Source organism: Glandiceps talaboti, chromosome 8 (assembly GCF_964340395.1).
Source record: "Glandiceps talaboti chromosome 8, keGlaTala1.1, whole genome shotgun sequence".
NCBI classification, from domain to species: domain Eukaryota; kingdom Metazoa; phylum Hemichordata; class Enteropneusta; family Spengelidae; genus Glandiceps; species Glandiceps talaboti.
In genome coordinates, this window is record NC_135556.1 from 11160748 (window position 1) to 11299914 (window position 139167).

Below are 139167 nucleotides of genomic sequence, written 5' to 3' on the forward strand. Positions count from 1 at the left end.
ACACAGGGTTTTACAGTTTGAATTGCAATGTTACTACATATAGTTCTTTACTCCAGTGAAAATGGTTACATCCGATCTAATCTTTGGAATGGCCTTTAATGGGAAGTGGTATCCTGCTGTTTGCAAAACATCTTGTCAAGTTTTATGAATCAAATCTATCTGTACAATCAATTTAGTCGAACTAGTTAACAAAGGCGATTCCTACACTTTCCCGACCGGCCCTGTATTTTTCAGTTAAACAAAAATCATCCGATCAAAGTGTTGCTGATGAGCCTACACCCAGTCACGAAATGTCTCCCATTTCAAAAAAGAAAGTGAAACCAGACATACCAGTATTAGTAATCAATGTGACTTGACGTGTAAATTCAGTGTTGTTGTGTTCTGTTGGTTTTCAATAAAAGTATTTTTCTGAGTTAAAATGGTTTTCTATTTTATTTATAATTCATTATCATATTGGTACGTTGTTTGAAAGTGGAAGTATACAGTAGGAGTCTGAAACGATTTTCAATTTTAGGTCAGTTAAGTTAGATGGGGGGGTGGGGGGGTCTGGGACCTAACTTAAGCAATTAAGTTAGATATATTATATTGAACTTTTGATGTTGCCCCTTAATTCAAGTACTTGACATTACCAGTCTTAGATATGACCTTTTTGCTAGTATCTTTATATTTGATCTTGAACTTTACCTTGGGACAAAAGTTTTAAAAATCCATTAGTCACAGAAAAAAGTAGTGAGGTGTTGTGGGTGGGGGTGGAGTGAGGATGATCGTGTCTTCTACAAATGCTTGTCATTCTGAAAACATTGACGATGTAAATCACAACTTTCCTTCTCATGATGGTAAATTAATTCAATGTACATCATTCTGCATTTGTGTGTATGACTGAGTGTTGAGGGTCTATAGATTGGGTTTGCTAATAACTTAAACAAATGACAGTGAGAAACAACTATTTTCAAATTGCAAGTTTCTAATTTAGGGTTATTGTAACTGACAGGGGCAGTGTTTTGCGTGGTGGTAAGGGGTCACTTTGGAAAACATCACTTGAAGTGGGGGGGGGGAGGGGCGGAGTCACTTTAGAAACACTACTTGAAGTGGGGGGGGGGGTCATTTTAGAAACAAGGAGATAAGTGTATACATTTTGGTGACGTGAAATGACTCCGGAAGAACTGTAATTTGTCAATATTTTCTATTACAGGAGATATCCTTTGAGAAAATACATACTCGACTTAAAAACACCGCCCCCAGTCAGTCAAACGCCTTTTGTTAAATTATAATGGTTGAAAATACCATGGAATGTAAAACATTTCTATTCAACGATATTTTTGAAAAAAAATTTAAATTTTTATATTTTTATATTACATACGGCAGTGTTTGAAATGTTATTGAATATCGCGTTTGAGAAATTGAATGATTATTGTGTATAGTATGATTACATAACTCTAAAACATGACATGTGAACATGTTTTAACAGGTTGCATATTAAGAAAGACAATGCAATGTTTGAGACATATATACACAATACAGTCTGTATATATGGTAGAACGACTGTATTGTATAACAGCCCCAGGTAAAAGTTACATTCTTTAAGCTATTCAATACTTATAAGAAAGGTGAGCCAGTAACCCGTGACAATGTTGGCATCGCCGCCAAATCTAGGGCCAAATCTAGGACAGGGACTTGAAGACATTCTGTAGTAGAGAACCACCGACACCGAGGTGTTTCTTGGTTTAGAAAAGGAACCAACAACTCAAGTGAGTGTTCATCCAGTTTTAACATATCATATGGTATCAAATCAGTTTGGAGACATCCAACTTTTATGAAATAGGTGACAGAAACAAATGAATTTTGTTGGATAATTCGAATGTTATTTTCATAACCGTAGGAACAAAACAAGCTTTGCGATTTTAATCTGGGCGAGGTCAGTCTTTGTTGTAGATTTATCTCACAGAGTATAGTTAACAGTGTGTCGTTACCAACGTTTGTTAAAATTCGACATGTTCTAAATGGATAGTTTACAGGACCAGCAGTTGTACTCTAGTAAACACTTGCTAAGGTATTTGCTACATACAGTATTTCGCGTGAACTCGGACACATAATAAGAGCAAAAATGAGGCACTGAGTGCTTCAATCTATAAATAACTTTCACACAAGTCATGCAGCTATGGGCAAGAAACTTACTTGTCGATCCTTTGGTCAATCTCTTTTGGAAATAATCAATTGGGGTAACTAAGTGATAACGGATTGGTAAGATTTGAACATTGTATTTTCTAAATTTGTTTTCTTCCTTTGCAATCTAAATTGGTCATAAGGACCGATAACTTGGCAAAATTGTAATAATTAAAACTTTAATAATTTTGTAATTTTATAGTACTTTTAATTTTTTTCTGAGAACAATTTGCCCGGCTTATATATTTGCACTTTGAATATAATCCCAAATAATCATTGACAGTGTGACTTCATACTCTATGGCAGTGTGACGTCATACTATATAGTTCTATGGCAGTGTGACGTCATACTATATGTGTATGTGTTGCTGACTGACAGATATCATGGATATTGCAAGCAGTAGGCATGTCTGGCTCAACAAATGATTTACGAAACATCGCAACATTTCATCGTCTGGAGTCAACGAGTAATACTTTGGTTCATTATAACGAGGAGGCGTTAGCCGCCACAGTTTAATATCGACACATATTATCCCACAGGTACTCGAATCATTCTGTATGATTTTAAAAAAAATATGTACAGTAAATAAGACTTATTTACTATACATATTTTTTAAAAATCATACAGATGGATTAGAGTAAACCTACCAGTGGAATATCCCAAATCACACCGTACTATAAAACTGAGAAAGCTAGATTGGTAGGTTAAGGTGGGTCGCGGCTAATTCGTACTTCTCTGTGATCAGTAATCGTTATGATCTTCAAACTGTTAATAACAAACCTCCTTAAATGTTAATAACATATATTATTATATACATATAAACCCTCATAAAGTCATATTCCCAGGGTGTGACGTCAAAGTACGGTAATATGAAATCCATACATGTATGATATCATAATTACTATACGTTGACGTCACAGTATAGTAATATGGTCGGAACTACTTTGAACTGTTTGTAAACACCATCAACCTGTACAGTTAGTAAGTTGTTGTTGTTGTTGTAGTTGTAGTTGTTGTTGTTGTTGTTGTTGTTGTTGTTTGAAAATATGGTTTCCTTTCTATTTATGTGATCAGTATATTCATTGATTGCCGAACATCGACCATTATCATCAGTGTAAACAGTGAACAAATACACCTCTTTCGGACACTATCCCTTTTCGTAAAATTTCACCATGTTTTTTCGACGTTTTAACTTGCCAGTGTTAATGTTTTTAGCGTATGACTGAGCCGAGTTCTGTGCATAACCGCCGAGTGTAGGCATCCGGATCCGTTCCTTAGTCAGTCTCTCCGTATGGATCATTTTTTCCACAGAACGTGTCTATATTTTGTCAAAGAATTAATCACTGCTGTTGGCAAACGTCCCGTCGTTGGCAAAATGTTCCCTGCCTGAAAGTCGCTGGTGTAATTTTAATGACCCCAATATATAGGTTAGTACTCGTAGAAGTAGCCACCGTAGCTGCCGCAATGGCGGGTCTACATTCTGAAAACTGAATAAACAGCTGAGAGCAGTAGCCCTATCACTTTGTAATTGATGCGCGTTCAGCGTAAGTTTGAGAATATTTTAGTTTAAAATTGTCATCATAATAAAAAAAAAACAAAAAAACAGTGGGTCTATGTATATAATAAATAAATAATCTCCCGGTATTTCTCATTCTTGCTACGTCATCTCGGACTCATGATTCCCCTATGTCTGTAGCCCTCCTTGCCTATCGACTCGGAGGGATACGGCCGACTTGAGGGGAATCATTCGTCCTCGATGACGTAGCACTCATTCGGAATACCGGGAGGTTACATTCTACTAGGACGTTAACTTGTTTGCATCGAAGTGATTGTGTACATGTCATTTCTATAATTTTGCAGGTAGACATCTCGTACTTCGTACTTACTGTGATCACGGAAACAACAAAAGGCGTTGTCATGGAAACAACAAAGGGCGTTTTCCTTCTTGGGACGGTGCTCTGTGTGCTTTTCCCAGTAATCTGTTGTAAGTCTACTAAGCTTATAAATAACTCTCATCAAATTGACACTTTATATTTGGTAATGGTGGTGTGAGGGCTATAGAGGTGACCTTGATCAATGTCGATGTAAGGTTAGATTACTCTAATTGGTTTTGGGGATTAATCCCAATAAAGTTCTACGAAATGAAATATTCAGTGTAATTCAAAAGCATCAGAGAATGAGCAGAATTTACGGCGGGGGCAGTCGATACAATATTTTGGTCAATTTTTTTTCGCAGCCCCTCCGCACCTCCTTACAAAATGCTCTAAAAAATTCATGCCCCCTCCAGAAAAAAATAAATCCAAGAATACCCATCCCTCTGGATATCCCCCAGATATCAAATAGTTAAACCCAAATCATTGTTCTCAACAACAACCCCCCTCACACATACCCCCCCACACACACATACCCCCCCCACACACACACATACCCCCACACACATAACCCCCCCCCCCACACACACACACATATCCCCGCGACCAACCTCTAAACATGAAATGTTTCTTTCTGTGCCTTTTGTCAACAATACCAGATGTACTCACAAGACTTTGTTAAAATTCCTTTTTTTTCATTTACAGATTCTCATTCATGTGAGAGTGGAAAACCACAAGTTGAATTAGGTAAGCACAATTGATGTACTATATATCGATATCATCATAATAACGATATATGTAACCAAGTCACCTTCTTTTTTCATTTATATATATATATATATATATATATATATATATATATATATATATATATATATATATATATATATATATATATATATATATATATATATTGAGGGTAGAAGAAAATCAAGTAGGTTTTTTTCGTCTCTGCAAGCCTGTTTCGTGAGTAAATCACTCGTCAGGAGATGCTGATGTACTGAATATACTAGTACCTCGTATAAACCGTGTGGTGTAAGGCGGGTTTTACCTAGGGTGTTGAGTGGTGCTTTTGAAGTTTGTACAAAAGGTGTTAATAAGTTATGGCGGTGTGCGATGGGGTCAGGTGTTACACAACAATGTTTTATTTCTATGACGACAAGAGGATACAAGTTCATTTCGTTTGTTTAATGTAGATAGTTCGGGTCGGCAGATAATAAAGAACTTTTCTTTGAGGCATAAATTGCACTTCTTGCTTGAGCTATTGTAGGTTGGATTGGATGAAAATGGTCGCCAGGAAATGGAGTGGTCGATGTTTTTATCCTTGAGGGTCCAGATATGTTTGCTGAGTTCCGTAGAGTTCCTGTGTTTAGTGTATGCTGTATGGTTTCTATACCTTGTCTTAAACTCGTTTTCTGTAAACCCAATGTATGTTTCTGTATTGTCGTTGTCCTTGCGTGTGACGGCTGCTTGGTAGATGACGGATCGCTGTAGACAGTTTTCGTTGAGCGGGCATGTTTTCTTTTGCCGACAGTTGCATGTTTTACTGACATTGGTGCTGTTTACGGTGGTGTTGGTGCGTTCGTGTGAAATAAGGATGCGTTTGTTGTGGTTGTCGATGACGTGCTTGATGTTATTCATGCAGCTGTAACTGATTTTAAGGGTGTTGCGGTTGAAGATTTTTCTGAGTTTATGATCTTTGTGGAAGTGTTTATCTATAAGGCTGAGGAATCTGTGTCCGGTGTTGGTGCTAACATTTTTGCTGAATGGGGGTTGTACCATAGTATGTCTTTCCGTTGTCTGTTTCTTCGTCTAGAGGTCGTAGTCGGCTCGTAGTGTAGTGTGTATTTGTATCCGCTCTCGTTGAGTGCTTTTTGGTATGGAGGCGCGGCTTGGTCGAAGGATGCTTTGTCCGAAGAGTGTTCTTTGTCGTGATTTGTGGGTAGTTGCTCTCTCGATGTACATATTGTAGGATGGTGTCAGGCTTTGTGTAGGACCGGTACGTACCGTTGCTCAAGTTGAGGGTGACATCTAAAAAGTTGATCATCTGTTTGTTGGCTTCTATTGTAATGCGTAATCCGTTGAGGTGGAAAATGCAGCATATGTTTTTCTTGATGTTTTCTGTGTCTCTTGGTGATGTGTTCGAAACGGCTAATCCGTCATCTCTGTATTAGCCTATGTTGATACCGGGGCCTTGTAGTTGGGAGAGGAGGAAGCTTCCTACCAGCTCGCATGTTTCGGCACCATCATAGCTGCCCATTGTTACGTCGAATGTTGTGTTGCCTTTCTTTTCCCAGGGTTGTTGTTTATGTATAAGGACAGAGTTCTTGGCATGGAGGATGATGTTACGTTCGTCGGCTGTGATGTTGTCGTAGTCTGAGGCGAAAGTCAGTGCTCTGTTGAGGAGGTTTTGGCTGATTGATGGGTAGAATTCTACAACATCGAAGCTGATGAAGTTGTGGGCTTGTTTGTTTTCGACGGCTTTAAACCATTCGATTACTGATGCTGTGTTCTTCCATTGGTTGAACTTTGTCGAATTTAGAATTTTGGTGTTGATTCGATCGAGTATTTGTTTACTGATTTTGCCTATCTCGGATTTTGTGGGGTTGATAAATCGGCAGGTAGGTTTGTTGGTAAAATTCGGTTTGTGGTCTTTGAGTGTCACGAATGCTTCTTTGTATGCTGTAGTATCTACTCTGTCGTCGAAGCGTAGTTTCGTTGTGATCTTTTTGTTTTCTCTATGGATTGCTTGTGTGGTGTTGGGTTGTGCGTGTTTGTAGGATTTTGTGACGTTTTGTTGTAGGAGGTCGTTGTATGTTTTGGGTTTAAGTTTGTAGTAGTTTGTCGTCTTGTATATATATATATATATATATATATATATATATATATATATATATATATATATATATATATATATATATATATATATATCATTTTGATGTTGCTTATGATTCACACTCTACATTCTCTTCCGAATAGGTGATGCCTTACCAGAATGTGATCTCGACGAATCTTACTGTGGCAAGTTTGGACTAGACTTCGTCTGTACTGAAACTTACAGATTCAGGCACCCATGCAAAGACAGAGGCCAAAATGTCATTTGCTCCTCCCCTGACAAAAATCTAGCTCCAGCAACACCGGCTACAACTTTGAAAGTGTTGGCATACAATGTTTGGGAGCGTGGGTATACGTATTACCAGAATGGTCAACATGAGCGAACCTGTCGTATCCCACAGCAAATCTTTGACCTGTATGGTGACCTTGACGTCATTGTGTTTAATGAAGCCTTCATGGGTGGATGCTTTCCCTACGATGGTGTATCATTCCGCGACATGTTGACTCAATATGGATTTGAACATTTCACAAAGACACTAGGCGAAGAAGATAGAGAAGATACCCAGAATGGTGGTGTCTTTATCGCGTCTCGATGGCCAATAGTGAAAGAGAGTGAAAGAATATACAAAAATGCTGCTCAGCCTTCTCCGGATAACGTGTCCGACAAGGGATTGGTGTACGCAAAAATCGAAAAGGAGACAAATTCTGGAAAAAGAATATATCACATCCTGGGAACTCATATGCTGGCTGGATTGCATGGTGATGAGGGAGTTAAAATACGAGCTCTTCAAGCCAAAGAAATGCGGATGTTCGTGGAAGAACAAAACATAACAGCGGAAGAGCCAGTTATCTATGCCGGTGATTTAAATACAGATCTCCATGGCACAGATCGAAGATGGGAACAGATGTTAGAAATCTTCCAGGCAAATATGCCGGGTATTGTCGGAGACCTCAATGTGACCATAGACTATGAAAACAATGACGTCAGGGTAAGTCCAGAGGATGGAGGAAAGTGGCTAGATTATGTCATCTATAGCAACCAGCATTTGATGCCGAACAACGCAAGCCAAGAATCTATCAAATTCGTGGATGAAAATCCATTTGAAGTTTGTATTCAACCTTTGCCAACTCAAGAACCCTGTCAGTTGGCCATGAATATAACAGACCTTGCCGAACATTATGCAGTGTTAGGTCGTTTTGATTTCTCCTCTGCAGTTTTGGATCCTGTTGAATACCCAACTCCAGAACCTATACCAGGTAGGCCTATGTAAATATAATGTAATGAAATGTTATGTTATGTTATGTTATGTTATGTTATGTTATGTTATGTTATGTTATGTTATGTTATGTTATGTTATGTTGTGTTATGTTATGCTATGTTCTGTCATGTCATGTCATGTCATGTTATTATGTTATGTTATGTTATGTTATGTTATGTTATGTTATGTTATGTTATGTTATTATGCTATGTTATGTTATGTTGTGTTATGTTATGCTATGTTCTGTCATGTCGTGTCATGTCATGTTATTATGTTATGTTATGTTATGTTATGTTATGTTATGTTATGTTATGTTATGTTATGTTATGCTATGCTATGCTATGCTATGCTATGCTATTTGTTTGCTAAAGTGTCCTACGTGGACAATGACATAGAAATAGCCACATCCAGCCCACTGGCTAATATTAATAAGCCACAAAGTATACAAGATAAAATAAATAGTGTCACATGTCTCAAATATACATTAGCATCATTGACAAAATAACAAAAATTGTGTGACTACAAGTCCTTTGTGGTTTTAATAACAATATATTCATTAAAATAAGCTTTGACAAGGTTTTTTCTTTAAGAGGTCTATCAGAAAACACTGAATATTTAGTGACTGTGTTATTGACAGTTCAATCCTTTCTATTTATTCCAATAGAGGAATGTACTAATGATGTACCGAAAGTATGGCTGGGTAAGTCAAATCATAACATAAATCATCGCACTGTCTTCAGTTTTAAAACCTTACATGTAATTATACTATATATATGCTACCTAGATCTAGACTACCTTTAGACGTGTAGGACCATAAACCCTACCCTACCCGTGTAGGGTCTAGTGTAGAACTAAACGTAGACTGTAAGATACGTCGTGACGTTTCGCCCGGCCTCCTCTGTTAGGGGTTGGCCGATGTGTGAGGGCGCCCCGTCACGGTGTACCTTACAGACTATAGACTAAACGCTACAACACTATTTCCGCTATCTATCTATAAACATACATTTTGATTTTTTTTTTTGAATTTTTGTTGGACGAGCGAAAATTCAAAAAATGAAAATGTCAGTTAGGATAGCGGAAATAGTGTTGTAGCGTTTGGTCCTACACGTCTGCAGGTAGGCTATATACTATCTTCGGGACTTGAATACTATAAACCTAGATATTTTCGCCGCGAAAAAATTTTGTCATCTATAAGAGTCATCAGCTATCTCAAAGACTAATTTTTACTTCCATACCAGACTGTAACATTGTGTTCATGTACGAGAAGGCAATCTAGTCACTACTTAATTTTGCATTTTTTGCCAAAAATAAGTCTGTATGGAAAATCTTCAAAATTACATTATTTTTCCACACTCGTAGAAATACTGCGTGGAGTATCACGTAATATCAAGCACGGTGGCTTCACTGTGATGGAATTCTAAGAGTTAGCAGTTATGCACTTACAGAACTATATAAAACATATGTAGACATGAAAACGTATTCAAATCATACACTGACTTTTATTTAACGTATATTTTATTCGTTTACTTGATATATATTGCTTCATAGGATATGCCACCAATGAGTGTGACTTGACACCCAAATATTGTGAGATGTTCGGACTAGAAGAAGTTTGTACGGCAAGTTACAAGACGTGGGATTTATGTCATGTAAGGGCTGGTAAAAATGTCCTCTGCGCTGTACCAAAGATCACGTTACCTCGTCCAACACCAGCCACTACATTTAAGGTAATAATAACAATGGTTTATCATATGTCTTACTCAATGTATCCAGCCCTTACACTGTTCGATGGTTTGAAAAAGGTTCATTTGGCACAATTAATTGGCAACGGCCATCTCAGGTTCGAAATATTATAGTATATTATTATGTTCATTGTCAACGTCTTGGAGAGTCAGAAGGAAGCTAAATCCATAAAGGCAACCGAAATTGTACCCGTGTGCGCATGTCAATCGTGATTGCATCGTATATGCTTGTTTGGACATAGACCCTATGTTTGAACAATCTTTCATTGCGCACTTCTTGCAGTTTCAGCCAGTAACTCAATAGTCAATTTTCCGGTTCCAAGATGCATTGCGCGAGATGATGTCGCTTATGTTGTTAGATTTCATTTTACTCTTGTTTTGTCTTTATTGTATTTGAAATAACATTTTCATCAGGAAATGATGGTAAGACATGTTGACCTCTTTAATTAGGGGTGTGATTTTATAGAACAAAAACTGAACGTCATCGATGACAGATTGGGTTTTACGGGTAAACCCAGGGTACCGTCATGTGACAACCATCCCCTGAGTAGCGCGTGCAAACCCCTCTGCGCGTACGCGTATAATACATGGCATTGTATGGGGACACGCGCAATGCATCTTGGAACCGGCAATAGGTCTATTCAATCTCTGTTCAATTTTTGCTGGTAGAAATAGGAATGCCTGTTATTGCAAATGAGAGTACAATCTATTATAACTATAAAATGGTCAAAATAATGACTTTTTATACATCTTCCCCTGAAATATATTGAGTACTTTGCTGTTTATATAAATATGTGAGGGGACATGCCCAGACTAGCTGTAAGCTATTTCCCTACTTCCCATTTACATGAATTATCCAGTGTTATATTTATTAGGTGTAAATATACTGATTACGTATTGATGTATATTGGAAACAAACGACTACATTCACCTATGTGACTGCCTTCTTTCTGAAATGACCGGTAACATGTTCGTACAGAGTTTATGTGGACCTTGTGTATGACATCATAATTTTAGTATAAAAAATATCACTGGGTACCATAACACATACCCCCCCCCCCCCTCACCCAAACATTCGACGATATCATGTAATTCATGTCTTTTCTGTGATTTCACATTGAAGGTACTTACCTACAACGTGTACGAGTTACGATATCTCTACTACCAAAGTGGTCAACGCGAACGAACATGCAGAATTCTAACTCAGATCTTTACTCGCCATGGAGATGTCGATGCTATCGTCTTCCAAGAGGCTATTATGGGTGGCTGCTTTCCTGACGATGGGGCATCCTTTCGTGATATCATGACTTATTATGGTTTTAAATATTTTACCGGTACTCTTGGAGAAGACCTCATGCGCCTACTCCCCCCTCCGTACACTTATGAGAATGGTGGCGTCTTCATAGCTTCACGTTGGCCAATACTTAGTTGGGATGAAACTGTGTATGAAAGTAAAGTTGCCATCTCCTATGATGCAATGGCAGCCAAAGGGGCTATTTATGCAGAGATCGAGAAATCAGTTGGCGGCAAGACGAGAAAATATCATGTTCTTGGTACTCATTTACAGGCTGATCATGATGATCTCGGTGACGAAGTTCGGTTCAACCAAACTGTCGAGATGCATGCACTGATGCTTAAACAGAATGTCCCCAAAGATGAAGCAGTGATTTACGGTGGAGATTTTAATACTGATTTTAACTCGAAACCAGTAAAATTTCAGGCCATGTTAGAGGCAATGGAGGCCAAACTTCCTCAAAAAGTAGGAAACATCAATTGTACCAGTGATAAGTGTTTCAACGACATCAATAAGAACGACTTTGACCCGGACTGCAACGAAGAACGCGACTGGTTGCCAGGCATATGGCTTGATTACGTCCTGTATAGCTACTCACATCAAGTACCGGTCAAATCCAGCCTAGAAGCCATAAAGTACGTTGACGAACCTAAATTCACCGTATGCATGGATCATATCATCGAACCTTTTGGCGGTCACTTGTATCCGTATTCAGACAGATGCATTATGCCGAACAACATTTCGGATTTATCCGATCACTACGCTGTCCTCGGTACATTTGAGTATTCGGTGGTGGAAGACGTACCATCATCTCCAGCAATGAGACATTCCTCCTTGTTTTCGGTAGTTGCTGTTTTCCTGCCAATCATATTTTCTTGAAAATTGTGTCACAGACCAATATTTGAGTATTTACTATTTTGGCAATTTTGCCCCTTTGTCTAAAAATCATTAATTTAATTACCTTCTAAAGTTGAGTTACCAGACTAATAACGTTAATCCTGACTCTTATCGGCTGAATGGCGAGAAAACTAAGCATTTACATATTTGTTCAGTTGAGTATAAAAATAATCTCATTGCTTTGTCACATAATATATTAATGAGAGCATATGGTCCTAGTGTACTCGATAAAGCTAGAATTTCGCTGACGATCCAATTTTAAGTAAATTTATCACCGATGACTTCATCGTTTACTTACATCCAATCGCAAAGAAAATATATTATGACATCATTGTTTAATAATGGAAATGTAGACACTTTGTTAAAGTAAGAGTTTGGACAATAGAGGCCAGTAGAAAGAGAGAAGAAAAAAGGTAAGCATCTCGTTCGGAGAGGTACATTGTATGTAAGTGGCGAACCATAAATCTGTCTTTTGAGCTATTCCGAGGTGCGCGTGTGATCTGGTATAAGAGTAACTTTGAATGTGGCGTACAGTTAGCTGAACAGTCACTACAACATTTGACGAACAAAGAGAATAGCAACACTAATGTGAAGTCAACACCATTGAACGACGAACGTCGACGGACAACTATAACTTAACATTCCTTTGTAACTAGCACAACAACGAACGTCTTATTTGAAAGCATCTGAGATTACAAAGAAGTAAAAAAAACTTCCACCTAGGGGTCTGTAATTTTACAATTTTTGTTACGGTGCAGTTTCGTTAGACGGTATTCGACATATATTCGTAAAAGACAAAACAATACAATATTCTTCGAGGTGCAGAAAAGCGTAAGTAAAACTTCCTCTTAGATGTAAAGTTAGTCTTGCTGCTAGACGTTTGGGCCTTCTTCCGATACCATAAGCGAACGAAGTTCGCAGTGAGGGCTTTCGGTCGTGTGTCGTATTGTATAGGACGAACATCCGAGGTCTAGCAGATAGACTAATGTAAAATTTGCTTAACGTTTTCACCAATAGCTCAATAATGGAGGTTAATACATGTACACAATATCATTCCCTGGTATGCCCTACTCGTAGTAAACTGGGTAAAACAAAGACGCTTAGCTCACACGTATTGTTTGTAACGGCTATGATTTGCGACAGTATTAAAATACATCAGCGTGATAATTGAAAAGTAAAAAAAGACAATTTTTTTTACAGCGACTGTAAGGTCTACAAAAAATAATTGTTTGGTTCCGCTTACCCGACCCCACCTAGCTTTTCACTGCCGACCCTAAATTTATTTTTACGTATTCGAGAAAAAAATAATAAAATAGCAAAAATGGTGAAGTCTCACGAGAAATAGTGGATACGGAAACTGACATCAACTGAAATAAACAACACATGCACAGATACAATTTGGAAAACAATGGAAAACCTGAACTAGACACTCACACACGAAAAAGAAATAAAATAAATGCCCCACCTATTCTAAATTTGAGTAACCGGAACCACACAATTTTTTTTATTAGGCCTAAGATTGATGTTTTACATACTCAGAATATGATTGTTAACAATGATTATAATCTAGTGAGAGATTAGGTAGTTGTTTTCAGCTCTTTTTCTAGTTTCGAGTATACGGCGGCCTCCCGGTCTGCAGGAAATGTCGACATCAAATGTTTAAGATTGCCAATTGTCTTCCCTTTTTCTGTGACAACATATATCGGGCATACAGTTTACATCTCTCACAGTTTTACTCGCTGCAATGTGAAAATATTCGCTACTATTTGCAATCTAGCCTTTGGTAGGCTGGATACATAAACTTACTACTTGAAATTTGACGTGCTTTATTAGGGCGTGATTTTTTTGAAAATCGTCTTGTTAATGTTGTGGTAAAATGAACAGTGGAGGTATGTATACACAATTCCATAATATGAGTTCGTGTTCGAAACATCTAGCAAAAAGGTCCCACATTTTAGTGTAAGGCAGTATGACTGAAAATAGCTTAAATTACCTTACCTTAATATTTGGTCCTGTTATTCCTACACATACACTACCTGTACACTGAATACTAGAGTTAACGTTTTCCGTGTACATATATTATAGCTAAAGTGCACAATGATAAATCATCCTAAAAATCACGCCATGAAACAAGTCAAACATCGAGGTATTGTGAGTGTATCCAGGCACTAAGGGCTAGACCGCAAATTAAGGTTGGGGTATCGGTCACATCTGAACGTAAAAAAACAAAACACTGAAAATTCTGTACAATTGGTCGTACAGTTATATGTGATTCTGCACATTTTTGTTACGTCATAACTGCAGTGTATAATACAATGTACCGTAAACAGGTATATAAACGGGAAAATGTCAAACGTACAGTGGTAAAATGTAAAGAATGCATATTTTGGCAGAGGCACTTTAAATTTCCAAATGAAAATTCTAAAATATGCAAGAATAAAACATACACATTGCATTTCGTGCGCGGAAAAAAATATATAAACCCAGCAAATCTCAGAGTAAAATGTGTTAATTGAAACCATATAGATCTCTGAGTTCTTGCCATGATGCATTATTTTACTCCTGGACCATCTCCCCCACCCCAGGTACTCTGAAAAGGAAGGAAGGTAGGTGACACATTTATGAGAAGCGATCCACAGAATTAAATGATTCGTTAATAATTAACTAAATGACCTGGAAGTAAAATGTTCTCAGTATAGCTTGTTGACCTTGTGCAGGTGAATACAGTTTACGACAGTTAGTTGAGACGAAAATTTTCTTCATTTCAGGAGCGTGGGGACGTAGATTCTGGCTTAGGTATTGAATTGTGAGACTTCGGGATGACAGAGAGGTTGGGACAATGTGTTTAAGTCAGTGTACAGACTGTGTATCGCTACAACCATTGTGACGCGCACTGTCCGTGCTTTGTGAACATAGTCAAAATGAAGACATATTGTAAATTGCTGGTGATTTTGATGGCAGCCACTGTTATCATTCTGGTAAGGTTTTGACGTTCTTCAAGTTGTACTTTACAAAGCACAGGCACTGTTTCAGCAATAATCGCGATCACGTGATATAGCCACAACGAATTCATGTTCACTAATATCATCATCATAGTAGTAGTAGCAACAACAACAACAACAACAACAACAACAACAACAACAACAAATGCATTCATATCTTCAAATCCTAACATTATATTTCAGATTAAAGAGATTGGATTGAGCACAGATTTGACTAAAAAAAGAACAGCATCGGTTCAGCAGTCGTCCCGACCCGATATGATTATGTCGCCCTCAACGACAAAACCCAGTCATCAAAGAGAATCTGGTTTGCCAACAGATGTTTACGAAATCGTCACTTTCCGTCCGGATGACAGAGATTACATCATGGACAAACCAGTTTCGACACACAATTTCACTAATCCAAATATGACAAGATTTAAACTGTCGAGAAATGACACTATCTACGAAGGGCAGATATTTATTGTGAACATTGAAACTTTCAATAGTTGGGGCGTGCAGAAGACAACGGGTGGAGATCTTTGGTTTGCTGCCATGTATGATATCGACCATAAAATGAACACAGCAGGACATGTGATAGATCATCAAAATGGGACGTATAGTGTGTATTTCTACGCAGCTTGGCCAGGAATCGCACACATAGACATTACTCTGGTGTATACAAGTCAGGCCATAAAGTGGCTGTACAACCTGTGGAATATTCCAAATCGCATTGTATGGAAAGGAATCTACTCCCAAAACACAAACGATTCGAATTCATACAGCGAAGCTCGATGTCAGATAGGGAAGATGCCAACACAACGCGGTGAAAGTAAGTGTGGATACAACCATGAAAGTGCTCTTGGGGATATTGGTTTTGTGTGTGAAACGTCATCAAATTGTGACGAGTTGGCCATGACTCAAGGAAACATAACGTGGTTGAATGAAAAAGCAGAACTGTTGGTCGGAGAAAATAATGAATACTTTAAAAGGTAAGCTGACAACTCTGTACTTTTTAAACTATGTGTCTGTTGGCTCTTTACTCATGCTTTCCAGTCTCTCTCTCTACGTGTCTCTGTGTCTCTGTCTCTGTGTGTCTCTGTCTCTCTCTGTCTCTGTCTCTGTCTGTCTGTCTGTCTGTCTGTCTGTCTGTCTGTCTGTCTGTCTGTCTGTCTGTCTGTTTGTCTGTCTATCTATCTCTCTCTCTCTATTATATTTTCTGCCTCAATATTAATGAATTACTTTTCTTTTTCAATTACAGTGAATACCTAATGCAGAGAATAGAGAATGGACCAACTTTCATTCAAATCAAAGGTAAATTAGTGTATAAATATTATCGGTAGGCTAGTGAAGGATTAAATCTTCATACACGTGACATTACTATGACAGTATCAGCTCCATGGATTCTGACAGATGAAGAGTAGCCCGGATACTTGGATATGTCATTCACCAGAACTGACAGTAGAATGTGTCAAATAGTCAGTTCTCTGGGCTGGACGAAATGATAATCTTAGTTGTTATTGTGAGAGTTGTGTTAGTCCATGGTCTGTAAGGTACACCGTGACGGGGCGCCCTCACACATCGGTCAAGCGGCCGGTGAGGGCGGAACGACACGGCATATATTGCAGTCTGTGCTTGTTGTTCAAGTGTTGATTTTAAGACATCAAGCTGTGTTCAATTTAGATTATTATAATTTGTCTCTAGCAACGATGTTTCGTCTTTCGTTGTTAGGAAAATTTTTATAACGTATCTGAATAATTAATCAAGATTTGTGTGTTTACCATCCAGCCAACCGAGGAAGAAAAAATTATGAAGACTTCTTACGTCCTTGCACGCCAGAATGCAAAAGACCAATCGTGTCAGGCTATTGGATTGACGACACCTGGCAGTCATTAATATGTAAATTACACAGGTGGGAGAAGCAGCCAATGAGAGACGTCAAAGAGTGTTTGAGTCATAAAGATATGTACTTCCTGGGGGACTCCACAACGAGGCAGTTTTCAAACGTAGTTGTCGAACTGGTCGGTATGGGAGGGTTGTTAAGGAAACGACATGCCGCGAGGACATATCGCCGAGTTGAAGACGAGGAATATAATATATCGTTCACTTTCCAACATCATCCCTGGGCAGTCGGCGGAAGTCCGTATCCGATCGGAGAAGTGAAATTCGAATCTGAAGTTATTGATAGTTTACAAAACTCACAGTGCAATTACGTCATCCTGGTTGGGCCATATGCGCACTATACGTCATGGACAAGAGATAATTATATCAAAAGACTCCGACTCCTCAGAGAATCCCTTGTACGTTTCAAACAGAGGTGTCCTGATGCTAAGGTCTTCATTAAAGGTAGCAAACCACGTGATCACGCTGTCTTCATTTCATATATACACAGTAATGACTTCTTTCTTTATGAAATGAACAAATTAATGAAGCAGATTTTTGACGGTTTAGGTGCGATATTCCTTGATGTATGGGACATGAATCTGTCATACCCAGCACCGAACAATATCCATATGCCGATGGAAGTTATCCGTCAGGAAGCTAATTTATTTCTGTCCTACATTTGTAAACTTTAGATTTTAATTTGAGGTTTGTGAACATTTTTTTTGAATATGGAAATAAATACAATTCTTTGATAAATAACCGGGAGTGACAGTACGTCTTAGTAAGTAGAATGTTACATTTTAAAACGCGGCAAAAATTAAGCACCCCCCCCCCCCCAGTAAACCCCAACAACAAACAAACCAACCAACCAACAAACAAACAAACAAACAACAAAGGAAGGAAGGAAGGAAGGAAGGAAGAAAAAAACTGATACCCCAGAACAACGTATTCTAGATACGAACTAGAATACAGTGACTAGATGACTGCTTCAAATTGACGAATATACACATTTTTAATGGCCTTCCTTGTCACCCGCCGTTTCTATCGATCTACGCAATATGTGTTGAAAGGTTACGGAGATTGGCACTACACGGAGCCGCCAGCCGTACAGGTAATCACACCAGTGCACAAAGTAGCTTGTAAATATAAAGCTATGTACGGTGGTTGACCTTTTGGTAGATCATTTGTTTAATTTTGTTAATATTTAATTATAAACCAAACGACCGCCATGTTTACGAGAAAGCTGCCGATATTCCCCGAGGTCACGTAGAACGGTTATTTTTGTACTGTGTTCAAGCATCGTAATAATATATCGATATTAACACCCACGTTTCGTATGTTAAAGGTAAGCTCACTGTTGTTTCGTTTTGAGGATGATTTAAGACACAAACGGTAATACCGTCTCTTTGTACATGTATTATTATCGCAAGCAATTTTCCCCATTAACACACCTTGTTTTAAATCATATTTGTAATGTCGTCTGTGCTGCACGTCCATACATGAGAACTACCTGTACAGAGATAGTCCAATAAATAACAGTCATTCTTATATACTTTCAGAAAGTTGCAATATCATTATATGACGTATTGATACCCTTCTAAGCTGATGTATATGTTAGCCTTGTTAATGTAAGTTGTTCTGGCATGGCATGGCATGGCTTTGTTGTGATACATTCCACAGCGTGCACGCTCGGACCTCGTCACAGACTGTTACGAACCGTCCTGCCGAACTACATCTGCGCACTGATATAATAAGAAACAGTACAGATTCTGGAAACGATATACATGTATATTGGTATTTCATGACATCACAACGTGGTACCGTTAGACATTTTGTAGCCCTGATATGTACAGACAGACACAGACAGAGTGACTGAGTGCACACCTTATATTTACTTTTTATGTGAATTATGGCTACAGGTGCTCCCGCCGTCATCATGGATAAACGAAGTCGGTACCAGTGGAAGAAAGTTCTAAAATATGTTTTCATTGCAGTGTCTATAGTTTTACTTCTATACTTGGTAAGTAAGCGGGAATAGAGAAGGGTGGTTGGTGTTGAAAGTCTGGACAGAGTTACTGTCGTCCTTCAGCTTTTACAGTAGTCTTCCGAAGCAGAGTCAGAGGTCTTGCTTGCTAGGTGACACCGATATAGTAATTTGATAGAAAAATGTATCTGTGTGATGTGCTGCTCTATAAGATGCAATGGATATGTATTGTATTAGGTTAATTCGACACACGGTGTGTACTTGAACTAAATTTTCCAAGTCTCTTATTTCCACGTCTGAATCTACATTGTAAAATACATCGTGTCCTTTATCAATATCATGATCCCTCCCCATGGAAAAGGACGACAAGAGCGCCCACAACGGCTGGTCGTTCAGTCTAGTTTGAATCATACCCCAGCAATTACTTATTAGTAATGGAAACGACAATTATGAAATGAACAATACGACCTAAGTTACTGGACAGAGATATATATCTGTATTAGCTCTGGATTTGTACGCTGTTGGGTTTCGACACGTCTTCAGTGGGAGAAGACGTGTCGAAACCCCGCAGCGTATAAATCAAGAGTTAATATCTGTATCACCCAGCGAATGAACCTTCCATTTAGCCTATGATTAATATCGATATTTGCCATCGCCCTTGTATACAATTTGTACACAAATACCACACACACACACACACACACACACACACACACACACACACACACACACACACACACACACACACACACACACACACATACAGGTTATACTGTATCATCTGATCAATCAGCCATCGAAGACATCACAACCAATAGATTTCTACCCGATCAAATGTACTAATAGAACTCATTTAATCGTTAGTCCAAGCTTCAGTTGTGTATTGCTAACCTGATAGCGTTTTGTCAACTCTAAGGCTTGGCACAGTTTTTGTAACTTTAATTTGAGTGAAGTTATGTTGTGACCATCCAGATTCCAAATGTGACGAGACAATAAACAAAAATTTTTTCAAACATCTAAACTAATTGTGGTTATATTTCAGGTAAGGTCACTTGGAACATCAGGTGGGCCTACAATTGTGCACCCAATGGTACAAAGTCAACAAACGCATGCGCAATATAAGATGGAAGAAACAAAAGAAATTATTGACAATGCACAAGTTAACGAGTTAATTCCAGTAATGTCTGCGGACAAAACCCCTGATTCAGAACTGGATCCAACACGGACAGTCGTGGAAATGGTAGCAAGAGGGGATGACGTAAATGTTGTTGATGATGATGACGACGACATTGATGACGATGTCTGGGATGAGTTCGATGAAACACTAGACACGTCAAATCCAACGAATATCGAAAAAAGTGTTGTAAGACTGCTACAGGACCCCGAAGATGTACACCTGTACGACACACTACACGTTGTCATAGAAACACGTGATGTAAATAACAAACCACGAACTCACGGTTCCGATTTCTGGTATGCTATTATGTATAATGAGTTACAGAAAACACGAATCGCGGGACGTGTCTTAGATCACCACAACGGTACATATAGTGTATACTTTTACGCTACGTGGACCGGCTATGCTTTCATAGACATTACCTTGGTTCATATCGGAAAGGCCACGCAATGGTTACGTGAAGTGTACTGGCCCAAAGAAAATAAAATTTTCTGGACTGGTCATTTCCGAGAAGAAGAACGAATGGAGCAGACTCATTGTGTACAGAGCGAAGATAGTACAACATCAGACGGGATGTGTTACTATGGAAACCCGTCCGCACTGGGAAGCACATCATTTGTATGTCGTCAACCTCCAACTCTGCCGTGCCATGCTCTTTACTCTACCGATGTCAATTTTACATCTATGGTTGAAAGTGCAAAAGATCTGGTGAAAGGGAAAGAAGATTGGTTTTCAAGGTAGTACGCATTTATGTAGGGAGCCTTCAGTAATTACGTATACAAGGGGAGGTCCAGGGAATTCAGGTCAGAATATGACCATCCTCGATTCCTGCGAGCAAAAAAGCGGCCCACCCTCAATTTCCTTTCTCTAAATCTAGACTCATTGGGATGTAGAACTGGTGACAGTGATGGGATGCTAAAATCACAAAATAAAGCAAAGTTAGACAATACAATGAGTCAAAGTAAAATGTTACTCTCCCCTAATGACATATCCTAAAATATGGCCCTCCCCCGTAAAAAGTGGCCCTCCCCCTTGTAAATTAATACTGAAGGCACCCTCAAAGCATATTCAAGGACACGTATTTAGTAGCGGTAGGTAGTTCATCACCAAGCGGCACGAAAGCACGCCCTCGTGCGGTCGAAGATGATTCAGCGCTACATTCGTCTTTGTCGACAGCTTTATTTACATTAGATTTTGAACAATATACTTGTTGAGCAGTGGGACCGATTCATTGTCATCAAACTATAAATATCACAGCTTATCAGTTAGTATTCTTGCCAGTAAAGATGAACACTTCATATTACCCAAATTTTTTCGCGTAAATTTCTACGTCGACGACCATGAACTATGCGTTCTTGATTATGACATTGTCTATCAAAGCATAGACCCTACACCAGTCTATGATCAAAGTGGGGTCTATGATCAAAGTGACCAGTTTATGTTAGAGACATTTCATGTCATTGATAATATTTTCACTATTTTTCTTCTCAGTTCCTCTGTGATGGTTGAGTCCCGTGACGTTGTAATTGTCAAGGTCAAAGGTAAATACTGATAGGTAATTTGATATTTGTTTCAAGAAACTCACGAAAGATAAAACAAGAAAACATGACTTAGGAGGACACACGAGAAAGAAGAAGAGACAAATAAACTTATATGAACGCATTAATAGAAAATTTACTCTGACAATATTCCCTCCAAATGTAAATTTGCATTTCCTTACGTATGTTTAAAATACCTTTCGCTCACAGCCTTGAAAAGCCTGGTGTAAAATGGTTCATTCTGCGTAAAAAGGCATGTCCCTATCAAGCTGATTAAAATCTGGTGTCACAGTAGGAATATTCCCCGGGGAATGTTCTCGATTCCTTTTATTTACCTTTTATTTCCTAAGAATGCTGTCAGTTGTTTTCGATTTTGCCATTCCCCGGGAGTGACAGCCTTTCCAAACGAAAAGAAAGAGGAAGTATACAAAGGAAACAGAAGTAAATACAGCGATCAAGCCGTATGCCCATATCAGATTTTAATCGGATTGGTTTTCTGTCGAACACTACTTTCTCAAAAAGAGACTGATACGATACAAAGTGTCTCATTCAAATTTTTCAACATTTGATGTTAACGTGAAGGCAACAGTTCGGGCATTTATTTCAAGTATATTTGAACAAACTGTAGAATACTTTTCTCTCATCCCAAAAGTAATATTTAGCGATATCGGCATAGCTAATAAATATTGACAATCATCCATTTCTTTCTCTACAGACATCAAAAGAACGGACCACGGGTTGGAACGCCCAAAGTGTAACGAAGTTGCGCCGCAGAGTGGTCGACAATTTCCTGGTTACTGGATGGACAGTCAGTGGACTTCATTGCTTTGTGATGTACAATCATGGCAGAAAACACCCCTCAATACCATACGAGGTTGTCTACAAAACAAACAAATTTACCTTCTCGGTGATTCAATGAAGCAATTTTATGAAGCCCTCTTAGAATTGGCTGGTTTGTTAAATTCACGGTCTCACAGACCCACGCATCATGATAACGTTCTTACAGACAAGACCAACTTCACTCTGTTCTCACCGCCATGGCCAACTGAAAGCTTGCCGGTTAAAGTCAGCGATACCAAATATGAAACTGGCGTCATTGATGAGTTGGATGACGTAGCATGCAATTATGTCATCATCATTAGCTCTTACACGTACTTTCTGCAGTGGCCACTTAAAAACTATGAAGCTAGGATGAAACTGATCAAGGAGGCATTACTTCGCCTGAGAGGGCGCTGTCCCAATACGGCCATCGTGATTAAGGGAACTAAACCAAATGAACACTTTGAGCCACTGTCGCATGTATTTAAAAGTGATTATATTTTATTTGAAATGAACAATTTGTTAAAGAAAATGTTCCAGGACAGTGGATTTTACTTTTTGGACGTTTGGGACATGAATCTGAGCTACCCTGCTCCACATAGAGCTGCCATGCCAGTACCACTAATTCGCCAAGAAGTTGCTATATTCCTGTCATACATGTGTCCGGTTACATTAAGTTAGTACGTAACGAACTGTACAGGATATAATTATGTGTGAATATATCATGGTATGCAACAGTTGTTCTTCAGTGGGCACAGCTGTTGTTGAGACGGTGCCTACAGACTGTCAGAGTTTCACCTGTCTATTGACTGACTGTGAGTCGTACTCCCTCTGTCGTGTAATGTATGTATATGAGAACGAGCGTACAGGAATCACAGATTCAGCCTGTAGACGGCCGGGCTACCAAAACTCATGATGTTACGAAGATGTCAGACCGGTTACAGATCGTTACACTGTACTTATAGAAATACGAAGTTGAACAAAAATACCCTGCGTATTTTAAGGGAAACGTGTATGATTAATACATACTATTAAATCCTTGAGGATATGATTGGCTGGGTCGAGCTCTATTTTGATCATGTTGAATGGCATAGTTGAGTTAGTATCATTACTGTTCAAAGCTCAAATAATTTGATCGGGTAGGTCTATATTTTCAGTAGGCACAAATCATGTATCAAAATGTTAGTTCTATTAAATAGATCTTAATGTCGGCCCTTTCGTCACGCCATATTCAAGTTACCATTCAGTGGCTCTGCTGTTTAATACGACCATACAGAAACCACACAAAAACTGTAAGCTTACATGCTACACTTCAAGAAAGCAAGATCTAATGAACACGTACAGTTTCTTGCAACATTTTGTCCAAATATAATGAGCGCGACACCACCATGTAGACATCATGGGTAGAATCAAACAGAGCCGATGAACGGTAACTGTGAAATTGGGTTTAGAAGAATGAGTAGTCGAATGAAACAGGAAGCAGAGTAATCGAATGTCGAACTGTACAATAGAATACAGAATTAAACATGGAAAATAGAATACAAAATTAAAAAATGGAAAGTTGAGTTGTAAAATTTCATTCAGAAATGAAAGTTCAGTTGTTTAATTGCATTCAGTTTTGGAATGACGAATTGTAAAATGGAATATAGAACAGAAAAATAGATATTTGAGTTGTAAAATTGAAATAAGAATAGCAAAATGAGGAGTTGTAATTTTGTCATGGATTGGACACCATATGGAAACAGCCTAAGTATAAAATGTGCGCTTCGGAAAGCTACCGACATTGACAGGGCTGGGTGGGCATTATGTACTCGGCGGAACGTGCATGTAAATATTGTTTACCCTATTGTCACGGACGAAGGACAATTGCAAACAGTTGCTGGAGACTGCATCTAAGGTGGGGGGGGGGGGGGGGGCTTGGCTTTACCTTGTCTTTAATTTTGATACATGTTTCCGTTTTCTGTATACTCTGGCATCAACACATTTTTTTGACTGTTTTCTATTTATACGCAACTAGTTTGTCAAACTTCCATACATAGCTGGAAATATTTTGTTCAATAAGGTGTTTAGAAACCTGCAGATTTGAGTTTTGGCGAGAACATTTTTCTCCTTTTTTGTATAAAATAGCAAAACCTTTTTTTTACGTAGTACTATTATTTAATTGTTTATTTCCCCTTATTACCATTCTGAGAACAGGACAACCCCATATATATCTTTGTACAATGTTTTTTTTTTTTAAAACCCTCAATCATTGATATTTTGTTCGGCGTCCATAAATATTGCGTTGTGTTGGATTTACTGGCGTCGGAATACGGTTTGTTGTTTCTGCACATAACTTGTCATTAGTTGTTCAAGAGTAGCGAGAATAGAACAGTCGGAGACTAAAATACTATTACTTCCATATCCTACCGCAAGAGGGCGCACCAACCACGCCCCGCTTTCCTGTCATACACATCGTAGCAGTCTTTACCGTACGAATTGCTTATTCTTGTACCAATTGATTTCAAAGTTGGGATTTTCGAAGAAATAAAAAAATGTTCTCAACAATATTGCTCCACACATATTTTATATGCATAAACATTGGGGTCATTTTGGCTGATAACGCCAATATGGAAAAGTTCCGTTCTATGCATGTAATGTAATTTCTGAAAAGCGTGTCTAGTCTTCAAGATCAGCCCACACATCACACACTTTAGAAGACTCAAACTCACAGGTCAAATAATAAACATACAACGCAACAACATTTTATATATATGAAATATTGAATATTAATTCTTTTTATTTATTGAAATAAAACACTGGTGTCAAGGCAAGGTATACTTTTACATGGAAAGGAATTCCATAGCAGCTTTCTCTTTGAAATAAAATAAAATAAAACACTGACCAAAAAAGAAAATACATAAGTAATGGCATATGAGTGGTAAGCTAGTCCAGAAAACATACAAATTATACTATACAAAAAATTTGGGAAGTAGTTTCACCCCCAAAAAATTCCCATCAAATTATAGATTAAATGAACATACTTATATATGTGTATTGAAATATTGAAAAAAGATAAAATCATAATTATGAAAATATGATAAAGTTTCATAGTAAGGGAAATTGTTACATCAGAACAGAATTATCTTTTTGCCATGCAGATAACTATATGATGCATATGGTTTGCCGAATGATAAATTTATGGTTGTTGGTATACATAGTTACAAATAAGCTATCAATAGTACATGGTCCTGTGATAAGTAAGTTGTTACTATGGGGTAAATTGCTGTTGCTATGGGTTGAAGTATCGTTGCCATGCAGCAAACTATTGTTACTATGGGGTAAATTATCATGTACATGCAACACACACATATCTCACTTTATACCGTGGATATTTCTCGTTACGTTAGCTTACCACTCTCAAATATATATATATTTATCAATTTTTGCCAAAAATACTGACTTCTGAGAGTAAAAATGGCTCATTTTGCTTTTGGGTAATGAAGGTCTTCTGAAAAAAATGAAATAAAAACAAATATTTCAAAGTAAAGATTGTACGTTTCTGATGTTGAATCTGCATCTCAAAGACAACAAAATACATAATTATTCGTGTTTTATACAAATTTCTGAAAGATGATCAACAGGATTGAATTTGAGACAATCTCTGGGATGACGACAGGCATTTGTTGTCTTAGAGACGGAATAAACATCAGAAGTAAAAAAGCTGCCGAGACATTTCTACACAAATAATAGATATTTTTCATACATGTGACACTTCATGCACATATAATACTATTTACAGGGAAAAAAAAACCAGCCACCGTTGGTTGTTACTTCAATTTTCAGACGTTTTTACACCAAAGTAAGATTTTTTAGTAAAGAGGGGACTTCTACAGTTCCTTGCCCAGTTTAAACTCATTTTATTGGGAAATATAGAAAAATATACAATTGATTATCGTAAAAAAGCAATTTCAATCAAAAGAAATTGCTTCTTGTGTCTGGAACCACTGATGTATTTTAACAAAAATTCAATAACCACATTGAAAATCCCTAACCCTAAATACATGTACAGGGAGAATACTGAACAAATTTCACATTGAAACTGAGGAGGGGGTAAAATTCCCTTCTACTCCCATAGAATATATTATAAAATAGATAGTTATGTATAAAATGATGAAAACTTTTCACGACCTGATCCTATTTTTCTTATGAAAATATGAACATTTCTGGTAAATATTCTGTACAAAAAAAGTGCACCAGAGTGTATACAGACCATTAGAAAAATGACTCACCACAGAAATGAACTGTATTCAACAAATCAAGGCATTTTGAAATTTGGTTATTGCTGAGTAGATTTTACATATTTATTGACTGAGTGGCACTCTGATTAGTTTCAATATCAAATTATATTGGCAGTTGAAAAAAAAATATTTAGGGCAAGTTTTTTATGTATTTTAATTTTGATAATCAAACCTTCATCAGTCTGTTTACTTGTTAATTTTTAATCCTATAATGGAAAGAACCTAACCATATAAATTATCTAGTAGTCTGTGGTTTGGATTTTTAATCTGAGCTCTGGTGTGCTTCATTTAAAAAGTCTCATAAGGCAAGGGTGTTTTTTTTTTTCAAGTGTCTGTTACCACTAAACTCGTCATCTCTTGCTGATGGCTAATTCATTAGTAACAGCCACTGTGAAAAAATACACCTAAAATTCCGGAGCACAAAATTACAAAAAACTTGACCTTTATAAAACGTCAAAAATCACTTCTTTGTTTTAAACATATTCTTCCAAGTTAAGGTTAGGGTCTGCTTCTAGCTTCATAGTAATATTAGCATCCTGCAACAATGCAATGTCTTTGAACACACCAACAAGGTTTTCGAAACTTGGCCCCCAATTTAATAAATAATCCCAACTAAAATGTCCGTTGGGAGGTTTGACGGCCACATGTGGAAATTCATCCCCTGACATCGGCAATGTGCTGAGCGATCCATCGCCTGAGTCTATGCCCACATAATTATAAATACGGCTTGTGTCTGGTAAATCTGTATCGTCTTCATTCACCTCTGCCAGTTTTGAAAATATCATTTTGCTGGGATCAAATTCTGTAAATTTCAATTTCTCCCGATCAACTTCAAATTCAGAACATGTAAATGAATCATTGCTTTCGTCTGTTGATGACTCCGGGGGTTCAAGAAGATTTTCTTGATTCGGGAACGGTACTCTACGCCCCCTAGGATGGTCACTACTTGACGTAGAGAAACCGTCTTCTAGTGTGCTGGGCAAACTACCAGCATGTTCATTTGGCCTTGAGGAGTTCAACATGGCCACTTCTTCAACCGACAGCCCTACTGGCTGCTCAGAGTCTAAGTCTGTACCTACAGTAAGTGGACTTTTCAGTCGACTACTAGGTCTACTGTTTGGAAGGTGTCCATTTGGACTTTTAGTCCTTCTAGAAGCTTCACTTGCAGTGCTCACATTGCTTCTAAAGCCTGGCTCACTGCGTAGCTCGCTGTGATTAATGCTTTGATCTGAGTTTGTTCTACTGTGTGATAATTCTTTTATGGGTGACGTCCGACTAAACATATTGAGATGTGAATGCGGTGATTGCCCGCGTAGTGGATTTGGACTTTGCCTTGAGGTATGATGCAAGGGACTCTGTCTTGCCCCAGGTGTGTACAACGGAGCCAACGGACTCTGCCTTGCTTGTGCAAAATGACTGGGACTCATACGATGTTTATGAATGTTTCTGTTGTACTGTTGTCTACCATCCCTGTAGCCTCTGTAGTGATATGTTACATCAATGTCTGACGGGGCAATACTGCTGGCATTTTCCAAATCATAATGTTCAACTTCTTCCATTTGTAATCCAGGTGTTATAATTTCTCCTTCAGTTATCGTTGTATCAGCATCCAAATTAATATTCCTCTTCTTCTGTTCATTTTCAATAATATCGGGTTGCTTTCCAAGAATTCCGAGTCTGGCTTTCTCACTATTTGTTGGGGAGTTACTTTTCAAGTTTTCTCCAGTGAATGCTTCGTTCACTTCCCCAACACCATCCAGGTCGACTACAGCTTGATCTTTTGTTTTATCCTCAGGCTTACGCTTTCTGCGTTTACGCACATATACAAGGCAGATCACAACGAAGAGTATAACAACGAGAGCTAAGACAATGAACACAATTATCAGAGTAATATTTGTATCACCACCACCACCACCACCTACAAGTGGCGAGCATACATGACCTCCTGAACCATCGGATATACACTCCTCATCCTCATTGCATGGATCTTCGTAGCATTCAGGAATAATTTCACAATGATCTCCAGAATAATCATTCACACATTCACAGGTGTAGCTGTTTCCATCTTTTCCAGGTACGCAAGTGCCATTATTTTGACAGGGGTCGGGCTGACACAATCCGATGGGTACACAGCTGTACGATTCCCATTCATCCAGGCAAACTTCTCCATCCGGGCAGGGATTAGATGCACAAACGTCAGATCCATCACAGCCTCCAGCACTACCACCACCGCCACCACCATCGTACGGTTCTGCTATGACCATATTATTCTCGCCAACAAATGGCATCACTTCGTCGTTTAACATAAAGGTATCTATGCAACCATCAAGCCCTACAAATAAAACAAACAACACATAATTAGTCAACTCATAATGCCATTCATACAAGCTACGGGTGTAATGCAATACTTAACAAGTATTGCATCACGCCATAGCCGGCCAGTGTTATAATTTTACCAAGAAAGGTATGCAAATAGTCTAAAATTTGGGAGAACAAGAATAACTTGTCGGTGATAGCAATAAGTATGAACATTTCTGTAAAGTTTGGCGCTCTTTGGAACTCAGAACTATTAAACTTACGGTGCTAAAATAAACAGTTCTGTAAAGCTTGCACCTTTCCTTAAAGTTTGTGGATGACAATCATTTTGTATCAAGACCACAGTATATAGGTATTCTTTTTTTCTTTTCTTTTTTTAAAAAAAGAATTTAATTTTTTAAAATAAATTTTGTTCCTGAAATTTTGTTACTAGTATTTTCTTTATAAATTCTTTGTACTTGGAATTGCTCCCAGCTCTGTAGCATTATGTGTGATAGTGTGTATATGTTTGCATAACAGATATGGGTAGTCATAACGGGTCTGTTTGATCATAAAAAATATTATGCTATAGTGGACATTTATAGAAGGTATAGGGAGATACACAATCGTACTAGTCATGCAATAAGAAGTACGACATTTGCTACCATGATAACACACTTGTACAAAGAAAAATACAGTTGTGTTTTGAATGGATGGCAACATATTTGTACATATACTTAAATGTTAAAATATTTTTCCTTGTATCCTTTGCCGTGGAAAGGATATGCACTTTGATGATGTTATCAACTTGATAATAGAGTGATAAGGGGAATAGACATAAACATCCTTTACAAAAAATTGAAAATAACTTTTTTATTTGGTAGCCATAGGATGGCGACCAGTAGTCCAATATTCCTTAACTAAAGCATTATATGTGATGTCTGTTGATCTTCCCTCTTCTATATCACCACACACACAATCAATCAGTGGTAGGGTGAGTTGGCTACCAGTTACAAATTATGACAAGAATTAGTAGTCTGAGGACGGAGAATGAAATTTACTTTTGAACCCTGAATACAATTATGAACAATTAATTGATGTTCGAATGCCCGCAGGCAGAAAATATACATTTACATACATATAATATACACAACCACCTACCAGGTATAACTTGACCTTTGTAACTCAGTGGGTTTTCTGTTCCACCTACGAACAAGTCTTGGACGGTAATACTAATAAAGTCGTGTGGCGGAATGCTGAATGTTTCACTTTTAGAATTCTTTCCGTTGAGATTTAGTGTGATAGTATAACCATCCTTTGTCAGTGTGACATTCTGCCAATGTCCGTCAGAGGCATCAACACCATCTAGGATTATTGAGGCATTGCCCAAATTACCGGAACTGAAGGTATACTTGACGTGCTTCTCTTTTATCTGAAAATGATAAATAAAATTCACTTTTTTAAAAAATCTGTATTTCATGGCAATAAATTCACTTTCATTAAAAAAAAGTAGTATCTGAAAATGGTAAATAAAATTCACTTTTTAAAAAAAATCTGTATTTCATGGCAATAAATTCACTTTCGTTAAAAAAAGTAGCACCAATGGCATTGCAGCACAACTGATACTGAAGTCCAAGCTGTTATTACAAGAGGATGTTCCTTTTAGTATGTAGATCTACCAAGCAGGTTTGATTCGCAGCTGTGCTCATAATCTATATTTTATGTGCAGTCAGATTTTATATATTATTCATATCAAATGTAATTAATTAAGCCAAATTCATACAATTTAGGTGTGAAAAACAACTGTCTAGCAGAGCTATAGAAAATGTTTGTCCAGAACAAAAGAATAATCCTACAGTATGTCATCAATATGGCCTCACTGATAAGATAACACAATGCAAAAACCTGGGATTGAATCCCTGGCCTTTAACTTCTGTACAACCTAGTATTCCATTAGTTAGACTTTCATTCGTACATGTTTATAGTTCTCAGGATTACAACGACTAATCTTACCTCTAGTATGGTAAAGAGTTGATCTGTGTCTGCGCTATAGAATAGCAGTCCATTATGATGTCTAGTGCGGAACGACAGCGATGTAGTCTGGGTGTCTGTTGCTCGTTTCTTGCGTCTAAGATTCCCCTCCAGTGCTTTCTCTCTGCGGAAACTGTCTTTGATCTTGTATTTGACAAAGCTATCACCTCCAAAGGTAAAAGATGACATTTCTGAAAAGTAACATAAATGTGCAAATTATCAGTTACGTTTACCTTTTTTTTTATGTCACTCTTGTACAGTTCTATTTATAAACCTTAAAAAACGTGGTAAAAAATCAGTTTCCATGACACAACATTTAAAGGAATGATGATTTTTGACATTATCAGCCGAGTCTATAATGCTGAACCCTAAGGAAGCAAATTTTTTCAGAAATATTTTGAAATTATAATCCATTAGATAAAACCATCAATTTGATCTTTATAGTATTGGTAAATATTTGTTGTACGGAATCTTTCCGTTTGTATTTTGTTGAATAATATGATTCTAATTTGCACCTGCATATTTCTCATTAATTGAAATACAGGTTTGGTAATATCAATGGTTCTAATTTCCCCAAACATCCAAGTTTTTGCTGAGATGGAATACTTCTTTAATGACACTACATAATTCCAATTGGCTAGAATATTTGTTCAAGCATTTCCAATTGGCCAGGACATTTATTTACACGTTTCTGATTGGTTGATATATTTGTTTACATATCTCTGATTGGCTGGTATATTTGTTTACATGTTTCTGATTAGCTGGTCATGTTTGTTTACTAGTCTCTGATTGGCTAGTACATTTGACATTTGTCACTCACCTGATTCACAATAATGTCCCATGAATCCATCCAGACATTCGCAGTGATACGTCCACCAATCATCAACACATGTTCCACCATTCTGGCATGGACTACTCTCACACAAGGTGACATCACGTGGACATTTCGCCTCCACACCCATTATGTCTAAAGGCTGTGTCAAATCATAGAATTGACCGTTGATGTAAACATCCCGCATACAACCAACAAAGTCAGATGTGGATACTTGACCTGGACGGAGCGTTATAGATTCAATTGACTTGACCCCTCCTAGGTGCAATGGTTCACCATCCAAATCCAATTGACTGTACACAACAAGACAAAAACGCAGATTTTTTATAAATAAAATTTAAAGTTGTCAGAACAGAAACACCTCTTATCATATAAACTAAATATTCATCATTGTGCATTTTCATTTAATCACTTGATACATGTTTTATGAATGATTAACAGGAGTGCCAACTGCGAAAAATTACTTGTCTCTTCTCAGATACACCGAAAGGTTCATCATTCTATATACCCGATTAATCACTTGATATGTGTTTTACGAATGATTAACAGGAGCACAAACTACGACAGAATGCTCGTCTCATATCTACATGTAGGCAGAAAGGTTCATCATTGAACATACACTGTAAGATATGTCGCACCGTTCTGTCCTCACTGGTGGGAGAGGTTGACCAATGTGTGAGGGCGCCCCGTCACGGTGTACCTTACAGACTACACTGAACACTCCTTTGGTCACTCGGTACATGTTTAAGCAAATGATTAAGAACAGCGCAAATGATAACACATCTTTCTGTCTACTTTTACATAAAGCATGAAAAAAAGTTATTCTCATGTGTACTGTTATCTCAGTGAAATACATATGATCTCCAGTATTATTTGCCTTCAAAGGAACAGTGTGAACAAAGTATTTCTGAAATCAGAGAAGAAAACTAGATAAGATAGAGAAATATGGGAAGATAAATTTATACACACTTGTAACCCTGTGAAGTGGTTTCAGCTCTGCAATAATCACCAGGGATGTTTTCGTCACACTGGTCAATCATGAGCTTACTCTCCTGAAAGATACAGACATGTAATGGATCAGTGTCAAGATTCAAATTAAATATCAAATCGCAAAAAAAAATAACCGTATGGGATGAACTCACCAGCTCATCTACAGTTACATTAAATATCCAATTTCAAAAGCAAACAGTAAGTTAAAACTTTCTTCGGAAGGAACAAATCAAGCCCATGTAGAAGAAGAGAAATTTATTTTCATAAATATCAAATTACTTCAAATCTTCCAGAACTGTTAACACATCAAGACTTGAGGCAGACCCAAGCCATCTGGAAACTTTATACGGTAGTTACAATTTGTCTTGAAGGAATTTAACAAGGTCTTTGCCCTCCCCAGGTCACTTCAAACAATGTTGGACAGCCATTTTGTTTTCAGAGATTGAATGAACCTACTGGCTTGGGGGACTCAGATGAAAAGATAACTTGACTTAATGGTGAGCAGCTACCATTGCACACAGACCATAAACGTACACCAAATTCTGGAGACAAATTCTGTTTTGATATTTTTTTTATCTTGAAGTAGGAGTTATCTGCGGGGGTTACATAGTTGTAACTTGTATGTTTGCAAACATGTAACAAACTTAAGTGTCTCATGTCAATGTAGTTTATACAGTTATTACCAATAGACCCTTGTTTAATATGTCTGACAGTGTAGTAAATTATAATTGATGATGACAAGTGCAGCTACCCAGCAATGTGTCAGGTCACAACCTTCAAGATATTTCAGATACGTGCTATGAATGGAGACATAGCACGGAGTCGGTCGACAGAGGAAGTCATAACTCCACACACTCTGGAAACCAAATCCGTTATAGGGATACCGATGGCGTTATTACTTTTGTTTGAATAATTCCATACATGTGACAATGTCTATGTGATGGATACAGCTAGTCGGGGGATGTTAGTGTTTACTGTATTGCGGTGATTAACTTTGAAGAGGTCATATAATGAGAACCATGTGTAAAGATCAAACTGTTTTACACATCTCATACACACATATCCACACAGACACACAGACACACACACACACACACACACACTGGTTGCATATCTGTCAAGCAAAGACACCATGCATCTCTTTTTTCCAGAAATTTGTTCTTTTCTGGTATGAACAGCAGACTACCAGTTTCAGCCATTTCAGCAGAAATCAAAAAGTACTTTGAAAATATATAAATGTCAGACCCTTTCAATCTTGACAGTGGCAAAGTACATTCTCATCTCTCCTTCACTCTTATTAATGTGCAGATCTGGCTCAAAAGCATTTGGTAGTTTGTTTCTTTATGATGAAAATATATGAAATGAACTTTTAATTAAGTTTTTATTAATTAATTAATTAATTTGTAATTTATTATTTATTAAGTTTGTATTAATTAATCAATTTATTAATTTGTACTTGAGACCTTATTTTTCGTACATTAACTTGTCTAGCCTTCATTAAGTAAATTTGGTGGATCTGTGATGCCAGTAAGTGAGTGTAGCAGATTCACAGCTCAAGCAAACAGACAGACAACCTGTAGACAGGCTAAGAGTCATATACACAAAATAACACGATGACAAAGAAAGTATCGCCAGAAATCGTACATATAAAGTTGTTTTTTAGTTCCACAAATCTTTGATGCACACAGATTTTACGACACCGAATAAAACCTAGAGATCTAAAAGTCAATCTCTCAGCAAGTGTTACAACATGAGGGATTAAAAGTCAATCTATACAGCTCAGCTGTACAGCAAATCTTAAAACAGAGAGATTTTTAAGTGATGCTGGCAGGAGTGTCTCATACTCGAAGACATTTAAATGGTTGTGTTGCTATAATGTGGCCCTCACAAATGCATTTATGTCAGTATTTTGACAGATGGCAAGAACTTTTAGAGGTGGAACGTGATCACCTAGGCTTATCAACATTACTTTCCATTCAACCACCCAACGATAAGAGTTATCACATTACAATTCAGTTGCCTGTATCTATGACAACATCACTCAGCTCACAGGAGGGATCTTTTCCAAACAAACAGGCACATTCTTTTGAGTCAAGTCATGTACATGTACTGTACTTTTCAAGCCCTTTCTTCATTTTGTTCTGAGACAACTACAAATAAAGTATTATGTCCCCGTTTATGATATTACAGTTTTTTTTTTACTAGCTCTTAATGTTTTGAGGAGTTGGACTGTGGACAATCATTACAAAAACAATGACATTTTGGCGTTGAACGTAATCTTACATCTGTGTGAAATTTGAGTTAAACATGTGTTCTTTCATAAATATCACCCTTTCATTTACCCCTGAGGCTTGGCTATCTGGCTCAACATATTGGCTCAACTTGTTGTGGCACATAAAACTGTCAAACCAAACATTCAAGTCTCTGAGCTACCTTTCATTGGGCCAAAAACTACTTGCGTGAAGTCCTATACCTAACGATTATACACATATTGCTAAATCACAGAATTATCATTCAATATCTTGCTAAGAGAGTAACAGGCATATCTAATAGAGCACTCTCTGTAATGATTTTTTATCACAGTTATCAGCGAAAATAAGAACTACTTGAAATTATTTATATTTGTTCATTTTTTTGAACTTGAACTTACCATGGTTCTTTCCCTTCTTGCTATGACTTCATGCCATTGTCCATCAGATACCATTTGGGTTGTACTTAGACGGGTCACACCAGCACCACTATTGTGGGAAAACCACATCTGACCATCGATGATTTCCAGTGCTACAAACTCAGAATCTGATCCCTTTGTACTGTCATGGTTGTACACCAGTAAGGCATTCTGTGAAGTTGTTGCAAACTGTAGAGTTATAATGGAGGAGGGTCCAGAGATATCCGGGTACTGTACGTAGGATAGGGACGTAAAACTGAAACTCGAGAATTCACAGAATTCACCACGTTCACCAAAACTGCAATCACAGTAGAATCCAGTATCTTGGGCAATGCATTCTCCTTCATTGAAGCAAGGTTGTGGGTTACAGGGGTCTAGCTCGATTTGGCAATTCACACCAATGTAGCCTTCATCGCAGTCACAAACATAGCTATCGATTTGATCTTCGCAATCACCATGTTGACAGGGATTACTTGCACATTCATCGATGTCTGTCTCACATTTAGTACCGGTATATCCAGGAAGGCACTCACAAATGTAAGATTGCGAATCTTTGCGACATGTCGCGCCATTCTTGCATTCATTGTCTTCACACATATCGGGCTCGTACTGACAGATATCACCGTAGTATTCCTGTGCACAAGTACAGATGAAAGCTCGTTGACTTTGGGGTGCCACGAAGATGATTGGGTCACTGTCACTGATGGTGTAGGTCACGTAGATTTCAGCATGATCGTCACATTGTCCATTATGAAGACATGGTTGCAAATCGCACGGACTGTAATCAATCTCGGCCAAGTTCACGCCGGATTCTCTTTCAATGGCGGCTTTATACGTTGTGAAGAAGCCGGCAAGTTGCGATCTTGTCATATGATTGTCTTGGCTTCCTTGTCGTACAGCTACCAGAAGGTCAAGTTTACTGTCAACTTCATACATGTCAATGATTAGTAGTGTTTCAGTTCCACTTAATTTATTGGATACACTTGTATAAAAGTCATCGTAATGGTTCTTCAGAAACGTTCCAACATCAAGACTATCACCATCCTGACTTGCCAGTTTCAATGTAACACTATTATCCAGAGAGTTGTTGGTAAATGCATGATAATCCACTTGGAAGTCTGAGTAAACGGTATTGTGTATACCATCATGGCCGCTGATGTTCAGCATGTACGTCTCAACACCAGAATGAAGTACAGAGTTCAGATCACATTTCGGTTGGATGCTGAATGTGTTAGTATCTCCATCAACAATAGTGCAGTCAAATTCGTCATCCACGTCTGGGTCTAAGGGCCGAGCTATTCCAATAGATCCACCTGGAAACGTTCCGTCTAGTGAATTGACGTAAATGACGGCAGTGCGTGGTTGGGATTCATTGTCGTTGACGTCCAGGACAATGACGTGTATCGTAGTGGTTGATGTCATTTGAGGCACTCCAGAATCACGACTTTCAACCGGTAGGTAATAATCGCTTATTTCCTCTCTATTTAGAGGTACGGTAGTAGTCAACAAACCCGATGTACTAATTAGATTGAAACGACTGCTGTATTGTGAATCCAGTAAGTAGTACGTGAACGGAGGACCATTAGACGGTGTATCGGGATCATACGCACTCAGAGTCATAACACTGGTATATGCTTGTTTGTTTTCATAGACTGAGCCGATAGTGTCTTCGGGGTAAAACATTGGGCCATTGTCATTAACATCTAGTAAGTCAATATTCACTTCAGCATAACCAGTCATTGATGGACTACCTTGGTCTATAGCAGCTACTGTCAAGTTATAGAACGGTATATCCTCACGATCTAGAACATTGGCTGTGTGGATTTCACCAGAATCACGAGCTATCATGAAGGCATTGTTATGATTACCACCTGTGATATTGTAAGTGAAAGTATGATCAGCGGGCTTGAGATCGTAATCTTCAGCAGTGACTGTTAGAACATATGTGCCGTATGTTGCATTCTCCCAAACAGAACCTTCATAGAAGTCTGGTACAAATACTGGCGGGTCGTTGGCGTCTGTTATATTCACATAGATTTCTGCTTCATCGACATCAAAGCCTTCAATTATACCTCTGTTTTTGGCAATGGCTAACAAGAGAGAACGGTCGCTGCTTTCACGGTTTAATCTGCCATGAGAATACGATACGTACACCTCTCCTGTATCATCATTGATTGCAAACCCTTGGTTAGTACTACCACCAACAAAGGCATAAATGATCCTGCCATCCTCACCGTGATCGGCGTCCCGTGCTGAAATTTTACCGATCACTTGGCCGTCATTAGCAGCTTCGCTGACTGTAAACAGGTAATGATGTTTGACAAATTCTGGATTATATTCGTTAACGCCCGTGATGTGGATGGTCACAGTGGCCGTATCATACATAGAGATGTCGATGGGATGTCTGGCTCTAATCTCTAGGTTGTATGACTTCTTCTCATTTTCATAATTGAGATTCCCCTGTGAGATAATCGTTCCATTATGCTGGAAAATACTGAAGAAGTACTGGCCGTCACCTCCATATATTGAATATTCAATATAAGCATTGCTTCCTTCATCTTTATCAGTGGCTGTGACGGAGATCACAGAGGTTCCGCTGGGAGAGTTTTCGGGAATATTTTGGCTGTAGTAGTCGGTGTCAAAGACAGGTGGATTATCGTTGACATCTCGAAGTATTACTTCAACTCTTGCACTGCTAGTCATGGTTTCAACACCAAGATCATTGGCTGTTATGATAAGGTTATATTCTTTAGGTTCAGTATCGTAGTCTAAAGGTTTGGCTACGGTAATAATACCATTTTCTGACCCGATGGCAAATTCTTCGTTGTCGTCTCCACTTGTGATGGAATATCGCACTTGACCATTTAGTCCTCTGTCGATATCAGTAGCAGTCACTTGTGTTACTGTGAACCCTAACTGTACACTTTCGTCAACAGATTGTGAATACAAAGTAGGATAGAAAACTGGAGGGTTTTGGTTTATCTCTGAAATTGGTATGCTTACTGTTGTAAAGGCATCTTTAGGAACATACCCTTGGTCATACGCTCTTACTTGTATGGCATAGATTGTTCCTGCATCTCCAAGGACAGACTGAAGGACCAGTACCCAACCTGTGTCTGATTCTATGGTAAACTTACTTGTCCCATTGCCACCAGAAATTTCATAACGTACTACAGCATTATCGCCTTCATCGTAGTCATCAGTTGCAATAACTTGGACAACCTTATCGTGAATACCTGCATCTTCTTGCACTCTGGCTTTGTAAGAGTCTTGTTCGAACTCTGGTGCATATTCGTTGTGGTCAAAGATAGTTAAGCTGACGTCAGTGTCACTCCATAGCGTTGGTATTCCACCATCGATGGCAAAGACACTGCACTGATAGATGTTGGGATCAACAGCGCCACCACCGGGTGACTGATACTCGATCTCTTTCTCCAAAACTACATCACCGCTGTTTGTGTCAACTGTGAAGTATTCACACCAAGACTTCATAGTGTAATACACCTCTCCATTCTGCTCTATGTCATCATCTGTTGCATACACAGTGGTGACGCTAGAACCTTCCGGTAGCCCTTCTGGCAAATCTCTTGCATACTCCGATGGATTGAATTCTGGTTCATTGTCATTGATGTCGCGCACAGAAATCTGCACAGTAGTGGTAACAGAATGAGATCTCCAGAGATCAGTGGCTAACAACAATATTGAGTGCCTGTCTTGTTCTTCTCGGTCAATATCATCAGCAACTGTTATAATTCCAGTTAAGTTATGAATAGCAAACTCATTTACTGGACTGTCCAGGAATTCATAGACAGTCACGGCATTCATGCCCTCATCCAGGTCTGTTGTTTCCACTCTAAGGACAAATGTGCCAACATCTGAATGTTCGAAGACAGATGCTAGAGGGTGGTAATCAAATCTTGGTGCGTTGTCATTCACGTCAATGACATTGACCTCGACTGTGGCTGTTCCAGTCAGTGGTGGTGATCCACGATCAATGGCATACACCGTCAGAGTATAAAATGCTACGGTTTCACGATCTAATCGTGTGTTTGTTTCCAACTTCCCAGAAGATGCATCAATCTCAAACGCTGTATTAATATTTCCATCAGAGTCTAAAGAATACGAGAATTCACCATTGTCGCCAGAATCCTGATCAATCGCAGTTACTGTCAACACAGACACACCAGCACTTTGTTCTTCAAATACAGATCCGTAGTAAGTGCTCTCAGAGAATCGTGGGGCGTTGTCGTTTATATCACCTACATCGATGGTTAATTTGATGAAGCTTGATAAAGCTGGTGAGGACCCATCTCTTGCTTCGACCCATAAATAAAACACTTGTATGATCTCATAATCTAAGCTCTTAGCAAGGCTGACATGCCCAGTCATTTGATGAATACTGAAGGTTTCATTGAAGTTTCCACCAGAAAGAAAATAAGTGATAGCGCCCTCTTGACCTTGCTTCGGACTGGTAGCACTAATGTCCTCAGTAACTACAGTATCAACAGGGGTGTCTTCATCAAGATCAAAAGCGACAATAGTCGGTAGAAATGTTGGAAAATCTTCGGCAGCATCAAAGTTTATGGTAACATTGGCTCTAGTAGTATGGAATCCCTCGCCCTGATCTTGAGCCTGGATTTCCAACCAGTACTGTGAGTTTTGGTTATTCATTGTGGATAGAGTCTGTATTACACCACTTGTAGCATCAACGGAGAACTTGGACATGTCGTTGCCTCTGACTTTAGTATACCGTATCTGAGCATTGGTCCCAATATCGTTATCTATTGCAGTTACAGCCTCTACAAATGTTCCTGTAACAGGAAAAAATAAATTGCAAACATCAATATATATACTGATGATGATGATGATGCATTGCCTTTGCACCATGTTCCTGATAGAAAACGACTACTTTAAACCTGGAAATTTTCGTGAAAGACTTATTTTTGTTAATTTCGCTGGAAAACAAAAATGCAAAAATAAGGACTAAAATGCCTTCTTGTACATGAACACAATGCTATAATATATATGTCAAACGTTTGTTTGTATAATATGTTGTTGTTTTTTGGTGTGTGTGTGTGTGTGTGTGTGTGTGTGTGTGTGTGTGTGTGTGTGTGTGTGTGTGTGTGTGCACAAAGGTAAGCATTTATGGTATAAATAAATGAGTGAGAATGAAATTCTGAATTCGTTAAAAAAAGAGTGAACATGGTGAATGTGGTGACGTACCTGCACTGGTACTGTCTGGTATCACAGCAGAGTATGGTGCACTGATAAACTCTGGTACATGATCATTTATGTCTTGCACAACCACATACACTGTAGCTGTGCTCGACAGTCTATCAGCTCTGTCATCCGCATTGTCTTGGGCTATTACCAGTAAAGTGTACAATCCTTGCTCTTCTCTGTCTAATCTAGCGGTGGTCAATATCTCACCAGTCAGGTAGTTGATTCCAAATTTGTTTTGTGCTGAGTCAGGATCCAGAGAATAACTACGAAATACAAACAAAGCAGAGTTATATATAGTCATAGGGTAAACATTGTAACTGGTAAACATTCCATAATATGGCTGAGTTAGCAGTTGAATCAGGTCATGTGGGGGCATTTTTGGTTCTCAGCTCTAGAGGAACGACTAACGTCAAAATCACCCACACAACTGGATTATAGGCTACAATTCTCTCAACTGCAACATTGTTAACACTTCAAAACAGACTTGGGGGTTCCCTATCATTAGTCTGTACAATGGATACTTTTTGAAACAAATAGTGACTAATGGCTGGCTATCAAGGTAACCATTTATTATAGACTTACTTGATGTCAGCATTAGTACCATCGTCTTCATCTGTTGCTGTCACTGTGATTACAGATACACCAGTGTCTTGTTCTTCTTCTACTTTAGCCGAGTATTCAGTCTGCGTGAACACTGGTGGGTTGTCATTCAGATCATTGACTTGGATTTCAAGTGTTCCTGTACCAGTCAATGATGGGTCACCTGTAATTTACAAATATTGTTAGTTAAGTTTCCTTACATTAGTAATTTAAATGTTTTGTCTTACAGATACACCAGTACTTTGTTTTTCTTCTACTTTAGCTGAGTAGTTATACGTACTACATACGTACTACATACGTACTACATACATATCAACAGTATTAAAACATTATACAAATGCACACATACATACGTACATATGTACGTACATGAATACATACATACATACATACATACATACATACATACATACATACATACATACATACATGCATACATCCATCCATCCACGCATGCATGCATACATGCATATACACACACATATACATACATACGCACACACACACACACACGCATGTGCATACATACATACATACATACATACACACACACACACACACACACACACACATACATACATACATACATACATACATACATACATACATACATACATACATACATACATACATACATAGAAAGACAAACAGGCAGGCACACAGGCAGGCAGACACACACACTAGCACATGTGAACATATGTGCATACATACCACACATACACACACTCGTACACACAATTCAATTTTTTAGCTATCTGAAAAAAATAACTCAGTTTAAAATGGTATACTATACAGTAACATATCAACAGACTTGGTAAAAAGACTGACAACAGACATTCCCACTTTCACAAAGATGCAAACGTAGATAGGTGACTTACCAGCATCATGGGCAGTGATAACAAGGTAATATCTAGCAATCTCTTCTCTGTCAAGTACCTCAGTCACGTAAACATCCCCAGTACTACTATCAATGGTGAAATAGTCGTACTCTAGGGTACGGACACGCTGCATGGCGACACCAGATGTCATCACAAACGGAGTAATAATATCGAGAATCTCAGGATCGCTTGTAACCTTGACAATCTCATACGTCAGTCGTCCATTACTGCCCTCATCCTCGTCTTCAGCATCACAGGTCCTCACAAACACCGGCGTATTGGCGTTGTTTTCATCTATAGAACCTGTCATGAATTCCTCTGTGAATTCAGGTATGTTATCATTGACATCTATCAGATTGATGGTGACTGTGGTTGATGATGATTGAGAGGGTATGCCTTTATCTTTGGCCATAACAGTCAGAGAGTACTGTGAACGTCTTTCACGATCTATGACGTTAACGATGGAAATTACTCCAGAATCCTCATCAATGTCAAAGTCGTTGTCATAGTTACCATTGATTATTGAAAATTCAACAGTACCATTCAAGCCTTCGTCAGGGTCTGTAGCTGATACTTGAAGGAATTCCTTCCCAGGTGGTGTGTTTTCCATGATGTTATCCGTGTAGGAGCTGGGATCGAACTCCGGTGCGTTGTCATTGATATCCAGTATGTTGACCAGGACTTCCATGGTAGAAGTCAGGGACGGATCACCACCGTCCTCAGCATAGACAGTTAAGATGTACTGTGCCACAGTTTCCCGATCTAGATTTCCTGATACAACAATATCTCCACCATTCATGAAAAACACATTACCCGGTACGGGATCCATAGAATACTCTACAAGTCCGTTGACTCCCTCATCGGGATCTTCAGCCTCTACGGTAATCACAACCACTCCACTCTCCGCATCTTCCGAGACTTCCGTCACGTTGTCGTTGATAAATTCAGGGGCGTTGTCATTGACATCACCAATCTTAATATTTATTTGTACTTCATCCTGCATTTGTAGGCTTTCATCTAGAGGCTGGTCCGTAGCTGTTATCTTTAGTGAGTAGAACGATTTCTCTTCTCTATCTAACTCTTTAGCTGTGATTATCGTACCATTCTCAAGGATATCGAAGTCTCCGTTATCGTCACCAGACACTATCTCATAAAGAATAGCACCATTGGGTCCTGTAACGACACAGAAATATCAGTATTAGTTTCACAACTTTTGACAATTTTACGATGATAAATATATCTATTGATTATACGGGTACATTATAAAACATAACTGAACAATATATCTGTAATTTAATCATGCAAATTAAAAAAAAACATAAATTTTTATCAAGGAATTTAAAGATCCAGTTACATTAAATTACAGAAAAAAACCAAAATAAAGATGTGTTTGGTGAGAAAAATAAACATTCCTACATCTTTAGAGAAAATTTCACATTTTCTTTTCCCTAAAGCATATTTTCCTACACCACATTCGGTGGCCATATTGGATTTTAAAAAGTCTTACACACGACATCAGGTTGACCTCTACTCAAAAAAATTTGTACCATGACCCCGGATTTTTTCCTCATTTTTTTAAAATCCTAATTGTTCTTTGTAACTGAGAAAGGCTTGAGTTTTTTTGAACAAACTAACAGCAAATATTTAAAAATCTTTATTTCTGCGATGTATTCTATCACAAAAGCTAGACACCGTAATGCTACAGAAAGTGGTTTTGATTGAAACCATAAGTTTGAATTGATTCAAGTGGGGGCCACAACATGTATTACTCATCAACGGCAAGACACCGCAATGTTGTAGATTAACTATCCCTAGTTGATGCCATCTGTGGTTGTGGGTTAGATATGTCCTCTTTGTCTTGTTTCATCAATCTATCATATGTGTGATGGTGATGATGACATTTACATATGGCACACATTCATCCACATATGTCTAATCTCGGCTTTACTCAGATTAACATTCTAGACTAATACTCCATGACTGTTGGTATGGTTTATGTACAAACTATCTACCGTCTCAATTTGGCCAGAAATAATTTATAGGGGAGGGTTTGACCATGTAAAACTCATCATAAAAATCGCTGTCTGTCAGTCACAGAATAAGGGTTGTTCAATATTGTTATGTAGGTTCCCTGCTTAGTCATACAAAGCTATTAACTGAGCCGCTATCAGGCTAAACTGGGCTGTTCTTGAGTTTTATTTCTATGGGGGGTCAAGGGTCAAGATTACAGACTCCATTGTAAGTAGATTGCTGTCAGCCCTTAGTCTAAACGTTCCACTAACAAGCCAACTCACGATTTAACGTATTTGATACTGTTGCAGATTCCACGGCACAAAAAAATTCTGTCAACGTCAGATTGGGAATAAACTTTAGGTGTGAAAATCACTTGTCTGGCGCATTTATATAGAAAAGTTTATCCTTTATAAAATAATGGTCCTTAGTTCAATCTACATAGCTTCACTGATAAGATAGTAGTGGTCTGCACACAGTAGAATTCAAACTTTCGGTTTAAACCCCGTTTTGCCAAACTTGTAGTTTTTTTGTGTACAAACAAATACCCTCCTTGTAAAAAGACAATTAACTCTCACTTATCGCAAACTTTGTGATTCAAATCTAACGCTTACCTGAATCAGCATCAGTTGCAGTTACCGTGATAGCAATTGTTCCTATGGCAACATCTTCATACACAGTGATTTCATCGTATTCGCTTGGATCAAATATGGGTGGATTGTCATTGATGTCCAAAGTATTGAAGTAACATTTCACGTTACTTGACATTGGTGGGCTGCCATGATCAGTAGCCTCTACTGTTATCAAGTAATATTGGACCTAATGGGGGAAAACAAGAACACACAGGTAAAGGTATCATATATTTTACTGTTTGTACTTCACAATGAATAGTACAAGATTAGAGAAACTACATAGGCATAATTCTCATCTCAATAAATCAACAAAAGAATGATTTCATTTTTACTGTGCACAAAGTGACAGGGAGATCTTCCTTGTATGAAATTGTAATCCCCCCCCCCCCCCACAATTACTCCTTGCAGGATTACACATTAATCTGTTTTATCGCTAAAATAGGCACGTTCAACGTCACAAAAGATTCTTTTAAACAATCATCATTTTTTTTTAATCTGTGAACACGCCAACGTGTTTGGACTGTACATCGACAGCTGTCCCTATATTGCATAATTGATAATAAAACAAATTATACATCAATCAAAGAATCAGATTGATCTGACGGGTTTACCCAACACTTTGTAATTAATTTGAATTGGTAATTATCAATTTCTTTTGTTATAAGGGATGTTAACATGCTTGAAAATTTAAATTAAAAAATAATATGTATTTCACACTCATAGATGGACAATAATATCATAATTTGTATAATGTATCTGTAAAATACATGAGATAGAGATTGGCAGTGAGTTTGAAAGTTTTTTTTTTTTTAATCTACGCAATTTCCAAACATCTGGTATATGAATTTTTCATATGATGCAATTTGTTCAAATCTTTCTAATCTATCCATTCACAGAAAAGTTCTGAATGTTCTAAATATACACATACACAGACACACAGACATACATAGACACACATACACACACACACACACACACACACACACACACACACACACACACACACACACACTAATACCACTAATATCTTTTTGTGGTGATGATTTGATGATATTCATTATACAACCATCTCTTATTTTCACATATACACCCACATGTACACTCAAACCAAGTTAAACTGATCAGTTGTCAGGGGCAACGTGGTATTAATATTCACTATCATAGTACAAACCTTTTCAAAATCCAATGGTTGAACTAGAGTAAATACACCAGTGTCTGCATCCAACTCAAATCTGTTCTGTCCCCAGTCTTCAAGTATTGAGTAGGTGACCTCACCATTGGTGCCTTCATCCGGGTCTGTGGCCATCACCTCGGCAACGGATACACCAACATCTTCATCTTCAAAGACAGTGAAAGAATATACCTCCTTACTGAATTCAGGTGGACTGTCATTTGAATCTAGCAGCTTGACGCCTAGACTCATCACGGAGTACTGTGACCCGTCGGATGCGCTCACGTCGAGATTATAGCTTGCTATGGTTTCGCGATCTAGTCTGCTTCGTGTGCGTACTTCCCCAGATTCTTCGTTGATGTAAAATTTACCGTCGTCTCCGCTGACTATACTGTAGGACACAAGTGCATTACTACCTTCGTCGGGGTCTTGGGCTGAAACCGTGGCAACTAGACTGTTGATAGAAATATCTTCAGGAACTTCCACATTGCGCGTACTTTCTTCGAACTGTGGTGCATTGTCATTTCTGTCTAAGAGAGTGATTTGGACCTGCAAAACACAAAATACAAAAGACACACATAAGAATTTGTTTTGGTTGCATTCGTGAATATTTAATTTTGGAACACAGTTGTATATGTTTAGAGATGATCATAGCTAGTGTTTTTGTGATAGACATGTATGATTTGTGTACATCTCCATACAACTTTAAATTCAATCTCTGAACTTTTCACTAAAACCCACAAACCCATCACACACACACACACACACACACACACACACACACACACACACACACACACACACACACAGCCCTAAACAATACATACACTAGACCAAGTCAGACACATAGGAAGTCTCTTTTCATATCTGTAGCCCCCTCTGGAGTCACATCCAAGACATGTTTTGAACCAGTGCTTTTTAATGAAATTCAGGTGGCCAGCATTTCAGTTAATTGCAACAATTAGAAAGCTGATCTGTATCAGCTGATTCTATCTTTTCTACTGATTAGTTTTGACTTGTTAACTACATTCTACCACCCTGACATCTACCAGGGTATATATAATACACACCCATATCAGTTGACAAGAGAAACGCAGAATCATGAGCAGAACTTTTGACAACAACAGACTTGTGATTCTAAATTCAGATCTTACAACATGTACATGTAGGACTGATCTGTGTGAATACCACTCATAATTACAGCCCATTAGGAAGTCTTTAAGAGACAATACATCATTAATTTTTATTATCTACTCCAACTAATTCACAGTCTCTCAAAAATGAAATAAAAACAAAAGACTTTTGACAATTTTCATTCACTCATATGTAAATGAAGCATTTTCCTTATGCATGAATAAAATTAGATTTTTACATCTAAGTGATAAGTTGTTCTACTTAGAGTAGCTCTTGGTGGGTGTAGGAAATGGAACACTCTTTCATCAGAAAGTAATCAAGGAAGGAATTTTGACGGGTAAATAAGGCATCCTTTTATTTGTAGGGAGTTTGTGCTCCATTTTCATGCCAATTCCCATGAATAGAATTAACCACAGAGTACATATTACCTGTCCTGAATGCCTAACACAGTTCATTTAACAATTCACGCTCTGCATAAGTATTTGTTTGATGTGGGCAGATTTGACCATGACCTACACAAGTTAAAGCAGGGGCTACCATGTACCAAATCTATGTAATCAGTACTTTTTCTTATAAAATTTCTACAAGCAGTCAATAAAAGTATTGACTGTGAAAACAGTGATCGCCAGAAAACCTTGAAGTTTAATGTTGATTTACAACTGCTCCTGTTTTCTTTTTTCAGAACTATACACACCAAAGTTTACATTCCCTTCATTGTGTGGAAACGGAAACCCCTATTGGACAACATTAGATAAATGTTCCTCTGTGTTTCTTTTCCGAACCACTAGTCAGATTTAATAGTTACTTCACAAAATTGGACAGAGATGAAGGCTGAATTTGGTGTTTTTACAGAACACTCGTAATGTCATTATTGGCCACTTGCCATTGCACAAAATTTAGAAATATTCTTGTGTTTTCTTTTCTGAATGGTCAAAAAAGTTTACATTCAATTCGTGAAGTATTAAAGAGATGGAAACAACAATTTGAAGGATTTTTGGCATACAAGTATTCCTCACATTCCATCGACCGAAAATGGAGAAATATTCCTCAGTGTCTTCCGTAAGACTTTACATCCGCTTCATACAATTGAATGCAGATGAAAATGAATTTGGACAAATTTACAGCACAATCAGTGAAACACTCCCAAGTGTCTCCTTTTTTGAACGACCAGTCAAAAGTTTACATTTGCTTCATAAAATTATGTGGAGGTGAAAACTGCATTTTGAAGATTTTAGCATACCAGAATTTGTCATTTCCCATTGAACAAAAATAGCACAATATTCCCACGCATGATGCATACCATTGCGATGAAATGAGTGATGTAATATTGACTTAAAACTGGCATCACAAAAGGCATGAATATGACACGCTCTCCTTTGAAGTGTGCCAATCCCATACAAATCCTCTTCCCCTCAGAAGTAGATATCCCGCCCTGCAGAATTCCAAGATGAGATAATCAGATAATGCGCAGCTATTTTCACCAAGTGCTATCTTAGAAGATTACAAGATCCTTATCAGGTGCTCAGAATAGAGGGGAAAGCCTTATCTTTCAACCCGGCTTTGTTTTAGGAAAACCTTGGATATGTGCCACAACATGGGTTCTTACAACTACTTGAATACCCAATGTGTGTTTTTCTAAATTACTTCAACCAAAATGCTTGTTATCCAGGGCATAATCCTTAAAGCTGCCACCCTTCTTAATGCCGGGGTCTTACAAAAGTTTTAAAGATGGAATGTTATCAAGATGAGTAAGTTGGTATAAAGATGTCTTTAAAACAAGGATGTGCTTAATGTTCCATCTTTAAAGCTTATAGTCATAACAAGATGTCTTTTGTGAAATGTAGAGAAGGATGAGTGAATGTAAAACTGCTATCATCCGATGTAATCCTTCTATTTACAAGCCTTCTAAAAAATGTCACACAAGACAAAAAAAAATCTCCTTTTACTGGTAATCTGCACTCTGCAACCAGATCCATCTAGTCATCTCCCTTATAGACACAATTGATACAACACATCCTTTGGTGATGTAACAATCTATATCTGTTGATATCTTTTTTCATTTGTCGCTGTTCAAATAAATATATACATTTTTTTTCCATGTGGATGTTCACGATATACAAACAGAACATTAGAAATATCAAAAAGGCTTTTACATGTCACTATTACTTAAGGGACCATTTGTACTGTATAATCACTTCCGACAGAGCCAAATAATTATCTGTTACATACATGTAAATTATAAAAATAACCATTTAAGGCAAAATACAAAACCTAGTTCTGATAACCCCAATTTCAAAATAGGGTGGGTACGTAGGATTAAATCTAAAAAAAAAAAAACATTTGTTTTTATAACTGTTTTTTTAGGTCTGGTTCAGGTTTATGTTTTATGTTGTTCATCTAGCGCCCTTCCATATGGTCTTTGTGTTATGGATCACAAGAGGAGATGACATTTTCAAATCTCAATATTTCTCAAGTGACTTTGCTATTTTTTTCTTCAATTTTTTGATAATTTTTTTTGAATAACTAGAAAAGTTTAGGGTGAGAAGTAAAAAAATAGGTTGGGTCGGGTTACTGGAACCGAACGTTTTTTTGCACCTTACATGTAAGATTACACATTTTTCTGTACAGGATAATAACACCACAACTGACAAAATCATCAGGTTATTTAGATTTACCATCTTTATGATTTGGGTTTTTATATATATATATTTATATCTATTACTACTATTTTGTTTCATATCTTTCCTTCTCCAGTACTGATGCAGAAATTTGATTTGAAGTGAATTTTTGAAAGGTATTGAAGACAACTAACAGATTGGTTTTAAGATAGTTATCACTATTCTATCAAAGTTATAAAATATTGGTTTACAGAATTAAAAAAAATTGTACTTAATCTCTTTATTCAAGTATAGACATTCTTGATTTTATCTGAAGTTACTTAAAATTTTCAAAATAATTTGCAAATATGTACACAAATTCCATAGATTAGCTGATAACACTAGAAAAGAAATTTGTGTTGACCAGGAACTTTAGACTTTTACAAGACACAAAATAATTTTTCAACGGATTGTAACTTTTAATTCAATTTTTTTGTGTCAGTAGACACATTCAGCCACACTTCTAAAATTCTTGGTGTAATTTACTAAACAAATCCCCTTAAAACTGAGCTGAGAGCCTAAGGGGTGAATCTTTTGCCCTTCTTGAGTTGAATCCCCTCAGCATATCTAAAACTTTAGTGAAACCACAATAATGTTTCAAACCCCCATCGTTGTTACAGGTAAACCCACAGGCAATACTGGGACGAATACACTCAGCAAATGTAAAATTTTTGATTTTCACCGCAATACATGCATACTATGTTTCACACTCCCACCTCTGTTACAGCTAAAAGCAAACTTGAGCCGAATACCCTCAGCAAATCTAAAAGAAACATTTGATGAAATTGCAATAACTTCTTTCAAACTAGTCAAGAAAGAGAGAACTGAAAGATTCGATGGAGGATACTAGTTTCAAATGTCCACCCCCAGTGCATGTAAACCTAAAGGCAAAATTTACGTAGGAGAACCCCTCGAAGCCAAATTTATAGAAGCTAGCCTTATAATCTTTACTGAACACCCAAGTAAAACTAACTTTCCCAATTTGAAGGCAAAGCCCAGAGGTATGCCATGACAATCTTTTCGTTCCCATCTTGTTGCCTAATTAGGTTTGTGTTCACTGCGTATTGTTAAAGTTCGTCAAATTTTCACACTGTACGCTCTCGGTGGAGGGTAAATGCTTGGAATAATTGTCAAGCCTAATGATGGCTGGTGTATCCCCTTGACAAACTCTCTGTCAATCCAGTTGCCTGAAAGGACAGTACACAGACACTCAAGTACTTGTAGTAGACAGTAAAAGAAGCCTACAAAAAAAATCATCAATAAGTGTTCTTGTTATTCATAACGCTAATATCCTTCATGAAAGGAGGATCATTACGAATCATTTTTGTCATGGTTTGTTGCCTAAAAAAAGTACATGGTTATATACAATGGCATTACACCACTACATTTACAAGTGTATTGATCTATCAACCAGGTTCTGATAGCACTTCTCTATATGCTTGCACTGGCTAGACGCTTGCAGCAATTTTTCAAAATGGCTTCCACACTACACTGTTTACATTTTTGCGTAATGGGAGGAAATACAGTGCATTTTTTTTGCAGCGCTGCATAGATCTGTAAAGTTCAAATGGCAAGTTTTGAAATGTTACACTTGGGGATTTAGAAAGGATGAGTAAACGTGCTGGGTGTAACATGGCTGTTGAAGTGGCGGCAGTCTTATTCTGACCGTTTTTGTCTACCGATTTCTTTTCAAAAAACAGACAAAGAGAGAACAAGATGGCAGACAATAGCAAAGCCAGGTATTGGAAGTGAAGCCATAGATATGGAAAATAGAATGGCGACTATTGATCACCAGACCCTCCTTCAAAACAATGGCCAGTAATCTGCATTAATTCCACATTGATGAGCAAAGATTGAGGGCAGGAAACTGAAACGATATCCCACTAACAATGACCTGAATATAAGAATGAATCATGGGAATTATGATAAACCCACTCCCCAAAACACTGCACCAACCAAACTTGTTAACATTTTCAGAATTTAGTAACGCAGTGTGTTGTACAGATGCTTACAAGTGGTTTAATTTGATTGCTATACTCCCTCTGTAATTGAGACTATAGCAAAGTTGAACAATTAGTGAGACTGTTTTACCAGCAGGGGGTAGCAGTCTAGAAAGAAGTACACTAGACTTCTAGACTGCTAACAAGTCAATGGGTCAAAAAAAATATATAACACTTTTATGATGTATTTCAAGTATGACACGACAGCAAAGTTTCAATAAATAAAATATGAAAATTGCTGTCCAGAAAGATGAACAATACCAGCAAGTATGCTAGAAATAATGTCAATGGGAAACAGCCAGTATATTTTTTTGAAGTATCATTTACAAATTAATATGCTGATAAAAATCACATCTGTGATGAAAAAAAAAATTGTTTTGTTGAGATCTGTCATCACATAAAATCTACCCGAGTTGAAGTCAAAAACAAAAATACTGCACACTGCCATTGTGGTTCCCTAGCAAAAAGACTGTGAGATACCTCAAGAAATAGAATCTATTAGTATTCAGGGGATTTGATTTCACCTCACCTTATTGGGGAAGATACAGTGACCCCCCCCCCCCCCCAACACAAAAAAGGTAATATCCTTGGATTTCAGACAAAAAGGTGTTAATTCTAAACAACAAAATACTGTACCACATGTACATATATATACAGATATACCACAACACAGATAGTGCTGTTTTTCCATGATTGCTTTTGCTTGTTTTTGCATCTGTCTGAATGATATAACATAGAACTACATGGTACATGTACGGTACTTGCATAAGTTTATCAGTCACGATGAATTTTCCACAATTGTTGCATACCTGACCAAAAATATTCATCAGTTTGCTAGGTCACATGAAAAACAAAGGTTATGACACACATACATGTAAGCAGCTCAAATTAGTAGTAGAAAGTATTGAGCTTGCATTTCTGTTTCAAACTAAGAGAAAAGTGGTAATATATTCACAAAAAAGCCCTGATGTACTTTTATAAGAAAACTACAAAATATCTTAGAATATGACTTGCATAAAAAAAAAACATACAACTATGAGTGTGACCTGTGTTGAGTTATCCACATGGTTGTAGTCGTAGCGGGTCAGACATTGTCATGTCAGCGAGCTTGGACTATTTGTATAGTTTGCGCCCAAGGTAACCCAATGCTAACAGTGTAAGTAAACAGGTGATAATCTGTATAACACACAGTACGCCAACACAACAAAGAGTGACGTTGTAACCATTTTTGCATTGCAACATTCTAGTTAAATATTTCCATACCTAGAAACTGTGGCAGTATTAATCAGGGGATCGAATTTAGTCAGAGTCCTGGGCACATTAGTATAGTCCCTATACGGTATTATTACAACTTACACCTCCACTACACACCACTTTGGCATCCAGAATAAGGGCACATCAACTACTAAAAATTGTACCTAGACTACCAAATTAGCAGTAGTCCAGGACACAGACTACTAAACATTGTATTTAGACTACCAAATTAGTCCAGGACATACAGACTGCTAAACATTATATCTGGACTGACCAAGTTTACAAGGTGGTAGTCTCCAATGGAAATCAATAGAAAACTGTAGTTGAAACAGTGCGACACTCGGATAAAACTGACTATCTTGGTATAACAAACATAAAAGTTAAATTCAAACCCAGTGTGTACTCATTCAGACTGTCCTATCCATACCCCTAGACCTATCAGTACTCGCCTCAAATTCAGGTGATTGGGGATTTTGAATATTGTGTTGGGGAAAATAACAAATTGAAAACCCCTATCTGCATGGATTCCAGGCTATATCAGTACCTAGTAATCCTAGTACAATGTATAAACTTCAAATGTGATCAACCGATGAACTATAACGGCAAAACGATGACTTTAATTGAACATATACAGATAAGAATTACACCAACTATCAAATTATCCTGCAATGAAGTCAGGGGATACCTGATAAAATCAAGTGACCTTCACCCTCCATAATATTATCTGGGATTTAAAACGACACACTTTTCACACAATTAAGGTATCAACTTATACAAACTCTCAACTGACAAGTTTGTTACTTTTAATAACAAACTTTAAAGTTAGAGAGATTTGTTTTAATGATTCCAATTTAACATCTTATATCAAGAGTTGCTATCTGTTTGTGTTTTCAAATATTTGGATAGACCCCGTGTCCTTGGTAGTTCATTAGTGGGTACACTACTGTACGTCTGCTCAGGGTTCCTTTGAATGAAATATTTTGGATATGAACCAATCTAAACATTGAGTTTCTAACACTGATATTAAATTGTGTACCATGACATATATTGTTTCGTATCCGCTGCAAGCCTCTCACTACAAGCCTGTCTACTGGTGGAATCTGTGACTCCGCTAACCTTGTGCATTATTATCATGTACAGAGAGTAAACGCCAGTGCTTGAAGTTGAATCACAGATTCAGCCAGTAGACAGGTTACATACAGTCTCATACAAATGTAGGTACTTTGCATAACAGCTTAATACAGACATCTGTTTACCAGTTTTACATACAAATTCATGATGTTCAGCATATATTTTCTTTCCTCCACAAGATTGACTAGTCTTTTATAGACTATCACTAACATTGACCTTTGACCTAATATGGAGTAGTCTGAAAGGTGATGATAATGACTATGTACATTGGTTTCAGTACTACTGTCATTAGTTGTGGAAGACCAAATAACTACATGTAGCAAAGTTAGTACATATTCAGTGTGTCAGTATTATAGGTAAAATTAACACGAGATCCTAGACATTAATAAACCAAAGTTTTCTTCCACAATTCTGGTTTGGAAATCTGTGTAATTTACACCAGACCACCCACCCTCCACCCCCCTCTGTTATTAAGGTTCTCAAACATCAGCAAAATTCACTGATGTATAATTGTCATTCTGATCAGTTTTAGTTTAATATCTGTACAAGTATTTAATACCTGAACATATTGTAGGGTATAAGGCAACATTAATGACTGCATGACCGACACTCTGCTAAAAAGCTGCCTACATTTCCACAAACTACTACAAAAATCTCAAAACCAACATATATTAATACCTAGACTATCAAGACATTTCCATGTTCAGTCATGAATGTCTGGGTTTAATATGCAAATATCTGAGAGCCGAACCGTTTCAATTTGCAAGTGAACATCTCATATCATTATGCTAATACCATCCGTGTGGCCAGCTTTCTCCATAATGAAAAGAAAGTCACATCTACCAGTCGTGTAGTTATATCTCCATCATGCCAACAACAACGGAGTCTAAATTGACCCACTGCCATTTACAAATAGTGAAGTCACAAGCTTCAATGATTTAGGTAGTTCGTCAGTGTTTAGACATGCAAATTACCGCAGTCCTACCATTCATACCCCAACACATTTCGTCCATCATTAACTGGTATAGTAATTTAGGTATCAATAGTTTTTTTACACCCTTCATCAACTTTCTGCTTTCCTTTGACTTTCAAACTTGTGTGTCATGCACCATTAGTTTTTAAACCGTAAAATACATTGTACATTCATGCTTGAACTGCAACAAAATATATTGTATGACCATCTATTGTGTTTGCAGTAAACAACATCTCATCTCTTATTTATTAGTGCCAGTCTGTGTTTTAGCCGAAAACACTGTCTGTCCTCTCACAGACAAACTGACTAATTTCTATAAGTTGCTGGCATTGATATACTGTGCCTGGTTCTATGGAAGAGATAGTATGGTGACAGTGTTTTTGCCAAAGTTTGGAGGTCTGGTTACAGAGAAAAGTAATTTGTTTAAAGTTGTACAATGTACCATAATTCTGGCTTGGAAATTCGGTAAAATACCATGCAAATGCAGGTACATTTTACCTCCCCATGACCCTTAAAGGCCAAGGTTTCCTGCCCTGGTTCTCACATTAGTGTTCTCTTATCAGTTAGACCATAAAGATATATTACACAGGACTATTCACTTGTTCTGGACCCATTATTCTATAGCTATGCCAGACAACCGGATTTTCACACCTAGATTTCAATCCGAATCTGAACTGCTCTTTCACACAAAAACACAGGATTATCACTCAACTACACAAATACAAAGTTGCTGACAAATTGTAAATTTAGATGACCACCTTGATCTCTTTCCCCTGATCTCTTCCTGAGAGTATGAATACATCATTTCATCAATGCCCTATAATATGATGTCCCTGAAGAGACGTGATTTTTCTACTTCACTTTATGAGAGAGCTCCAGGCATTATTGGTGACCTTTCACACATCATCAACACATTGGAGAATCATTCACAAAAATGCACTGATTCATTTCATTTTAATCAAGTGCTAGTACAATAACGAGTGTATAAAACAGCAAGTACAAATAACACAGTTGTAGCATGTATAAGGTTGTGTACCACAGTAGTAGAGAGATTGAGGTTTGTGTTTGGGTACAGATTTGGTGGTCACAGCTGAGCTGAACAACAGAGGGTTGGCAGAGACAGTAAAGGGATATATTGCTTTGATCATTGACCCATAGCATCATTTACTACGAGTTGTAACCCTCGGCAAACTGACACATTACAACATAATAATGTCATTTTTTTTGGGTAGTTACGTCAACATATTCAATAGTAGCACGTCTTGAGATATACCTGGCATTTGTGTCAGGAAACTAAGTGATTTTTTTTCATCAAAAATGGAATTTTTGAAGTAGTTTGGTAAGACAGCTGTACAAACTGAAACACCACGGTAGCATGATTTTATGAGTACATATACTGCTACACAAAAAAAATACATTCCTCAGGTCGACGATCTCACTTTTTATTCAAATTTTTGTCAAACTCATTCTTTGTTGGATAAATGGTGGCTGATTATTAGGCTATTCTTGTACAAGGACAATGCACATTCTGATTTCATCTTTCAATGTTATTTTTTCATTATGTTGTTTTCTACTCTTCTGTTGGAGACAACACTGACCTTTTCACTGTCTTTTCTTGCTCGGACACAAATGTCGCACCCCACCCAACATCCCCTCTGTTCAATTATTTCAAAATAAGAGGCACGCTCTATTATTCTATCAGCAAATAGCTCTTTCTTCATCTGCCAAAAAGACTTTTAATTCTGTCACAGATTTTGTTTACATCGAAATTTTATCACCTTAGATCTTTCGGGAACGAGTTTTAAAGTAATCTATCAAAATCTCTGAAATAATAGGAACTATTCATTTCACAAACAGTAACAAGTACTCGTAGTAGGTAATTTATGACACAGATTCTCCTTTCTGTTCAAATTTGTAAGAATGAAATGTATTCTATGACCAGAGTAGTGTGGGACATTGTTTTTGCGAAGGGCAGTAAGTAGGTAAAATCTAGTGGTGTTCCCATGTCATTTTACCTGGGTTCCCAAACAAAATTACCATAAACCCATAAACCCCAAACCATAGCAAAAACACTGTGGGATCATATCCATTTCACAATGCTTAAGTCTTTCCGTCTTTTTATCCTATACAGAAGACGTTACCGTCCAGATACTACCAGAGAGAATGTTAAAGGGGTTATGTTTCCATCTAGGGTTCTCGTATTAGTGCTATCTAATCAGTACAGATACAAGTATTACATGCATGTAGCATCATAATTTTATTCAGGACAAATTTTTTCTACGGTTCAGCTATACAACTACATGTCCATTTTTTTGTATGTTTCACCCCTAAATTTTATTCCTAATCTAAAGTTAACTAGTCATTTTAAAGGCCTGAGATTCAATCCCAGGTTCTCACATTAGTTTTATCTTGTCAGTGGAAACATAAGGATTACATAGGATCACTCGTTTGTTTGGGACGAACTTTTATTTTCACTCTGCCATACAACTGCCATACACAGTCGGTCTTTAAATGCAGTGTTCTTCTGTCAGAGCTGTTGAAAAAGTTGATCCACCCATTTTTATGGCTCTACTGATTCGATAACATTGAATGCGAGAAACTGAGATTGAATTTAAAACTACACAGCACTTGTATATCAACAACAATTTTGAAGTATACATATGTATATTTACAAATGTATGTATATACACATTGGAAACTTTGAATGAAATATTTTCACGACAAGCATGTAATCCACGCATGGCACTTCATTCCTTCTCATTTCATTCCTCCAAGGATCCGACCACACTTTCCTGTAATATCCAAATTTTCCAGACCCACTCTCAATAATGCATGCACCATCTTGTTTAGCCTAGATTCTCTGTTTCTTATTGATGTGGGTTATTATTACCCACAATTCATGGCCAAACTCAATGACAAGCATAGCATCTAGGCTACATCTTGCTTGCATGATGGTATGTTAGTTGTTACATTATCAATTAAATTAGATTCAGTCATGATAAATCCACCTGTACTTGAAACACCCCTTGACATTTTATTTCAATAACTCATTAGGCACACAACAATTGAGTAGGTAGGTATTCTACTGGTAGGTAGGCCAAAATGGACAAACCAGGCAAGAAATATGTTTGATATTTTGATTCCAAACTCTGTCATTCCTTTCTTTGTCAATATGATTGATCTTTATCGGAGGAGTTTGTGCATAATCTCAGTCGCCAGGTGTAAGCTGTACTTCCGACTAAAACACCTGCCACAAACACCTTATCATGAAATCACCATTGCATTGCAATGATTCTTGTTACCATCAAGATTCACATTATCAACATACAGTTTAATATATTATGATTACAGTATCTGTGTCCCTGAGTTTATCAAAAATCAAACTGAGGTAACATCTACCATGAGTTCAAGAGTTCAAGTTCCACAACAGTTTGGAGCTCCACCCTGCTTCTTATAGTACAGCTAATTTGATTATTACTGGACAAAAAATAAATCCACACTTAGAGATACTGTGTTTATTTATGACAACAAGGACAACAAGGTGTGTCATAGTTACAGAATATTACAGATATCTTTTGTTCTAATTTGATTCTAATCAGGTCTTCGGACACTTACATTTATCAAGTACAAATAAAATAATGCCTCGTCATGTCAACCAACAGAGATGTCCTGTTTTCGCAATGCATTCTGGGTAAACATGGCTTTTGATCGCACAAGTCCAAATTGTCATATTATACAAGGGTCATGATTGAAATACTAGGTCAACTCATGATGATGACCCTCAACAACACTGAAAGTAGGAACACTTTTTTTGGTTAACCCGTCAAGTTCCAAAATTCTGAGACAAAACACATTCACAAAATATTGGCCTTTCCCTTTTGTATTTTTGTGAAATACATATTTTGTCAATATAGAAACAAACCTTCGCTCAATAGTACATTTTTTTATTCTTCAAATTTGGACATTTTCATCGTGAAAATCAAAGTTCACTGAAGCTAATCAGACATTAGACCAAGATGATATCTTCATATTTTCCTACCTACATTGTATAACTTATAAGATGTCTAAACAATACAACATATACACAACAAACCCAACAGAACACCAGGCAGCCTGTCAATCAAAGCTAAATCATTTTTTAAACAAAAAATTTTTGCATTGTTTTCTTGTTCTGGAATAATATTTTTGTAAATTGTAGCATCTAGTTCTGTATGCCAACTGTTGATAATTCAAATAATCATTTAACCGTCATCAGCTGTTATAATATACAGTTTAAAATCTTCTTTCTACCAGGGAGGTATTGTTTGTACACAAAAAAAAACCCAAACAATTTGGGAACAGGATTGTAATATGTTGTAACCGATTCAGCGAATGTAATCTGATATAATCTATCAAGGTGCTTTTTTTTCTTTTAAGAATAATCAATGCTATACTGATATCTGTCTGTGTGTTTGTTTCCTGTCACAGTCTGCTGAAACATGTGGGAGTCTCTGGTCTAATCGCTATTTTCAAAACAAATTAATGACAACTAAAAACCTAATATTCACTGCTTGATGTGAAGTTTTTAATAAGGAAAGAGGGGTGCCATCTCAACATCTGCTAAAGTAAAGAAATGTTGAAAAAAAAATTTTTTCTCCATGTCTGTCTGTCTGTCTGTGTCTGTCTGCCTGTCTGTCTGTCTGTCTGTCTGTCTGTCTGTCTCTGTCTCTCTCTCACCATCCAAATAGAAAACAATAAAAATAAATCTTTATAAATACAAAAAAAACACCTTGAAATCTCTCCCCTTTTTCTTTTAAAGTATAGGACAAATATGAGCCATAGCCAACTGCCGGTATTACTACCTACCATACACCTTTCAACGATGTGTTAAGAAAAATCAAATACGATGTGCACTAATGACTAGGTATGATGGCTTAGAGGTCAGAGGTGACTCCTGAAATCTGATTTAGAATTCTAACACGTAGTCCAATGACAATGTACGAAGTGTTAAAAATGACACCTCAGATGAACTCTGACCTTGCTACATAGCACCTACCAAACACTTATTTTATATAAAATCAATTGATTTGGAAAATAGTTGAATGCAGTGCTTAAGTACATACAAACATGAATGCGACGTGGTGTCTGGTTTATTCTCACCCCTTTACTGATGTACACAATATAGTCTATCTGCATGTCACATGTACTTTGGTGACAACTATAGGACTGACGTAAAATTTAATGTTTTCTTTTGCTGTTTATACAGGGAACCCCAGGCTACTACTTGTGTTGGATATTGATGGTATATGTTTCTTCACTAATTTCATTCCAAACATGTAGTTAACATTTACAATTCGCATTTCTTTTCAACTGAAAATATTTCTCTACAAAAAATATACATTTATAGTGCATCTCGTCCATTTTCATGCAATCTATTGCAAAACCCCCCCAAAAATTTGTACATATATATATATATCTAACAACTGCATACCAATAACAATTTCATGTACATGTAAGTCCAACATATACAGCAGCCACATTTCACTCAGCAGGAAAGTTGCTTTTAAATACACATCTCTCTTAAATGTGTACTTTACTATTACTACCAATGACTAAACTCGAAATTCCATTTAAATCAGAACTCTCCAAGAACAAAGTACACAGAATGGACTGTACTTCATACCATAAACATCACATATCTATTACAACAGATTTATCAGTGAACATTCATCATTTCCAAATCACCGTCTTATTTTCTAAAAATAACAATCTTTGACTCTTTCCACCTGAGTACTGTTTACTTCTAAGCTATAACACATAAAGTAACAAAACGTGCGCGGTCTCTGTACTGATGGAATCCATCTACTTATGAAAAAAAAAGAGCAGATCGTCGAGCCCAACGACCAACTCAATCCTAGACACACAAACACTTGTTAATAAACAAACAGAGGACTGCCCTGTCTTTTCTATGGTTCTATTATTCTGCCTTGTCACCTGGCATGAGCCAGGCTCCTTTATATCAGATTACAAGACCCACTAAAACAATAAATCAGTCCCAAACTCTGACAATTATACAATGTAAATGACTGCCCAGGTAGGTTATGTTAATAACATGATTTGACGTGACAGGGTTGCTATTTAAACTATAGCACCACTGAGAGGAATTTGAGTTATTTGGTTGAGGGAATTTGCGACTGTTTCAGAGTGTGCAATGTTCCTTTGTGTCTGATTTTTTCACTGAAAGAAATCATTTGTATGATAAACAATAAGCTCAAACTGTCAATCAAAATTCCATGACGATCGAAATATGTTGGTCATTAGCATAATCTGTTTATGATTGTCCTGAATTTTATCATTTTTTTTCTAAAAAGAATCTTGACAACAATGTTGTAATATTTGCAATGACGCACACACATCTATACGTCAAATTTTAGCAAACCTTATATGACCTATGTCTACATAGTTTAGCAGTGAATCTGTCGGTGTGTAGTGATTACTAAATAGAAAAGAGGAGCAGTCCAAAACATAACATTTTATAGTTATTTTTGTTTCATGTGAAGAATCACTCACATTCCTCTACTGACTGTAAAAAAAATATTACCTATAAGTACAATCTGAGAGAGCTGCAGTTTTGGTGCAATTTTGGTGCATTTTGATTCAGATAGGATTCTTGTTCATATGAGGATAGTAGGGAAACTTCTAGTCTAGAGGCTATCTGTGACTTTGAATCTGGAGATATCCTTTAGTTCATAACTTCTCATTCCTCTAGATGTGGTGAAAGATAACTTCAGATTCAAAGCCATGGATAGCCTCTAGACTAAGTAACTACACATATGCTTTAGGGTGATTTTCCACTCATTACAAGTCACAAATTAGTCTAGACGCGATCCGTGGCTTTCTCCACCATGGAGAAGGATTGAAAGCCATGGAGAACCTCTAGACTAATCCACATGACTGTTATGCTACTTATACATTAGTACATGAATTTAAAAAAAAATCCAAAATGTATTTTTGATTTCAGAAACGGCGTCTCAAGCCAGACTATTTTAACTCTAAATGACCACCCCATCGCCACATTCTCATTGAACAGAATAGTAAGTAGCTTTTAAAAATGCTGCTCTCGACTACAGTTTCGCCTTCCATGTGAACGATAACTGGTAGCTAGGATTAAGTTCTGGTGAAACTATAACCGGCCAATCGTTGATAAACAAAGCACAAATCACAACACCGGTCACTGCAAACCGACTATGTAGACTCTGTGTCTCCACACTGACACACCTTAATACTCTATTACCTGCAATTCACCAGTTTATGTGCTCTCTTATCACAGGTTTTTTTATAACTGTTCCATACACTCATTTACTGCCCTGTGTATCTTGTGTGGCCACCTAATTTCTTTGTTTATCCCTAATAACTGTCTGTCAATACATGACTACTAGTGTACTACCAATGTTAGTACAGGAATATGATCTTTCAATTTCACATTTTCTGATACAGAAATCCGGTGAGAAAAGTTAAAGAGCATCATCAGTGAACCATGAAACCCAGGAAAAGTGAATGTCCGCCATAGTTTGGTCATAAACATTGCCTCTTACATAACGTTTCTTTCAGGAGGGAGTAAGTGAGGAGGCACTTGAGGTGTATATTAACACATTAAAATTTAATTTATTATCTTTGATTCTATTATAAAATAAACTATTAAATGGACTTCCACATTGTTTAGGTAGTTGCAATGTCATCATTAAACCCCTCGTCTGCTTCATGACAGTTATTTTTACAAAAGGAATTGTGAAGCTAAGACTGGCAAGGTTAATAAAACCACAAATCACTCTACTGTTTGAAGATATTTTTTCAAAGTTGAGATGATTATGTTTGTTGGCCAATTAGCTGCCTTCCGTTTCATTAGCTCCCGTACCATAGGGAATAATTCCTGTCTCTCAGAACAAAAGCCGTGGATGTAGGACGTAATTTAATTGGCCTTCGAACTTAGAAATCAGACAACATGGGAAAACAAGGCATTGAATTGCTTCAGTAGTTATGGGTGTTACCCTGTTGAGAGTCTTCATTGCAGTGGCGCATGCTGCTTCATTGTCATCCTTTCTGGGATACAAAGTACTACAAATTTTAGATTTTGTTTTGCAACAGGTACTAGAAGTAGACATACACGTGTAAAAAAGTACTTGCACATATTTCATTTTCATATCAGACGGCACCGAAAAAAACAAGACACTGGACTGGTCTAGTAGCTATAGTATATATGGGTGTTACTCTGTGACTCTTCTTTTGCAGTAGGCACGTTGTACCTTTGTGATGATTTCAAAAAATTTCCTAAGAATCTCAAATTTTGTTTGCAACAGGTAGGAACTCAGGCAAAAAAAAAAGCACTTGTGCATATCTCATTTTTGTATATGCCAAGTCTTTGCTGTGGGCACGTTGCACCTTTGTGATAATTTCAAAAAATTTCCTAAGAATCTCAAATTTTGTTTGCAACAGGTAGGAACTCAGGCAAAAAAAAAAAGCACTTGTGCATATCTCATTTTTGTATATGCCAAGTCTTTGCAGTGGGCACGTTGCACCTTTGTGATAATTTCAAAAAATTTCCTAAGAATCTCATATTTTGTTTGCAACAGGTAGGACCTCAGGCGAAAAAAAACAACACTTGTGCATATCTCATTTTTGTATATGCCAGGTCTTTCAGAGAAAACTTGAGCACAAACCTGTTGAAGGAATTCTTTTATCTCTGAACCTTCCTAATCAAATTTTCAACAACTTAATTACACAAATACAGATTGTAGAAAACATTGTAAATGAGTCAGCTTTTTTGCTTGATTCGTGTCTTGGTTGGCACAGATTCTGGACAAACGTGACAACTAGTATTTGATTTGGACGACAAGTACCACTTTTAAAGAGATGTATTTTAGTGAACCGCTAACAAGAATGTACTGTACGACTGAGATTTGTACATTTGGTCTGCTTATAGCTCCCATCGTTGAAGTGTAGTTCTAGTGTGTGTTTTCTGAATAGAACCGTTTGAATGGCCTCTGTTTAAGTTATCGCCACCTTGGCTAGGTTATTCAAATGAAATCATATTGTGATGTCACATAGACAATGGCAAGTTACACAAACAAGGCCCACACATCTCATTCCTTTCAAGGCAAAAATAACTCCAAGATACTGCATGTATTTGAACTTTCCATTCCCTCTTTTCTACAGGTTCATTGACACAGTTGACAAAATCCTCCTTATCTCACGGTAAAATTGAATGTCATTTTACCAGAGTAGTTCCATGAGCTGTTAACTAATACCAGTAGTGAGATTCTTCTCCCAGAGTTTGTTAAAGTTTTACTACTCATTAACAGAACACTGCTAATTAGCGAGTAACTAATTGCTTAGCACTCGGTAAAGAACCATGGTGTCAGTAAAGAACCATGGTGTCTATTTCAGGTTTTGACAGAAAAATCCAGTAGAAAGTACAAAGCCTGCAAAGAGTCTGTACGCGTTCCCCCCAAAGCATTCCATAGTACACTCAACTTAGCTTTTTTTTTCTTCTGTTAGTGTTTGATTGTAGACATTTCTTTTGAGATCCTGATTACATAAAACACGGTTACAAGTAGCTGAAAATACTGAACAGCTCAACAGCTGACTTGAAATCCAAACAACTTTACTTACAGATACAAAAGCCTTGTTGCTAGGAGCCCTCTTCCTAAACATCATAACAAGGAATGAGGTGGACAAAATGACCAGTCGTCCACACCAGACGCATGCCTAATTAAAGCTTTTGTTATTAAAGATAGAAAAGTTATCACAACTCAAGACAGCTGTAAAGTGCCCGACCCAGCAAGTTTCACAAAAGAGCGGAAAAAGGGAAAATAAAGAGTGCATAAAGATTTAATTATATGTTAAATATTTGTACTATTTGACTGAGGTGGAAGTTTTCTAGGCTTGCTCAGAACTCAACAAACTTCTCTCTTTATCTCTTTCAAACTATGGATAAGTTCAACACCATCCAAACTACATGTATGGATAACTTCACCACCATCCAAACTACATCATACATGTATGGATAACTTCAACACCATCCAAACTACATGTATGGATAACTTCAACACCATCCAAACTATGGATAACTTCAACACCATCCAAAATATATATGGACGCCTTCCACACCATTTACATGTAATGTATACCACTAGAGAGGCAAATCTGTCCTGTGACAGACAAATTTTGAAATTTTACAAACTTTTGGTTTCAAAATGTTGGCATCAGTGTGAAATCTGATCGTAGTAATTGTTAAACAGTAGTACATATAATATAGTATAAGAGAACACTTCCTGATAAAAAGATTTCCTGGAGGAAATACTACTTCAAGATGTCTTTGTATCTGTCAGAAGTTGATGGATCACACTGGTTTGTTGTGATGTGAAACATGACTTTGATTACAGAATGTAGTATTGAGACCTAAACAACAATGTTTATACAATAAAATTGTCACCAGCATCTGTGTTCTTTCCTACGATTTTTTTCAAGCTTGAAAAATCAGAGAACGGAAAAAGGTACACAACTGCCCTCAGGAGGAGGGTTGGGAATGGAAGGAAAAAGGGTGGTACTGAATCCAGGGCATGTCAACTCCTGTTTGCTTGAAAGCAGTGCTATGTGTGTATATATGTATGTACGATGACTTAAAAAAAAAACGTACTTGAGTGACATAGAGGACTGTGTAAGTCACAACATTTATTTGCTGTGTGTGAATTTTTTGATCAAGTACCCCAAAACAAACATTTGATCGCCAAGCAGACAAGATCACAGAGCAACTAGAAGCAAATGAGGTTTTGATAAAACACTGATCCCATACATGTATGTTTTGCTGTTGACATGCTAGCCATTGGCAAGACTTTGACAAATCAATGTTGTTCATTGTATACAGACATGTGCTATGGCTGGGTATAGACAGATATAACACATAGCTGTACCGTGATAAGAATGCATTTATTTGAACGCGGCTCACTTTTATACCTGAATAGTTCTAAACATGTCATACAATTCAGTATTTTTTCTTAAAAACTACTACAGATATTTGGCTCCTGATACCGTACAATAATTAATCATTCTACACAAAGCAGTCAATTTCCACAGCAATAAATGGTTCTACTATGCAAATAACCTTGGTCGTTCTGAAAAATATTGTGAGAAAACTCTGAACAAAGATGAAATGTTGGTACGAGGACCCTTTGTTGTTTTCCGGTGTTTTGCTAGGGTGTCAGAAGACTGGTGACAGAGAGGTGGGACCTGGTAAACGTTCCCATACATCTATTTCAAATTTTGGAAAGGGAGGCCTTTGGCTATACAATTGTATGTATACGTGAACTCTGTTCGATTCTATCTGCTTACAACTTTAATATATGAATTTTCTGAACACAAGATCATGATGAAAATTCTGAGTTTATACATTATACTGACAGCAAAACAGATGGATGGTGATTATTAGCACTAACTGAACAATATTGATGAGACAAAATACTGGCTTTATACTCTTGAAATTAACACAACAAATTCTTGTCAGCTGTGATAGGAGTTTTATATTCTAGAAATTGACAGACAGAACAATGCCACTACTTGTAAACCGTGATGGGACAAAATACAAGTTTTACATTCTAGAAATTAACAATAGGAACAATACTTCCACAAGTACATGTAAGCTGTGATGGGACTTGCACAATTTGACGAAAAGAAAACTACCTTTGATAATAAGCTGTGATCAGACATAATACAGGTTTCAGATTCCAGAAATTGACCAAAGGAACAATACCAACATCAGTAAGCTGTGATGGGACAAAATACAGGTTTTACAGGTACACTCTATAAATTGACAAAAAAGGACAATACTATTACTTGTTAGCTGCTCCTAAGCTGTCCAAGGTGACATTCATTATAATTGTACCCACAGAATGGATAGACAGTAAATCCTAATCTATCACTTTATCTCACACTCATTTTCAAAATCTTTATTTTGACACTGTTCCAATTTTGTGATCACAATAGGACAGAGTGACATTGGATGGATGCTGTAACTTAAGATGTACATGTTGTGCCTGTCTGAAATCAGAATTCAATAGCATACAGTGTTATATGTTTGTGATGTCAGAAATGGACATCATTATGTTGTGATGTACATTTGTGATGTCAGAAATCAACATGATCAGAGTATGGTGATGTACATTTATGGTGTCAGAAATCAACATCAACAGAGTATGGTGATGTACATTTATGGTGTCAGAAATCAACATCAACAGAGTATGGTGATGTACATTCATGGTGATGTCAGAAATAAACATTACCAGGTGATGTACATTTGTGATGTCAGAAACCAACATCATCAGAATATGGTGATGTACATGTAACATTTGTGTCAGAAATCAACATCAACAGAGTAATGGTGATGTACATTTATGGTGTCAGATATCAGAGTATGGTGATGTACATTTATGGTGATGTCAGAAATCAACATTACCAGATGTTGTACATTTCTAACACCATAAACATTAATTCTAATCATTCTCACATCATACAAATGTAACCATACTCTCTGGTCGTGTTCATTTCTGACATCACAAATGTACAACATCATACCCTTTTCAATTCTGATTTTCGACAGACACAAAACGCATGGTCAGGAACAGGGTATAGCGTTGTACATTTTGAGAAGACATAAATCAGAAATCAACACGAGTACACATGTTAAACATTTTTTGGGGTCCAAAGCCAGTATTAACTAGGGTACAGTGTCACCAAAAGGTGAGGAAGTCTGCACCGAATATGGAACACCAATGACTATGCAGAAAGAGTTGAACCGTTAGTAATACCCCAAACTATATTGATATTATGAAGTGCACTCTATCTACATGTACAGTACTTTCATAGAAGAATAAAAAACATGCAGCTATGAAGGACACTATGCCACACCTGCTACTCCTAACTGAAATACCATTTCATAAAATGGCATTGAATGTTCAAGGAGATTTGGCAAGCATTACTGTAACACAAACAGAATGAACAGGACCAGGAGATTACTGAATTACAGCTAGAAGGGTCACGGAATAGGGCAAGTGACTTGGATCGGATATATGGACTACAAACCAGCTGATTACATCCATACACCCCAGAAATAAATGGAGACCAGTCCTCCTTACAAACTCTCTGGAAGGCATAGCAGCTAATGGACCAACAATTAACACATGTATTTGTATTCAAACAAGTATGTTGGGGACGATACACAGATGTATGCATGTATAGTGTTATGTACTTACATTCATAACACTGGCAGCCATTTTTGTTTACATGGTGCACACGCACAGTTTATATACAAATTGACTGTGCACTATTAGTCAATGGTTCGTATTTGTTTTAGAATAGAACGGCTGACTACACAGACACATGGTAGTTATTGCTAGAATAAATTGCTATTCACAGCATTTTTCTGTTTAAGTTTGTGTGTGTATGTTTTGGAGAAGCACTACCATCTGAAATATCGATCATGAATAAATAAACACACTGACTAATAAATAATCATTCCGGTTCATACTGTTGGGTTTAATCAATGTATGTCGTACTGGTAGGTAGCATATGATATAGCTGGTCAGTTTTAGTACCATTTTGGTTAAAGTGTTTGCTCAAAATTCATCAATCCTGGAAAATTCTATAAGCGAGCCATGTTTTCTCTGTGTAGCAAACATCCATGTTTCTTGTGTGGCTCACTGTCTAAACTCTATAAATGACGAATACGATGTCTAAATTTCCATTTCCTTGCGTAGTATAAATGCTACAATTCGCTTGATTTAACCCGGAGCAATTTGATCCCATAGCACACCCATCCCTTCATACTGAGTTTCAGAGAAACTGATCAACCCCTGGAGGATACAGAACAGATTCCAGATTCATACATAAACAATACTACAACTTTAAATTCTTGACTTTTTTTTCATGAAATATTTTTCTTATCAGTTTGATGTCTGGTATTGAAGTCTGCTGGAAAGGTCAGTGTATAAGTTATCATGCTTGTGTGGGATTTAAAACACAATACTTCAAGAGAAACAATGGACACATGAGTGAACATTTCATTAAAGTTTTATCCAGCGTTCATGACCTATCCAGACAGGTATTTGAAGGTTGTTGTGCTGGAAGGGACAATTATTGACCAGTGGAGTGGTAACTACCATCTCTCTGCCAAAGCCTACTTGAACCACCCAACTACACAAAAAGCAGCCTTGCTTGGTCAATGTTACAGACCTGTATTGTTACACATCACACATCCCCCTACACACAGTTAAATTTGACCTTAACTTGCCTGAATGTACCGACCACCTACTCATTTAAGACTGGAGGTATGAGTGCGTAAAAATAGACAAAACCTACCAGACATGCAACCAGAATCAAAAGACAGCCAAGTCGTAGCAATGGCAGCAACATCACTATTTGGAAAAACGGAGTTAGACTTTGATCAAATCATGTGACCTACCCTGTAAACTTACTTATTAACTTAGGACTATTGTTAGCGTGACAGTTTAATCAATAAAAACCATACCAGGGGAATCTGTCCGCAAACACTTTGACCAAGAGAACTCTGTGTTTATATATACACACTATTCCAGCCCCCGAAACAACGACAAGTCTGGAGTGGAATGGAGCTTCATGATCAGATTACAATGCTTTGTCTTGCTACTTGTCTGCTAAACAACCAACATGACTTCTTGACTGCAGGACAAGAGAAAAAATGACCAATTTTGCACCGAACTACCTTAACTACTGTATATACAGTTTACCTTGGCAACTGTTAGGCAACGATAAACAGTACCTGCAATCTAGACTTTGTGGAGGCATGTTGGCAATGGCAGAGCATTATTCAAATTGAGTATACTTTGGGTAATACTTTAGTTACACTGTGGCAAAGCAGCAGCCATCTTTAAGTTTACACACTGAACAGAGACTCCGTTTGTTTTCCTTCTTTCTTGGTTCAAACTATTTGATAATTCTACTCTTGAAACTACGAGCAAACAATTTATGTACTTGGTAGTCAGCAAAAAATGTAATTACAAAAAAAACATAAATCATTTTTTTTTTTTTTTTTTAGAAATTCTGCCTGGAAAAAAAATTGACACGGGTATGGCTAGAGGGTTTTGGTAAACATCCAGAGAACTGTCGAACAATACTATTGAAATTCGTCAGCACAATGCTTCATAGAGTGTCAGGTATAGAGGTATTTCTTAATGGCAGTCCTGGTATACATGTCAAACAACATGCAATTACAGGTCACCTAGCTTCAACAAAACCACCAGTTTACAGAAGTAAAACAAAATTGCTGCTTTTCAAGGCGAAAACAACTCACATATTATAGTGCATACAAAGCAGTCACGATTACCAAACACGACACAAATGCTACTACAGAGTGATAATTTTTTTTTGGGTTTCATAATACTACACTGATTCAAAAATCATGATCTGTCATGGCTGTAAACAACATCCGTACATCATACAATTGTCATCGTTGGTATTTTGGAGCTTTTGTATCCTGAGCTTAAAAGTAAAGCTCCGTGAAATTGATACATTCTTTTATTTGCTGTAATCTGATTGGAAACAATACAACAATTAGTGTTTAGTTTAAGCTCATGAATATGCAAATATCAAACACAGTACAAGTGAGATGTCAAATGTAAAAATAATAACATTGAGGAAAGCTGTCTTTTTGTAAATGATAAATTCACACTCACACACAAGAGAATAGTCTGTATGCCCTCTACGGTATCTCTATATTTACAGGTTCATTAATTTCAATATGTCAATGATCTCTCAATTATAACTTCCCATAATAGTACAATTCTGCAGTGCATAAAAGTTCACAAGGCTCAATCTCTCTATACCTACATTATCAACCTGGTTTGTCCATGACTATAACAATGCAACAACAAAATTACCCTGCTGTGAAATATTTGATCCGCCTAGTCTTCACTTTCTGCAATCTTTCCATTACTTTCTAACACATTTTTTTTTTCTACAATCACATCATTAACAATGAGTCAACTCAGACAGAAAGAAACGTTTGCTAGAAGGCAACCATTCTGCTAAAAATCACAAACAAATTCTTGTGTTTTTGTTCAACTCTCTTCAAATCCAGATAACTTTTGTCAGCTTTTTTGTTTTGGTTTTTTTATAGGTTCTCCATAGAGTGTGTAAATTTGAAACAAAAAAGACAGTGTTCTATTGTGAAAATTAAAGCGATTTATCATCTTTTCTCTAACATTGGGTGAACTGAACTGTTAAACAGGATGGCAGGGCTAACAGAAGTCAAAACACCAGCTGCACATATGAGAGTGACTTGGTCAATTATTTCTACAAATCGTTTTGGAGAGTTCTGATTCCGAACAATCCATGAAGCCCCAAGGAAGCGAAGAGAAGAAGATGATCACGATCGGGCTTACAACATATGCCACAAAAGACAATTGTTTCAATAAAACAACACAGATTACGCTTTTGGCTCCATCATGTCGTAAGTGTGACATTTGTATCTTTACAGTGTATACATTCCATTTGGACACATAGAAACACAGATGATAATTCACCACATAATTGATATTTTAGTGTGTACGTGTACACACCGCACTGAAGACCTGATAAAACTGTCACTAGAAGTGCCTCCTTCATGTGACAAAAAAAATTTGTACCATTCACCATTATCATACTGTACAAGTAGAAAATAAATTACTAGATCAATGGATGAGGTCCTTGCTGTTTGTCGGAGTTTAAGAATGAGGGTCACACACTTCTTGGAGGGTCAGAAACTGCATCTTGGAGACTCTCTGTGATTGAAGGCGCACAGACAGTGGAAGTGGTGACCTCAGATCCGCCCCAGTTGGAGTAATTTGATCCCAACTATAAAATCACAGCAGGCAGTCTCTCCTATCAGTTGTCTTCATCTTGACCAATTGCTAGTGGTGACAGCACTGTCAGCTGCTACTAAATTTCAAATAAATCACCTCTGTCTTATCAAGACCGATTTGGAGTATATGATGGAGTATATTATCGGGACTTGAACAATTACCAGTTCATCATTTTCAACACCAAGGTGCAACATTGTCAGCCCAGAGACTTGCCTATCTGGTTTGACTACGTCATTCACTAGAGTTTACGTCACAAAGATTGGCTCTATCAAGCAAGTATATTGAACCAGATAGCCACGTCTCTGGACCACAACTTCTATGTATTACAACATGTTTCAAACTTCTGTATCAACAGGATATTTCATTCATTGTATCTCAGCTGTTTAATTTCAACAGGAAATCACGATACTTGAACATTCCTGAAGTGGTTATCAATTCTACCTTTGTGACCTGATATTTTCAACTCTGTCAAAAAAATGATGTACTCAAATTTCCAATAATAGAAAGAAAAAAAAATGTCAACGAGATGGAGAAACTCATCAAATGTCAATTGCCTTGCATTTCTCAAAAGCCCTGAACAAAACACTTCTGAAGGACTCTATTTGATCTTAGTATTTTACTTTTAGCAAATATTATAATACACTTACAATGGACAATTTCTAAACGGGAGGTTAGTTTTTTATGTCGTTACATGATATGCAAATTTTGTATTGTTCACTACAGGCACGGTAACAATCAATTCATGAAAACTTTTCCAGAAGGAGTCAAGTTTTGGCCTTGCTACATATTTTTAATTGTGTGTACATGTACTAGTTAAGCACGGTCGACTTCTTTGTTGATTGATTATTGAAAAGAAACAAGAAGAAAAATTTTGTTGGGGAAACGAATAAAAGTTGAACGCAGTCACATGTTAATTAATACCATGCCTGATGGCTGACCCACCAAGGAACACGTTGGTAGGCACTTTTGAGAAATCCTAGAGCCAAGCAAATATCTGAGACAGCACGCTGTTCACGATGGGTGTCAACTGTCTGTTTTAATTTCCCCCTGTTCTAATTTGTTACACATTGAATATACACCATGTAGACTACAAGTCCATATTGACTCACTGGATGCTTGGATTATTGAGTACAATTCCAGCAGCGTCTCTTGAAAATAATCACACATTATGAAGCGTATGGTATCCCCAAGGGCAAGGCTTCCAGTCTGTTCCTCATATTTTATGTATTTACCATTCTAACAATTTTAATACAGATATACACAAGAAAAGCTCTCCCCCACTCGGGCCTGTCCCTAGTGAAATTAAACTTCAAGTTCAACTTCCCATTTTAAGCTTTCACTCAGTAGATTTTTTTCCCCAAAAGTTACTGAAGAGTGACATTATTTATATGTTTATGTCTGACTGTGTTATCGGATACATGGCTAAATTCTCATCTCTGTCATCCATACCACTAACTCTCAGTAAAAGACAAAGTTTGGCTATTTCAAACTTGCATTAATGTTTTCTTTGCCGTAAAAAGAAAACAATTTTTTTTCCCTTTAAAATTCTTGACAGGGATCTCTGTCATCCTTTCCATCACTTTAAAGAATTATATATTTGTTGTATCAAAACTCAATGACATATTTATTTTGCTGAACCATTGATCTTATTTCATTCTTTTCTTTTTTGGGTGCGGGTTTTTCTGACTAGATTTTTTTTTTTTTTTTTTTTTTTTGGGGGGGGGGATTTTTCTGACAAGATGGCAGGATACATTACAAGGTCATCGCCACTTCTTGATAGGTCAAGTTTTTACTTGCAGCAAAGCCATTTGTTAATAGAGGTAGTATTTCACATTCCTCCACTGAACATTAACAGTGATGACAGTAAACAAAGTGGCCAGTTATGTCTTCTTCAGAAACACGATTAATCTTTATGTTCACTCGTAAACAATTGATGCGCGATTCATAGCCATGGATGAAAGTAGTGTAATAGACAATGTACTAAAAACAGTCAGTGTTGAATTAGGCAAAAGTACAGTAGTGAATTTGTAAACATCCGATGTTTGGTCAGTCTGTAGTTCAAGTAGAACAGAGGAAAGTATACACATGTACACTATATTTGTACAAGTGTACATATACAACAATTCATACAGTAACACTGTCTACTTTCTTAATCATGTTTGATTATTTCAATGAACATTTCAATGACGTTACCTCGAGAGAACGTTTCATGGACTACCTCCGAAGACAGCTACTCTAAAATGAAATACAACTCTCGTAAATTTTTTTAAGACCAAACAATTTGTTAAATTCGGTCTCTCCCGATTACAATAATAAACACCAAATTATGTGTAGGGGGAAAACATGCAAACATCAATATAAACACTATAAGACATTGAGCACAGACATGTTGGAATAATATGTGAATATTGACAGTTTGTTTACTCTTACAACATTTGGTTTAACATCTTCAACCTGTCGAAGACATAAATTTTGACAGTGTCAAGGTCTGGAATTGAACTTTCACGATGATTCTTTTCACACGTGGACAATAAATGTATATTACTGTATAGACTTAAAATTTAGATCCCTCATCTCATGATCAAGTCTCTGAGGAACATTTGATATTTTCCCTTCAAATGTTTGACAAGAGTTGACACATTTTGTCGTCATTCAATGAATTATGATGCCTGGGAGTACATCTCTGTATATCAACTTCAAAACATTTTAGATTATTCTGTTCTTTTAAGGAGAGATATTCAGTGTTAATGAAATTCAATTTTTTTTTTTTTTTTTTTTTTTTTTTTTTGTAGGGGATGACCCAAGATCAAAATGATGAAAACTTGGTTTTCTTACAAGTCACCACACAGTAAGGGAGAAGGAAATGCCAAATTTTGGTCTATCGCAAGAAAGTGTTGTACATCGGTAACATGTCAAATTGTCTTAAGTTAGAAGGACCGTATGGACTAGAATTATTTTCAACAAAACTATGAGATTCCAAACACACTCTTTGCAGCAAGTTTTACATGTAAAGTCCTATTCTAACTTCAACTTCAAGGAATTAATTTTTCACCCAAACTAGAAATAGGGTTGTTTAACTAGATTTTTTGACATTTTTTATTTTACTATTTCAGGAGAGTGCATTTTGATGAAAACACACTTCTGTAGCTCACAATCACTACTAGAAAACAGTGGAAATACAACATACTCTATAACCCAAAATTTGAACAATAGATTCATGAACTTTGCCTTTTTCACCCTTGTTTATCTCTAGCATTTGATGGATCAATGTTGTGTGTTCCCACTTCATAAATGGTCATGGGTGGGTTACATGTTCAAAGTCTCTGCCTCTAACTGATATTTGATAAACTTGACACATACTTCATAAAATTGATAAATAGGTTTTGTATAAACATGAGGTACTTGAAATCCTAGCAGGCAGTTATCAATGTTTGCTGTTGTGTCTGCTAATGTTGTGCTATCTTCAAATTTAATGAACTTGACTGAATTATCATGAAGGTGTATCCTATTCCGATCCCTCCATCAATTTTTATACCCAGTAAACTGGAGATGAAGTCAACTTGGTGGATCTGTGACTCAGCTCTCTGTATGGAGAACCGTATGTTTAGTAGAGCCATACAAAATGTGGATCCAGCATGCACACAGGCTACAGCTGAAGTGATTATTCCAAAATTTTGTTGTCCTGTAACTCATACCTTTAGCTTCTACCTAACTCAACAACAACAACAACAACAACAACAACAACAACAACAACAACAACAACAACAGACAGACAGACAGACAAACAGACAGTATCCTACGACTCTACTAGGCACTAAGTTTGCTTAGTATAATATGCTCTCAAATGTACTCCTCACAGAAGAGGCCTTGTGGCTAAAAATGGACATGGTTCCAGGCTAGCTCAAAGCTAGACAACAAACTGAATTTAATACTCCATTTTGGCGCACCCTCCCTAGCCAATATACACCCCTAAAAGAAACTACCCACCCAGAATGAGTGTATAGTGATTGTAAACCAGTCGGCTGGGACTCCAATACAAACAATTCCTTCAGACACAGGCAAACAAGTTCAAGGCTAGGCAGCAGAGATTGAGAGGACGGAAAGCCCTCAAACAAATATACAGTCTCTATTAAGTAAGCAAATGGGTTTATTGAAGTTTTCAAACTTTGCTGTAATTGAGACAAACCACCACAGGTGGATTCTGCTTTTCACTTTAATGCCATGTTATATTCCTTACAACTGGAAGGGTCGAAGGGTCAAAGTGTAAATCTGGGGTCACGAATGAGGAGACAGACAGTCTATGACTTCACTGTATACTGTACCGTGCCCTGTACTGCCAAACATACTTGTAAGTTGTATTTATATAAATAATTCAATTTGACCGAAGGTCAACAATTTTGATACAGGTGAGACATTTTACAAGAACAATTAAAGTCCTGAAACTTCGACTCAAGTACCAACTCCCTGTCAAATGTTACACGTTTATGAGAGTTTAAAGACTGTCAAATTTAGATGTCGATAAATTTTAATTGTAGCCATGAGTCATTTCCTAGCTATTTCATGGATTATTTTTTGATTTTCAAACGATCAAATTCAGAGTTAAAGTTAATTTCCCTCAATTCACACATAGTAATGGATGAATGAAATATTTTGTGGACAATAAAACTGAACTTTCGAGGTCAAATTCTAAAATGTCTATTCCACCCAATATTTCTGGATTTGAATTTTTTTTTACCTTAGCCAAGTACACATGTATGAATACTTGATGTACAATGTATTGGAGAGATATACTTGAATATTTTGTCAAGGCATTGTGCATATCCATAGATAGCCTTTCTATTTGCTGGAGCTTTGACTCCACTAGATGAGAACATGGAGGTGGGAAGGCCCCTGATAAGAAGGAGTGTAGTGGAGACACAGATCCAGCAACATTACACAGGCTAATCTTTAGAAATATCATCCCCTAATACGTCCCACTTAATACTGACAACTCAGTGCATGGTACTGGTAAACACCGTGAAACCATGTAACTGCTACAGATATCACTGCATACATTGCAAAATTTCACACAAAAACAAAAATTTTGAATTTTGAGTTTACTTAGTCTTGTTTGAATTAAGTAAGGTAGAACTCACTCTATCTGTTTAATGATTTGATCTGAGTCAATCACACAATTTCAAATGAACCCGAAATTTTTTAAAATTTGACTTAACTGATAGTCTGAGCTGCACTCTATACCATTTTGAGTGGCTGTATACTATTAGGTTAGGTAGAACTCACCCAGCTGTTTATTGATTTGACCTGACTAGTGAGTGAATAATCCAACAATTTCAAACAAGCATAAAAAAGTTTAGAAATTGAGTTCACTGATAGTCTTTGGCTGTGTAACTTGTAAGCTTTTTAAGCAGACCTCATTCATCTGTTTACTAATAATGGTCTGATTCTGAATAATTAAACAATTTAAAAAAAACTAAAAAGTTAAATTTGAGTTTGCTGACAGTGTTGGCAATGTTACATGTAGATATACTTCCATGCATAGTCCCTCTATAGATAGAATGACTGTGTTTCATGGTATGACCAAAATCGCTCATCTGTGCGGTGATTTGAACTCTCCTGAAACATTCTGTATGCAAATTAAAAGAGATCTAAAGACAAAAGATGCTTTGATAGTTGGGGATATGTGATAAATTCTTCCTAACAGACAAGGTGAGCTTGTCATCAGCTTCTTAATCCCTCTTACAATTGACTTCAATATGTTAATGAATCTCCCTATTATGCTCTTTCGAGAATTGACTTGTTCTTCACATATCATTTGGTGTACTTTGGGTTAGATAGCGTTTATCATCGCAAGTAGAGGGAGGGGATTCCTTTACAAGTTTTTTTGGCCTATGCATGTCATGTCACTCCTCAAGATAAAGGCTACAACTTTTTGAGTTTATGCACGTAGCCACTTGATCGTTGAAAGTACACAGACGTACTCCAGTTATCAAACTAGTCACACAGATCATGAAAAGATGATGGGTGTGGAGAGCACATCACCTTAGGACACCTTCCCCCACTTAAAGATAGTAGAAGTAAAACTATGAAATAACGTGAATATATTTTTGGTGAAAATGCTAGTTATTCTACTGGGTGCGTCAGTGTCGTAGTTACATTTGGTTCAGTAGTAAATCATAGGATTGAATCTTTTACTTTTTCAAAAGAAAGAAGTTTGACTGAATTGATTTGTATTTGATTGTATTTGGTTGGCCTTCTTGCTGAGGAAGCACCTTCACCTAAATTTTATTTTTATTGGCAAATAGTCACAAATTCAAATAATGGAAATATATTCCCAATGAATGATTCTAAGGTATCTCACTTTCTGTGGAATGTATTTTCTTGTGATAGGGATTTTCACTGTACTAAACATTGTCATTACACATCAGGTACAATGGCTGCCAGCTTTACAATGATTTGGACAGTGTCTAAATTAAGTTACCAAGGGCAGTGACTATAGAATGTTTTATTCTCCAATAGTTCACCTCCTGGTGATTTGCTTGTAAGGAACTGAATGTCCGTGATGTGATGTTCTCTTCATATGTCACACGAACTATTCTAAGTCAACAAAAGATGCCATGATTGACAACACCATACCCTGTTATACACAGCCCAGTTTTTTTTGTCTTGATTTTTATTTCATATGCACACTGCTTTTCATGGTGGTTGTCCATGCGTTATTGTTTCATGCCATTGTGTGATGTCTGAATACATGTACTTCATGAGAAGTGTTAAAGCTATGCAGTGTTCACAACAAGCTACCTCACATCTGCCCACAGTATCCAGCCATACGGACATTGTTCTCTACGAAAGCCCCCTTTACTTCTTGTCATATTCTGAACTAGTACTACAATAAAACATTTCTTTTTAGTTTGTCATTTTTTTAAACTGAGGCTGCCATGTTGGTGGCTCGATCCTCTGGTTCCCTTGTTTTGCAACAATGACCTGCACTCACTGACTGAAGGGGGCATAAAAACACTTAAATTTTTCAAAGACAGGGAGAGACTTTTGACCTGAATAGCTTGGTAACTGGATAGTTTAGAAATCAACAAAAGGCTGCATTTTTCACTTCTGTGCTGGCAGTTAAACTAAATCAAAACTTCAAATTTGGGCGAGAGAAAGCGAAGTAGAATTCTTCGTCCGTGTTATACACTCGCAAATCTTGAAAGATATACTGCTAATTTACAACAGGACACTACAGTGTTGTCAAGATTTTTAGTGGTGTAATTTCAAAATGTACTCTAAAAATGGAGAAAATTGAATATTTGTTGTCCCTATCCATATCTTAGTGACACTCAATGTGTGAAAGCACTTTGAATTTTTACCAGTCTCAAATTGTTTCATGTCAATGTTAGTCATTCTGACGAGTTGCAGCCAGAGTGGACTACGTGTGGTATGGCCTAGCAGAGGTGGAGGGTGACAGGTAAACCAAGTTAGATGTATTGGGTTCAGTCCTTTTTGGTGAATGTCTATGCATGGCTGGTAGAGGACAATACCGACAAATTCCATTCTCCCTGACCAACAAGAAACACAATGACAATACACTATGAATCTATACCCCAATCAATATTCTAATTGGAAGCGACATACACAACAACATTTCAACTGCCGCAGATATGTCATTTGCATCAAGCTAATTTGTTCAAATCAAAAAAGCAACAGTAAGATTTTCCACCTCTTACCAAAGTAAACTACACGAATATAACAACAACGCATCTCCAACTAATATATTTGAGATCACACTTGGTTGTGTACACTCTTCGTACAACACTAAATTATTTACAAGTATATACATGTACTACTTGTCGTTCTGTTTAGTATGTTTGCTATGTTTTTTTGCATTGGATACACTTTCAATGTTATCTGGTGGACTCTGTATCGATAACCCACATTCTAAGTTCATACATTTTGAGCCTCTTGGCGCTTGGAGTACCGAATCACCCAAACAGATGTCATGGCACATACTTTTAGACTGGTCTACGTGCTAACCTACATTCTTCAAGACAACCATTCTCACAAATAAAATCACTTTCTTTGTGCAAGGTGTGAAGAAAAAATATAGGCTATGGTCTACACAACTTATCGTACCATGTATTTTAAACGCTGTTGAATTAAACAACCCATAAAGCACATTATCACACAACACTTTCAAATTATAGAGTCATTACTAACTGCTGTTATAATGGATTCCGGTACACATACATAAAATGACTTCTTTTTAGAGTTCACTTTCAAGAAACAGCATTCAGTTGACATAATTTCTTCTGTTTTTTTGCTCTTTTTTTTTAAATTTTCGTTTGATCCATTCTAAACAATACTTCTAGACAGCAGCCTGAGGCTTGATATAATTACATGTTTAATTTTTCTTGAATGAAAAGATGTGTGCCACTATGGCTAGTTTCTCTGCACGTACAACATGTACGCCTTCGTATAACTGTGGCAAGTACTATCACGAGGAACACGGATTCTACAAAAAAGCGATATTACTATATATATATATATATATATATATATATATATATATATATATATATATATATATATATATATATATATAGTGCAGTAACCATTTTTTACTCTTTATGAAAACGGTGTGACTTTCAAAATCATTTTCTGCCTTTTTATGTTTTCCAAAAATCAAATATTATTTCCATATTATATCTATACATTTTGTATGGTGTACAATTTCTTTGAACGCGTGAGAAACAGTTTCTTTTTTTAGCAGTGCTCAGCCTCAGTTCTGATACAATCCTCTGTTCTAGGAATTTCAAACTGCACAGAGTTTTATTCAATTTTGAGATGCCTGTACCTGTTACATGAATACCATTGCCAGTGTTGTCTTTTCGAGATCTATTAAAATTCTATATTTGTGGGGTTTTTTTTTCCTTTCCATCTTTTTAGCCTATGGGATGTATTGAGTGTTGTTGTGTTCTTTTCATCCCGAAAGAAGTTTAATAACAATAAAATCGTTACATGTATTGATGAAGATATTTGATACTGTTAAAGTTTACATTTATAAGTTTACAAATTTCCATTCACTATAACATGGCTATACTTTGTTTTAAAAAAGCCACCTTTGTTCATTGTTACTGAGGAAGATGTCATGATACTGTTAGAATATATATGTATGTCTGTTAGAGGTTGTCCCAGCAATTCAAAATCATTTGTTTATTTTTCAATATTACTGATAAAGGTATTTATAATGTTTTTGATACTGTCTGAGAGCATAAGTTAGCATGTTTGTATTGACTATAACATGCCTGTATCAGTTGGCTGGGGTGTACACAAAGGAATGTTGGTCTGCAAATAAACCTTACATACCACTGTGGAAAAGAACTGTTAGTACATACAGCTCACTGAATGCACAATGTCTGCATGTCAAATTCACCTAGATGCTCTTATGATTGTGTGATGTGTATGCCATCCTTTCTGAGAATAGAAATCCTTAATGGATGACCCCCCAATCCGGTGTTTACTATGTCACAGCTTAACTGGACACATGGGCATTCTTATATACAGAGTTCGCCAGCTCATCTTTGGAATTCATAAAAACAACTAACCTGTGTCCTTGTTGTCTGAGGTGTAGAAGCACCCAAATCCACGGCATACACATCCACTGTGAAGTCTGTGTATCCAGCTTCTCTATCAAGTTCATTTCCAACGGTTATTGCTCCGGAATCTTTATCGATGATAAATTTTCTGCCATGTTCAAAGTTTCCTGTTTTTATTGCCGTGATGTAATATTCAATTTGGGCTTGGGTATTACCAGGATAGCTTGCACTCACAGCGATGACATTTCTGCCAATTGGTTCATTTTCAAACACACTTGCTGTATACCTGAATTTGGTGAAAGGAGCTCCAGTACTGCTGGCACTAGTAACAATAACAGTAAGTTGAAACGAGCTGGATTTGGGTGTTTTTCCATTATCAGTTGCTGTAACAGTCAGGGTATATGTCCGTGGAGGGGAATTTAGACGTCTGCTGACAGTTATTATACCACTTGTGCTGATGACAAAAAGACCATTGTAGTCTGTTGATAAGGAATAGATGACTTCTCCATTTCTTTCTGCATCAGGATCCACTGCTGTTACCATGGTAACAACACCGCCAGGATTGGTTGACTCAGAGATAGTAGCTGAATTTTGTGATATAAACACTGGTGCGTTATCGTTCACATCTTTGACAATTATTGTGACTATTTTTGTTGCTGATTTTCTTGATGTTACTGGAATAGCCTGATCGGTTGCCATGACAGTGATTTCAAACACACCGTTTGGAAGATACTCCCTATCAATATCAGCTGCTGTGAAGATTTCACCACTAGCAGAATCAATAGTGAAGTGTTCACCTGGTGGACTCTGATTAGCAATAGAATAAGCAAGTTGGCCGTTTACTCCAGAATCGGTATCCGTTGCAGTGACAGTTACGAGCTTAGTACCAAATCCAATGCCTTCAGTGACTTGATGTACGATAGCATTTGAACGAAACACAGGTTCGTTATCATTTGTGTCTCTGACATGAATTTCAAATCCTATCGTATCAGTTAGCGGTGACTTTCCGTTATCACGTGCTGTAATACTGAGCTCATAGTAATTTTTACTTTCGTAATCGAGTGACTTAGCAAGGTATAAATTTCCTGAATCTTGGTCGATATGGAAAGTTTCCAGGAGGTTGCCAGCTGATATTGTGTACGTAATGAGTGCATTTTGACCCAAGTCTTCATCCGATGCACTGACTGTAGTAATAAATTCACCAATTTGGGAACTTTCAGCAACGTCTACAGATCTCGCTGACTGAGCAAAGACTGGTGCATTATCATTTTCATCCAGTACAGTGATAATAATTTGTGTAGACGTACTCCGTACATCTGGTATACCTTTATCTTCAGCATTTACAGTCAATGTATACTCGGTAATAATTTCTCTGTCTATTGCTCCATTCAAGGTGATCTGACCAGTCACGGCACTGATGTGAAATTTGTTGTCATCGTTTCCACTTGTGATTGTATACGTAATTTCAGCATTCGTACCACTGTCGTCATCATAAGCTACAGCATGAACGACGGGCGTGTTAATCATAGCAGTTTCAGAAATTGATGCTGTGTACAGTGATGACACAAACTGTGGAGAATTATCGTTTATATCAGTGATGTAGATATATATTACGGCTTCATCTTCAAGTTGAATATTACCATTATCATGAACAACAGCATTCAATTCAAACATCGTGCTTATCCCATTTCGTATCAACTCTTCACGGTCGAATGTACGAGTGCTACTAACCTCCCCGTTTAGGGCATTGATCGTGAAGTCTGACTGAACTGTAGACAGGGAGAACCTAAGCTCTGAATTAGTACCTTGATCTTGATCACTGGCAATGATTTTCCCAACATATGAACTGGATGGTAACTCTTCCTGAAGATAGAAATAGTATGTCTGATTTGTAAACAATGGCCTGTTATCGTTCGCATCCTGTACGTTCACAACAACCTGAGCTGATGAGCTGCGCTGTGGAACCCCATTATCAAATGCACTGATTGTCAACGTATAAACCTCTACAAGTTCTCTATCCAAAGCGTTCTTGACGTACAGGCTGCCATCTGGAAAAATACCAAATCTGTTGTCATTGTTGCCACTTGTGATGGAGTAGGTGATTCGTCCATTTTCACCAATATCAGTATCAGTTGCTGTTACTTGGAAGAACTGTGTGTTGAGGTCAACACTTTCAACAATTTCAGTCACATACTCGTTTTGTATAAAAACTGGTGAATGGTCATTGACATCCAGGATTTGAACTGTTATATTCAGAACTGATGAGCGATGTGGTGTGCCAATATCAGTTGCCGAAACTTGCAAAAAATATGTACTTGTCTGGTCCGAGATAGATGTTCCGACAGTGATCTGACCTGATGAGGAATCTATGCTGAACAAATTTCCTGGATTTTTGATCAGTTGATATACTATTTCTGCATTCGGTCCTTGGTCTCTATCGGTTGCCACAACTTTGTAAACATTATGACCTACATTCCAATTTTCTACAATATTTATTGTCACAGCATCTCTTGGAAACTGTGGTGCATTGTCATTCAAATCTAAAACTTCAATGTTCACCACAGTTTCACCAATTACTGGTCCTCCATTTGCAATGACAGTAAGTTGGTAAGATGACTTCTCTTCCCTGTCAATATTCTGAGCTGTTAGTATTTCTCCAGACACTGAGTCAATTTGGAAGACACCGCTTCTATCTCCTGACGAAATTGCATAGGTGATGACAGAACTTGGATCACGGGTACTGGCATGAACAGTTCCAACTTCATGTCCAATATCAACGTTTTCATATATTTTAAAATTATAAATAGGCTTACCAAAAGTTGGTGGAGTATCCAGAATATCAGCGACTGATACATGAATGCGTGCATCAATTTGTGAAGTTTTAGCTGGGCTTCCTTCATCAACAGCTCTCACCCTTAACTCATACGACTGTACCTCTTCTCTGTCTAAGGAAACTGTTGTGGTGACTAGACCACTAGTTCTATCAATGGCAAATTTACCATTAGTGTTACCCTGTATGATACTGTAAGATATTTTTCCATTATTGCCAAAATCTGGATCTGAAGCATTAACTTTGGCCACTGATGTCCCTACTGGTTTATTTTCTTGGATATCGCTGTAATAATTAATGGGATAAAACTCTGGATAGTTGTCATTGACATCCATGATTCTCACATTCACTTGTGTTGTCGATGACAGTGCAGGATTGCCACCGTCAAAAGCCTTCACAGTCACTGTGTAGTGTGATATTTGCTCTCTATCAAACGAAATTAAAGTAATAATTTTTCCTGAAGTGGTATCTATGCTGAATGTGCCAGGATAATCAACGGATACGTGATCTTCCAATCTGTAAAATATTGTTCCATTCACACCCAAGTCGGAATCTGAGGCTGACACAATCGTAATTTCTCGTTGTGGCTCTGCGTTTTCTGGAATCGTGATGTTGTAACTTGTGAATGTGAATAACGGAGTTTGGTCATTTTCGTCCAAAATAGTGATGACCAGGTGAGTTTTGGCGTGATGCTGGATTCTTCCTTGATCATTTGCAGTGATATTGAGTGTGATGTCTGATACTAACTCTCTATCCAAAACAGCGGTGGTTGTAACAAGTCCTGTATTTTCATCGATATCAAACCATCCCAACTCATTACCATCAGTAATGGTATACTGAATTTCTGCGTTGAGTCCCGTGTCCAAGTCGGTGGCTGATAAACTGACGACAAAACTCCCTACTGGAATAAGTTCACTCAGTGTGGCAGTGTAAACTTCTTGGCTGAATTCCGGATCGTGATCGTTAGCATCTGTCACGTAAATAATCATATGTTTCACTGTGATGCGGGGAGGACTGCCGAAGTCTTGTCCTATGAACGTCAAATTATATCGTGAAATACGTTCTCTGTCCAGTTTACCGGCTACTTGGAGAGCATAGAAGGTGACAAACGGAGCAAGTTGAAAATGTCCCTGTTCATTCCCCGATGCTATACGAAGAAATACTTGACCAAACGCACCTTCATCCTCATCCGTTATGGAAGCAATGGCAGCTATTGTCCCAATCTCTGCTTCTTCATCAACAGCAGCATGTGCTGCACTTGCTGGGATGAATCGAAACGAAATTGTTGGAGCATGGTCATTTTCATCAATTACACTAAAATGAACGAAGGCACGACCGTACTGGACGGGGTTACCCTTATCTTTGGCTTCAACAGTAATTGTGTATACATCACTACTGTCAAAATCTATAGGTTGCAGCGTCCTGATTTCACCTGTGTCTGGGTGAATTGTGAACATGTCATCGAGCTCATCTAAAAAATAAATAATTTCTGCATTCTCCCCGGCGTCACGATCGGTTGCCTGCACCCGAAGCACGAGTGTGTCTGAAGGTGTACTCTCGTTCAAGCTCACGTCGTACTCACTCTGGTCGAAAATTGGTGGGTTATCATTCGCGTCGAAAATTGTTATGTCTACTTGTAGATAACCAAATCGCGGTGGGCTCCCTCCATCTTGCGCTGATACGTTGAGTTGGTAGTTATCCTGGGTTTCTCTGTCCAGCCTGTCCACGGTTTCGACGTGCAAGAAAGCCGCTGCACCGCTTGGGTTTGGCGTAACAACAAGTCGAAATAAATTGTCCGTATTTCCACTCACAATAGCATAGTTCTCCGTAATTCCGTTTGTCCCAGCATCGGGATCTAACGCAGTGTCTAAAATTTTCTGTGCTCCTATTCTAGCACTTTCAGAGAAAAATATATTAATACTTGGTTCAGGAAAACTGGGAGAGTTATCGTTTATATCCAGTATTGTTATTCGCACTTCGATCGGATATGTGTTACTTTCTCCCGAACTAGAGAGGCCGAGCACCACGTAAACTAATTCGTCGCTCTCTAGTTCTTCCCTGTCTATCGTACTGTCGGTCACAATCGACCAATTATCACTATTTATTCGAAATATAGCTGGAGTATCTGTACTAAATGTATATGTAAAACCAGGTCGTGTTGGTAATACACCTACAGTAGTTCCAGGCGGTTGACCCTCGTCGATACTAAAGGTACGAATTTCCACTGTTCGGCTCTGTGGGTCCTGTTCCTGACCTATGGAAAGAGCGAGGAATTGTAACAAAAACACGGCGAATATTCCATATCCCCGTTTGATTGTGGCCATCTTCTTACCGAGTTGTTTAGCCATGGTATCAACGTATATATCTGTTCGAAGACGGTTACTCTTCTCACCTCACACAACTACTTTCTCCGTTACGCAGACGGGTACTTGGATTTCTTTCAGAAGCAACCACCATGTTGTGCTGGGCTCAGTTTGTACTGACAACAATCCGTCACTAGTAAACCTCTGAAAGTCGACGATCGTCTGCTTTGCGCTCAACACAAGTTTCCTACATTGTCCTCGTGGTATTCAGAAGGCACATATAGTTAGTTCCATTGAATTTCGTGGTTGGTAAATCATCAAATGAAAGCAAAAATCGGAACGTAAATCGGCGTACGTAGCACCTGAAAATAGGCGACATATTTCTACCACTGGAACTGACAATAAGCAGTAATCGAAGGGCGGAGCCTGTGACGTCACGTCTAATGCAAACCAATCAATACACTGTTCGAGTGAATAGGGACATGCCAATCAATTAAACGAAATAGCTACCTACCTGGAGGTATCTGGTAACGCACTGATCTATTCGCTTCTGTTTTAGTGTTTTTTCTCCGTCCTGATAGAAGTTCGTCTCCCGGGGCAGAAATCGCGACTCTTTTTCCTTAAAACTGAAAGAATAGCATCTTGACAGCGAAATGTCTTGCCTCAGACAAGATTTTTTTAAAGTGATTAACACCCGATTATCATGATTTTTAAAATGCACATTTTTTGTTTCCCCCAAGGCTGTATCTCGTTAGCATGATTGGCATACAGGAATTCCCGGCTTTTTGTTTAACTGGAAACTGGTTTTAAAACGCGTAAGGTTTTTATTACACGTGAATATGTGAATCTAAGCACAATGTCGGTGACATAATTTACAACCCTTAGGAGGACGATGAACTTAGAAAAGTAAACATGGTTTACAATTTGAAAAAGTGGACTTGTTTATTCAACAGGGCGCGGAATTTGTATAGCTTGTAAGGAAGCGGTGTCAAAGAAACTACCGGTAAACCTTGATATTTAACAAAGTTTCCCAAATGAATTGAACACATCAGAGATGTATCGAAAAAAATATTGATCAGCCGTAATTATTTTTATTATAGACTGTCCATTTTATTTTATTCGCGGTCCCGGAAATCGTTTTTGCGATGATGGGAGGGGGTGGGCGGTGGGGTTGTTAAAAGTTGTGGTGAAATGCAGTTGAACATTTTTTTTATTTGAACGCTTGTATCTTACTTGTCTTTGCGTGTTTGAAGGGTCATCAGCGAAATTCTTAGTCGTGACACAAACTCCACAATAAATAGGCATATATATATATATATATAGTATTACACGAGAAGACATCTTTGGCTCATATTTCATAAAATAAACTAATTACAGCGTAAGAACGAGCCTGTACTTCAAACATATTGACATGATCATCACATAAATCATAATATATATATATTAATAGCAACAAATCTGTCTCTTTTAAGTTCCTAATAATAAGTGTGACAACTAATGCGTATCTTATGGATAGAATGTGACTTTTAAACGATTTTTAAGGCGAATTCCATACCTGTGTAAATTGAACTGTGGTTACTATTTGTGGAGAAATAAAATGTTTATTATTGTCGTTTTAATCTGTGATAATATCTTCTACATCATTCACTTGTGGTTTTATGACATATTGATATTTTAGTAATTCTATCGGACGGTATCAACGCGTTGTTTTAATCAAAAGGGAAACGATACGTTCCAGGAAGAATTTGACAACCCGTCATTAACGATGTATACGAGTTTGTGACCTGTGTTTTAGGGAGGCAGTCAGCATATACAAGCTAACGATCATGTTCGACTCATCCTGAAAATTTATACAAGAATTATGCCTAGCGTTGATGTATTTATGTGACATCGAAACAAATATTTTTCTATAGTAATGTAATGCAGTGATAGCAACAACGAAAAACACACGACAGATCGATAATACGTGAATGCATTCTTGACGTCAACGGAAACTGGGAGAGCGCCCTCATAAGACGAATATTCACGTTTAGATACATACAATACATTTTGTACATGCATTGGTCATTTATTAATTTACTTTTATTTTTATCAATCTTGTCTGGTTTTTTTTTTTATATTTCTGCATAGTTGAAATAAAATGACTAGCTTTAGGTATTTAACACAGACATACTTTGGGAGACTGAAGGACACATAAAATGACATTTCACGCTTTGCAAAGACCAAATTCAAATAAAAGGTTTCTGTCAGTATCTATATGAAGATAGTAAATTGACAAGACCGCTGACCGTCAGATTTCAGAGGATGGCCATGGGTTGTCTGAGTTTTTCAAATTTATAAAATGATGCGTCTTTTATGTATAAGTGTATATTTCGAATCCCAAAACGCCACACACAAAAAGACAGTTTTAGTCACCGTACGTGACAAACCATCTGTCCCGATAGTATTTCTTTATTTATTAAATCTCAAGTAGGCTACGATTTTTAAATATCAAATCATATCAACGGACAAGGAAGAAGGAACATTTTTAAATGCTCTTTGGAGATCTAGAATTTTAAAATGCACTCGTTGTGTAGTTTTTTTCTACAGGGCTAAACTTCAAAGTTAATTAAAATGGAAATTCACGCAAAACAACTCCCAACATTTAGTTTAACGCAACTGGTCTTTTCGATAGAGCTCTACCTGTACTGTCAGTATTTTTTTATATCTGTTTTTAGTACATGTGGCATTTTTGCCATTTCTATATTTTGGGGTTTGTTTTGAGTTGAATAGATGGTACATGTATGGTTACAGAGAGCCCAGGCAGGAATCGTGTTACAAAAAAAAACACACAAAAAACAAACAAACAAACAAACAAACAAACAAACAGACAAACAAACAAACAAACAAACAGACAGACAGACAGACAGACAGACAGACAGACAGACAGACAGACAGATATGCATGGATAAATGGAATATCATTTTGAACTCATGTATAACTAACTATATGCATGTATATATACACATACACACATATATATATATATATATATATATATATATACACACACACACGCGCGCGCGCGCGCGCGCGCGTGTGTGTGTGTGTGTGTGTGTGTGTGTGTGTGTGTGTGTGTGTGTGTGTGTATACGGGCCTGTATACTGTTGAAATATATACTCATTGCTGTATGAATGAGTATATATAGAAACATAGCATAATTATTATTTTTAGTGTACAGGCCCGTATATTATAATAGTAACTTATATATATGTTTACACGTAAAATGATGATCCATGCGTATCTGTTTGTTTGTTTGTTTGTTTGTTTGTTTGTTTGTTTGTTTGTTTGTTTGCAACACGGTTCCTGGGCTCCCTGTGGTATGGTGAATATTTGTGTCAACTTCATTTTCGAAACAAAAGTTCTTTGTGCATTAATATATTCTCTGCTTTCTTCTTCGAGTCAGGTATATTACCTTCGGATTGCAATATTGATGGATTTTATGGTAGGTATTTTTGTTAACATTCATGTGACAAAATATCCATAGAAAAAAATGGGAACCAGAGTTTATTGAAATGTGATGCGAAAAGGACATCAAATGTATCACTTATAAATATTGATCGATGTTCTCTGGTGGCCTTGGCCTAACAAATATCATTGCATCGTCAATATTATTGAACGCTAGGTGGCGCACTACAAACAAAAAATCTTCAAACGTCCTTGAGCATTTGTGGAGTATGGCACCCATAATCCCCAACGAACCAACGAACGGTGCTTTGGGGTCAAGCTAGGTCGTGACGAAGTTCCAAAAATGTCGTTTTCGTTTGGAGGTCTTGGATTTGGTGGGCAAACTACATCCACAGCAGCTCCGACGTTTGGCTTTGGAACAAACACATCGACTACTGGTAAGTTGAAGTTCTTCCATTACAAGCAAGAGGGCAGTGTAATTGACAGGCATGTTGTTATGAACCGTTGAACGAGCGCTCCAGCACACATGGAAATTTCAATATTCATAAACGTGTGCATGATGCCTTTGATATATTATATATAGTCTGTGGTTCCACGGCGTGTGATATCTTTGGTCAAACTTCCGAAGCCTCCTGTCGAATGTTGCCAGAAAATTGTCAGAAATTCACAATGAAAGGAACAGAACACACAAATCAAAAGTTAGCAACAAACTCAATTCTGATGAACAATATTATTCTCAAATCTATGGATGTCATTATTTTTTGTTTTATTTTATTATTTGCAGGTACAGGAACTACCGGGTTTGGTGGTTTTGGTGCTGCCAAGACAACAGCTCCTTCATTGTTTGGTGGATTAGGAACAACCACCACCACAGCAGCAACAGGATTTGGTGGTCTAGGTACCACCACTAGTGCTGGAACTTCAGGATTTAGTTTTGGCAGTACAGCACCAACTACCACCGCTGCTTCGTCTTTTGGGTTCCCTAGTAGTACAGGTAGGAGAGTAGCAAATACAAAATAAATTACTTGTTGTGCCAAAACTTTGAAACTAAAACTGAAGACATGTTTGTAAGCATGGTTTGATGTAACCATTCATCACCATATGTTCTGAAGATTATATACTAGTATTTGATTGATTGATTGGTTGGTTGGTTGGTTGGTAAATTAATCCAGGTTCACTTTATTGAATATGAAAAGTTGTACAAACAGTGAATGTAAGTGTAAGTTATGCATTGAATAATCATAAGTGTACTTGAAAGGATTTTCTATGAAGTACATTATTTCTTGTGTATTTTGACCACTGGCACTGATAATCATTGACTTTGAATCTTTGTTAGGTTTTGGTACTGGCCTCGGTGCAGGCACTGGTTTAACAAGTGGTTTAGGTGGTACTGGAGGTTTAGGGGGTCTTGGTACAGGCCTTGGCATGGGTCTAGGAGTTGGTACTGGGCTTGGTACTGGACTTTCAACTGGACTTGGAGGTGGCCTAACATCAGGATTTGTCAATCCTCAAGGTAATTCTGATTTTAATAAATACTCCATACCATAATCTTGTTCTTTTTATGGCTCTTTAACCAGTAAATGAAAGCTAACTAATAGTATTCAAAATTGTATGATAAATGAGAAAAAAAAAATCAAAACAGGCGATCAGCAACCAACTTGAGCAGTTTACAAACTTTGATACTCGTGAGAATTATCTGAGAGTGATGAATCTTCTTCCAAACCAATGATGACTTTACCATGTTCAATGGATTAATTGGGCTTTTTATGTAAGTATTGTGTCTTAAAATAGCAACAATAGTGATTATTCTAGTGATTTTGGAGAGTATATCGGGTTGATCGTCAAATTTTATTGCTGATTAGGACCTCAATAAAACTAGGAGCTCAACTACTGTTACAAGTCGATATCAAAGTGCCACTAATGGTAATCACAAATAAATAATAATAATAATCACAAATAATAATAATAATGTTTATTAATCAATGAGTACTTTGGCCACTGGCCCACTGTACAGTCTCGAAAAAAGAGAAATCAAGATAACGTCTAAGGTCAAAGGTACAGCTAATATATAATACAAAACATAATATGGGAGATCCAAAGAATATAATACGAAAGTTAACAATTGAAAACATTTTTTGTTCTTATTCAACGTCTTGTAAAAATAGTGTTCTTTTTTCAAAAGCATAAAATAAATATCTAATGGTAATCAAAATGTATTGACTAAAAAAATCTTAATAATTCAAACCAAACATTATTTATTGGTTGCTGATCCCCCCCCCCCCCCCCCCCATCCCAGAAGTTGATTACTAAAGTTCAATGACCAAAGTAGTTTATGTACAAATGTATGGTCTCGGAGATCATAGGTTGACTTTATCCATATAATCCATATTTACGAATTAGTTATATTGCAAAATTCATAAAGTCATACAGAAATAATGTCTCTCTAATGTAACAACAAACAGACATCGAAGCAAACATGGCTTCAATCTAGTTGCAGGCTTTCACTCATAACCATGCAGTGGGGTCACAACCTGGATTGTTGACGTCAGTATTGTCCAATCATATAGAATATCATGATCACATTGCAAATCAGCGATATTTGATTCGTTTGTTTTCTAAACTATATATACTTCTGATGTCATCATTCATTAAATTCTTCTAATGAATATTAACCAGACCTGTTGTTTGATTTTTAGTAAAATTCGTCTTTAAAAGATCGATAAAAATTGAAAAATTATTACAGAAAGATGAAAAGTTGAAAGAATGCATGAATCATTTGTAAAGTGTGGAGTTCTCAGAACATATCTCAAATGACATTTGCATACAATTGCAAGCCATGGTCTTAGATTTTGCATTGTTTATTTGTTTGTTTGTCATTTTACAGCCCAGCAGGCCAACTCAGCCAACGTCCTAGTAAACACAGCTAGTGCTCTGCATCTACCAATGATCTATGGTGATGAAAGAGATGTAATGATTGCAAAGTGGAACCAAGTGCAAGCCTTCTGGGGTACAGGACAAGGCTACTACACTCAGAACGGATCTGTTGATTTTACACCTGACAATCCCTTCTGTAGATTTAAAGTAAATAGGTCATGTTTGTTTGCTTGTTTGTTTGTTTATTTGTAACATGATTCCTGGGCTCCCTGTGGTATGGTGAATCTTTGTGTCAACTTCATTTTCGATACGATGTTATTTGTGCATTAATAGATCAATCAGTTTTACATAGCCCTTCAATTACTTGATTTAGTACAAGTTTCACAATGCTAATGTGGCATTTTGTGAATGGACTAAGTTTTCTGAGCTAAGGCTAAATAAAAAAAAAATTATGTTTCTGATAACCTGACCGACCCTAGTTTAAGCAGCTGACCCTGAATTTTTTTTATACATTTAAAAAAAAAAGATTAAAAAATTCTTTGTCTTCTTGACCTTCATATAAATTTGTTTTCTTCTCCAGCAATATCCGTACATACTTCATCAAACTATCACAGAAGGGGTATTATTATAACCGACATTTTGTTGGTTTCTGAGTCAAAGCAATATTTTTCAAAAATAAAAACAATTAATAATAGATAAGATAAGATAAAATAAAATCCCTACCTATTTATTTAAAAAAAAAAAAAATCCCTACCTAGCTACCTTTTTTTCAGACATTTTAATTTTTACCCTGATAAATGTTGAGGAAGTTTCCTTTTGGTTATTTTCTCACTCTAGTAATTTTAACAAGATTATAAAATTTTACCCCCCCCCCCCCCCCCCCCCCCCCCGCTGAAATTTACATAGAAATTTACCATTGTAAGTAGAAGGGCGGTTATTGTTTTTACACTATTTTTGTTGTCATGGTAACCAATATCTTGATTTGTAGACTGTAGGGTACAGCTGTAAACCGTCATCCAAGAATGAAGATGGACTTGTGGCTTTAGACTTCAAGAAGAAAGAAAGTGAAATCAGACACCAACAACAACAGTTAGTAGACAGTTTGTTCAAGATACTAGGAAGTCGACCTACACTCTCTGTATGTGTCGAAGGTGTGAAAGCACTGCCAGATAACAAGTAGGTAACATTTCAAGATTAAACGCAGGGGTTTCAATACTTTGTTCTCACATGAATGTTATCTTATCAGTGAAGCAACGATCAAATAGTTTCTATCAGCAGCAATAAACACCTTAATGGGGTATAATTCAATCCCTGGTCATTACATTAGTGCTGTGTATTATCAGCGGAGTCATGAAGATTACATGGGATCATTCTTTTGGTCTGGATCAACATTTTTCTAGAGCTCTGTCAGACAACTGTTTTACATGCCTAAATTTTAAACCAAATTTGAAACTTTAACTAAAATGATGTTGGTTTGGTGTTTCATTCGTGGGACATTACGTTTTTTGACAGAAAGATAGACATTTCAATTCTAGATTAACAATAACAGAGACACAATAAACACAGCCAGATCCTTTACCCAATTACATTGAACACTGATAAGCATTGCTGTTCTTTCACAGTGCAGTAAAAACAGGCTTCTAATGAAAACTTTGCACATGCACTTGATGATTTTAATGTCTGCAATGTTTATTGTCTAACTGATAATCAACATTTCAACTGGACTATTTCTACATCCCCACTGTGCACAGCACCTATGTGATTGCTTCTTTTGCATGAAAGGGTGTCTTAGGATGTGTAATAAAATGGGTGAGATAAATGGGCAATGACCGAAAGATTGATGAATGTATGGATGTGTATACATATAATGCTTTTATCTCGCAGGTGTACGTGTATACTGTATCAAATGAACTAATGTTCAATTTCACACATGAAATAGCAATAAAAAAAAACATTTAGCTTCAGATAGCCAGCATAATGTTTTTTTAATGTTTTAATTCTAGGACTGAGGTTCTTGTCTATGTACAGGAAAGATTACCAATTGGTGCATCGAAGAGAGTCACTGCTACAGATCTGTACAATGTACTAAACCAAGCCACTTTGAAATCCCAACTAGAAAGTCTTGGAGTTTGTAGTATGGTGGTTAAAACAGAATTAACAGAAGCACAGTTAAAACAGTACTATGAGAACCCCCCTGCTGGTGAGGAAAGACATAATAAACTATTATACACTTCCATTCAGATATGTATGTGTTGCATGTATAGTAGTAGTAGTGGGTAGATCATTTTATTATAGTGACATGAGGTAATAAAATACCTCCCAGTCCATCAGGCTTATAAGTCACATTGAACAAAAAAAGGATACATTGACAATATAGAGAGGTTACAGTGAAGTAATTGTACGTTCAGTATGAGAGAAAATAAATTAACTCCGATACAAAGTTTCATTCCATCTTAAAAAAGCGGCTTCTTGCATTTTGCTGTATTCCTAACCTGATTTGTCACCAAGTACTATAATTTCTCATTGTCTGACAGTGTGATGTATTCAGTGACAGTATGTATAGCAGTACAATGTACATTCCTTAGTATCCATCATTTTGTTTCATTATATTTGCGATACTACCAAACCAGAGTGACTATAGAGTTTCAACTACGCGACACAATCTTATTTACATGTCACACGTTTTTATGTCACAAATTACAGTATCAGTCTGTCAACTCCAAAATGTTGATTGGGTGATGATAGTGTGCTGACTTTTGGAAGCAGACCCAAAAATCAATTTGATTGGATATACTGCACCATACTATGTGTACAGCTATTATGAGTCATTGCATCTAATTACATCAAACAAAACAGTACCAAACAGTTTCCAGTTGCAGCTAGTGCAGATTTAATGTATGACAGGGACATACAATGAACAAATGTAGCTACCACCTCAGACCACTGAAAGAAATTTTAGTGGTCTGAGCTAACACCGATGCAGTGTCTCATTAATTTTGTGTATTGTGTGATCTTCTGCCTTGTTACTGTGTCAAATTTTAATCCATAGCCATCTTTCATTTCTCACCAGGTTATGACCCAAGACTGTGGAGACAGGCCAAACTAGATAACCCAGACCCTGAAAGGTTAGTACAGTCTGTCTTTATGTAAACTAGATAACCCAGACCCTGATATGTTAGTACAATGTGTCTTGATGTAAACTAGATAACCGAGACCCTGATAGGTTAGTACAATGTGTCTTTATGTAAACTAGGTAACCCAGACCCTGATAGGTTAGTACAGTGTGTCTTGATGTAAACTAGATAACCCAGACCCTGGAAGATTAGTACAGTGTGTGAGTGAGTGAGTGAGTGAGTGAGTGAGCGAGTGAGTGAGTGCGTGAGTGAGCGAGTGAGCGAGTCATTAAAACTAAATATGTAACTATATGCATTATTCTTTACTGTTGTCAGCTTGATACCAGTACCCATGGTTGGATTTAGTGAACTGAACAGTAGATTTAAACACCAAGAATATCAAAACAAACAACACCAAGGCAGACTGAATGTAAGTACAGAAGGACACAGCAACAAACAAACTACATGAAATTGAATAGAAATACTCTAAATATGCAACAGTGGCACAATTATGTCATGATGTAATGTTTTATATATTTTTTACTCGAATCGATAACAGTGAAAGTATTATGAAATATGACCAATTTGATCAATACTTTTTGACTACTTGTAAGTCTTGCCACTGTACAAGTTGTTATCTTTTACTGGAACAAAACAACACAAAAGACAAAATAAACTGTTCTTCCAATCTGTGATGGCTTTACATCTGATAGGAAGGAATAAATATCACAGAGACCAAATGGAAAACATGAACTAGACACTCACTCAGACAAAAAATATATAATAAAATAAAATGAAAAATCTACCTACCCCACCTACTCTAAAATTGAGTGTAATCGGAACCACACAATTATTTTTATTAGGCCTTATCAGGCTTCATAACCCATGAGTGCTGGCTGAGCATGGCATGAATGTCTGTATCTTACAGATTAATGTATGTACAATTGTGTGTAAATACTGTAATATTCCTAGGTGGGTGTTGTCACATGTATTGTTATAGTTCCACCCTAGTAGCTAGACAGTGAAGACTTAGTTAATATACTCTGTGTATTTGTCATGCTCTTTCCCACTGGAGACCCACCAGTGTGCCCTCTAAGCCAATTTGATGTGTCACTGATGCACACAATTTCTAGTGACACACCAAAATTTGGTGTTCCGGTATCTCCTACTATGTGGACACTCACAATGCCAGTTTTTCACAAAATTTTGCTATCATTAGAGGGCACATTGAGACCCACCTAAGTAGACCTGTAAGCTACCGTGAGAGTCTCTCAGCTCACAATGTGTATAATGTTTGAAGCCGATGTCTGTTGATTGTTATCTGTAGATTATTAGTGAGGATATTTGTACACTACAGAGGAATCAAGCCACCATACACGGTAAACTAGCTGAGTACAAGAGAAGACATGCTGAACTCTCTCATAGAATTCTACAGGTAGGAAAGGTTTGCTCAAATGTCAAAAAAGAACAACCTCGGACAAGCTTCCTCTCACATACATACTGTATGTACACATATGGACCCAAATAGACAAAAACAAATATTTTTACATGAATAGACTGAGACACAAACCACAGGGAAAAATACATGCATACACATGTCAGAGACAAACATATAGCTTAGCATAAGGGCATCCATCCATCCCTGCCTACCTACCTATCTTCCTACATACATACATACATACATACATACATACATACATACATACATACATACATACATACAAATGCAGACATGGACAAACATGCATATGTACATACGTACGTACGTACGTACGTACGTACGTACGTACGTACGTACGTACGTACGTACGGAATGTCTCACATGATGGACAGATGGACGGAAGGATGGACAGACAGACAGACAGACAGAGTCTGACTAACAGACATGAGGAATAAGGATAAACAAACAGGTGTGTTAAAATGTTAAATAATTTACGTTGTATTTTTCAGATTATGTTAGCACAGGAGGTATACAGGAAAAGTGGGCTGGCTATACAAATTGATGAAGAACAGTTCAGAGTACAGTTAGAGTCTATCCAAGCAGAACTCCATGCCCCAACACAATTTAAGGTAAGTGCATTTATTGCCCTGTGGGGGCGCCCTTCAATGGGCATGACCCTTGTAACACACGAACGATGTAATTAGAATCCTACACCCCAATGGGCTGAGATGGAATATCTCACATGAATGTGGAATTTTTGTCTACTGACATGTGAGCTGAGATTTTTACTTGATGAAAACACAACTATTTTATTGCATGTGCACCTACCATATACTTGTGGAGATGACAAAAACATATGTGTAAATGCAACAATTTGAATACGCTGCTGAAAGTGAATAATGATTGTTTTGAAAATGATCCACTTTCATTTGAAAACAGCATCTTGTAAATGGACAAAAATGTAACAATTCAAAAAACACACATTTGATCCATTGATGACATACTTACACTTGGACTTAAAACCGTAATGTTTGTGCACGTCATGCAACAGCATAATTTTTTAATTGTTCCATCTCCGGGGGTTTCTTTGTAAACGGTCAAAACACTTGTTGGCCAATCATATAAACACATAAAAACACATAAAAATGGAACAAGATTATTGATTTTTATCATTTTACTTGAAAACGTCATTGTGTATATAAATGCAGCCCTAGACTTGTAGTGGCTACACCTTGATATGCCCCCCCCATTGTCCTTGACACAACAAAGACAATGACTTTAGAATAATATCTGTAATTATCTTTCTGTAGGGACGTCTAAATGAAATGATGTCTCAAATCCGTATGCAGAGTCAGGCCCTAGCAGTGAGGAGTGAAGAAAGGTATTCTATTGACATGGCACTTCAAGAAGAAATTAGACAGGTGAGAGGGACAAGATGAAATCTTTGGATCCTGTGATTGTTATGTCATACCTTAGTATACAGTCATGGCTGTGGCAAGATTATGTCAAAATGGTCAATACCAACCTTTAATTAGTCCCCGCCGGACGAAGTCCGGGACGGGGACTTATGGATTGGGTTCCGTCTGTCCGTGCGTCCGTGCGTCCGTGTGTCCGTCCGTCCGTCCGCAGCCGTTTCTTGGAGATGCCTGGACCGATTTTTTTCAAACTTGGTACAGGGGCAACATACAATGGCATACATATGCACATCAATTTGTTTCATGATACGATCCAATATGGCCGCCTAACAGCCATTTTGTTCGCAAATTTTCCCTGTCTAAAGCCATAATTCAGACATGCTTGAACAGATCTCATTCAAAGTTGGTATTAGGACAGTTTTCTATGACATACATGTGCATATTCATTGTTGTCATGATACGATCCAATATGGCCACCTAGCAGCCATTTTGTTTGTGAATTTTCCATGTCCAAAGCCATAACTCAGACATGCTTGAACAGATCTCATTCAAAGTTGGTATTAGGACAGTGTTCTATGACATACATGTGCATATTCATTGTTGTTGTGATATGATCCAATATGGCCGCCTGGCAGCCATTTTGTTTGCGATTTTTCTATGTCCAAAGCCATAACTCAGACATGCTTGAACAGATCTCATTCAAAGTTGGTATTAGGACAGTGTTCTATGACATACATGTGCATATATCCATTTGTTGTCATGATACGATCCAATATGGCCGCCTAGCAGCCATTTTGTTTGTGAATTTTCCATGTCCAAAGCCATAACTCAGCCATGCTTGAACAGATCTCATTCAAAGTTGGTATTAGGACAGTGTTCTATGACATACATGTGCATATATCCATTTTCATCGTGATACGATCCAATATGGCTGCCTGGCAGCCATTTTGTTTGTGAATTTTCCATGTCCAAAGCCATAACTCAGACATGCTTGAACAGATCTCATTCAAAGTTGGTATTAGGACAGTGTTCTATGACATACATGTGCATATCCATTTTCGTCGTGATACGATCCCCCATACCCGACCCATCCTTTATTGTTGTAGGCATGGTCCATGTCCAACAAGCAGACACAACATAACTAAGTCTGTTTGATTTAGGTTCACAAGTGTTGTTGCGTGATCAGAGTAGTGATAATTCCTTAAAACCCAATCATAGCGGGGACTATGTCATTCTCAATGACTTGTTTCTTAATGAAGTGGTTACCTACTGTAACAGTTCAAGTCACAAGGTAAAGCCACTGTGTGTGTGTGTGTGTGTGTGCCTGCCTGCATGCATGCATGCATGTATGCATGCATGCATGCATGCATGTCTGTCTGTCTGTCTGTCTGTCTGTCTGTCTGTCTGTCTGTCTGTCTGTCTGTCTGTCTGTCTGTCTGTCTGTATGTATGTATGTATGTATGTATGTATGTATGTATGTATGTATGTATGTATGTATGTATGTATGTATATATGTATGTATGTACCTTTCATAAGTTAATATCAAATATTTACCTTGTTATTTCAGCATTTAAAACAACAACAGGAAGGTATAAGACATCTAATGAGTGTAATTAAAGATGACATCGAAGATCTCCAATTGATAGAGAATGGTTTAGTTGATGTGATACATCAAAGACGATAGCAGATGATGTGAAAAACAGATTTGACAAGACTTTCTTTACATTGCCTGCAGAGTGGCTAAAACAAACTTACTGGCACGTACATGGATGTTAGTGTTTGTGTACACAGTATAACTGTATCAGTAGTTGTGAATGACACATATACATACATACATGTAATCAAGTCATGCAACATATTTTTTGACTCGTGTACAAACATGCCAAGATATGTACATATTCAGTGATGTATTCACACATGAACTTCTCTCAAGATGGTATGAAGTTAGCCTGTGCATTGCACTGTTGTGATACATCGTTAGCTGTCGTATCTCCTAACCGCTGTAGCCTGTGCACTGCAGTGTTGTGATACATCATTAGCTGTTGTACCTCCTAACCGCTGTAGCCTATGCACTGCAGTGTTGTGGTACATCATTAGCTGTTGTACCTCCTAACCCCTGTAGTGTGTGCACTGCAGTGTTGTGATATATCGTTAGCTGTCGTACCTCCCAACACCCGCAGCCTGTGTACTGCACTGTTGTGATACATCGTTAGCTGTCGTACCTCCTAACCCCTGTAGCCTGTGCACTGCACTGTTGTGATACATCGTTAGCTGTCATACCTCCTAACCCCTGTAGCCTGTGCACTGCAGTGTTGTGAAACATCGTTAGCTGTCGTACCTCCTAACCCCTGTAGCCTGTGCACTGCAGTGTTGTGAAACATCGTTAGCTGTTGTACCTCCTAGTCCTTCTATGTACGACAACTAGTGATGTAAGGTTACACAGCAGTACAGTGAACAGGCTAGTGATGTAAGGTTACACAGCAGTGTAGCGAACAGGCTAGTGTGAAGAGGATGACAAGCACCAATGGAAATAATTAAGGGCCCATGATTCAATCCCAGGTTCTTGCATATGTACCATTACATCCATACAGCAATAAGCATTAGACTAGATCATCTTTCCAAAACCAGAATGTTCAAAAGCTCTGCCAAACAGCTATTTTTCGACCCCAATTGAATCGTGTTCCATGAGCTTTTAAAGTCCAATATTTGAGTCCCATGTTCTTGCATTAGTAACACCTTAAGAATTACATAAAATCATTCTTTCGTTCAAGATCAACTTTTTCTATAGGTCTATCAGACAACTGTTTTTGTCACCCACATGTTGTTAATTCTAATCTGAACTGGGCCTTTAATTGAGAGCTGAAACATTTTTATATCTCAACTACTCACAGCCGGTACATCAACATTTTAAAATTTGACATTCCTAACCCCAGTATATAAATGTACATCACTACACAAATAGCAGATTCTTCGAAATGTTTTCAGACAAGAAACTTGTTTCATATGAATCTATCTAGCAATTAAACTATATAGGTTAGTCATAGTAACATCGATCTCAATATTTGCTGAGAGTCAGTAACTGTATTTTATAACGTTCAGTATATATTAAAAAGATTTTGTAAGTAAACATTGTTGGCATTTGTTCTTGTTTGATTTATGTCCTATTTTTTCCAAAAATGTAAGTTGTAAACAAGGATGAGAAAATTAAATGTATGGAAAAAAATTCTTCAAAACACAAGAATCTTTCTCCCTTGTCTCCAACTGGCAATTAGAAGGTAGTGTTCAACTGCTCCTGATCACTAGGTCGTCTTCAGTCGATAAGCAGTCTGCAAGATACGCCATCATAGCATCATTGACCGACCCTATTCAGGACCGTTGAGGGCGGAGTGACATGATGCATGCATTGCAGTCACGGCGCTCATGTGAAAACGTTCAAGCATACTGCCTCCACGTTGGTGGCGGGTCTATGGTTCAAGACAGGAGTAGTACTGTACTAACTACAGTGCTCTATACCGCAGTGGCAGAGCGCAATAGTTTTGGTAGTACTGGAACTCTTTCTTGGTTGTAACTCGGAGTTTCACGCATAGTGCGATCGTCAGACGTCTGACGATCGCACTATGCGTGAAACTCCGAGTTACAACCAAGAAAGAGTTCCAGTACTACCAAAACTATATATATATATATATATATATATATATATATATATATATATATATATATAAGATTCAACAGTTCATGTTCTCGTATAAAAATGTCGCATTTCTGTAGATGGTCGCTCTTCCTTCCTCTCGTGTAAAGAAAACAGAAGGTACATATTACCCGTCCTACTCTTCTAGTGAGTAACATTAAACATCGTGAAGTCGATCGATCGTGCAAGGAGCAACAATCACACTGACCTCTTTCCCTTCATGACGATGAATCTCGTACTAGTACTGTAGTTTGTTTCAGCATGGCGGTATGCGTGGTTTCAGGCATCGTAGGCTTCCATATATTAAAACTTTCGTAAACTTAACCCCACCTCGTTCTCAGCGTTAATTGTTTTGCATTTGACATGTTTCAGTATTATACAGGGTATGGAACGCATGCTGGACCGGGATGCTGGAGCGTTATAACTCAAAATCTTCATTAATTGGCTTATCTTACATCATTAACCAAGAACTGAACAAATCTTCGCCATTTTCGCAAATTCCTTGCACTTTTCAGAATCGGGAAGTACTCGCACCAATATGTCACATCATTTTGAAATCACTAGCAATTATTTATCAAACTGGCGGACCATCCTCCAATTTTACTCCAAACATTGAAAATTCTGATTATGCATTATGCTGTTCGATCTTTATAGTTCACCTTGTTTTGTTTTTGTTTTTGTTTTGCTTTGTTTTTACTTTGCTTGTGTTTTACACGCCGTTGTTTTGACGAGATCTTTACCTTCGAACTTTGATCATTGACGTCACATGACCCGAGGTCACTTTTCGAAAACAGCACATGTAAATTTAAAAGACAACATGGCTAACTCCGACATTACAACGGTCATCAATGAGCGCACTTCAACAATCATGGAATTGTACACGTCGGGTGACATGAAGGCTCTTGCACAACAATACACAGAGGATTGCAAATTGATGGTACCTGGTAAGGAAATACAAATTGGTCGTCAAGGTGAGCTCATGGAATTGACGTAATTGTAATATACCTAAGACCACTATTATCATTATGTGTGAGAGAGCTTTTAGGCTGCAATTTTTGGGTATAGTCCTTGGTCCTCCCTTGAGGGTCATGTCAGTACATGAGTAATCTAGTCGAAGTACGCCATCCGCAACTTGCGAACAATGACTACCGTACTGTTGGCCATGGGTCAACGTGGTGACCGCACCGTGTGGACATCGAAGCATGCGAGACGTGAATTTGACGACTGTTACTTCATTTTGCAGGCAGGTTTATTTTGATGTGCAAAACTGGTTTGTATGTTTAATATCCTATAAAGTGTGTCTTGAGTGTATGTCGGCGAGCTGCAGCAGACCGTTGAAGGCGGTACAACATGACATATCATAATATATAGTCAACAGACAAGGATCTTGAAACTAACAAAAGTTCTTTCTCAATTTTGCAATATCAGCCATAGAAGATGTGCATATCAAGATGAAAGCTATGGGCATCGCCAAAATGACATTGAAGTCACAAGAGTGTGGTGGAACCGGAGATGGGGACACTGCATATGACCAAGGCAGCTATGAAACCATCAAAGAAGATGGTACGGTAGCAGATGTTGGCAAATATCTTGTCATTTGGAAGAAAGTCGACGGAGTTTATCTATTGAAAATTGATATGTTCAGTAGTAACAAGAGCGGGTGATTCATATGTAGACAACCTGATATTTTTTTTAAAGATTTCAATCATGTGATTTTCAGATTTTATGATTTATCTGGATTGTAATGACTTGTGAACATCCCAATAGTTAGTACATGTAATTCATTTCACTGTATTAAAGGGGGATACCACTCAAGGAAATGATGGTATTTTCATAAACTTTAGGTTCAGGGGAGTCATTTCATTTCGCACCAAGAAACACCAGCTTGATATTCTATTTAATATCCGTTGTTGTAGCAGTAGTACACTGTTGCATCATGGATATGGATTCGATGGACGTTGTTTATTCATGACTGACTTGTAAATGTATTTTTCCCTTCTGATAATTTAGTCATGAATATTCAATGTTCACCTAAAAAGTCTACTAAGTCCCATGATTCAATGGTGTATCACTCAAAAGAACAATAGAGGTGAAAACGAGTTTCAATAGGCCTTTCCAAACTTTGCCATGATGGCACACTACTTCCTGTCTGTGTGTACCTTGGGGGTATACATGGTATAGGTTACCTGGTTAATCATAGAGCACTGCTGCTTTCCTAAATGTCTGAACAAAACAAAAACACATCCCTGCTTTATACATCTACAGAATACCAAGGGACAAATTAAGAAACGGTACTATGAGGTGATGATACCCCCAATTTGAGTGAGGGCGCTGTATTTTTAATTTCCTGTTTGCAGTCTGCAATGGCCAATTTGATGTTTCTTGGTAACCAAGTGAAATTTAAGTGATGTGAAATCAGGAAGGGACTCTCCAAAAACCTAAAGTTTATGAAATTATCTATAATTCTGATCTTGGATTGGCTTTCCCATTTAAGCAATAGTTTAGATTGATAATATGAAATAAAATGACGGTAGCATCGTTATCTTTAAGTTTTTTATCAACTTACTCTGTCTGATGTATATTCAGACCTTTAGTATTGATCTGAACATATATGGACATATAAAGGTACGAATTACGCATGAGTGAGACATATATTGATCTGAGCTGTTTCCTTTTTAGTTACCAAATTCATTTAATTACCTCTCTGGTCTAATTAAAGTAACTTGTCGGTAAATGTCACGTAATAAAGTGTTGTCATTTTGTGAAATATATAAACATTACCTAACTCTCCCTAATTTTTATTATCAGCTAGGGTTTATCGTTGGTAGGTCTGTCGTATTTGCATTTATACTACCATATTATCACAGGCAAAGCTTGGCAGGAGGTTGAGTCCACCGTTTGTGGTGACTTTTTTTAAATACATTAATACTGTTAGTTAGAGGAGCAAAACGAGTTTTGAAGCTATGAGATATATAGAAAAACATCGAGGGTCTTAAAAAAGTGAGTTTTGTGTGTTACCCCCAAATACTTGTCCGTACCGGTGATGTAATAGCACTATGGCAACTGGTAAAGACCCTTTGGTACATTAAGTTACGTTCCCGTATAGTCTACGATGTATGATAGAAACTGCAATATAGTGTGTGTGCCCTAGACTCTGATGATGAGGTGTGGTGATTTGTAGTGTCCGTAACATGTAGTGTCCATAACATGTCGTGTCCGTAACATGTAGTGTCCGTAACATAAAGTACATGTACATATTACATGTAATCTGTTCATACTGACGAGTAGAACAATTGAGATTTATTTATCAACTTATTTCCTTAACAATGTATAGGGATTACGGAACTTTCCATTTTTTTTAGCTCCCTAGCGCAACAAAAGTGAAACATTAACTGTGAAACAGCCGTTTGCCGTTTAAAGTTTTCAACATGTATGGACGACGACGCTTTTTCATTTGTTGATTCCTGTTCTCGCACAGTCGAGATCTCGTCCAGGACACCTTCAACCCAAGGTCAAACGACGTGAAAGTGAAGTTGATTGTAAACACAGTTTAACATATAGATTAGACATATAGGCAGACACCTATGAGAAAACATGGCGGACTCCGAATTACAAGCTGTTATACATGAACGCATGGGAAAGATCATGGAATTGTACTCATCGGGTGATATGAAGGGTCTTGCTCAATATTACACGGAGGATTGTAAGATTATGCCACCTGGCGCAGAGACGGCAGTAGGCCGTAAAGGTGAGGTGCTGGAATGCACAACATGGGTTCAATTAATAAGTTAGTAAACTGGGGCGATGAAGGCGGGGTTAAGGCCTGGGGAGGGGGTGGAAGCAAGTTCCAAATTCATACCTTATGATATCCATGTATACCTCGACGTCAATTGCACACCAATTTGACTGATTTAGCTGGTCGCGGCATTACATTGGGCTCGCCTCTCTAACTTCGATTCTAATATCGCCACTCCCAACCCTTCATTCCTCGACTCGACAAATGCTAAAGTTTGGATACCAGTGAAAGACTGGAAAAGAAGGGGAATTGTTTGGATGGGAGCATTAAATTTAGAATTAAATTCTCCAGTCTGCTAATGACATGCTGGAGGACAATGTCTAAAGTTATCAAGGCCATAGTCTTTTAAGGACCTTAGCGTGACAGAAATGGTTATATTTATACAGAATGAAGGTCATCAGACTACTGCGGTGTCATGGTGTCTTTCGAATTTAAATTTGTTTATGTTAAATTTGTCATCTGTCTGTCTGTCTGTCTGTCTGTCTGTCTGTCTGTCTGTCTGTCTGTCTGTCTGTCTGTCTGTCTGTCTGTCTGTCTGTCTGTCTGTCTGTCTGTCTGTCTGTATGTATGTATGTGTGTGTGTGTATGTATGTATGTATGTATGTATGTATGTATGTATGCATGCATGTATACATGTAACGATTGTTAACAATTATGCAAATTAACAGTTATAAATGTCAGAAGTTTGGGTTTTAAAACTAGTTAGAATATTCCGTTCTGGTGGACTGCATTTGCATAATCAGTTTAAAATGGCACATGGTGAGCTTCTTCGAAAACATCTTCTAAATGTTATTTAGCACAGTTGATGGCATGGTTTGGGTTTCCTCGACATTTTAATACACGTACGAAAATGTATGTCATCGAATCGATTATGTACTATGCCTGATTATACCAGGTATGTATGACTTCTGTTGATATAGCAAGTAATAGTTTACTATGCTCTAGTTAGTAGAATATTACAACACGCGAAAAAAAACACCGATGCGTTTGATGGAATGAAGTGAGTTAAAGAATAATTCATGATTTTAGGCGATCACAAAATCAGGTAAAACAACAGTACAACTGATACAGAAACAACAGGGGGACGGTAACTCTCTAGGTTCAGGCAATGCTATTGTCATGATTAGTTTGTTTACTTCTGTGGAAGTTATAGTGTAACACTAACAGTCAAACTTGATTGTTGAAAAATTAGCATTCCATCGATAAACAGAGTTATGGGATCCTGACCCCTATGGTGTTTGCACTTTGATAAGTTATCAACGCTAATTACATTGTATGTCTTTGCATGGAACTTCTCTCATTCCTGCTTACATCGTGTACCACGAGCAAGCAAACGCACCATTGTTTTTCGCGGGTTGTATTATAAATATCTTTTAATATGCAGCACAAACTAACCGCAACAAAACTACAAACTCAGACTAATGTTCCTTTAACCAATTTAAAAACTTTAACCATTTCCACTATCTCGATTCCCAGCTGCAGAAGACGCCCACGTTATGGTGAAATCTATGGGCATTAGTAAAATGCTTCTCAAATCACAGGAGTGTGGTGGAATCGGAGATGGGAGCATGGCGTATGACCAAGGCAACTGCGAAATGGTTAAAGAAGATGGCACCATAGCAGATGTTGGCAAATATCTTGTTATTTGGGAGAAAGTTGACGGAGAGTTTCAAATAAAAATTGATCGTTTCAATAGTAACACGAGCAAATAATTCAGTGCTACACACGTTCGACAATTTATCAAATTCGTTCTCCAATTTATCTAATATGTCAGGTTTTTAAAGAAAAATTACATGTATTTTTTTACTTCACTTTTCTCTAAAACTGTAGAAAGTAGACTTGCTTTATTTTAGATGTTTTAAATGAATGAATTAAAATCAAAGTGTCCCTTTAAAATCCAGGAACCAATCATATTGAAGTGCAAATTAATTAAAGGGACACAAGCTGAGTTCGTATGGCATTTAGCATATTTTTTGCCGTAGACTTAAAATGTACTCGGAGTATTCTACTTACTGAAGCATACTTAATCATCACTTGCAACTGACATCGACCGAACTCAAACCTGATTTTAAGATAAGATATAACTTATAAATGATCCGATGACGTCATTTATTAGACATTTAAAAACATGTCGAGGAAATCCTAGCTATACTAATCAACTGTTCTAACAATGTCATAAGACAATTTGTCATAGAAGGCGTGCACCAGCATAAACATTATAACACTAGAATAGTTAAATCAAGGTTTATGCAAGTATTTTCGTACGACTAAAAAAGTTCATAAACTCAGCTTGTACCGCTTTAATATACACGACATCATTTGGAAAACAATAGATGTAACAGCCTATGTAATTAAAGGTCAGGTCCAATCAAATGCCATTGCGATTTCTATTGATAAAATAAATGTGTGATTTATACTATTCTTGAACTCAATTTGTTTTTGGTATAGCTTAAAATATAGGGTTTAGCTTCCGATATAACAAATTTATGTATGTCGCCATTTTGCCCTTAAAGACAGCGCCCACCACTGTTCACTTTTAGAAATTGTGACGTTATGTCATCCTATCCCTCAGCTGAGTGAAATGTTTTCCGAACATAGGTTATGGTTGTCTTTTTTATTTTACATTTTGTTACTATCCTTATTATTTCCAATCAACGTATGGCATAAAAAACCACTGTGTCAGCAAATTGCTTAAATGACTGAGACCGCTTCAATTAGGCATTGGCCATAAATTACATGTGGAGGGGTGGTGTTTTTCAGAAGTTCAGTGCGTGAAAAAGGTTGACCTTCCCCAAAGCCTTACACTAAAAATAACTGACCCTCCTCTTCTTTGTCAATTGCAATATATGTGATTGCACAAACAATAGTTACCCCCCCCAAAAAACCCCCCAACACCAAACAAAACAACAAACAAACAAACAAACAAACAAACAAACAAACAAACACACAAACAAACAAACAAACAAACAAACAAACCCACTACGGTGTGCGGTTTATTTCAAAATTATTTATGGGCCTGTATTTCACGCATGAAAAAAATTGGTGACACCCCTTGCAATTTGTGTCCAGTCACTTACCAGGATGGAGGACTCCAGTAACGTTTGACTCGCGTGTACAGATACTATAGGCTTATCTTCATGATCTCCTACCTGTACTGTAGATATTACATGGAGAAATGAACCGAATATTTACTCAAGTGGATTGATGAAGGCACTGTTATAGTCGTTCTACGGTATGACTTAAATTGTTTGGAAAAAAGTTCGAATGCCATGGCAGGGAATATTTATTTGAGAAGCTAACTGCCATTAACGATTACTATTGGCTCTGTTGAAAAGTTGTAATACATTGGAAGCCAGCTGAGTAGAAACAAATTGCCATTTGATTCGACATAAAATCTTACTAATAACATGTCTCTATTTTCTGGCCCGACAAAAATCTCACTAAATTTCTACATTTTCTTTGTGTGAGCTATCATTATTTTAACAGATCGCCGCCAAATTTATCATATAAACTGAAACAGCATAGTTACATGGATACTTTTTCAGGCGTATACATGGATTAAAAATATAAAAATTGTACTTCAATTAATGTTTGTCTTGCCAGACAATAAAAGGTAAGATTTTTGTCGAGGTAGATGACGATTTAATGAATAGGCCATTCCAGACTGCAAACAGGAAATTGAGAATACAGCGCCCTCATTCACATTGGGGTATCACCACCTCATAGTACCGTTTGTGAAGAGCTTTGTCCCTTGGTGAAGTGTAAATATAATCAGAGATGTTTTCGTATTGTTCAGACATCGAGGAAAGCAGAAGCGCTCTATGATTAACCAAGTAACCTATGCCATGTATTAGTATACCCCGAAGGTACACACAAACAGGAAGTAGAGCGCCACCATGGCAAATTTTGGAAAGGCCTATTGGCTTCCAGTGCAATAGCATTATGTTCAACCATTTACATCAAAATTTCTGCTATTTTGACGACTCATGCACATTATCATGACATTGTGCGCACAATATAAGTACGAGTCTCCTCCAATGTAAATCAGTCACAAGTTGGCAAAGACCGATACACATCGTTGAAACTGTGAGATAGCTGCAGAAAACACATTCTCTCGTACATAGTTCAGATTGAACACCAGAAGTTATTTAAAAACCAGAAAACATAATATTTTAATGGCAATTTTTGATTTTATTAGTCTTTGATCATAATGGATTGAAAATGTACACGGCTTTAGTCAATACAGTAAAGAAAAGTAAGGAAGATTACAATGAAATGGAGAGAATGCCTCCAAGTTGATATAAAACAAGGCGAAGTAAGTCGAATTACCTATTTGAATGGCTGTTTGTGATCAGGATACTGAACGGATCTCACAGAGATGAATGCCATGATGTAAAACTAAATGAAGCAGGTTGCCTATTTGAATGGCTGTTTGTGATCAGGATACTGAACGGATCTCACAGAGATGAATGCCATGATGTAAAACTAAATGAAGCAGGTTTCCTATTTGAATGGCTATTTGTGATCAGGATACTGAACGGATCTCGCAGAGATGAATGCCATGATTTAAAACTAAGTGAAGCAGGGTTCCTATTTGAATGGCAGAGATGAATGCCATGGTGTATTTAGTGAAGCATTTTCCCTATTTGAATGGCTGTTTGTGATCAGGATACTGAACGGATCTCACAGAGATGAATGCCATTATGTAAAACTAAATGAAGCAGGTTCCCTATTTGAATGGTTGTTTAGGCTTCTCCACACAGAGAAATGTCATGATATAAAGAAAAGTGACTCCCTATGGTTATTTATAATCGCGGTACAACTGTTCTCACAGAGAAAATGCCATGATCAGATGTACGAACAAAGATCGAATAGCGGACTCTACTCTTTATATGTATGGTTGTTTCTTACAAGACTTCTCCACAGATAGAAATGATATGATGTAAAAACAGGGTGAAATAGATTCCTATTTGAATAGAGGTCTACGTGCTTCATACATCGTTTCCGATGGAACTATGAATTCTTTGAGAAAGTGTCGAATCGCTCAGATAACTGTTGCATGCCATTTTTCGCTAAGTACAATAATAGTAGACGTTTTCTGCAGAATGATAAATATCAACCCTATAATACAAATTTGTCATTAACCAATAACAGACTCGCGTTTTCAATAGTATTAATGTAATACTTGTACGTCCAAGTTCCACTGTATGGTGGCCTACAGCTGACAAGACAAAACAAAATTTTAACAGACTGACTTTAATGTTCGTCACTTGTAGGCCACCATACCACTGAACTATTTGCCTTCTAACTACACCCCGTAATGAGATCATTCATTTTATATGTAATGTCTTGAAAGTCATTTTCATTTAGAAATAGTTAAGTAACTGATGTCCATACTAAGTACATGTCAGTCAATAATTTATAGAAGAATATTATTTTACTGTGTCATTATCATCGACATCTTCAACCACTTGCATTACGATCATATGGCACACTGAATTACAAAGTCAAGAATGACGCGCATACTAGTATATATTTATGTGATATATTTCGCCAGTGATGGCGCTATGTATATACTACATACACTACTTTACCTCCCAGACCCTACGACGGACTGGAGAGAAAAAAAAGGCACAGATTTCAACCTCAACTGTATTCTTCGTTCTGTCTGTTCCCTTTCCTGTATTTACAAAGCTGTTAACAATAAGGTCAGTTTGACACCCAATCACTAGCATTATATATTTCAATATATATTGGAAAAATATGTCGTAAAGTTATCTACCATGGTAGATCTTGTACTTCTTTATGAAACTAACAAGAATGAAATCGAGAAACTCGCTGACAGTGATAAGACTCGCTCCGAGAAACAGTCCAAGAAAGCCTCCGATGTCACCTGTAAGATAGCAAGTAGAAGTCATTCGATGACATATTATTTATACAATGTGGCCAACATGTAGACTGCACAGATACGTTGTGTAGCTCAACCTTCAATGGCCTTACTCTTATAGTAAGGTGCTGGCCGATGCGTGAGGGCGCCCCAACGCGGTGTACCTGAGAGACTAGTCAACAAGAAGACTCATTGGATAGTCTCGGTTACCGACTCTCTACTAACACCCAGCTGGTGTAGCCGCCAACGAGAAGAATCTGGATAACCGAGATGAAATCAGATAGTTCATCCTACTCCAATAGTGTCCTTGAAAAATAAATGAATCTATATGAGTCACTGCTGGTGCTTAGTCTGTATAACATTGACAATGTTAGGTTCTAGTTTGTCTACTTCTGTACTACTGGTAGTGGTATAGCAATTCCGATATTTATACATGATGGCGAAGCGAAATTCTTTCCTTCTCTCTATTAATGTTGGTAGGTCAATGTCTGCTTTCATGGATGTCACACTGTCCTCTCTGTTATAGTTTCCACAAATGAAAGGAATTGCCCTTATGTAGACTCTAGGCTGTCAACTTGATTTCTTTTTGAGAGGGTGAGGGTCCCTGATTACTGCTTCATATATTCTAATTGTGATCTGATCTGACTCGTGTTGTACTTGTATGCGGCTTGTTGTTTGACTGTGGGTGAACACTGGCCAAGGTTACACCGTATGAATCCTAGTGTTCTCTTGGCTTTTGATGTTACTGCTGCAATATGTGGTTTCCAACTCATTTTTCTCACGAATCTCAACACCACGATATGCCTATAACTAGAGACTTTTGAAAGTGTTTCCCCTTCAATGATGCAGTTGTAGATCATGGACTGTTGTTTTTTTTGCGATGAATATATAACATTGTTTTGGCATTGACTCGCATTTGCCATTGCTCTACCCAGTTACTCGAGCTTATTTGGGTCATCTTGCAGGATTTTTGTATCATTAATACATTCATTATTACTCGGAATTGTGAACAATCATTAGCAGGCAGTTTGATTGATTGATTTACTTCCTAACGAGATGCCACTGATGTAAACTAGGATCATTAATTAGGTCCACATACAGTGCCTTGAGGCACTCCTGAGTCAACATGATTTTCCATCAACTACCACTTGCTGTGTTTAGAGTGGTTTCTGTCACGATTTTCGACTTTCTAGTTACTGTGTTGACACGTACCGTTGTCTTCAACCCTTAGAGATGATCCTGATAGGTCTTTATGTACACAACTTTATCCATTAAGGTTAAATCTCACTCAAGTCGGCACCTCAAAGTAATTGAAAGTTATGCAACGTCTATTTCGAATCCCTAAACTTTAATCTACGTCAAATTGCCTGAGATTGACATATTTGGTATAATTGGTGAAAAATCGCATTTAATTCGAAGAAAATTCAGTCTACAACACAGCAGCGACCTAATAGATAGAAGCTCCTAACTCACTAAAGTAAATCTACAAAGTGAATGCATCGGACATGGTAAAAATGTCGTCAATGACATGTACTTACTCTGTAAAGATGACGAGGAATAACTCTCCACTTGATCAACTTCCTCAAAACTAAGCTCCTCAAAATAAAACCACAGATCGAGGAAATTCTTCCTGCATTAAAAAACAACATTATTTACTTCAATCACAGGTTGTTGATGACAAAAACTGTTAAATTTCCGACGACGGAAAGTCAGATATTAGGTATTTTCTCTCGCCCGGTTCGATGACAATACGTCTTCCTAATTATTAGGCGCATGTAACGCCTGGAGTGGTAAAGCCGTTTCGTCACCCCCTTGCGAAAGTCTCCCACTTACCGTACGTCACCCCCTCGCGACTTCACCACTCGGCACACTCCTTGTGCCCAATAATCAAGAAGACGTATTACTAGTCTGGCAAGCGAGACTAGCTATCGGAGAACTAACACAGACAAGACCTGAAAAAAGTCGCTGCAACATGTTGATACACGCATCCAACAGACGTTGACACACTGACGGTAGTTTTCCTCATAGAAGTGGTCACACATTCAACCTCATTTGAGAAAAGTTTACACTATCTTGATTACAGGGTGATTACATCCATATAACCAAGTCACAGCTATCACCCACATGTGTAAGAGGCGATCACTCAGGCCTCAGAACAACAAAATCAAAGACAAACAACAATATGCGAAGGAAATAAACCTAATAAGGTAAATAAAGAAATCCATTCCTTCGTATACCTACATCAGATTGAAGAAATGTCGAGATATTAACGAAGTTTTGAAAAAATGCCTGGATTTTTCTATTACCTTACAAACGATTCAGCATTTGTGAGATTGAATTCCTCCTCAAGTTGCTGTAGAATGTAATCTGAAGGCCAGTATGTAGAGGACACTTTAGTCTCGAACACAGACTGGTCACAGGGTGTTGGACAGTCACAGAATTTTCCGAGCCTTGACAAATTTTCTGAAAAAGACACCCGAAAGTGTTGAAATGTCCGACCAACAAACTAACGTTAATGCCTACCTGAAGAAGCTCTCTGTAAATTTATACTCTTCTTGTAGATTTTTTATGACATTTTCAGAAGGCCAATAGGTAACGGATAAACGATACTGGTAGAGGTGGGTGAGACACGCAATGGGGCAGCTTAAGTGACAGGGGGTGTCTTCCAGAGAAATATTCCCTGCAAAAAAATATCAAGTACAATGCAAAAGCTACAGAATGAAGAAGTGCGTCATTGATCGATATACCGACATATACTTCGATTTAAGACAGTCACTATAGTTGATAGATTGATCAATGATGAAACACTGCCATAGAAGTGCAAGTCAACAAGCAGAAGAAGTTAGAAAAGGGGAGATAATGAAAGGACACTATATGCATGATTTGTATAAGTGCAAATACAGAAAAAAAGAATAAACAAATCGTTTCACTTACTCAACATTGGCTCTACACACTCCACTTGTCCCCGGGGGTCACACGTTTCAACAATACCTGATGAGATAAGTTTATTTAACATATTACATGTAATTGCATCGTTTGTAGCATCAATTACAATTTGGGAACGATAGCGAAAATTAAAAAAAAAATCATCAGTTAGCTATATATGATAGTGGAATAGCATAGTAGCGATCGTGGTTCAAGTATGCTAAAATAGGAAGACGTGATCAAGCAATATGTCTTTAGACAAGGATTGGAATTGATTCAAATGAGACAAGAAGATTGATATTACTGCCACGTATAGCTTGTCTGATAGGGTCCCTTGTAGCTATGTTGTAACTAATTACCTTACCTGGTTGTGTCACCTTCCTGCATCCACATTCTTTCACGACCTCATCACTTAGACACTCTGCAATACATGCTGTACGACTGTAGGTGTCGTAATATTTCAATTTCTGTGATGAACACTTTGATGGAAATGGAGCTGGTAAACTAGATAACTGTAAGGAAAGAAGCGATAACTCAGTTTTACTAAGGTGTTTTCGACAATAGCTTCTAAACATTCTAGTATACTCTTGCAATAATGCCCTCTTACTACAAAGAAAATAGAAATACTAAACAAAATTTGCTTAAAAATTAAAAGTGAGCTTTTAGTAGCCTCACATGGGATATGAGGACTGGGGGGGGGGTAATTTTTACAAATCGGTTCTCGAGAGAGTCTTATTTTAGAAAATAGAATAAGGAGAGAGTCACATTTTGCTTTGAGTCAATGTATTATGTAACTTTAGAAAGAAAACCAATGCCTTTAACATTCATTCATTCATTCATTCATTCATTCATTCATTCATTCATTCATTCATTCATTCATTCATTCATTCATTCATATGCATACTCATCATGCCCATATGTACATACATACATACATACATACATACATACATACATACATACATACATACATACATACACACACAACGCAACGCAACGCAACACAACTCAACACAACACAGCACAGCACAGTACAGCAGGTTTGCCTGCAGACATACTTTGGTGTAACGCATGCTAACTAACGTCTCATAACCCGGCGATGCTGCAAATCCCAGCTGTCTCACCATAGGACTTTGACCTTGTGGATGAACAAGGATCTAGAGTGACAAAGAATAAATGTAAAGAGTCAAAAGAACATGATAAAACAGACATGTGTGGTTGTGGGAAAGAGAACACTTTAAAGCCACACTATCTGCAACTGGACGATTTTTAAACCTGTTTTTTGTTTCTTAATTATAATATTGTACACCATGAGATGTATTAAATCTCCTGTGGTAAACGTTTATGTGTAACTGTACACACAATATGGAACAATAAATCCCATCAATAGATTTTTGGGTCCGTACCCCAAAATCATCTCCCCAACGAAATCACGCTTTCAACCTCTTACTGTATTACATATTGATAAAATCCACCTCTATTTAACATGTGCAATATCTAATTATTGATATTTTAACAAATTTCATCTATATACTATTTGTCGAAAAAATATACTCCTGTTACAGCAAGTGCAGCTTTAATGTCTGTAACAATAGGCTGGCCTATAATTCATGAGTTTTTAACATGTTCGTCGCAATTCTTCAGACACAAAATATATGGATATCGAATATACTGATCAAATGTTGTTGATTTAGAAATCAATTCGGGTTTATAAGAAGAATCCCTAAGGGGAGAACCATTTGATTTCGGGGGGTGGGGGTGGAGGAAGAGGATATGGCAGCAAATTTTTTTCCCCATCACTGTGACAGCAATTTCTTTTTTCTATTGTCAGTCCTGTATCAAATTATTTTTTCTATATGCAGAAGCACTGACAAGTATTTGTCTGTGGCAGAAGCAATGCAATTTTTTTTTTCGCGGTTACCAGTTTTGTGTTTTGTAACACATCGCAACAAATTTCTTTACTTCTGTCTGTTGGAACAATTTTTTTCTCACGCCATTACGGGATCAAATTATTTTTTTTTCTCCTTCACCTGCCGACAAATAATTTTCCCCAAAATTCTCCACATCCCCCTCCTTCCAAATCAAATGGTTCTCCCCTAACTGAACTTCACAATGGATCATTTTTTGTGGACAAACCCTTACCCGAAATCCGGCTCCAGTGTTTTCATTATTGGTATATTCATACTGTTCCACATTGAGTCTGAGAAACAGACCACTTGAAGTCCCAGACTGCCACACTTTGAGAGGTGGTGTTTGGTCATTGAAAGTATAGCACACACCGAAATCAGTAATGACCTGAGTAAAGTTCATGGGACCACATTCTTCTGATAATTTCCATTGACACCATTCCACCATCTGCTCCTTTCGGTGAGCTGAATCTAAGGCAATCGCCGTCATGTTAATACCGCTAACGTTGTAGAGATCCCAGTCTATCGATTTGGTGATCGATTCATTTCCCGAGGTTGGATAAAGTAGCTTCAAGAACTTTTCTCCTGTAGTGTTAACAGCTGACTTTCTATATTGGTTGTAGTTGCATATCGTAATGGCTGGAAAGTCCATATCAGTGACGTAATTCATGTTGATAACCGTTGATATCTCATAACTGGTGTATCGTAAGAAAGCACGAACAGTTTGAACACTAAACACGGAGATCATTCCTAATACAATCATCGACCAAATTACCCTGAAAGAAAAGTTCAATAAACTGTTTGAACGTATATGTTTTGATGCGATTATTATAGATCAATGAAGACCAAGTACTTTTAGGTAATATCTCAAAACACATGGTTATTGATCCACGTCGATTCTCTGTCTGTCTGTCTGTCTGTCTGTCTGTCTGTCTGTCTGTCTGTCTGTCTGTCTGTCTGTCCCTACATGTCTATATAAGTGACGTAACGTGAATATGTAATATTCAATAACAAAATGAATATAACATAACATAATATATGATATGATATAATATGCTATACTATACTATAATATGATATATGATATGATATGATATGATATATATGTAAATAGTTAAACTCAGTAAATGTAAAATGTCTTTGCTGGAGTAAACAGTGCTCATACAGATGTATGTAGAGTGGTAAGAATAATATATATATATATATATATATATATATATATATATATATATATATATATATATATATATATATATGTATGTATGTATGTATGTATGTATGTATGTATGTATATATATATATATATATATATATATATATATATATATATATATATATATATATATATATATATATATATATATATATATTAACTATTACGCTCTGCCACTGCGGTATAGAGCACTGTCTTAGCAGATTGATACTCACCGAGTTATATATATACATATATATATATATATATATATATATATATATATATATATATATATATATATATATATATATATATATATATATATAAGGTGTCTATCTTGAGAGAACAATCCTCAATGCAATATTAGTAGTAGAGTATAATACACTTAATACACGAATTAGTAGGTCTTAAGCCGTAACTCAGAATTTGTCTCTTCTGCGATCTTCAGATAACAGTCATCTGATGATTGCAGCTGCGTAAAACTCTGAGTTATGGCTTAAAAGCTCCTAATTTCCGGTATTATGTATATATAATATCTATACAAAAATACTGTTTTTTTGCGCTTATACATACGTAGATACGCATCATGTACACTTTGTAATTAGAAACAAAAAGACCCGAACGGACAGATGAATTGATATTGTTCTGATAGGGTTATTTCTGTGTGTGTATTTTTCGTATTTCCCAAAGGAGATGAGAGGATGCCATATAAATGATGATGTTCATTAATTTCTCGGCGCAAACGGTCTGAAAAAAGACAATTTACAATTACGAATTGTGTGATGGATTAATGTTTCTTTCCAAGTTATCGATATATACAACCATTACAGCAGTTGTCCAGAGATGCTTCTGATCAGAATCACCTCGCTTTATCAGGGGTGGATTAATTAAAACTGACTTTGGAGGTGCCGACATAAATAAGGTGTGCACTCTTCAAATTCAATATAATTTAGTACATATATTGATGATAACAAATTGCATGTGTCCTATAAAGTTTGATAGTGCAGTTTTTAGTTGTATTGAGTTATTTGCATAATTATCTATTTTCAGTAATTAGGCTATATCTGAAGAGTGTAAGCTTCAAGTTCTACATAATTTGATACATGCATTTACGATACCAAGACAAACGTGTCTCATAAAGCTTATTGATGCATAGACCCTACACATGTAGGGTCTATGATTGATGTAAATGTTAGTTCTATTGAGTCATTTGCATAATTAATGATTTTAAGTAATTAGGATATATCTTAAAAATGCATTCATAAAAATTCAATATAATTTGGTACATACTCAAAACATAGCAGTGCACATGTTGATGTAACTCTTACTGAGTCAATTGTATAATTAATGATTCAGTAATCAGGCTATATCTGAAGAGTGCAAGCTTCAGGTCCTATATAATTTGGTACATACATTCATGATTTCAGGACGCACATGAAGCTTACTGATGTAACTGTACGTTTCAATGAGTCATTTGCATAATTAATTAATTTCAGTTATTAGGTTACATCTTAATAATGCACACTTCAAATTCAATATAATTTGCTGTATACATCAAATATAACAAAGCACATGGGTTCTGAAAAGCTTGTTGATGTAGCTTTTAGTTTTAATGAGTCATTTGCATAATTCATGATTTTCAGTAATTAGGCTTTATTTTAAGAATGCACTCTTCAAATTCAATATAATTTGGTACGTATACATCAACTATAACATATTAACAATGCACACATGTTCTAAAATGTGTGTTGATGTAACTGTTCATTGTAATGTTTCATTTGATAATTAATTACAATCATAATAATTACCTTACACATACAAACTGAAAACGACAAACGCTAGGTTTACTTCAGAGATTGAGTCTCCCAATGGCTGATGGCACGTCTATTATCAACTATCTTAACACACTTAGGCGCCTGTCAAAAGATATTTTGTGCCCATTGATTGAGATTGACATTCTTTAATCATCAAACGCGACTATAATAATCCAGTAATATTAAATTAATAACTCGGGTATGACGATCACATTGTTATTTGAATGAATGACGTTGTGCCTGTGACCTAGCCTCGTTTCGACAAACACAGGAAAATTTGTTTCACGAAGCACAAAGACACAGTACAAAGGAACGCTCAATCAAATTGTCCTTTGACTCGACAACAAAATTTACCAACACTGCTACATTTTATCGTCTGCTTATCGTTTATCTGATAAATATCTTATTAACTTTACTAAAGTTTATCGTCAAACACAACAAAAATGAAAGCATAATTGTTACATTTTAATCCATTTCTATGTTTTAAGAAAGTATACATTGTTACAATATATACAATTTGGCGACGATATGCTAAGATGATTGTAGCTCATGCAAATAATTATCAATGTAGTAATGTAGGTAAACTTTTTGTCAAGCCAGAGTTATTGAAATTTTTGTTAAGCCCGATGATAAAATGTAGCACTATTAGTAAGATTTTTAAATTTTCGAGCCAGATGATAAAATGTAGCACTGTTGTAAAATTTGTGTCTAGCCAGATGATAAAATGTAGCACTGTTAGTAAGATTTTTGTCTTGCCAGATGATAAAATGTAGCAATATTAGTAAGAGTTTTTTGGAGCTAGGTGAAGGTTTATTTCAAGTCATTGTAAAGTAAAAACTTTTAATGAATAAAACACAGCTGGGGAAGATAAAACCCTTTAGGATTGTATGTAACATAATAGTTCATTCAATTCAAATGGTTTCTTATTTCTGAATGCCACAGATGTGCACGTTAGCGAACAGATGACAAATTGAGTGAACCAACCAACAAACAAACAAACAAACCCGAAATATACTAATTAAACATTTGCATGGTCTGGTGCTTTCACTTGCACCTATACGTTTGATGATGTCAGCGATAAAACATCGGATTAGTGAAAATTAATTTTTACAGTATTTATGATGGAAAAGCTTTATGTATGTACACGGCGACATCTTGCACATTATAAATGTTTCACTGTACAATGGGGTGAACCGATATTATCCTTGATAACGGATTAGAATCAATCACAAATGGTCTTTTCATAAAGTGTTATGTGTATTTACCGACAAACGAACAAACTATACATCAGGATAACCATCTACGGTAAATAAAAATGAGTAATAAGTGTATATACATATCTCTTTAGAATAACATAAAGTGTTAGGCTGCGATAAGAATTTACGAGGTTAAGGCTGAGGAGGAAATATTGAAAATAAGGACATGAAGGAGGCTATTTGACTCAAAAATTAAAGTCATGGAATACTTGGATATGGTCTTCAATACCTAAATTTTACTCTCAGTTCATATTATATGCCACTTGTCCACATTTCAACCCTCTAACAAGAACGTGAAGTAATATATTATTTCAGTCCTTCAAAATCAAGTTATTACATACGTAATATATGATATATGTGCATGCATACATACATACATACATACATACATACATACATACATACATACATACATACACACATAGAGAGAGAGAGAGAGAGCGAGAGAGAGAGAGAGCGAGAGAGAGAGAGAGAGAGAGAGAGAGAGAGGGAGGGAGGGAGGGAGGGAGGGAGGGAGGGAGAGAGAGAGAAACACACAGTCATCATTCTCTTGGCTATAGAGTGTCTCATGATCAAATATGATTAAATATAGGTAAGTAAACTATAGTGTTGCAAACGTATAATGTAAACGGTAAAGACCTGCATACGAACAATCTCACAGCACAGCTCCCTTTGAGCTTCAAATGTTTTTGTCCCCGTTCAACACCCAATTTATTTTCACAACCCCCCCCCCCCCCATAAATTCTGAACACTGAATTAGCATAAAATAGAAGTGTAACGTGCAGCCTTTTATATTTCGAAATGTTCATTATAATTGGTTGGGACATAACAGGGAAAATTACATCCGTTGCGTATATTTTATGATTACATCAGCAAGCATCTATAGATGTAACATGTAAATTCTAATTTGTGGAACCCCTACGAGGTACAAATATAGTGGGCTTGGTTTCAGCCATACAGAATTCATACATACTTTCAAACATTGCGATTAAAATATTTCTATAGTTAACACCTGTTTAATGATCAAATTTTACCCAATAAAATTATCATATAGATGCTGTCCAGATGGTCTCCCTAGAGAAACATACTGTCTGTGACCAGACACAGATTACATAACAAACTGCGACGCACGCCAGTAAAAAATGCGACAACATACAGAATGTCTCTAACTGACATCTGTGTACTAGTATTACAAATTATAAAATGCTATGGTTGAATTTTAATTTTGATTTAACTGCGCAATGTTGAAACGACAGTTAAAAGTTTAATGATAGTAATACACAAAATAATGACCGACAGTCATCAATCTATAACGCCTTGTAGTACGTGTTTGATGATGACAGCGATAAACCGGTGTCTATCACTCTCTTCACCAGCCATATAATACAAGATAAAAACATCCGGCCATGCCAATGTTTCTGTAAAGGATGGGAGTGAGTTTAATAACGAAATGACAGTCATTAATCTGTCAAGTCTTGTAGTATGTGTTTGATGATGTCAGCGATAAGGCGATGTCTATCGCTCTCATCATCAACCACATAATACAAGAGAATATAATATAAGAGAAAGCACCCGATGTTTCTGTATATAAAATACAAAGAATGGAAGGGCGCTCCTCTAACCTAGCTAGACACAAGATTGTCAGTGTATGTAATCAACTAATGAGGTGTTTTAAAACATAATATTATTCAAAAGCATTTGGTGAAAGAAGCCTATAAATTGATAGGAAATCGCAAGTCTATTAGTATGAACTCTGTCTGTCTACGGGTGAATAAGCTTTTAAGATAGGAGTAGCCTTGGATATGAGTCCATTATCGTACGTCGTTTCCAATAAAGACTGTTTTTTTTATTCTGGAGTAAATTAATGGGTTTAACAAATTAAAAACATCAGATAAGCTCATACTACGAAAGCCGTGAAATTAAACGAAAAGTAAAACAGGATAGCATGTATAAATACTGAAATAAGGGAGCCTTCAGTATTTACAAGGGGGAGGGCCGGAGGAATCGGGGTGGGGGGTGGGTTACATTTTAAAAACCTGTTCTTGGGGAGGGTCATATTTTGCATTACAATGTTTGGGGGAGGGTCACATTTTACAATCCGTAGTTTTGTGACCAAATTGAATATTCAGTTATTGTCAATTTGTTTTGTATGTTTTGAGATGTAAAAGTGAGATGAGCACTCAACATTTATTTTTACGAGTACTTTATATGCAAAAATACAAAAATTGAAATACATATATTGTAAGATAATTGTTTAATAAAACGATGCATTTTGTTGAGTGTACCCATCACTCACACTGTACGTGAATGTTGTTGTTAAAATATGATTGTGATGGTAGCAGTGATGATGATGATGATGGTGATGATGATGATGATGATGATGATGATGATGGTGGTGGTGGTGGTGATGGTGGTGATGGTGGTGGTGGTGATGATGATGATGATGATGATGATGATGATGATGATTATTTAGTTTTGAATGTCATAGAGAACACGGAGAGTGATACATGTACTGACTCAAGTAGTACCAGTGAGTCAGATTAGAGTGACACTGATAATGGCAATACTGAAGGTGAACGTGATGATGATGACAATGATATCAGGGAACTTTTACACGTGCCCAGACCAGGCAGAGTATGCACAACATGGAAAGCACGTTTTAGATACTAACTAGACAGTGTATGATTATAAGAGCAAGGTAAGTAGCCAGTCTTTTACTGTTTGTCACTTTATAGGTAGAAATATTGCTTTCTAATACAGAGTCAAAATAATTTAATTTGTATGTATACATATAATGGGAATATTGATTAACGTTCAGTATATGCAATTGTCATGGGGAGGGTGATGTTTTACAAAATGGGACAAAGGGGAGGGTCACTTTTTACAAATGGAGAATTGGGGATCGAGGGGTCATGTTGTACTTAACAGACCATGTGTGATTTCCTACGGCCCTCCCCCTTGTAAATACTGAAGGCTCCCTAAGTTTGCATCGATGTGTATGTCCCCAGGATGTACCACGAAAATTGATATTTTCTGACGTATATTGCAGCGAGAGGGGAATGGAAGATTGAGAGAGAGAGAGAGAGAGAGAGAGAGAGAGAGAGAGAGAGAGAGAGAGAGAGAGAGAGAGAGAGAGAGAGAGAGAGAGAGAGAGAGAGAGAGAGAGAGAGAGAGAGAGAGAGAGAGAGAGAGAGATGGTAATCACAACATCTACATGTCAAATTATCTCAATAATGTAACGTAAATGGTATTTGCAGTTATTCGTTATTGGGTGCGTAGAATAATACATTACCAAATACAGGATTGAACAAAAATCATGTCAGTGAGTTTAAAATTGTGATAAATATTATCATCATTTGTAGTACAATATCTGTAAGACGTTTACTAAATAACTTACCTTGTATACTGAAGCTCAAGCCAACTTGGTTGCGAAAAACATAATTGCTTACATTTCGTAGTCAGTTTATCATTTTAATAAGACATCAAAGTATTCATATTTTGATATGAATCGTATCACTTTATATTAAGTAATTATATTAAACGAACATGTTGAAATGTTTAGAGGAAGTACATTTTTTTTCACTTACCTACGAAAACACCCATATTTAGAATTGACGGCGTATTTCATTCCATGTAAAGTTGTGTCGTTGGCAAATTCATCAAATCGTTCTCGCATCATAAACGAAGCTTCTTTGTGATGTCTTTTGAAGCGACTAAACCTGTTTTCTTTGACATCACCTGTGCTCATGTCGACAATTCTATCGTTACTTTTAGTTCCAGACACCGTCCACATCGGCGTGTCCTTTACATTTTCCCTGTCGTTCACAACACCAGGTGCGTTGGCCCATGTATCCATATCGTCCCTTGGTTACACAAACTACTAGTATCACAATTTTGTAAAACTAAGGAGAAAACGAAGTTATTTGTTACCAATTTCCTTCACGTTTCATCACTTAAAACAATCCGAGGTAACTGTTCAGGAAACATTTAAGAACATTATACAGGTCTGGCGCTATGGTCCAAAGTATAACAACCCCGAGTTTGGATTTTTATGCAGTCAGCCGTCGTCAAATTGATTAGCATTAATCCCCAAACGTGCTAGTTTTATAAACGCATGCGTGAATAGTAATTTGAAAATGCATTATGATAATAATAATTGGTTTATTTACCCATACAGAAATACACACAGACCATGGAAAGATAACAGTGATGGGAACAAAATGAGGGGGGGGGGTAGAGGTGCCAATAAATGGGGAACAAGGAATTAATATATAAATGGGATTCAGCCGACTTGAAACAAACCATCATCTGACTTAACAAAAATCTTTACTAAAAGTGCTACAATTTATCGTCTGGTTCGACACAAACCTTACTAATATTGCTACAACCCGGGGGCAACTCCCATAGGCTGCAATACGGGGAGGGTCCGCGCGAAAAGGGTCGGTTTTTTTATGCTGGTTTGTATCAGAAAGGGTATACTTTTCATGAGGTGGTGGTATGAGAAAGGGTCGGGTGAATCAAAACTGGCGTTAATTAACAGAGACTATGCAGTCAACACTGGAAGCGTTTCAACCTAGTGTATCTACCTTCAAACCTTCCGTACTCCTTCAAACCGCCCGGGCTTTTACTAATTAAAATGCAGCTTGGTATCAGAAAGGGTATACCTTTTGCATAAAATCGGTATCACAACACAATGGGTTACAATGTTAATGAGGGCCTCCCCGTAATGTTACCCATGGAGCTGCAACTTATTGTTTAGTCCTGCTTGCATACGGAGTAATCCGGGACTCGATTCTGACAATTGTCCCTCCTATTTCTGTGTGTTTAGGGACCGGACAGAATTTACGGCAGGGGGGGGGGGCCTGGGGAGAAATTATCTTTGACTTGGTTTTTTTCCTGGCCCCCCCATCCACTGTGACCAAAATTTCACAGCCCCCCCTTTCAAAAGTATAAAAATTTCATGCCCCCCCCCCAAAAAAAAAAAAGAAAAAAAGAAAAAAGTGCACAATATCCTGCCCCTACAATAACTAAAAAGAGTACAATTTTTTTTGTTACTGTAGCACAACTGTAATATTTCTTTTGGTACTACTATTATGTTACTATTTCAGCCCAAACAACTTAGTAGTTGTAGAGGAAGTTTTTTAGAAAACAAAACAAAATAAAACATTTTGACCATACATGTAATCATACACATGTGATATAATCTTGTTTATTTCCCAACTAGACACCATAAGTAGTCATCACTTAATACCAAGGCATTTGATGTGGTGGTTTTAACTGTCATTCACTGATACATACACAGAAACACAGACACAGAGTAAACACACATTCACATGCGTGATTTGTGAAAAACTGTAGTGGGGACATTTGTGGGGAGTATCTAAGGACATCACATCACCTACATAGTGTATTCAAATATCTATTTATACTCATAACACAATAACTATCGAATGTCAGACATTTGTGATGTCATGAAGTGCTAGCAAACTAAGGATTTTATGCACACTGAGGTCTGACAAATATAGCTTTCACTTTCCTACACCAAATGCATTACCAATACACATGTAAATGTAAGACATTTGTGACTTCATGAAAGTGCAAAGAAATTATGTTTCTCATACAAGTGACATCATTGCAAGAAGATTCCCACAGAATGAAGTTGTTGTTAGCGAACGACACAGGAAGACAAGGAGAAAGAAGGAAAATAAAAGAAAAGTAAGAAGAAGGAAAGAGAAAAGAACAATTAGTCAAGCAAAAAGACTGTTGTTAACTGTTTTTAGTGAGCAACTTGTGGATAAAGTTGTAGGAAAATACGGCCAGAAGGCAACTACCAAAGTTAGTGCAAAGTCACTGATGAAAAAACACTTAACACCACGCAGACATCTAAATGCTTTACAATATTTAGTACAGATAGATGCATTTGATGATGCTGAGGAGGGAAATAGTTTAATTTCACTGGTTTTAGATAGAAAGAAAGACAAGTCTTGCCTCACATCTTCAGACTTTAGTGAGTCTGAGAGTGAAACTCAAGAATAGTGTCAAGGAAAGAAATAAAACACCTATCTAAATTAATCTGGCCAGACGTTTTTGTATTTACATTTTTCACCAAAAGGTCACCTTTTAAACACATAAATTACAGGTCCTATGCTAGTATATTACCATATATATATATATATATATATATATATATATATATATATATATATATATATATATATATATATATATATATATATATATATATATATATATATATATATATATATATATATATATGTATCCTTGATGGTAATTACACACTGAACCTGTTTCCACAGTGCTAAAATGTATGTATGTATGTATGTATGTATGTATGTATACATATGTGTGTGTGTGTAAGTGTGTGTGTGTGTGTGTGTGTGTGTGTGTGTGTGTGAGAACAACTTAGAGTATATAAGTGTAATTCAGGGTGTATCAAATTAATCTTGAGTAGTGTTTTTATGCTTCACTAAATAGGTACATACAAACGTACACACTTTAATACATAAATGAAAGTGTAGACATTCAATATTAAAGGCGATATCAAGTGCTATCTCATGCAATACTAAATTTTCTAACATATTAATTTTTTTCAATGACAAAATATTTCGTGGCCCCCCCTTTCAAACCATGGGAATTTTCATGGCCCCCCCTTCAAGCCTCCCATTTTTTTCATGGCCCCCCCAATTTCTCCCCAGGCCCCCCCCCCCTGCCGTAAATTCTGTCCGGTCCCTTAGAGCCAAGTCAGTAATATAGACTCGTGCACCGTCTGTAAGCAGGACTACTTATCGTTTGGCTCGACAAAAATCTTACGAACATTCAATTTGCTACATGTTATAGTTTGGATATCGATATTTTAATTCATATCATGATCACATAATTGATCTTCTAAAAAAGGAAACATTATTGTTTCTATTGACGTGCATGTATAGTTACGTCAATACCCTATCTAGCAGTATGTGCGTCATTCGCTTTTCATACTGACTTCACACACAGCCTAGGGCATCGCGAAACAATCTAAAATCGGTCTGCTCAGTCTGTTAATTATTGATAGCGTCGAAAAAATACACGTATGTGTATTTACTTTATTCTGCAATAACGATATTTGCAGGCATTGTTGTAATGCTTTTATTTGTGACAAACGATATTATGATCTATATATTGAATAATGTCTTAATTATTAAAAAGTCACGTCAAAGGTAAAATATTTATGAATGAATTATTTATTGATATATCACTCAACCATACCGTTCAAAACATTTGTTTTCTTATTATAAGCTTACATATCCGATGTACTGCGTTGTTGTGTTATATCAGTAAGCTGTCGTGCCTCTTAGCTCTCTTTGGTTTCGAGGGCTATAGGAGGTACGTACGACGACAACTTACAACTACCGATGTAATACAACAGTGCCGTAAACAGGCTGAAGTTTACAGGATGTATAGATATAAAGACATATCCTACTTTGGACATGTGACCAGAGTGGTAAACAGTTTGGTATAGACAGTCATGGAAGGAGTGTTTTAAGGAAAACGAAGGAGTCTAGTAGTGAGGATGTTCAAGAATCACTAAGAATGAGGTGGTCTCATGGCATCAATTGAGGCTGAAAGAACTCAGAAACATTGGCATTGAACCGAATTCTACTTGGCGTGTTTGGCTTTGAAAGAGGTTCAGCCATGCACAGGCATTGAGTTTATCATAAGATTGTATCACGTCTGATAGCACTTTATCTGATGACTGGCCGACATTTCCTAAATGGAAATTACTCATGTGTACACACGACAATTAATCACTTTTTGATATCTTTTTGAGGAGAGTTGTTTGACCTTTTTTTTTCTAACTTTGTATTCCTCGTTTTTTCACAGTGACAGTAAAGATAATTGAAAAAATAAGCTTACAGGTTAGGTTATCGAAGTGCCAAATATCAATAGCCAATATCATATAATATAGATGTGAATTAAAATGCATTTTGGGTATATTAATAAATTACACCTCATAATGAAAGTCCTCTATTTAATTCTGGAAAGTTGCATATCAAGCACAATTTTTACCAAACCGGTTTCATCTTTCTCCCAACTAACAATTACATTTTGGTTACAAATAACACCCTTTTGGGAGATATTGGATTAATCAGTTGTGTGAAGGGGTACTCATAATTCACAATATATATTCTCGAGGGTTTCACCTTATGTATGAGTCAGTTTTTGATAAAGGTGTTTTCAGGTTCAAAAATATATACCAAAACCTACCGATATTGTGTGACAACATACATAATTCATAATAGTCTCTAGGGTATGACATTCTGTATCAGTCAGTTGTTGATAAAGGTATTTTCTTTGTCTAAAATCCTTTCAAATTGCGGGCGAATCAACGACATTGATTTTCATATCGAAATATTTTGATAGCTTCGTTATCTACTCTGTACTATTAAAGATACATTTGATAGCACATTTTGTGCATGTAATGCTTTGGTACAAAGTTAAGCCGTGGTAGAAATGGTGTTGTCGGAGTAAATTCACTTGTGATGAGAGTATGCTATATTATATTGGCCACGCGACTAAAACATAGCTTCTGTTATCTGTACACCTTTCTACACAACTACGGAATCAAGTTGATATCTAGGTACATTGACCAATGAAAGATTTCCCTTTTCTCTTTTGGAAGGATTGGCTTTATTAAATGGCAAGTGGGTGTTGGTAAAATTTTACATTATAGTGTCTGCCTCGGATCGACCTCAATTTCGCACACAGGTTAGTAATACAGTCAATTTCAAAATATCGTGCAGTTTTTCTGTTTGATACAACCACACAGAAACCAATAATTAATGTGGCCATATGGATGAGAATTTGGTATTTATTTTAGATTTTTATTTGATAAAACTGCTTCACTGTGTTTACCTACTTGAAAAAATAATGTGAAATAACATATACCAAGTCAATAAACTGCAAAACATGAAACAATGTGTGAAATGTTTGTTATTGTATGTACAATAACAAACATGTTACACTTTTTGCATGCAATGTATTGACTTGGTATATGTTATTTCACATTATTTTTGTCAAGTAGAAAAACACAGTGAAGCTGTTTTATCAAATAAAAATCTAAAATATATACCAATGAGTAGAGTTTCTTGCTACATTTTGTCTATGTGAAATGAACTACACATGCCCACATACAGACATCAAATGAACACCACAAAGGACATTTTACGCACCCTTCATCAGGTGTATGATACTATGAAAGACATTGGCGCCCGAATGTCTGCATGGAGCTGCAATACATTTAAATGGTTCATTTCATTTAGACTAAATGTAGCAAAAAATGCAATCTTGCTATTGAAGTGTGACATGTCCATTTTCTTGTTGGTTTCTGTGTGTTGTATATAAGCTGCACGGTATTTTGAAATTGACTGTACAAGCAAAGAATAATCTTGAAAGTCACTTGAAAGTTGACGACCATAGCACTTTGAAAGACTTAGAATAGAAATACGTGAGCACAAATTATGACAACTTAAAACAAACACCGCTTTATCATATTGGAAGTCTACCTGTATAATGAGAAAATGTACAGTGTGTATCTGGGCTGATGGGGTCTGAGTGGTGTTTTAATATCTTATAGAGGACTCGTTTTTATTTGAAAGGAATACTTTTACTTGTTTTGGCAATTAGATTATTTTCATTATCAGTTTTCTATAGGGTCTTAATTATATCATAACCTTACTATATTATATTTAATTGCTTTTCGTGAAAGGAATATTGAATATAAAATGCCATCATATTCATTTGAATTGGCCGACAAAGAAATGCAATCTGAGGCCGTAATTGCATTTGAATTGTCTGTTATGACGAGCAATTAAGTTATCTAATTTGCATTAACATTTTAATGTTACTCTGAATTAGCATACACCAGGGCGTGTATTTACTTAATATCCTTTCGTGAATTTCATTGGTATAAAAATAGCCATATAAAACACTACTATGGTGAGTGTGTGCGCGATATGTGAATGTGCGGCAGATCAATTATTTATGTTTGTTTTTATACCTGTACAAATCGATATTGCAAAAAATACAAGAAATTATCTTTCGGCGGGACAACTTCATGCTCTAAATGATAGCTATAGAAGGGCACGAAATGCGTTGGTTTTATTTGAACAGTTCATCTGGACTGTATTTGGATATGTTACCACATGGAAGGTAACAGCAACTAACAAGAATATCATTTAGGATGTGTGTGTGTGTGGGGGGGGGGGGGACAAAGAGTCTTTGGAACACAGAAATAACAATTGCGACTTTCATTCGGGCATTGCCGGCCTTACGCTGGTCAAACTTACAGGCCTTGTACTAATTTATTTCGTCGAGTAGACCTGGATTCGTAACGCACAAGGTAATATTACAAAGTCATATACTCAATTGAAGGTGTCTGTGCAAATGACTATGGGTCATGATCAGGAAACCAATTCATCTTAATTATCACCTATCAAATATAGGTGTTACGATCCAAAATATCGTATTTCGGAATTATGGGAATAAATTCTACTTTTCGGCATTGTAGGCCATAGGTCAGATATAGACTGGCGATGACGAAGCTGGGCAAACATGATGTAACTGAAATTCACATGATTGGTTAGAGAAAAGTGCGTAATAACTTTTATGATGGCGTGATCTTATGGTGTGACTTGCTATTTATATAGTCGTTGTGTAAATTCCATTGTATTCGAAGTATACTTTAGATGAGAATAAAACATTCAGAATCAGGAGAGGAGCTCACGAGAGACGAGCTCTCGGGTAGGTGATTCTGGCAAGCCGAAATATCTTCTCAGTTGTGACTAATTCCCGACTTGGACCTGAACGATCCCGTACGAGAGTATGAGAGTGTGAGTGCTAGAGTGTAACGTCTGAACTATCCATACTTATAACAGAAATGATAACGAGCTTTTTAGTTTATTTTTACAGGGGTTAATACCGTCTATACGTAGTACGGTAATCAACAGAGATCCGGTCAATTTCCAGGAGGCCGTGGCTTTCGCCCGAACAGCAGAAGTGGTAGAACGGTTCGACGATGATGTCAAAGCACTGAAAACTGGTCGTACTTCCGACACGTCTACAGAGGTTTTACAACAAGCCTTCGACTCTTTGCTAAAACAGAACGAAGTTCTACATGAGAAGCTATCAGCAGCGGCGGTGACGCCCCTCCATGTACCAGCAGCGCCTGTTCAAATACGACAAGAACCCTACGCAAATGCTGGACCACGATCACGGGTAGGCCAGAGCTATAATTATTCTAACGTAAATAGGCCGCCAGTAGTAACTCCACGTTATGGCGGTCGACAAGTTAATACGGCTAAGCAGATTTGTAAATTTTGTAATAAGCCAGGGCATTCAAGTCCTAATTGTTATGCAAATCCTGATCGTGGGTGTTACAATTGCGGGGAGATAGGCCATGTGGCCAGATTTTGTGATAGAAATGGTGCACGATATGCTTTTCCAAAAAACGGGTAAACGTTGCGAGACGAAAATTGTATAAGCAGTCAGATGAGAAATCTCGCAACGGAGTATCTTTAAATCTCAATTGTGTTAATTTGCCAGAGTCAATGATTGTAAATGATAATTTAATTAATGTGCGTATATTTGATCGTAAAGTATCAGCACTTATAGATACAGGTTCCGATGTATCAATAATTTCAGAGTCTTTGTTAAATAATATTCGTAAGTTAAGAAAGTGTAAGCTTTTCAAATCAAGTTATAAGATAGTTACTTTGCCAGATGGGCGTACTTTGCCTATTTTAGGATGTCTTAGAATTCCTGTTTTCTTTACTAATCGTGCGATTACTATGCAAGTCTATGTCCTCAAAGAGTTGAAGCAGGATTTAATTATAGGCCATGATTTCTTACGTAGAAATGGAGCTATTATTGATTTTATGAAGCGCAAAGTTACTTTACGTCCATCGTCCCTTATACGCGCGTCTAAGACATATTCTATACCTGCTCGTTCAGAGTGTGTTATATCGGCGCGTGTTCGTGGGAATTACCCTAACGGTATAGTAGGTCATACTACAAACACAATGTCGCTTGCTCACATTGGTATTGCTACTGCGAGAGTTTTAGGTGCTGTGCAGAATGGGCGCGTTCCGGTTAGACTAGTGAATTGTAAGCATACGCCTGTAAAATTGAGGAGAGGTACTCGTTTAGGTAATTTCAGAATTTTGCCAGATGGTACTGATATCCATACTTTTGATACTAATGTTAGTCGCAACGGGCCAGTTGTACGTCCTAATAGGTTAAGTAAACAGGAGTTTTTAAAGGCATTTGATTTTGAAGATTCTACTTTAACCTCAGAACAGGTATTGCAGTTACAACAGGTATTATGGAAAAATAAGGATGCGTTCGTTGATGACACAAACACCTTGGGATATTGTGATATAATTAAGCATAGAATCAATTTAAAACCAGGTAGTAAGACCGTATCTCGCCCTCCATATAAAGCTTCTCCAGATAAGCGTGAGGAAATTAAACGACAAATTGATAAGTTGTTAGACCAGGGTTTGGTAGTTCCCTCTACTTCTCCTTACAGTTCTCCGGTTTTACTAGTACGTAAACCAAATGGTGAATTTCGTATGGTTATAGATTATAGGATGATAAATTCTATTACAGAACCCATTGCTTTCCCTCTTCCTGGGATAAAAGATACTTTAGATATCATTGGGAGTAAATGTCCAAAGTATTTTTCGACCCTAGACCTTAGTTCGGGATTTTGGCAAATAGCTATACATCCTGACGATGTACATAAGACTTCCTTTGTCTCTCATTACGGTAAGTTTGCTTTCAAGGTGTTACCTATGGGAATGATGAATAGTTCGGCAAGTTTTCAAAACACAATACAGTTCGTTCTAATAAATTTGCTAAACGACTCATGCTGCGCCTACATGGACGATATTTTAGCGTTCTCAGCAACATTTGAAGATCATTTAATTCATATTGATGAAGTTCTTACACGTTTACGCGAAGCCAATTTAAAGTTAGGACCACGGAAGTGCGTTTTTGGTAGGCGCGAGGTCAAATTTCTAGGTCACCGGGTCAACGAACACGGGGTCATGGCAGATCCTTCTAAATTGGAAGCTGTCAAGAATTTCCCCACGCCAAAATCGGTTACAGAATTAAAGTCATTTCTGGGTTTGGCTAATTTCTATAGAAAGTTTATTAAGGATTTTGCTAAGATTGCGCATCCATTGCATGGTCTATTAAGGAAAGGCGTCGACTTTGTTTGGTCACGTGATTGTGAAATAGCATTTGATACACTAAAGACGGCGTTAATCTCACCTCCTGTACTAGCGCATCCACGGTTTAATGAGGAATTTATTCTATATACGGACGCGAGTAGTTTTAGTGTAGGTTATGTGTTAGCTCAAATTCAGGAGGGTGTGGAAAAACCTATATGCTATGGTGGCAGGGCGCTGTCGAAACCACAACAGAATTATACAGTTACGGAAAGGGAATTTCTAGCTTTGATTCACGCTCTTTCGCAGTGTGAGCAATATTTGCATTCTGTTCATTTTACGGTTATTACAGATCATGCTAACCTTCCCTATTTGATTAAGACTACGGAACCTTCGGGGCGTTTAGCGCGATGGGTACTCAGAATTCAGGGTTTCGATTTTGACATCGTGCACAGATCGGGCTGCAAAATTCCCCATGCAGATTCATTATCACGTAGGGTTTATGATGACGGAATTCATAATTCTGATGTAACTTCTGTTGAAACAGCTCCAGCGGCCTCACATACACAATGTGTCCAGGTACCTTCTACTGATAAGATAGTGCAGGAATCCAGTAGTAATAAAGGTGACGTTGTTAATACGCAAAGTGTTGACAATGACCCTGTAGTTGACATACCAACCTTGTTTACTATTAGCAATGAAAATAGCGTTGACGACATGACTTGTTTGACTTTAGATTCCGATGACGAACTAATAGGTGTTAATGACATGAATGATAACAGACGAACAGGTGTAATAGCTGATAGGCAAAGAAACGACAATCATCTAAGACCGCTGATTGACTTTCTTGAATCGGGTGACTTACCGACTGATGATAGACATGCTAAACGCATAGCAAGCATAAGTGCCAATTACGTGATTATTGACAGAGTTCTGTATCATTTCTGGACGCCTAATAGCAATAAATCTGATAAAGACATACGGCGCCAGCTTGTTGTACCTAAGGATTTACGACTTTTGATTTTGCGGAGATTGCATGATGATGTTACAGGTGGACATCTAGGCGTTCTAAAAACGCTGGGTGTCATCAGACAACGTTACTTTTGGGATACACTTATTAAAGACGTTCATAAATACGTTAATAGTTGTGTACATTGCCAAATGCGTAAGCCGGGGCATAGAATACGCGCTCCTTTATTGCCGATTCCAGTTACAGGATTATTTGATAGGATAGCTATTGATTTCTGTGGGCCTTTTCATGTTACTAAATCAGGGAATAGCTATGTTCTTGTTATTACGGAATACTTATCGAAATTTGCATGGGCGTTTCCTACTAAGAATATGACAGCAATTACAGTTGCTAACATCTTATTCGAGCACATATTCACGAATTACGGTTTTCCGAATGTCATCTTATCAGACCAGGGGCCCTGTTTCAATTCGCAAATAATGCGCGAATTTTGTCGTTTTTTTGATGTTTCAAAGCGTTTTGGAACGGCATATAGGCCTCAAACCCAGGGTATCGTCGAAAAGTTTAATTCGACGTTACTTGGAATGCTTTCCATGTTTGTTGCCGACCGGGGAGATGACTGGGACTCATACTTGGCGGCAGTTTTGTTCGCGTATAGAGTAGCGCCACATCATTCCACGGGTGTTTCGCCATTTTCGGTTCTATTTGGAATGGAGCCACGCCTACCGCTAGACGTTACCTTGCTTCCCGCGGTTAGCAAATCGGCAAGTATCAATTTTCATCTGAAAGAATTAGCATCAAAACGAAATATTGCAATAAAGATGGCAATGGACAACATTAAAGTCGCACAGGAAAAAATGAAAGAGCACTATGACAAGAGAGCTGTACAACACGAATTCACAATAGGGGATATAGTTTATTTATATAACCCAGCAGTGAAACCAGGGAGAGCTAGAAAGTTTCACAAATATTATAGGGGTCCATATCGAATTGCTGATTTCATACCGCCACTCAATTATCGATTGCGTTACGTTCATTCAGGAAAGTTATATCCTAAATTAGTACACCATAACAGACTAAAGAAGGGTTCGCTCCGATCTACGTCCTTAGAAGGTAGTACCCCGGATGTCGATCTCGGTGATACGACAACGGACACGGACACGCAATCACCACAAAGTTCGGGTGGTTTCGTTCCGCCTCCTCGCCGTTCACCTACGCCCACGTCACCATCAACAGAAACCGAGAGCACAGAAAGTCGAAATAGCGACTCGTCTTCTGTGAGCGCAGAAAGTCAAAGTAGCGAGTCGGCTTCTGTAAGCGCTTCGATTCGGAACTCGAACGATAATCGATATAGATATCGACGTAGGCGAAATAAGCCGTCTTCCATTGATTATGACAGTGATAGTTTAGCAGGAGAAAATGAACCTGCAGGGGACGATACATATTATCGCATTGATAAGATTTTACGCGGACGGCACAAAAACGGTATTTTGGAATACTTAGTAAAATGGGAAGGGTATCAAAGTTCAGACAATTCATGGATACCGGAATCTTATCTGAACGATGAAGCGATTAAATCTTTACGCGATAATCCGGTTGTAATTACAGGCAAACGACGCTCTACTTAATAGTTAACATTGCTTCAGAACGGGTTCACTAAGTTAGTTTAAGGGATTGATATTTGTTTTCACCAAGCCTTAGACCGGTCGCTCGCTCGCACATTTTAATGTCCACTTATTATTATTTTGAGTCATTAGATGCTAATTGCCAGCCTAATAAGACGATTACTTATGAACATATTTTAAATGTTCCAGTTTTATCTACGTTGTATAGCAAGGAATTTGACACGTCACTGTTTGACTATACTTTCAATGACACACTAACTATGCAACTGCCTCAAGTTAAGTTGTTCACAGAAAGTTGGAATAAGTCTTTGTTCAGGGATACTAGATTAAAATTGGAATTGAATAGGGTTTCACAGGTATTGAGAAACCATTCCGATATATACTTAACTCCCATGGATGAATTTAGTAATTATGTGGATAGTACCTTAGTTCAGGGTGATTCTTGGTTTGATTGGTTCGATATTCCAGGATATATTAGTGTCATCTTCAACGTTATAACCATTTCAGCTGTGATATACTTATTTTTTAGGGTTAGACAGCTTTCTATAACTCTTGCGATTCTGAGTGCCAGTCCTATACGTGCACAAAATATACCGTGGGATTCAGTTGGCTCCGTGTTGACGACAGAAGCCGGCACTGTTGTTAGCGGCGGAGCCGGCGAGATCTTACTTAATGCTATTGCGGTAGTTGGACTGGGACTTATTGTCGTATTGTGTTATAAGTGTAGCTTTAAATGTTTTAGATTTTGGAAGAAATGTTTTTGTCCAGTTAAAGTACCTATAGACGCAAAACTTTTGTTCTTGACTAATTCTAAGGCGTGTCAAACTGACTTTGGTACACAGGCTGATAGCGATTGTTTAGATATGCGCGAAATTATTATAGAGCCGCTCTGCGAAGATAGTTTGCTTGCTATGAATACAAGTAGCAGCGTGGTGGTAGCCGATGTTCATTCAGACATCCCCGACACGCCCCTTATTCGCCCTGCTATTGTTGCTAGTGTTGCGGCATCCCCTGAAGACGATACTCCCTCATGGTCATTATTTTAGGTCTTGCTTCGCTGACATTGAATTTTGGATTTCATTTTGAATTTTGACTACGATTTTTGACTACGGACTTGACTTGCATTCTAATTGCAGGATGCTATATTTTACTGTACTTTTGTAGAACAATCCGTTGCATATATGATTTACAATTATTTTCATTTGATTGTGTATTTACTTTTATTTTACGGGTATTGAATGCATGTTTTGAGACGAACATTTGGAGTTTTATCATGTTTGACGACTTATGCTGTCGTCTTTTCGGATTTTTTTGTTCATGACATTTTATTCTCTTGATATTTTTTTCATATATTTACAGGATTGATCACTACTGTCGATTACTATCAATTACTGTATTCCATAATCAATATTTATATTAGACTACATCAAGTGCTATGTTTACTTTCATGTTTATTCAAGATATATATCAAGGTTACTATGCTATTTTAATCGCTTATTTGATTTCATAATTGGTTTACATTGTAATTTATTCTATGTATACATGTATTTATCTCATATATATTTATATACTCTGTATTTAACATTCCTTGAGACGATTTTACCTGATTACCGATTACATATTGTATCTATGCAACGGTGTTACTTAGTTGTTATAAAAAGAAAAACACAAAAACAAATTTACAAGAAAGTTTTGGCTATGCCACTCGTCATGTTTCTCCAGTTCTCAAGTCGCGGGTCGCTCCTTTAGGAAAAC

The 139167-nt window shown here is 37.1% G+C and overlaps 8 protein-coding genes across 8 annotated transcripts; 5 read left to right on the forward strand and 3 right to left on the reverse strand.

Moving 5' to 3' along the window:
• The first annotated feature begins 3129 nt into the window (after positions 1-3129).
• Positions 3130-13260, forward strand: LOC144438869 (uncharacterized). The gene is made up of 7 exons (XM_078128076.1): positions 3130-3144; positions 4024-4147; positions 4740-4781; positions 7014-8126; positions 8793-8828; positions 9677-9855; positions 10994-13260. The coding sequence occupies exons 2-7, from the start codon at positions 4081-4083 to the stop codon at positions 12041-12043; spliced, it is 2487 nt and encodes an 828-aa protein (XP_077984202.1). The 5' UTR covers positions 3130-3144; positions 4024-4080; the 3' UTR covers positions 12044-13260.
• A 1641-nt stretch (positions 13261-14901) lies between these two features.
• Positions 14902-17618, forward strand: LOC144439182 (NXPE family member 3-like). The gene is made up of 4 exons (XM_078128453.1): positions 14902-15039; positions 15247-16034; positions 16304-16356; positions 16831-17618. Exons 1-4 carry the CDS (start codon positions 14983-14985, stop codon positions 17616-17618), a joined length of 1686 nt encoding a protein of 561 aa, XP_077984579.1. The 5' UTR covers positions 14902-14982.
• Positions 17619-18835: 1217 nt separating this feature from the next.
• On the forward strand, positions 18836-23125 carry LOC144439183 (NXPE family member 3-like). The gene is made up of 4 exons (XM_078128454.1): positions 18836-18946; positions 19953-20824; positions 21579-21628; positions 22341-23125. Exons 1-4 carry the CDS (start codon positions 18836-18838, stop codon positions 23123-23125), a joined length of 1818 nt encoding a protein of 605 aa, XP_077984580.1.
• A 2121-nt stretch (positions 23126-25246) lies between these two features.
• Positions 25247-42411, reverse strand: LOC144438572 (protocadherin Fat 4-like). Its single transcript, XM_078127656.1, has 9 exons — positions 42242-42411; positions 41346-41526; positions 40764-41026; positions 35523-40351; positions 32852-32934; positions 31871-32175; positions 31033-31241; positions 30181-30451; positions 25247-29056 (listed from the first exon to the last, which is right to left on the reverse strand). Exons 1-9 carry the CDS (start codon positions 42372-42374, stop codon positions 27198-27200), a joined length of 8133 nt encoding a protein of 2710 aa, XP_077983782.1. The 5' UTR covers positions 42375-42411; the 3' UTR covers positions 25247-27197.
• Positions 42412-42420: 9 nt separating this feature from the next.
• Positions 42421-85749, reverse strand: LOC144439184 (protocadherin Fat 4-like). Its single transcript, XM_078128455.1, has 5 exons — positions 81707-85749; positions 46055-46603; positions 44866-45070; positions 42470-43414; positions 42421-42437 (listed from the first exon to the last, which is right to left on the reverse strand). The coding sequence occupies exons 1-5, from the start codon at positions 85514-85516 to the stop codon at positions 42421-42423; spliced, it is 5526 nt and encodes a 1841-aa protein (XP_077984581.1). The 5' UTR covers positions 85517-85749.
• A 4846-nt stretch (positions 85750-90595) lies between these two features.
• On the forward strand, positions 90596-102160 carry LOC144438577 (nucleoporin p54-like). Its single transcript, XM_078127662.1, has 12 exons — positions 90596-90714; positions 91062-91271; positions 91614-91790; positions 93162-93358; positions 94140-94327; positions 95155-95351; positions 96222-96276; positions 96601-96694; positions 97592-97699; positions 98215-98334; positions 99016-99126; positions 100688-102160. Exons 1-12 carry the CDS (start codon positions 90621-90623, stop codon positions 100802-100804), a joined length of 1668 nt encoding a protein of 555 aa, XP_077983788.1. The 5' UTR covers positions 90596-90620; the 3' UTR covers positions 100805-102160.
• Positions 102161-103621: 1461 nt separating this feature from the next.
• Positions 103622-105420, forward strand: LOC144439062 (uncharacterized). The gene is made up of 2 exons (XM_078128311.1): positions 103622-103779; positions 104237-105420. The coding sequence occupies exons 1-2, from the start codon at positions 103626-103628 to the stop codon at positions 104470-104472; spliced, it is 390 nt and encodes a 129-aa protein (XP_077984437.1). The 5' UTR covers positions 103622-103625; the 3' UTR covers positions 104473-105420.
• Positions 105421-110786: 5366 nt separating this feature from the next.
• Positions 110787-125444, reverse strand: LOC144439185 (acid-sensing ion channel 2-like). The gene is made up of 8 exons (XM_078128456.1): positions 125176-125444; positions 117559-118099; positions 116475-116573; positions 115781-115928; positions 115426-115482; positions 114798-114954; positions 114030-114121; positions 110787-112497 (listed from the first exon to the last, which is right to left on the reverse strand). The coding sequence occupies exons 1-8, from the start codon at positions 125442-125444 to the stop codon at positions 112379-112381; spliced, it is 1482 nt and encodes a 493-aa protein (XP_077984582.1). The 3' UTR covers positions 110787-112378.
• Positions 125445-139167: the final 13723 nt, after the last annotated feature.

Coding starts and splice junctions, on each gene's coding strand:
- LOC144438577 (XM_078127662.1), top strand. CDS start 90,621: ATGTCGTTTTCGTTTGGAGGTCTTGGATTTGGTGGGCAAACTACATCC. Junction 90,715..91,061: donor AACAAACACATCGACTACTG/GTAAGTTGAAGT, acceptor TATTATTTGCAG/GTACAGGAACTACCGGGTTT. Junction 91,791..93,161: donor AGGATTTGTCAATCCTCAAG/GTAATTCTGATT, acceptor GTCATTTTACAG/CCCAGCAGGCCAACTCAGCC.
- LOC144439184 (XM_078128455.1), bottom strand. CDS start 85,516: ATGATTATTTACGTGACAGATGCTAACGATCACGATCCGGAATTCAGC. Junction 45,071..46,054: donor AACCATTGGATTTTGAAAAG/GTTTGTACTATG, acceptor TTCCCCCATTAG/GTCCAATATTACTTGATAAC. Junction 43,415..44,865: donor TGCAACTGATGCTGATTCAG/GTAAGCGTTAGA, acceptor GTGTCGTTACAG/GACCCAATGGTGCTATTCTT.
- LOC144439185 (XM_078128456.1), bottom strand. CDS start 125,444: ATGGATACATGGGCCAACGCACCTGGTGTTGTGAACGACAGGGAAAAT. Junction 118,100..125,175: donor AAATATGGGTGTTTTCGTAG/GTAAGTGAAAAA, acceptor CTTTTCTTTCAG/GGTAATTTGGTCGATGATTG. Junction 114,955..115,425: donor GTGTGTAGAGCCAATGTTGA/GTAAGTGAAACG, acceptor TGTCTTTTTCAG/AAAATTTGTCAAGGCTCGGA.
- LOC144439183 (XM_078128454.1), top strand. CDS start 18,836: ATGGCTACAGGTGCTCCCGCCGTCATCATGGATAAACGAAGTCGGTAC. Junction 18,947..19,952: donor TAGTTTTACTTCTATACTTG/GTAAGTAAGCGG, acceptor GTTATATTTCAG/GTAAGGTCACTTGGAACATC. Junction 20,825..21,578: donor AAAGAAGATTGGTTTTCAAG/GTAGTACGCATT, acceptor TTTTCTTCTCAG/TTCCTCTGTGATGGTTGAGT.
- LOC144439182 (XM_078128453.1), top strand. CDS start 14,983: ATGAAGACATATTGTAAATTGCTGGTGATTTTGATGGCAGCCACTGTT. Junction 15,040..15,246: donor CAGCCACTGTTATCATTCTG/GTAAGGTTTTGA, acceptor ATTATATTTCAG/ATTAAAGAGATTGGATTGAG. Junction 16,035..16,303: donor AATAATGAATACTTTAAAAG/GTAAGCTGACAA, acceptor TTTCAATTACAG/TGAATACCTAATGCAGAGAA.
- LOC144438869 (XM_078128076.1), top strand. CDS start 4,081: ATGGAAACAACAAAGGGCGTTTTCCTTCTTGGGACGGTGCTCTGTGTG. Junction 4,782..7,013: donor AAAACCACAAGTTGAATTAG/GTAAGCACAATT, acceptor TCTTCCGAATAG/GTGATGCCTTACCAGAATGT. Junction 8,127..8,792: donor AACTCCAGAACCTATACCAG/GTAGGCCTATGT, acceptor TTATTCCAATAG/AGGAATGTACTAATGATGTA.
- LOC144438572 (XM_078127656.1), bottom strand. CDS start 42,374: ATGCAGCGTGTCCGTACCCTAGAGTACGACTATTTCACCATTGATAGT. Junction 40,352..40,763: donor ACCAGACAGTACCAGTGCAG/GTACGTCACCAC, acceptor TTCCTGTTACAG/GAACATTTGTAGAGGCTGTA. Junction 29,057..30,180: donor CAAAGGTCAAGTTATACCTG/GTAGGTGGTTGT, acceptor TTTTATTTGTAG/GGCTTGATGGTTGCATAGAT.
- LOC144439062 (XM_078128311.1), top strand. CDS start 103,626: ATGGCTAACTCCGACATTACAACGGTCATCAATGAGCGCACTTCAACA. Junction 103,780..104,236: donor AATACAAATTGGTCGTCAAG/GTGAGCTCATGG, acceptor TTGCAATATCAG/CCATAGAAGATGTGCATATC.